The following is a 121896-nucleotide window of genomic DNA, read 5'->3' on the forward strand; positions in this document are numbered from 1 at the left end:
CAACCACTGTTCCCATTACTAGGAAACCCACTTGGACACATGAGCTGCCTACATTTGTGCAGGGGTTCTAGGTTATCTCCATGCATGGTCCTTGCTTGGAGAATCAGTCTCAGAAAAAGACTCCTGGGCCCAGATTTTTTGGTTCTGTTGCTCTCCTTGTGGAGCTCCTGTTCCCTCCAGGTCTTTTACCTCCTCCTTCTTTCATAAGATTCCCTACACTTTGCCCAAAATTTGGCTATGAATCTCAGCATTTGCTTTGATACCCTGATGGGTAGAATCTTTCAGAGGCTTTTTGTGGTAGGCTCCTGCCCTATTTCCTGTTTTCTAACCTTTTCTGATGTCCATCCCATTTGCCTTTCTGAATGAGGATTGATCATCTTACCCAGGGTCCTCCTTCTTGCTTATCTTCTTTAGGTGTACAGATTTTAGTATGTTTATCCTATATTATTTGTTTAATATCCACTTATAGGTAAGTATGTACCATGTGTTTCTTTCTGTTTCTGTGAAACCTCACTCAGGATGATCTTTTCTAGTTCCCAACATTTGCCTGCAAATTTCATGATTTTCTTGTTTTTAATTGCTGAGTAGTGTTCTACTGTGTAGATTACCACAATTTCTGTATCCATTCCTCCATTGAGGGACATCTGTGTTGTTTCCAGATTTTGGCTATTAGAAATGAAGTTGCTATGAACATGGTTGAGCAAATGTCCTTGCTGTGTACTTAAGCATCTTTTGCATATATGCCTAGGAGTGCTATAGCTGGATCTTGAGGTAACACTATTCCTAATTGTCTGAGAAAACACCAGATTGATTTCAAAGTGGTTATACAAGTTTACATTCCCACCAGCAGTGGAGGAGGGTTCCCCTTTCTCCACCTCTTCTTCAGCATGTGTTGTCACTTCTTGAGTTTTTGAGTGTTTCTCTACCATTGATATTCCTCTATTGAGAATTCTGTTTAGCTCTTATGTGTTCTCTTTAGCTCTTGGATACACTTTGGCCAAGTTACCAGCTGCTTTTGTACCTCTCTGTATTTACTAGCACTGGTCTTAAAGACTTCATTAATGCAACCAAGTTTTCATTATGTATTTCTCAAAATACTTCAAAGGTCCAAAATTCTTCAAAAGTTTCTTCTTGTTACTATGGCACAAGATTACCTTACAGATTCCTATGCCATCTCTTAGTCTTTTCACTCCTCTCACATCCATCCTGTCCTTCCTGCTTTTAGTTTGCATTTCTCATGCTTCTTTCCCTCCACAATTCACTGCAGTTACTGGCCCTTGTTTTTACATATTTTCCTAGTTGTTTGCACTTGCTACTTATTTACTCTTATACTTTAGTTAATTTCATTTCTTTGTACACAAATACAAAATATCCACATATAGGCACATGTCCACTAAATAATAAAATAGATGTGCAATTTTGGCACCTAACATCACATAAACTAACCCGCTCCTATATAAAAAAATCTTAATATAGCTTACTATGAAGTCAAAGAAGAAATGACCACCTAATTTTTAAAAAATGTTTCTTTTGACTCTAAAGTGTTATGCTAATTATTGGTGAAGGGGTTTTTTTGTTTTGTTTTTTGTTTTTTGTTTTTTATTTTAATCAATGAAGGTAACAATGGAAGGGATGGCTACATGGGATTAGAAGGTTATTGATAATATAAAACTTTGGGAAAATACTTGAGAATTTAATAGAAATGTATCTTAATGGTATGAATTTCCTTCAATCTCCATTCTTTTTAAAAAATATTTATTTTTATTTTATGTACATTGGTGTTTTCTCTGCATGTGTGAAGGGATCAGATCCCCTAGAAAAGGAGATACAGACAGTTGTGAGTGGCCATGTGGGTGCTGGGAATTGAACCTGAGTCCTTTGGAAGAGCAGAAATTGCTCTTAACCATTGAGCCATCTCTCCAGCCCCAATCTCCATTCTTGATAGTGAGAAATAGGAAACACTTTTTCTAAATTCAATAGTGTACAAACATGTTACTGTAACTTTTAAAGATAAGCAGAAGTTGTATGTGTTAATCATAGTCAGTGTAATCCTTACACACGTACTTTTTAGAATGGCTATTTCTCTCTACCTAGTTAACATATGTCCTTCTTTATATGCTACCTAGTGTGTAGTAAAACTATTTAGCTTCTCTTTCAATATTTTTTGAGAAAAATATCATTAAAGTCAGTTCTAGGCACAGATAGCCTCTTAATCACAATACTCATAATACTGAGACAGAAGAGTTTCTATGAGTTTGAGGCAACCTACTTTACATAATGAATCCTGGGCCAGTGTGAGTTATAGTGTGAGGTACTATTTCAAAATTATGACCTTCCCCCACCAAGAATATCATTAAGGGGAGGGAATCACGACATAACTTTTGCCTCAAGCTGATATTTAGACAAAGGATATTTACATGCACAGTAGTTTTAAAAACAAGTTAAGCAGAGAAGTTTAATATGAAACATCTGTCACAATTCTCCTATGAGAAAATGTTTCTTAAGAAGAATGGCTTTGAGTGACACCACTTATTCCGTGCTAAGTCGGGACATAAACGTAAAAAAATTCCATGAAATAGCTTTCTGATTCTATGTTCCAGCCAAGCAAGCTAAAAGTTATCCAAGGTGTTCCTCAAAATATGTTTTTCTGAAGCACAAGTTAGCAAGGTTAATGTTTCCGTATTTCAGTGACAATTACTCATTGTTTTCAAATAGGTCAAGGAGCCTATGCCAACTTTTCCCTAGAAGGCCCCAAGCTGTTCCTTCCCTGCTATGTCACTGGGCCAAGGATTCAGAACAGTTCACCACGAACCCTCAAACAATGGGCAAGGCAATCCAAGGAAGGACATTTGTAATTTAAAAGTTTGGTTTATCTGAGGTGATTTTGAAAATGATTATATGATCAGTCTATTTGTGATATTCAGCCTGATATATTGATTAATGACCAAGTGAACTCCATTAATGATTGATGCTGGCTGAGTGGAAGTGTAAGACGTACCAAAGTGAGGAAATCACCGGAGAATTGGGAAGAAAGCATAAATGCTACTGCACCTTCAAAATCAGAGTGACATTGTAGAGGTCCAGATGAGTTTTGTTGCTTCTTTGAAGCAAGATCTTCAGAAAGAAATGAAAAGGACATGATGATGTGTTCTGAATAGCTGAGAATTATACCGTTTATTGTACAACAAAGGCTTCCCCCCCCTGGTGTTTTGGCATTAACTTGTCCAAAGGTTTAAGTTTATAAGCACTAGAAAAGCAACAGCCTAAATTATACTTCGTATTGAAATGTTCTTTTCAAAGATAATTGCAAAAAAAAAAAATCTGATGATGCTCTGGGTATGTAGGGCCAGTGGTCTTGCCCAGGGAAATTATACAGAGCCTCAGCATTTGTAAGGTCAGCCTTTGCTGTTGGATGACACACAGCAAGCAGTAACCAAATAATACTAATTTATAATTTATGGGGAGGACATTCAGAATTTCTTATTTTTTACTTACAGAGCATAGTTCACATTCAGAGGTGAGGATTCTGGGAATTCCCAAGGTGTCTTGTAATTGCTGGCAGGCTCGCTGCATCATTTCCAACTGTCTTCCTCAATTAAAAAGACTGAGTGGTTTTTAGTCCAAATGGTAGCCATTTTGCACAAAATATGTTTTCTATAATAATGAAACAGTCATATTGTGTTATATTTGGTAATATATGGATTCAAACTTCACACAGAACATTCTTGCTGGCATTTGAGCAAGAAAGTGAGCAACTGAAGTCATTGCCACTCGGTTACCCTCCAGCCTGTCATCTATTTGAACTTAGGTTGGCATTGAGGTGCCATTACTAGAAATGCTCTTCAGGGTCTAAGTTAGATTCTTACACAAGCTCTCAGGAGGAACTTGACACACAAATATAAGAGATGGCAAAGACCCTCCTACAACTGGGGAATATTGTGTATATTTTTGTGTTTGTTCAGACAAAATGGTCCTTGAGATTCCCTGGTAACTCTCCCTTGGGAACATTTCTTTGCTTTCCCTAATAGATAGATAGATAGATAGATAGATAGATAGATAGATAGATAGATAGATAGATAGATAGATAGATATAGATGAACTACAAATAATCAAACCTTGGAATTTCTCATAGAATGAATAATCTGACCAAATTAAAGGGCAGGTGAAATTAGTGACCAATTTGTAACTAAGATGTACTCAAAATTGTATAGTTTAAACATGCAGATGAATCCATTTTTAGCTCTCTCTCTTTATATATATATATATATATATATATATATATATTAATTATATTTTCTGTAGAACAGGCTTATAACTATTAAGTTGATTGGAAAGGCTCATTTGGAATAAGGGAACAAAAAATGATTTTTACACACACAATAAACTTCTAAGCAGGTGGATGTGCTGAACATGAGATCTGTATTATTATGAGAGTACTTTCATATAATATTATGAGAGTACTGTTCTTGATGATTTGACAAAGAAGATGCTAGGTACTATTAGTTACAGGAGAGTTTAACAGACAGCATGGGGCTCTATGCCCTCTCTTTCCCTTTGGAGCCTTTCCAGGCCTTTCTAGAATAGAATTATTTTAAAAAAAATACTTACCACCAACAAAGGATCATAGCAGCATCTTGCTGTGATTTTGTTGGGCTCTCTTGGTCTCTCTGTTTAGTGTAACTGAAGAAATTCTTAATAGATAGATTATTTACTAAGTCTGTGATGTATTGATAGAAAACATGCTACTCTTTCATCAGAGTTTAACTTTAATTACAGGATTGATTCAGATTGAGGGTCAAGCTTTATTCATGTACCTACCAGTAATAGTATTAAACAAAATTCACTGTAAATCAACTGCTGAAAACAAACACTCAAAAGAGTTTAAATAACACTAATTTAAACCTAAATACCACAAGCATTTGTGTCACATTCTAACTCATTAGCGAGTTAAACCAGAAAGGCCAAACTATGACTAAAAAGGGGGGAAATATACTAGGAAAGCTTCCCACATAGATGTATCACATTTTAGGCACTGATAGGTAATAGCTTCCCCAAGTGGCTGGAGCAAAACCCTGTTTGTTGACTAAACGGTAGTAAACTGTGGTGCTGCTTTTACACTTGATCAGGAAAGAAACCCAAGACTTTATCAGAGCAAATGATAATCACTAGAGAAGAAAACTGACTAGTACTCATAGATCATTTTTAATGTCGGTGTTTCATAAGCACATAAACTATTTCTTAAGGGACATAACAGGGTTTCAGTAGAAAGAGGATTAAGGGTTTTATTTTCCTCAACTGAAGTACAAAATGAGGGTGATTTTTCACATTAGCTTTCATTTCATTTGGCTCAGGTGTCAGAGACCTATATTTATCTCCTCTTAGGCATGGGTCTGAAGGGTTGGAATGCTCAGGATGTCAATGGCTGTCAGATGTCAGGATAACCCAGAAGACAAATGAATGGTTGAGACCCCGTGCCTCCTCCCAGAATTCTCAGCTGCTGGGCTCTGGAAATGGTATGTTTACTTTCTGTGTCTCCTTCAACAGTCTGCCTGAAGCCAATCTTAAGAACCAGCAACTGTGCTAGCAAGCTGTTCTAGAAGTTGGTGAGCAGAATTATTTTTACTTAGGAGTGGGTCTTTGTAGTTGATGTACTGTTATCGATGAACTAATTACTTATGTTAACTCTCTGAGAAAGTGTGTGCTATCTGGTATAATAATCTAATATGCAACATTTCTGTTAAGAAGTTTATTTGCTTGCAGTTAAAGAGATAAAGATATTTTATTTTGAACTCTTAAATTTTACATTGCCAAAGCTTCCAATTTATTCTATAAGATTTGCTTTTGGGAATTTCAGATCTCTCTTTCTGTGTGTGTCTCTCTCTTTTGCTCTCTCTCTTAGAATATGAGGAAACAACCTTATCACCAACTTTTATATGTCTTTGTATGTTTTCTATATCTTAAAAATTTATGTTTCATGGCTATCTCTTATTATATATACCTCATTGAAATTTTTTTATGTTTTAGGCCTTCTAAAATATTAATTTCTTGATCATATTACTCTAAAACGGATTGGATGATTTTTGCATCAAAATTACAAAAGTAATTTTTAAAAATCAGAGTAGAAGCTGAATGGATTTTGTTTACAGGGTCTGGAAATGTTTTCTGGGTTTGAGTCACTGCTAACTTAGTGCATGAAAACTATTGGAAAAGACTAATACTCTTAGCTGGTTAGCTCCTAGGAAAGAACGGGAAAGCAGTTTTTCTACATATAAATGTGTCAGTCATTGGTGATTACATACTCTATATTGACCGTTTTCCCTTAGATATGATTTTGTGGATCAGTAGAAGATTTGATTATATAATAGATATTTTACTGAAGGTCTGTTTCATGTACAGCAGTGCAAATAATTCTAGAGCAGCAACTTTTCCTAAAGCAAACTTAACAGCGTACTTACTTACTGATGATTAAAAAGCTAATAATAGAGAAATGTCAACTTTTCGGTCTATTTTGCAAAGCTTAGGACTGAATTGGATGTGTTTCTTTACTGGGAGAAGGTCACTGGCTTTTTGTCTCTGGAGAATGGCTGTTTGGCATGATGCTTACTTCTCTTTAAGGAATTCTGGCTGATTCTTACAAAAGTATAGACATCTGTGTTCCTCTCTGGGAGGAAGGAATCTGGATCAAGTGGAGACAAACAGGCCACCTGCCTTCTCAGGTGTACCTAAAGAATGAAAGTGGATTTGTGCGATCCTGTGAGCTTGAGAGAGGGAAGGAAAATCTGCAAGTGATGTACTCCATAAGCACTAATTATTTGAAATTCGATCCTTTCATAAAGAGCAATAACAACTTTTCAACACACTGATCTGGTAGTTTAGAAAAAGAAAGAAAACACCAGAGGATAGTGAAACAGTTTCACCTGGGAAAAAAGACAATGAACTCCAGGATGCAGAAGTTGTATTAGACTGAAAAAAAAAAAAAAAAGTATTTCTAGTGCTGAAAAGTTAGTACCAAAGCTAACTTTGGTGATTGAGTGATAGCAAGGACAAAATACTACTAGATGGTTGGTGAAACTGCTGTTCATTGTGCTTCTAGAGCCAATTCTTCTTTAAAATTCTACTTAAAAATTTAATTGTCCGATTTTATTGTGTCACCTTTCATTTTATCTTTTATATTATGTTAATTATTGTCCCTTAGAATCCTGTCTGTTCTCTAATGAGAGACAGGAAGGGAATGGATCTGGGTGGAAGAGGGGATGGTGAGGAATAGGAAAGAGTGGAGCGAGTAGGAACCATAATCTGGATACATTATGTGAGAAAAAAAATCATTTTCAATAAGAGGAAGAATGTTAAGAAAAAAGAATTTCTGTATATTGTAAGAGAAAAGTGTGTTTGCGAGTTATTGTGATTTTCGTGATAGCGTTGTTTGAAGGGAAGATGTGGCATGCATTACTCTTTACACCTGGGCATCATAAACTTGTTTAGTCCTTGAAATCCTTTCTCTTATACGCACTTAGTGAAAACAGGAAATGGTCTGAAACACTAAGTGCACAGGAATGTAGAAGGAATTATAAGTACAGTAAATACTTCTACTATTTCATTTGCTTTATGTAGAAGTACAAAAAGTACCTAAGACACAGAAAGCATGTATGCAGAGCTAGGAGTCTGCTACAGATCACAGTCATTTATGTGTGTGTTTGTTTTGAGACAGAATCTCATATCTCCCAGGCTGGCTTAAAATTCATTAGGTAATATGTTCACCTGTAACTGAGAACCTCTTTCTCCCAGTAGCTGGGATTACAGGTATGGGCTTCCAAGCCCTTCAAACCCAGGGTTTTCATGTACACAATCTAAGTTACTGTACCAACTGAGTTATACCATCAGCCCCAATATTTTTTTTTCAATAATTTGTAAGGAGAATAGGGTAAATCCTATTTTGTGTCTTTTACTACATGGACCGTGTGTAAAAATCTACAGCATTTTTAGTTAGTTTTTTTTTTCTTTTGTTTAATTTCCTACAAAATATAGTTGAAGATCTTTTGAGATGTGCTCAGGGACATTTGTCACCAGAAGCACTGTTATATGAAAGGAGAAATGAAAGAAAATTGGCCATGATAATAGAAGAGACATATGAGACAACTTGGCTGCATTCATTGAGGACCAGAGTATGATCCACTAGAAAAAGAGTTCTTGGCTCTTCATCGTTTCTAAGGTTTAAAAGCAGAATAAGGACATGTTTTAACATTTTATTATTTTTTTATTTTTCATTTTTCTGTTCGTTATATATCTTCAAATATCTGAAGTATAGCTTTTGTATTTATTTTAAATTTTTGTAGCAAATTCAAAAGGATATTGAGGTATAGTGGACACTTTGTTCTTTGCACTCCAATAAGTTTGCCCACTGCTCAGGAGGTTGAGGCAGGAGAATCACTATAATGGCCACATAGTCTGGTTGTGAATCTGTCTGAACAAAAGAAAACTACCATCACCACAAAATAGACAATTAATCATCCTGTCGTATTTAAGATGTGATTTAAGCAAGACCATTTCAATTTGATTACAGTTCACTTGGAGATCTGTTTTGTCCTTTACGGAAAGTTGGTAATACTCTATTTGAAACATAACCAATGCCATCATGAAGTGAACTTGCTCCATTTCATTCTGAGAAGATGAAAAATAATGTAATAGATTAGCTTCTTTGGTATAGTAGTTCCATGGTATAGAACCCCAAGCATTAACTGGGTGAACCAGTTTTCTCAAGAGGTGACCCTTGGGGGAAGCATAAAGCAGCAACACTTGGTGGGATTATTATGGTCTTCTAAGCTTCACCCTCTTGTTAAATGAGTACTCACGGTGCCTGTTCTAGGCAGCAGGGAACACTCCTACGGTGTTGGCCCCTTATAAAAAGGCAGTATCTTTTCACAAATTTTCAATTTTGTTCATACAGAATAAAACCTTCTAATGTAATTAATAAACAAAAATGAAATATTAATAACGAAAGCATGGGAAGCATTTGCAGGGATTCCCGCTACTGTTCCGACAGACTTTGGAGCAAACTACTGAAGGAAAAATTCATCAAACAGGGCAACAGAAATGGGAAAGTGGCATGAAGAAGAAAGGGGGGCAGAGCTGATTTCCTTTTATGCCCGTGCATGTGTCAGACTTTCCCTTGCAGTGCTAGGTAACTTTGGAGAGCACTGGAAGGCAGGCAATTTTGACTAAGTAAGGTACCCACTGAGATTTGGTCAGTGCTTTGTGGTGGGAGAGTTGTGCGCGAACGCATTCACAGCTGTGGAGTTTTGCTCTGAGTAGGTGCTTTGGGCTGAAATGAAAGTCTCGTAATGGTAAGGTGCTTCACAGCCTCATTTGTCCTAATCAATGGTGTTTCAGTGGCAAGCATCCTTGCCACTCCATCCTTCCCTCCCTCACTTCCTTCCTTCCTTCCTTCCTTCCTTCCTTCCTTCCTTCCTTCCTTCCTTCCTTCCTTCCTTCCTTCCTTCCTTCCTTCCTTCTCTTTTTTCTTTCTTTCTCTCTTATCTAGTGATCTTTTGTTGACGTTTATCCATTTACTCTCATTTTTGCTTTGCAACATAAAACAGATCACTCCACTCACAGCATTAGTTCTAAGATTTACTAGAAGAATGCTTTGCTTTTTTATTCTGTGTTCCTTATTGGAACTTGATAGTGACTGAAAATTCTCCAGTGACCCATTCCTCAAAGCTCATTCATGTTGAGCAGTAATGATACCTTAGTCCTTTTCTCCGCTTGCATGGAAGACATAGACAGTCTCTCTCCTGTGTTCAGTATCCTAGACTCCTCTTGTTACATGTACCTTGCGTGGGACAAAATCAATAAAAACGCTGAGCTCAGTATTTCCCACTGTTCGTCCAGAGATCTTCTTGAGGATTTTTTAACTTTTCCTCCTGCCTGGTTGTTTTGGTTTTTGTTGGTCACAGTTGGTACAGTGAAGTCTCTTTGTGGCCTGGCCACATTCTCCCCAACATTTTCTGGGTGTAGTGGATGTGGCTGAGTAACAAAAGAGCTCCAGTTATCACCCAGTTATCACATTTCCTTTCTTGGTTTCCTTGCAACTCTACTGAAAGACAACAAAGAGTTGACTTCTTCGGTCTTCTATACTTTTGCGTGGGGCATCCTAGCCCTGTAGCCTATGGCAGTGTGCTGCAAAACGTTCTGTTTTACCAACAAACACCAGCAGCACAAAGCATAAGCAAGAGAAAAGAAAATCTTTGTGCTGGAGAGCAAACGTAAAATACTCGACCATAATTGTCCCATTATCTTGTCCAACCCATTAATATTCCTTTTGAGTGTCCTGGATGCATTTTGCTTTCTCGAATCTCTCGTGCATGGCTTCTGTACATAGTGACAGGGGGGCATTCTCTGAAGCGAAGTTCCGTAGAGTAAACAAAAGCAACTGAATCAATCTGAATGGTCTCCCATGAAAAGACAAGAATGCTCAGCGGTTACTTTCAATGCCATAGCAATGAAACTGGGTTTGTTTTCTGAGAGTTAGGGATAGAAATATACTTTCTGCTATTCCCCTACTGCTCACATTTTGTTTTCCCACAAAGCCATCAAAAATTTAAAAAAAAAATGTGAATGGTTCTTCACATAGTTATAAATCAACCTCTACTGACTTTTGCAAAGAACCTGGGCTGATAGACATTTAAAATGCTGGTATACAGCTGTGAGGGGATATTATTCTCTTTCCAATTTTTTGATTATTTGGGCCTAGCTCTTCATAACCACCCATCTCCTAAAGGACCTTGTCTAAGTGCATTGTTTGCTCTACATCTTGTAGCTCTAGTCACTTTCTAAATGTTGGACTTACGTATCTCTGTGCCTAGTGCTTGAGTTTCAGATGCTGACAGGTTGACTTAAAACTGCTTAAACCCTTTCAACTTATGTGCACGCCCTTTTATATAGGTTTGAGCTCAAGTGTTTCAAAGGACCAGGTTTGTGATTTTGGCAGGTTAGTAAAGCCCTTTGTGCCCCGGATTCTCCACCGTACAATGTGGGAAATAAATGTACCCGCCTCGTAGGGTGATTCTAGAAAATTAGTACGTTAATAAATGTAATGTTCTTCTGCCAGTGACTTTCGTATACTAAGTGATTCAACAGCCTTAGTATAATTTTATACACTGACTTAAAAGTGCTAAATATTAACACTACTTTAAATGATTAAACAGAGAAATCAAGAGACTGACCCAGGGTCCTGCAGCTAGAAAAACAAGAGCTCACCTTAAACTCGGGCAGTAACTCTCCTCATGCTCTGTCCTAACTTTTCCTCCCTGTGTCAGCGGCACCTCCTTTAATCTTGACACTCAATCCTAACACCTGTGATTTATTCCTTGATAGTTTCCCAGACTAGCTAAAGACATGCCATGGCCCAGCGATTTCACTGTCTCAGTGTCTGAAATCTTTCTCAATGTTTTCTTCCTACACACACTTGCTAGCTAAATCAGCTAAGCATTTCCTTCCTAGATTCTTTAGTAGCTTACTCTGGCCTTCCCTCCAACTAGTTCTCCTCAATGGCTATTCTATTCCTTTGGCTTAAATATGAGATAACGAATGCCTGTGTAGTGAAGAAAATTTTCTGTATTGTGCTATTGCAAGGCCCAAGGTGTGTTCTATGCGCATGCTACATCATAGCAAAACCTTAACACAAGACACATTTATCCTGTTACATAGTCACCGGGTATATATTTTCTTATGCATGTATCTGACAAACCCTCTTTGCTTTCTACCTCACTCCCCTCCACCCTCTACCTGGATTTGCTTTCCACAAGCACTTAAGTATGTTATGGCTTCCTCCACCAACTGTGTCACAGCACTTCTCTTGTATCTCTCTGACACTCATTCTCAACCTGGGAGTGGCTGTCACATTCTAGTACAATCAGTGGGCTAGGACTCTTCCTTCCTAGTTACCTGTGATCTCCTTGAGGATGGTACTAGGGTTGTGGTTATCTGTATCCAATTTAAAACTCCAGAATCACCTGAGATCAGTCGCTAATTTTTCTACTCCCAACACCTGGAAAGCTGAGACAGGCAGATGGCCATGAGGTTTGAGTGAAAACTACAGAACGAGATTGTATCTTTAAAAAGAAGTAGTTCAGGTGCTGCGGAGACGAGTCTCTGGTGTAGAGCACTTGTTGCTCTTCCGGAAGACCTGGCCTTAATTGCCAACATCTGCATGGTGGCTCACAACTGTCTGTTATTCCAATTTCATGGCATCCAGTAATCTCTTCTGGCCTGTGTGAACACCATGCACACACATAATGCATGGGCATATGCACTGGCAAAACCCTTTTGCACATAAAATAATAAATAAATAAGTAATATTTTAGAGAAAGAAAATAAAAAGCAAAGTCAAAGCTACGGTAGGAGATTAAGTTTATATATATTTTGCTGGTCTAAACAAGACAAAATTTCAATGGCAAGATAAAAGCCTCAGAACCAGAAAATTAAAAAAAAAATCAAAGGCATTTGAAACAGAGTTTGTCTATGCGCTTGGTGTTAATCTGCCAGTGAAATGAGAGACATTTCGGAATATGGTTTGGGTTGCGCGCATGACTAACCAGCAGGTGCTTGCTATGTAGGCAAAGGGTTGAGGGCAAGATAAGATTAGAGAAGGACGTGTACTACACAGAGTCTGAGCCAGTGTAAGTGTTTCCAAGCTGTTAAGGCCTGGAAAGCAAGTATAGGAAACCAGGCGGTGAGAATACACAGCTGGGCTTAACAGTGGATTAAACCAGGCTAGGCTTAGTACGTTACTTCTCAAAAATTAACGAACATTCAAGTGCTGAACTTGGTATCCATGATTCCTGCTTTAAAAAAATCATTATATTATAATAATTATTGTCACTATTGCTCTTTAAAAAAACATACATGTGTGCCTGTGTTTGCTAACACACAGGCTACTTAAGATTTTAATTTCTTCTAAATCAGGGCCTGTCTATTTCTTCTTAAACTGCTATTTGAAATTCATCCATTATGATTTCGCTAGTTTTTAAATGGAAGGATCTTTAGTTCCCAAGTTACATTATGCTTTTCTGAGAGACCCTTCTATAAGAATAACAGAATATATTAACATTGTGGCTAGGATTTTTCTCCTTAGTGATTGACGTCGTGCTGATATAGAGGAGAAATTCTTGGTCTTCTTTTGAAACAGAACTATGATAAAGCTGTAAGCTACTGCACAGCCCCTGGGTAGGTAAACTCTCTCCTGATGACCTCTAACTCTGCTCTTCTCCTTAGCTCCATATTTTTCCTTCTTGAAAATTCCTAGATGTTGTACTTCCAAATATATCAGAGACTTTGGAGTAAGTATTTTCAGATTTCCTGTTACTGCCACTGTCTTTGGTCTATGATTACCAGAAAACGCCTGTGGGTGAACTTGTCACTTATTACAAATAAGTGAAATATGCTATGGAGCACTGAAGTTTATCCAGTGAGAAGTTAGTTCAGTAATTTTCCATCATTGTGAAAAAAATACCCGAGTCTATCATGTTGAAAGAACAATGATTTCTTTTGACTGATGCTGTCAAAGCTCCATTATTTCTCTACTTGCAGTGAGGCAGAGCATTATCGAAGAGTTTATTTGTTAAAGCAAATGTAGAGAGAAAGAAGCATAAGAAAGAAAGAAGAAACTAGTTCCTTGCTTCTTACTAATTCTATTTTCTAAAATTTATGTCCCTTCACAATACCCCTTTGAATTATGAAGACACAAATGGATTAACCCATTCATGAGTTTAGGGCCCTCATGTCCCAACCACCTTTCAACTGGAACAGTGATTCATAAGATAATGTTCTCAGCATGAGGACCTTTGCACACAATAACATCTAAACAATAACAGAAGCTCTGTAATGACAAAACACAGAATTTGAATTTTGGTTGGTAAATTTGAAGAGGGATGTAAAGTTGAAGGGAGCTGAAATAGAGAGTGTTGTGAGACAATTTTATGATTGTCTTAATATTCTCTAGGGAGAGGAAAGACTAGAATGATGCTAAAAGTGTAACTGATAGTGAAACAGGTGTCTCACTGTGTGGGAAAGGAATTGTGGTTTCTGTGGTTTGGATGTTGTTCATAATTTTCCTGTGTTCACATATGATTATAGGGTAGTTTTCTTTGTCCTTCTTCATTATGCTCTCTGAGGGTTATTATCTAAGAACATGAAAGTCTAGCTGTGGATGTCAGACAATGTCTACTGCTAGGACTTGGTCAGCTCCCATAGGTTGCCTGTTTTCCATATCTCATGGCAAGCTTACTTATGAAGTCTGTATATAAAACACAATGTTTACTACTTTGGAATAAGCTCCTTGATTACTTTTCCCTGGTGGGGGGACCTAGCCAGCCCACAGAGGAAGAGGATCCAGGCAGTCCTGATGGGACCTGATAGGCTAGGGTCAGACAGTAGAGGAGGAGGACTTTCCCTATCAGTAGACTAGGGTAAAAGGATAGAGGAGGAAGAGGGAGGGAGGGTAAGACGTGGAGGAGATGAAGGAAGGGGCTACAACCAGGATACAAAGTGAATTAATAATAATAACAATAATAATAATAATAATAATATAAAATATTCTAACAAAGTTTCTTTTGTAAGCTATTCTTTAATCCATAAGCTAAACCAAAAGCCCTGGGCAGTTCCACAGAAAATGTAGCTTTTACTACTACCCTGATCATTAGGAAACACAGGAGATGATCTGCACACAATGTTCAACAATATAATAAGACTGGCGCAAAAAATAGCATTTTACTTTCTACTTTTACATTTATTGTGTTATATAAAAAGCTATTTTGATTAAACTTCATAGTTTGCCCTTTTTCTTCATGATAACATATCCAGCAAAGAAAAATGTTCATTCTTTCTCTTAAAGGTTTATGCACGCACTGGATGATATTTCATTGTTGAAGGATATTAATATTTACTATTGATTTATCTTTTAGTTAATAGCAGTTATTCCTAAACAGCTGTATAAACAAATCACTACACAGAGACTAGGATTTATTTAATTAACCTAGAGCACAATGCTGGACAATAGTTACTCCATCCTAAACCTCCAAGTCAGCATAGTTTCCTACCATTCAGATTTCACTCATTATACTTGCTTTAAGTCATATCTTAGGTCCAGGTCCGGTACATCTCTCCACATGGTTCCAAGACCTCTCCTCCAGATTCTCCTCCTCCGTCTCCCCTGCTTCCTTCCTCTCCCTCCCACTCTGGACCAGGATGTCCCACCCTATCCTCTCCATTGCTCAGCATTGTGGCTGGTTGTTTTAATTGACAATACAGAGAACAAATGGTAGCATGTTTACACAAACTTGAGCCAGGGGATGCTTAGAATAAGCATCACAGTGCAATGTCCAGATTGAAATCCAATAGTAGGGGAGAGAAATCAGCATTCGAATGAACAAGGGTAAATTGTATACATTCCAAAAGAACATTATACCAACATTTCATCATTGCTGTTTTCAAGTAAAACATATGACTGTTTAATACAACCCAAGATAAGTATTTACTCAACACAAGACTGAAGTTTTGCTCTTAAAATATTACCTTTTTATTATAACTTAAAAATAATTATAATTATGTTATTACCTGTCTCCAATCACCCCTCATGTCTCCTACTCCTAAGCTCTCCTACTGTCTCCTACATGTTCTCAAATTCATGGCTTCTATTTGTTGGATTATTTATTATTATTCTACTTGTTAGATTATTTTGTTACATTCTTTCTATATACATGTATATAAAATACATATATATGTATATAATAACCTATAAAGTTGACCTGGTAATTTCTTGGAGAATATTCTTTTTTATTTGCATTTGGTTCAGTTGCTTGTATTCTTTCTCCTATATCATTAAATTACCATGATATATTTATATGTTGAATGCGTTTTGTGTAATAGGATGGCCTATGCCACCAAGCCATATTTATGTAATCATACCATTCACTGCCACCCCTTCATGAGTGGGACACAGTTTGAATCAATTTCCAGATGAAGGATGATGTAAATCAAATTATCCATATCTCCTGCGTATTGATCTGTGGCCTTGGGGAGGTGCTTTGTCTCTTGACCTTTGCTCCTGACTCTTAACCTCCTCTATCTCCCATTCAAAACCTCTGACTCTAATGTTTTATATATGACATTAAATTACTGTCCTTGTTCTACAACACATCAAAGTCAGGCATTTTAGCAAAATCTATCCCTGGACTCTAACCTGTTACCCAACATGAGAAAAATGGAAAATTAAGGTGTTATTCATGTCATAACACTAACTGAAGACTTTTAGTCCCCATTTCTTACCTCTGCTGCAGGTTAGCCCTCCACTGTCTGTCATTTCAAGTAGAGCTGGTGTGCAGGAAGTGCTCAGACCTGTTTGCCTTGATCTTCAGTGTTCTATCTGCTCTCTCTGAGGCCGTTGCTTCATTTCTTATCCAGTTCCCTTGCTTCTCTTTATCTACCTGGGCCCTTATGTCCCCAAGTGTTCTCAGAAGTGGCTAGGGAAGGCACGTCTCGCATTCTCTCATGCACGTGTGATGACTCTTAAGGTCAGGTGTTTGATTTTACAGCTCTCTCTGTTCCACATTGAACCTCAAGCACATTCTTGCTCTCAAGCACATTGATGCTCTGTCTAGACTAAGTACAGGCAGTTTTCTTATACTGCATAGACATTTTGGTTTAGGCACTTAGGTGATGTTGGCATTATTACATTAAACCTCATGATGAAGCAGTCATCCCTATTTTCTCCTTTCCATCTAAACTTTTAGAAATACATAACACATCCTTTGGATTTTTTTTTTTTAATTTAGATTTATTTAACAGCACTATTCTGCTTTCAACATAAAGTTCAAATTCCTTAGAATATTACACAAGAAAATTTTGGGCAGAGTGCAGGGAATCTTATGAAAGAAGGGGGAGATAGAAAGATCTGGAGGGGACAGGAGCTCCAAAAGGAGAACAGTAAAGCCAAAAAAAAAAAAAAAAAAAAAGAAAAGGAAAGAAAGAAAAAAAACTGGGCCCGGTGGTGGGGGTGGGGTTAGGGACCTAAAACCCCTGCTCAGATGTAGCCCATAGACTCATTCTCTGAGTGAGTTCCATAGTAAGGGAAGCAGGGCCTGTCTCTGGCATGAACTAAGTGGCAGGCTCTTTGATCACCTCCCCCTGGGGGGTTCAGCCTTGCCAGAGCAGAGAGGAAGATGATGCAGCCAGTCCTGATGAGACCTGATAGGCTAGAGTCAGATGGAAGGGGAGGAGGACCTCCCTTATCAGGGGACTGGAGAGCTGATAAGGAAAGAAGAGGAAGGGTAGGATGGGAGGAGACGAGGGAGGGGCTACATCCTGGATACAAAGTGAATAAATTGTGATAAATAATAAATTAACATAGAGAATTAAAAAATAAAACAAGGATATTACACAAGAGACACACAGTTCTGGTCTGCACTCATTTTATTTGCTTCTTGACAATTTTTCAAATGTATCATTGCCTTACTGCTTCTGAAATTAACACATCCTGCCCTGATGTTGTTGTTTTTTTTTCCTTTTGTGTTATTAGAAAATGTGTGCTCATCTATTGAAACAAATTTGTTATTTTATGATCTATTTTTTCTCATCAAACCCAGAATCTTTAAAAGACTATTTTACTTTCCTTGCATTCTAGGGCCAGGTCCTTCAGAAATTTCTTCCTTCTTAGTGTGGAGTTGGACATTTTCTTCTCTTTTCTAAGTCTACCTCTAAAAGCTTTACAAAAATTGCTTTATGAAAATTCTTAGAGTTTGCCTAATACCTATTTCCAAAGGTAAAACTTGCATACATGTGGCATGGGTTACCTTTGAATCGAACAGCATTTCTTTAGCACACTTGTTTTAGAACATCAATGAATTAAGTACCTTTAGCATCATCCATCTGAATATGGCATGAAACTGTCCTGTGTTTAAGGTTTGAAAAACCAAGAAGAATATTAGCAATTTGAAATTTTCTTCCCCTGAAAAGGAAATCATTGTGATTAAATTACTGTGATATTAATTTACAAGTGTTTTCATTTCTGTTTGTTGCCTTGGTTCATCACTCGACCTCTAATACCTGCTATAGAAACTAGAACGCCTCTGCATCAAGAAACGTCACAGAAAATATCATCCTGTCTCACCTTTCTCTAATGGTATTGGCCTTAAAAAGTTCTCTGTCATGTTTTAACTAACAGTAGGTGCTAAGATCTTCCTCATTTTAGGGAGTTGCTGTGTTTGTCTCCCAGGAGAATTTGTACAGACACTGTTCTCCTGGTCTGTTAGAATATCTTCTATTCTGTCTATTCATTGGTTTAGGTTTCTCCCCAAACCCGAAGTCAGTGGATTTGAGGAGTTTACATATCTAAACTTGTGAAGTGACCTGGAAATAGCACAGCATGGAAGCATAGCAGGTCTTCTTATTTACCTCCATCTATGCTGTTAACATCAGTGTCATTTATTAGGTCCTTTCTTATAAACTTGTAACTGCAATAAGTACTTCTCTGAGTTCTCTCCTCTAGTTTAGCAAATAAATAACTCAAGAAAGGGATATTATTAATATAAGTTACAGCAAGTTAGTGAAAAACGTAGGTAAAAGAAATCATGGCTGGAAACTAGCATGTAACGCTTGAAAAGGTGTGTGTCTTGGTGACAGTTTTCATTATGAAAGGTGTGAAGCCATCTCCTTGTAGGTAGTGGTATCAAACCAAGCTTTTTCTGCCCATCATATACCTTGTCAGTCACTGAAATGTAGAGTTTGTTAAAGGGGAATATATTCACCAAGTAGTGATATGAAAAGGAATCTCAAATCTATTTTCATAAAAAGTGTTTAGAGGAGCTAAGACACGAGAGTTGAATACGGCACAAGTAAACAGTTTTGTAGGCAGGAAAAAAATTATGCAGTATGTATCTGTGCATATAATCAAACTTCATTTGGGAACATACTTAGAAGATGGAAGTTTTACCTTGCTCTAAGGTTTGGAGTAATATCAAAAAGTCTGTCTGGTACTTTTTCAGACCCAATTGTAGGGTCAGTAGTTTGAAGTTGAAGAAAGAAGCCAACAGGATCCTAAGATGCAACTTAGATAACCATTGCTACTGTGACTGGTGTGTCAAAGTGTCAGCTACAGCAAAGCCAGTGGAAGGAGAAGACATTGGTTATCTATAGCAATCCACTATAATTTAATCCAGAACCAGTGATTTTTAAACTCACCTAAATCAAGTGCCACAAGCTAAATCCAGATTTATTTGAGATTTTCTTCAATTTCAATAGCATAAGAACTGAACTGATTAGAGGAGAGCAAATTTTTGCCTTTTGCAAAATTGCTTGATTACTTGTGTGTAGGAAAATCCCTTATAACTATTATGTCAGCACTTATTGTGGTATGAGAAAAAGAGGAAAAGCAGTCATTAGTTGAACCCTGACACAGTGACTTCTTGTATTACAGAATCATATTACAGAATCAGGAAGCATGAACTTGGTTCGTGTTCTTTAATTTTTTTGACATTGAAAAAGCAATTTCTAATATTATACTTCTCCTTCTTAATTAAAATGAGGCAGTTATGCTTGATGCTCCATGAAGAATACCCTAATGCTGTGGTTATTTGCTTTATTATGGTCCAAGTCAATGAACCTTTGCTTCTGTTTTATAAACACAATTACACTGATGTTTCCTATATTTTAAAGCTTATTTATTTTTAAACTCGTTCTTTTGGAAACATTATACATATCTTGTTTTTTGGTCTCATATCCACGATACATACCCTCAAACTACATAAATGCATAAAACACACTCATACACAAAATAAAATAATAAAACATACAATTAAAAAACACATTGATGGCAGCATCGACAAAGGTTAAGACAAAGCAGGAAAATCACAGCTAAACTTCCAGTTGCAAAATTCAACACATCTCTCTACTAACTCTACTAACTTAAGTTCCCTTTTTAGTAAAACTAATAACACACTTAGTCCAATTAACCCCACTGATTTGTGCATGGGAGTGCTTCATCTACTTGTGCATGTACGATCTACCCATGGCTGCCATCTAAGGAACCTGAGGCTTCCTGCTCGTGTTAATCAGTTATATGCCAAGCCAAAACAAGCTAGATTTAGCAGGAAGAGAACAGTCACCAACAGTCAGTAGTTCCTTAACTATGGATGGGTCTTCCAAAGCCACTCATCATCCCATGCTAGAATGTTTAACTGCCTTGTTGTTATGAAAGTACCATTGCTACACCGAGTTTATGTGTACAAAAGTTCTGTCATTTTTCTACACATGTAGACATCCAGTTGGACCAGCACCATTTGTTGAAGATGCTGTCTTTTTTTCCATCGAATGGTTTTGGCTTCTTTGTCAACAATCAAGTATTCATAGGTGTGTGGGTTTATTACTGGGTCTTCTATTTGGTTCCATTGATGCTCCTTTCTGTTTCTATGCCAATACCATGCGGTTTGTATTACTATTGCTCTTGTAGCACAGCTTGAGATCAGGGATGGAGATACCTCCAGATGATCTGTTGTTGTACAAGATCATTTTGGAAATTCTGGGTTTTTTGTTTCTCTATATGAAGCTGAGAATTTTTCTTTCAAGGTCTATAAAGAATTGTGTTGGTATTTTGATGGGAATTGCATTGAATCTGTAGATTGCTTTTGGTAGGATGGCCTTTCTCACTATGTTAATCCTACTAATCCATGAGCAAGGGAGATCTTTCCATCTTCTGATATCTTCTTCAATTTCTTTCTTCAGAGACTTGAAGTTTTTCTCAAACAGGTCTTTCACTTGCTTGGTTAGAGTCACACCAAGGTACTTTATGTTTTTAGTGGCTATCGTGAAGGGTATTGTTTCCCTAATTTCTTCCTCTGCCATTTTGTCTTTGGTTTACAGGAGGGCATCTAATTTTTTTGAGTTAATTTTATATCCAGCCACTTTGTTGAATGTGTTTATCAGCTGAAGGAATTTTCTGGTTGAATTTTTCGGGTTGCTCATGTGTACTATCATATCATCTGAGAATAGTGAAACTTTGACCTCTTCCTTTCCAATGTGTATCTCCTGATCTCCTTTAGTTGTCTTATTTCTCTAGCTAGGACTTCAAGTACTATGTTAAAGAAATATTGAGACAGTGGCCAGCACTTCTTAAGTGATAGGAAAAACCAGGGCTGTTCTGCTAAGTGACTTCATATCCTCTAGAAATCAGTAGGAGAAAACAAGTAACAGGACAGAAGCCTACCACAGAGGGCCTCTGAAAAAAACAAAACAAAACCCTGAGCTTTCACCTTACACCCACCAGAATGGCTAAGATCAGAAACTCAAGTGACAACACATGCTGGTGAGGATGTGGAGAAAAGAGAGCCCTCCTACATTGCTGGTGGGAATGTAAACTTGTACAACCACTTTGTAAATCAATCTGGCCCTTTCTCAGACAACTAGGAATAGTGCTACATCAAGATCCAGCTATACCACTCCTAGGCATATACCCAAAATATGCTCAAGTATACAACAAGTTTACTCAACCACGTTCCTATCAGCTTTATTTGTAATAGCCAGAACCTGGAAACAACCTAGAGGACCCTCAACTGAGGAATGGATACAGAAATTGTCATACATTTGGTTTGCTTTCTTGATGTGTTATCTGACCACAGCAGTGGGAAAGGCACTGATACAGTCCGGTTACAAATGGGAGTGTAATGGTCGGCCATAAACTGGTTACTTATTAGACAAGTTGATCAGCAGTTCTGCACTTACATCCCAATCTAAGCTCTCAGAGAGGGGGTCAAGGAAGGTCTATCAATCCGAAGAATCTGGAACGTATAGCTCAGTTTAGAATGTCTGGATAGCCACACATGGTGGCTCCCACCTGCAGGAGCGGGATGATCACGCAGGGTTACAGGCCAGTTTGGACCACTGTATGAGATTATGTCTCTAGGGCTTGGGGGAGACAGGGAGCAAAACTGGCAGACACCCAAGTGGAGTCACATCTACCACCAAGGGTGAAGTGAAAACGTTTGTCTCAAACAACTACTGAGCACTTTGTGAGCCACAAGTGCCCAGAGATTAAGGTGACATTTGATCAGATTTACAAACAACTCCAATTTAAGGGTCTCCCTGTTTTCTTATAAGACGAACCAGGCCACAGGCAGAAATGTCTGAAAAGAGGTGATACACAGAAGTTGAAATATGTATCCTAAGTGTTCCCATTTCAATTATATTTTTCCATTTAAAAATTCAATGGTGCCTTGAGTTTGATCTCTAGTACTCAAGGGGGAAAAATTAAACAGTAGAAATAGAAAATAATAGGACAAAAGGAAAAGTTAAGAGCTGGCTTGCATTCTCTTATAAAACGAAACACCTATATCTTCAATCCTGTACATGACAACAATCCAGAGTCTACCTCATCACAGAACCCATGAGAGAGACTATTTACCTTTCCAGCAGTGTTTGGAAAACATTCAGCTGTGTACAAAAGATGTTCTAGAGCACAACTGCCTATAAAACCAGGTTTCAGCTTGCCCCACAAAGTTGCAAACTGAGAAAGGAGTTCTTTTGTCTTCTAATTTGGGATCACAATGCTGTTTAGAGTACAAGCATGTGCGGATAAAACTATGTTGGTATCAGCTCTTCTCCACCTAGGACCCACAGGAACCGAGGTCGGCCAATACTCAGCAGCTGGTGAGCATCGCTGTGTGCGTCTAATACGTGACAAGGAGACATGCTAGGCAGCGTTCTGCCATACGTCAGAAGGAGCCAGCCGAGGAATGCTGATTAACCTGGACAACCAACTTCCAACATGGTGCCATGTCACTGAGCCCAAAGCAAATAGGAACGCATTCCCTCTGACCCCAGGCCTTCACACAGCTTCTCCTATACTGTGGTTCTAAATATCTTATTCATGCTGTGTTTTATGTCTCTAGTCAGGATAGATCTGGGTCTCTTCTAGGCACAACTGTGTTGCAGATGCCAAAATGTGATTATATCTAAATGTTGGTGATCTAAAATAACATTCAAATCAACTGAGAATTTCTAATTAAACATTAGGAATTGTGTTTAATGTATTCATCTCAAAGAGATTGTCACAAAATCCAAGGAAGATAGAAACTGATGCCTTCCTAACGCCATTAGCTGAGGTAATGCTTCACAATATTAAAACATTCTTATGCCTAACACTCTCATTTTACTGGAGAAACTTTCTGTCTTAGGCCTAAATTACCTCAAAGGTTTTATTCTTAGGTTTCATGATATCCTTGATTTCTTGGATATTTTGTATCAGAGATTTTTTTTTTTTTTTTTTTTAGATTCAACATTTTCTTTAATGGATGCATCAATTTCTTCTATTGTACCTTCTACAACTGAGATTCTTTCCTCCATCTCTTGTATTTCTGCTGTGGATGCTTACCTCTCTAATTCCTGTTCCTTCTCTAAGTTCTCTCTTTCCTAGATTGGCTCAGTTTGTTCTTTCTTTATTGTTTCCGTTGCTATCTTTAGATCTTCAACCATTTTATTAATTTCCTTCACTTGTTTGCTTGCATTTTCCTGTATTTCTTTGAGTTATTTATTAATTTCCTTTCTAAAGGCTTCAGTCTGTTTGACTGTATCTTCCTGTATTTCTTTAGAGATTTTTATTTGTTTCCTCTAGCATCATCTTCATAAACATGGATTTTAGGTCATTTTCTTGTGCTGCATTTAATTTAGAGTGTCTAGGGCAGATTGCCTTGAAATTACTGGATTCTGGAGGTGCCATATTGCTTTGGTTTTTGTTGATTGTGTTTTTATACTGACCTTTAGCAATCTGGTTGTATTTAGCATTGGCTGGTAGTTTCTGGTGCCCAGGGGAATTCTGTGCAGTGGTGGGGAGGGTGCAGAATGAGTCCTAGACAGGAAGCTGGATGTTCCTGAAGGAGCCCTCCTCAGATTGGTGGCTATAGTCCCTGACTGGTGGGAGGTTCTCAGGGGATTTCCTGAGGCCCTCCTCAGATGTATGATTCTGTGGAGTAACTGGATTCCTCAGGAGCCCAGGCGCTCTCCTCTCGCCAGGGGAAGTCCAGGAGGCAGCTGCCCTGCCACTGGCTTTCTTCTCTGAGGTTAAGGAGCTGCAGCTGCCCTGACACTGTGCTCAGATACTGTGCTTGCTGGGCACAGCCAACCTGGAGAAGCAGTGAGCCTAGAGGTATGGTCAGCCTCCCTAGGGAGATGGGTTGAGTGTTAGAACTATGTCTGGAGCTTTTCCTTTGGCTCCCAGGCACCAGGAACCCCTGAGACTGGACCTGCTCTGGTACTCTGAAGGCATTCACTGGCCAGTGAGAACAGCATTTAGGCGTGTGGCTATATGCTGCGAGAGGGAACCATCAGAACCCAGAAACTTTTCTAAGGATTAGTCGGGTGACCTGATGTTAGACCCATTTGTTTCCATCTCCATGGGGTCTCCTCTCACCTGGGAAATGAATGCTGATGTTTTGGGGCCCGCAGTTCACTTTTGTAGGTTGCTGTGCAGTCACTGTTGTCCTGCTTATCAGACACAGTGTGTGATCAGCGCCCTCATCTTGGAATCCTCCCCAAGATTTCAATTAATCTCTACTGGATTAATTCCACAGTCACTAACTTTATTTGTATGTTTTATGATGTCATAGTTTTCTATTTTACCAGTTCAATGACTATAACACATGTTTTAATTTCTTTTTTTTTTTGGTTTTCTAAAGATATTGATCATAAAATATTTCATTTTTTAAAATATCTTTTTATTTTAAGCCTTATTAGTTATTGGTTTTAAAACTTTATCTTGCATATATTTTGTCAAGTTACAGATGCTTTTGTCTTTATATTTAATATTATAAGAAATAAATATGGATTTATAATTGGACACTATAGTAAAAAGATCAATAGAGTAATCATTATACACACATGACAGCACAGAATTCAAAATGCTGCTAACCCAAACTTAGAAATGCTTTAAAAGTAAACACCAAATTTCCAAAGTGTTACATCAAAATTTGCATTATCCATTGATTAATTTTATATTGAGTATATGTTGAATAATATCATCTTTATATTGTGTTAAGTAACATTAGCATCAATACCAACTGTTTATTTTCTATTTTTTAACGTAACTATTAGACTTTTCAAAAGTATGTTCATGCTTGTATTTATCTCCTTGACTAATACTCTGTAATGTAATAGGATCTGATGAGGTCTCAGTCATTTCTGCTTTTTCCCGTCTCTCCTATCTTCACTAAAAATGGTACCAAACTAAAGGGTTCTCAGCCACAAATGAGATATCTGTGCCACCCTCAATGCTCAAAAGTTCAAGAAACATTAAAATACAGAAACAAATAAAAAACAAATTGTAAGAGCTGGTTGTCTGGAAGGACTTGAATAAAAAGGTATCTTATGAGCGTGACAGGACTAATGAGCTCACGAACAGACAGCAAATAGGGTGAGTAGAGGAGGGACATGTGAGTTATCACCCCTAATGGAGGAGCTAATGACAGCTGATGGCTTTGGAGAAAGGAAGACTCAGGTCTCTTTAAGGGTCTGTAACTCCCCAGTAGATGACCATACAATATAGGTATGTGGATAGCACAAACTGGAATTGTGTGTAGTGATTACGATCAAAAAAAAGTAGATCAGGAGACACAAAATTTGGAAATTTGCGAGAAGGTTAAATATAGGGTATAGATCTTTGAAGTATCAGAAGAAGGGTTAAGGGTGAACATGATCAAAGCATATTGTGTGCATATATGAAATTATCAAAGAATTAATAGTATGGCTGAATTTTTAAATTAAAAAAATTACGCCAACAATTGTTTTCTCTTGTATCATTCCATTTCTCTCCAAAACAAGCATAAGATAGGAAGTTTGCCAGAACACAGGGATAGCACTGGGACACTGGTGTTATGTAGAACACCCCTGGAGTTCTTTCTGATCTGTTCCCTATCACTATGCACTGTAGCTTCTTGTTCTTTTTATTTGTTTTTATTTTTTTCTTTTTGTTTGTTTGTTTGGTTTGGTTTGGTTTTATTTTTGTAATACTGCTATATGACAGGGTATCTTTTTGTAGGCATTCCTTGGTTATTTTAAAAATTTAAAAATTTTATTTATTTATTCACTTTATATCCCAGTGGTAGCCCCCTCCCTCCTTTCCTCCTGGTCCCACAATCCCTCTCTATTCTCCTTGTTCCCTCTCTTCTACTCCTCTTGTTCTTATGTCAGTTTCTGGCTCAAAAAAGAAATTTCAGGTCTTTCGGTAAGGTGACGAAAGAGAATAGACAGGCCTCGCCGATGGTGTGAGAGATCTAGCGTTTAAGACATTTCCTTAGACCCTGATCCCCTTGGCTGTCCTTGTTGTTAGCGCATTGTCTCTCCTAAGAATATTTGGCACATTCTTTTCACTTCTTAAAGGCTTTTTTTTTTTTCCTAGGTGAAGGGATCAGAATCTGATACTTTCAGGTCATTAGTCCATCTGCTTTCTAAATATTGTCTCAGTGTTTTGGTTTGCTTTCGTCTACATCTTTGGACAAACGTATGCTCAGCTTCCTATAAATCAGTATCCTTGCATTTTAGTGAGAATTACAGGCAAAGATGAAGGCAAATGCTGTATTAAGTAGGCCATGTTAATAAAAATATTGGTCAAAATTTTCAAATTTGGAACCATTCAGGCATCACGCTTGTATTTTCAGTACTTGAAATACAAATGCTGGACTGGAGTCTGGCCATGTGTCCTATGATTGGTCTCATCCATTTCCCTACACCCATATATGGGACCTTATCTCAGTGTGTTTTCCTGTACCCATAGATACGAGCTTTTAAGTCAAACAAGGCTTCAAAAGGTCACCTGCCTTTTCTAATCCCACCAACTTTTTTGGAGGCTAATACAATCATATAAGGTCTTATTTAAGCACTTACCTTTATTTACTCGTACCTTTCCTTCCTTCTACTTAAGTTCAACTAATCTTCTAGGACAGATTAAGGCTTTAGTGATTCTGTGAATGTATTTATCAGATTACATTCCTTGTTGATCTCTCAGCTAACTTTCAAATCATGACTCTATTTCCTACCATTTCAAATATGCTATTGTGTGGTATTAATTCAGAAGTTGGTCTCTTCTATTCTCTCTATTCTCCTTTTGGCCTGAATATATGTGAATCTGAAGATTAGACCAAATATTTTAGTGGAGCCAAGGAACTGATCTTATTATACTATTCACTTTTTAAAAAGAGAAAACCATTATTATCTTGCCTAGTTGTCTATGCCTTTCATCCAGCAGTTGTCTGTAGGGGTCACAGAGCAGAAGTATTTCTCAGTGAGTACAAAACATTGAAGTATCATTGGCTGGGTACAGAGTGCAGAAATATGTGCTAAATGCTGAGTCTTAGAACTTCTGAATGTTAAAACCCGGTTCAGTACTCTGGAAAGATTGTATGATTAAGTCAAGGAAAAGATGGCTACTATCTACAAAGTACTAGTCATGAGGGCAAAGAGACACCATAGCACTGAGTTTAGAAAAGGCACCCTCTGCCTTCGTATCTTTATTAATGTAATGCCTGTCAAGAAAAATAGGGCTCGAGTTTTAAAGATAAAATGACTAAAACTGTCAATATTTTAAAGTTTCTTTTAAATGATAATAGAAAATACACTGTATCGGACAGCATGGATGTGTGGGGTAAAATTAAATGTAGAAGAATATCAGCACATTTTGTTGTAGACCTGAATTTATGACTCTGAAATTACCTTTTGTTTAAATGACATATAGGCTCTACAATGACCCCTTGTGACACTTCTGCCAACAATAATAAGGGCAGTTTCTACATCCATTACAGCTCTCCTTTGGACCAAGTAAACTTGCTCCTTCACATTCCACTTGTTAGGAGGACCATTCTCTTTCCCCTACTAATGGAAACACGGAATTAACTTCTTCTTTGAATTTTTATTCACATTCTTAACACATGACAGATAATTTCTTTAGAACAACATAATATTTTGGAAAGTATAAATTCACAGACTTGAAAATATATTGTCATGGAAAAATGACTTTAAGTAAGATTACTATTTTCTATCATGTATATGCCATTTCATGAGTCATGTAAGGACCATGTAAAGACCACTTTTCTGGGTTTTTCTGCATTGTTTTATTTGACAGTATTTGATAGCAGTGTGAAATAGGGAAAAAGAATCTAAACACCAAACAGCAAGCATTTAACTTGTCACTCAACTCCTCTTAAGCTTTAATAAGTTTCCTAATCTCTTGAGTATCATTTAGCTACTTGAGTTATGGGGAAATCATACTACCTTCAAGCACTGAATGCAATATTATTTTATATAATATGTTTGTTTCTGGAATATTCCTTAACATGGGGAAAGCATTCTAATGGCTAACCATTATTGTAACATAACACAGCTTACGTCTCTTAACAAAGGTGCTTCTAAAGAGATTATTACCATTTTGGAAGTTAGGCATAGAGGAGTAAGAATGATGCAATCATGTACACTATACAATTGTGCCACCCACTTTCCAATCGAATTCTGTCCATGTACACAAAGAGGTTGAAAACACTCATGATAATAGCCTTAATTTTTCTTAGCCTCAGGAAAGAAAGACTTCAAGACAACATTTAGGTAGAATTTATTATTTTATTTACAATGTTATTTTTCTAATTGACTCTTTATGAAAATTTACTCAGTTGTCAAATATTTGTCCATTTGCATAAGGCGTAGCTCAATTAAGTTCAATATAAAGCAGTCCAGTCCTTGTGTTGGGATGATAAGCATCCATTTCATGACCCGGTAAGCCACCTGCTCTGCCTTATTGCCTCATTGGGTTGAGAAATAGGAGAACGGATTCCAGGACAAACTGCGGACAAAGGCCAGGGAGTGCTGTCCACATGGAAAAGTGTTCTTGTCCTCATACTGCCCCAAGATAGCCTGACTTTTGGGAAGGTCACTAGAGTTATGAGTGTCTGGCACCAGAAGAGCCTCTGCTCGTGTGGTGGGTCTGGGTGATTCTGAAATGAGTCAACTGTGGGGAGCAAACAGTTATTAAAATGCAAGAAGTAAAAGGAAAAAAAATTCCGAGGAGACTATGTTAAAGCTTTTTAAAAAAGCTATCATTGCACAGACCTAGAATATAGGTTATTGTCATATTAGGAGTAAATAAAGTAAAAAACAGGAAAATACAGAGTTTTATTTGAATACTTTTTTTTTTCCTTGTGTGATTTCAAATATTTACAAAAAGTCTTTTCTGGCATTTGATTCCTTTTCATGATAATATATCACTTACTTTTTTTGTTATTCATCCATCTTCAGTGTTTTGTTTATTTCTTTGGATCTAATTGTGAATGCTGGTTTTCCATTACCTTAGCATTCACTGTAAGGAGAAATGTTTTATCTACAGTAAGTCAGGTAAAAATGTTAAGTTCCTTATAAATAGCGTATTACCCACGAAAGAACACAGATCTGAACACTTACCTATAGATATATATGCCACGTTTTCATCTCATCATTTTAAATTCAAGTTGCTGTATTTTAATAACAATACAACATATATTCCCTCATTTTCTAAATTCAAATGGGCTTTCTTTAGTGTTTCAAGATACTAAGTATCAAAATAAAAGTAAATGCATTCAGTGTGTTCTCTCTTTACCTTAATTATAAATTTTGAGACAATTTTTTTTTTTACATGAAGTTAGCATATTTAGCAGGCTGATACTAATTCCTTTTAAATTTTATAGTGAAACACACATGTTATTTCTAACAGCGCCTGAACTGGGTGCTTGGTTAATTTAAAATGACCAGTCTCTCAATTATTCTGAAGCCACAAAAAAAATTTTTTTTTTCCTTCTTGGGAAGTTCTGCAGAGGTTTCTAAATCCCTCTGGGCATGGTGAAATGCCTTCTTCCTCCACCCCTCCTCTGCACTGACAGGTGACAACTGGTTGACCCCTGACTCATTCAGGGAAAGAGGCCACGCGCCCCTGCTCTGTGCCTTGTCCTAGATGTCAGCCGCTATTAGGTTGTATTACTGCCTACTTTCTGTTGGCACACTCCTTGTGTGTGTACTTTATGAACAAGTTTATCTTTAAACTCGTTTCCATTAGCAACTTATCTCCTTTTATATACTCTGGATCGGGGATAGAAATGGCTGCTTTCTTAGAAAATGGCAAGAAATATTAGTTTCTTATGACCAAATGAACAAAGAGTAGTTTGTTATTTTAATTGTAATCTGCCTATGATGATAATGAGAACAGTCCTAAAACATAGTTCCTACAGGAAAAACCTGCTAAGAACTTTGCACTGACAGACAGAAAAGATTTAGATATGAGCTAGAAGGTTGCTCTTATATTAAATAACCTTAAGTTTTCTCACTAATTTTTAAATATCACATATTAACCAGATATACCGATTTAATCTTTCTTTTTTCATATTACTACTATTAATATTATATATAGTCAACTTTCTAATTCTTGTCCTTGTATCAGTTATCACTCTAAAATCTGTGGCTCAGACTAAATAGAAAGGTTTTTGTTTGTTTGTTTGTTTGTTTTCCATATATGGAGACCTGGGAAAAAATTTGGCCTAGCAACAAATTCATGGTAATATGTAAGTATGTATTTGACTACTTGCAAATATTTTTCTGGAATTTCAGTTGTATCATATAAGGAGAATGATCCAGGGTATATCAACTGAAGCAGATTAATTTCAAATATTTCAAAGAACTTCTCAGTTAAAAATATAAAACCCTCTGGCCTTAGCCTATCTGGTCTCATCAGAACTGCCTGCATTGTCCTCCTCTGTGGCTTGACAGGCTGCTCCCCGCTCAGCGGGGGGTGATCAAAGAGCCAGCCACTGAGTTCATCTCAGAGACAGTCCCTGTTCCCATTACTAAGGAACCCACTTGGGCACTGAGCTGCCATGGGCTACATCTGTGCAAGTGTTCTAGGTTATTTCCATGCATGGTCTTTGGTTGGAGTATCAGTCTCAGAAAAGACTCCTGTGCCCAGATTTTTTGGTCCTGTTGCTCTCCTTGTGTAGCTCCTGTCCTCTCCAGGTCCTTATATCTCCCCCTTCTTTCATAAGATTCCCTGCACTCTGCCCAAAGTTTGGTTATGTGTCTTAGCATCTGCTTTGATACCTTGTTGGGTAGAGTCTTTCAAAGACCTTCTGTGGTAGGTTTCTGTCCTCTTCCCTGGTTTCTTCCTCTTCTGACATCTATCCCGTTTGCTTTTCTGAGTGAGGATTGATCATCTTACCCTGGGTCCTTCCTCTTGTTCAGCTTCTTTAGGTCAGAGGGAAAGGGAGGAGGAACTCCTCAACAGTGAACTTCGGGAGGGGCATGGGAGAAGATAAGGGAGGAAGGGTGGGATTGGGAGGGGAGGAGGGAAGGGGCTACAGCTAGGATACAAAGTGAATAAGCTGTAATTTATACAAAAATAAATAAACGTTTTAAAACCTACTGAAATGAAAAGTTTAAGCTGATTAATGCCCTTCTAGCAACTGAGTGCAGTTGACAATGCATAGAAAACCCAAAGATATGTAAATTATTGTGGAAGTGTGGATAAAGTGAATTTGTGTCACCAAAACCAAAAGAAATAATAACATGCACAGAAAACGAGAGCAATGCTTTCTGCGTGGGGCAGAAACTTGGATATAACAGGACAAGAGAGAGAACAAAAGGAGAACATGCCAGTTCGGGAATAAGGCAATGCATTCAGTGGGCTTTCAGCATCATGAATGGACTTTGAAGTGTTTCTCGATTTTTGGACATCTGAAGGCTCCCCTATTACATGATCACGAATAGACAATGAGTTGCCACAGCTTTGTTACCTCCTGTAGTGTTAGGACAATGAGAAAAGACTGCATGTATCACAGGTAGACTGGATGAGAAGGGTTGTGGGCTGCAGTAACAAGTGTTCATGTCTGTATAAATGTGGATTTTATGACAATCAAGACACCTCATTTTCTCTAGGAGTTCCTGTTCTTCATTTTACGAATGTTTGTTTGTTTGGTTTTGAGAGAGAGAGAATTGCTCATACTCTGTATTATCACTGAGTTCACTATAAAGCTGAGAATTACCTGGAGCCTCTGATTCTGGTCACCACGCTTCCATCTCCACTGACTGTGCTAAAACTACAGAAAAGCAACATCGTCCCGTTTTATACCATGTTAGGTGTCAAGCCCAGGATTTGATACTCAGGAAGCAAGAACACAACCTATTCAGCCTCTCTCAGGCCCCAAAGCCAGCAAATCTTAGGTACATAGTCTCCCAAGCATAAGATGCGTGTCTCCAAAGTGAGATACTAGAAACTTTCTAAGCACAGCAAGGTTTGACAGAAGCTGTCAGTAGATAGGCTTGGCTGTGTTAGCAGATTCAAGAAATGGCAGTTCTTCTAAGGTATGTACTTATCTAACTGTAGATAACTGACCTGATCACTGGCAGTCATGACTGCCATAAAACACAAGGGCAGCCCCAGAAAAGCTTTTGACAACCCTGCTTTTTTAAAATGCTGACATGTGAGGGTGGGGTTTAGTAATATTTCTATTCAATTCATAAAGCTTTGAATTTGTTCATTTCTCCAGTGAAAAGCTCATGCTTCATGTCATGATATCAGTCTTGTGGGGAGAGGGAGATAACTAAATAACGAAAGATGGAATTCTAGGTAACTGGCTCTAGACTGAATGCTCTAAGCCAGGGAACATTTGCTCTTCATAAGATCAGACTGGACTCTCTTATGCCTCGTGGAGAAGTGCAGTGATACTTATTACACAACAATTTGCCATAGATACGTGTTTCTTTCGTCCTGGCTGTGTTCTGAGCACAAAGGGTTCACATGATAAATGAACCCACAAGGAAGAATGTTGTCAACACCAATTCTTGGAGATGTATAGCCTTGAATGATTATGGAGAAATATCATTAATACCTGGACTTATTTAACATATACTATAATGAGCAGGTGTTTTACAGTATCTTTATGTTTCATATTTACTTGATATATGTGAAATGAATTATTTGCTGCATACATATATAGATAGATAGAGGCATACAGATTAGACTCACCAAATATCATCTTTAATGGTGTATGTGAGGATCAAAATTATCTTAAGTCTGAGCTTGGTAGTTTTACATGGCTTAATCCAGTGCTCTCCTCACAAGCAATGCTATCCTTGAATGTAGTGTTCTTCATCTCAAAGACAAATGCTCGTGTCTTTCTGAGATAAATATTCTGGGTATAATGTCCTACATATGCCTATGACACCTGTGTGCCTTAGGCAGGAGACTTCTGTCAAGGGACTTGCTGTGAGGATGTAAGTGCAGTTTTCCCTGGAGGTGTATCCGTTGCTCTGTTTTTTGAAACTCCAAAGAGTAATTCTTTCTTTCTCCCTTCATTCCTTCCTTCTTTTCTTATTTCCTTCCTTCCTTCTTTTCTTTTCTTTTCTTTTCTTTTCTCTTTCTTTCTTTCTTTCTTTCTTTCTTTCTTTCTTTCTTTCTTTCTTTCTTTCTTTCTTTCTTTCTTTTTTAAGAGCAGTTCATTTTCAAGCTAGACAGGTTAGCAAACGCTGGGTGCCAAGGTTTACTTTGGTTTAGAAGCTTCCCTGCCGCAGCGGAGTGTCAATCAAAATCCCACACCCATTCTTGGATACTTGGAGGTGGGGCTGTGTGGTGAGCAGCTGCGATTTGACCCAGCACTTGGGGCAAACAGGACCGGAGTTATCAATGTGACTCTCTAACCTTGCAACTGCATTTTGACAGTTCCTTTAAACGTTGTGGCCTTGCACTCTGCCATCGGACTTCTAACTGGTAATTACTTCTGTGTAATTAAGTGCAAATTATGTAGACTAAAGATTTGATGATCAAACTTGTGCCTGCAAAACTAAAACCTCTTACTTTGATGGGATTATTTGCTTGTTCTTGTACAGTTTAGGGTATAACTGGGTTTTTCTCTTCTTCCCACAGAGAGAGGAAAAAGTAGAAAGTATTATATACATTCAAATATCCTGTTAAACTTTTAATTAAGAAATAAAATAGGTACTTTGTCAACTCTACTATTTTTACTGTAATCTCGCTAGTTACTATGTTACTAAATGATATAAGAGAATTCAGAAATATTCAAAATTATTCAAATGTTAATATATGTATATATACCTGTTGAATCCAAGGCACATCTTAATGGGATTAAAAGGTATATTTATGTACACCTCTTTATTATCTATCATCTGTCTATCTACCCATCTATCCTAAGAAGACTGTTAAATGCAGATTGTCTTTTTCTTTCTAAAGAAAGAATCACAATAAATATTATAACTGAAGTTTTAGCCTATTAAGATTTTGCGGCAGTGTGGTTGTCTTGTAATCTTTCAGAAAGAAGAATATGTCTTTTCCTGCTTCTGGTGGCTGATAATAATAAACAGAGGTCACAGACAGTCCTGCTGCTGGCTTTCCTGGCACAGCACAAGTCAGCCGGTCATCTAAGTAAACTATTTGAGAGGTGATTTTGCAACTTTGTTTTTTTTTTTTTTTTTTTTTTTTCTCAAGTTAGATGTTTCATCACTGCAATGTAATTCATTTAACATAAGCGACTGATACATTGATGAAATGGTCAGGAGGGAACATGAATAACACTAAAATACTAAAATTAAATAAAAGTTTTCAATCTGCAAATCACTAAAATAAGATGTTTTCATGGTAATAATTTGGTTGTATAGAAAGTATACAAAACCAGGTGTTGGAATTAAGCAAAATTGAAGACACAATTGCTTTATTGGTAACATACATTCATTCTCCTAACTGATGTTTGATGTTTTAATTTATATTGTGATGCAATACTCTGTAGCAATATTTGAACAGATTTCCTGTGGTTGTATTAAATGGTTGGCAATACTGCCTAGGGAATTAAAATTCAGGGCAGCAGGACTAGTTAGCCTCAGTAGGCACTGGGGTAATACAGGGATGAATACGTTTGGAAGAGAAAATGCTAACACTTGTGTCCTCCAAATCACGGCTGTGCTTGCTTCTAGATCTGTGCAATTCTTTGTCTCCTGGGCACCTAAATGTATTACTTATATATTGTAGATATGCTATACTTCCACAATATCAGATAATTTTTACTTTATATGATCCAGCTTACCTAAAACTGTAATTACTAAATACAAATTGAAGTGATATAATGTATAGCATGCTACAAAACATTTTATATTAAATGCAGTAAATTTATTAGTTTTAGAATTATGTAATTGACTCTCTCTAAAGAGCTAGATGTTGTGTTTCATCTTGTTTGTTGAATGAATACTTCTCTGAAATACTGATAATTTTCTATACTTAATTTTATGCACTTAGTGTGTAAATATTCACAGAATTCCTGGTACAAATACTGTGTCGTGGACAAGTATACCCACACAGGGGACCTTTGAGGGTCACTGATCTACTAGATAGTTAAGAAATCCGTGGCTGAACTTGGTACCACAATAGTGGTATTCGTTCTCTAAAGATGATGAAAGATTAGTGGAGTCCTAAGTATATGCAGTCTGTGGAGCCTGAGGTTGCCTAGAAACTCAGCGACTATGAGCTTGCCATGACAACCCAAGTTATCAGTGAATGCAAACTTGGCTGGCATTCTGCTAAGTCTCCATATTTTGTGGGTAAGAATATTCATGTAATACCTTCTGTATTCTCAGTATTCTTATTATTTATGCAGTCATGATAAATGGTATGTCGATAGATTCAAATGTGAAAATTTTATGATAGCTTATATATATAAATATATCTATATATGTATATATATACATGAAATTGATTTTTAATCCAGTTTCTGTTTTATTTCAAATTTGAGATGTCTGTTTGCTATTTTATCATCCTCACTATATATATATATATATATATATATATATATATATATATTCTATATCTAGAGAGAGAATATACTGTTATAAGAATTCTCCTTAAGATCTTAATTTAATAACATAATGTAATTTGTGTAGTTTGTCACAGCAGTGTGTTTATGGGGCTGGGGTTTTTCTGTGGCTCTGCTATTAGATTTGAAGAGCAGCTTCATTGTTCTACATTTATACCATGTAGAGGCTGTGTTCTTGCTGGTACCTCTTCCTATGCTGGTTGTGTTCTTGGCTTATCTCTGTATTAATTCTGACTCGGTGTTTATCACTATCAAGAGGCAGAAGAAGAGGCTCTCCTGAGACAAGACGCCACAAGGCTCTATTTACTGTTCTTTTCTCCTGGGTATTATCATTTATGGCTTTTGTTTTGATATTTAAGGGTTCATCCTGTTAACATTTCTCTTGAGAGAAGAAGCAATTTGACTCAAGTTTTCACAGAAAATGCCACAATTAGTACTTTTTCATATTTGTGATTCTGCAAATAGTCAATGTCTGTGCATTGCTTAGTATTTTAGCTCAGCTAGATGGCGTCTCTGTAGATGGCAATAAGCTTCAGCTCACAGATGGGTACGAGTATAAACATAGAACTTTAGGCTGCTTCCCTGGAATTAACTTCATCCTTTGAAACCCTAACCTAGAGCTCTTTAAGATTCCAATGAACATTCAATAAGTAAATCATGCATTACATAAACATCCCCCCTCCCATATTTAAAAATATAGGTTCTTAGCTGGGCTATGGTGGTACACTCCTTTAATCCCAGCACTTGGGAGGCAGAGGCAGGCAGATCTAAGTTCCAAGCCAGCCTGGTTATAGAGCAAGTTCCAGAACAGCCAATGCTAACCAGAAGAACTCTGTCTCCAAAACACAAAATAAAATAAAATAAAATAATGAAATTTCTCATAAAATTTAGACAATATATTCTGATTACAGTTTTCCCACCCTCTGCTCCTCCCATTTCCTCCCAAAGTTCCCTCCCATTTGACAGTCAATGTTTAGCTTGTTACCAGTTTACAATAAAGTTTGCATACTTTTGTTTGTTTGTTTGAAACAGGGTTTCTCTTTGTAGCCCTGGCTGTCCTAAAACAAGCTCTGTAAACCAGGCTGGCCTCAAATTGACAGAGATCCAATGGCCTCTGCATCTTGAGTGCTGGGATTAAGGAAATGTGTCACCACTACTCAGCTAATAGATTCAAAGAGCTGATATAGCTGCCACCTCTTTCATGCCATCAAAACTTTCATATTGCATGGGGGCCATGTTTCTTTCTGCCTGACATCTTGAAACTCATTTTCACTCCTATCGATATGAAGCCTTCTTTTATAGATGTCTTTGATAGAATTGGCACACAAGATCATCTGAAATATTTAGGGAAAGCATTTCATAGGAGAATGTCATTCATTTGTGCAGTGTAATTATGTAACAAATATCATATAGACTGGAAACCCTTTTACTACATATAAAAATATTTTCTCATGTGGAGTAAGCCTATGGTATATATTTAACACATTCAGTGTTTGGTTTAGCCAGACTGCACTGGTGATTGGTCGCACTGCATGCTTAATGTCTGCTAAACCAAAAGATTTACATCTAGGAAGTTATTATTCTTCTAAATTTTTGTATCAGATAACTGGAAAAGGCAACTATTTAATATGATTGTGCTTCTTTTTAAGTGCATACATACTAAGCTATTTACCCTTCGTTCAGCAGAAGTTTGCCCCAAATTATGTTTTGGTTACTGTTTCAAACACTAGGATATTTGGTACAAAATACAAAAATAATTTCCAGTGAATATGTTACAAAGACTTGTTTTGTGATCTTCTACCTTGCTACCCATACATTGAACTTGAGGATGCACAAGTTCTATGGCAGAGACACTCAAGTGTTGTAAGTATACATAGAATTATACAATGTAGTCATATGGTCTTTTATTATGTATTACTACCTATATATTGTGTATATTATAGAATTCTATATATCTATATATACGGATATGTTTCTCTTTTTCATTCTGTTTCAAAAAGAAAAAAGAAACATCATTTTAAACACTCTTCCTCATCCCACAAGATGAATTAAACGATCATTTACAAATTAGGTTATTTTTTGTCTGTTTAAGGACACCCGATCAGGCTGAAGAAGTTCCTCTGTGCAACCATGAGGACTGCGGTTCAGATCCCCAACACCCAGGCAAAAAGGCAGCACAGTAGTGCACCTTTGCAATCCCAACACTAGAGAATAAGAGACAAGCGAACACTTTTAGCTATGTTCCAGCCAGCCTGGCAGAATCCACGAGTTTTACATTCGATGAAAGACCCTTTCCCAAAAAGTGATGTGGACCACAATTGATGAGGACACACAACATAAATTTCTAGCTCACTCTCACATGGAGGAGCAGCTGCATGCACACACATGTATTCAAAAGGGAAAATTTTGACAGTACTTCCCACAGTATCAAAGGTCATTTCTGCAAGATAGCAAGCAGCACGTGACTTTCAGAACTGCAAGGTCTAAATTACTTTGTGACAGGTCTGAGGATGTTAATTTGGAAAACTTGCTATGAACTTTCTTTTATCTAGAAAAGTCTTAAAATATTGAAATATTTTTTTAAAGTTTATGACTTACTGAGTAGTGATAATTAACTTAGTAAAATGTATAGATCAAGGTTCACCTTTATAAAGTAAATCAAATTCTTCAAAACACAGTCATGCATTAGGTTCTTCTAAAATAAATTATATGCCATTATTTCATCCTAGTTTTATTTACATAGGATTAGATGAAAACACAATGTATTTAGTTGTGGACAGTCGTTTTATAAATAAAAATCATTGATTTGCACCAAAATTCATAAAAGAATATATTACCACAGTGTGTTTCCTTTACCAAAGTTACATAGCTGATGAGCCAGAAAGTGCTCGGCAAATAACACAAATTCAATGCTTTTGTTCAATTTTTAGTTTTGGTCATTTGAAGCATTTCACATTAGTTTATACAACAGAATGACGTGTGTGAGGTCGAGAGAGGAAGCAGCAGAATACACTGCAGTTTGGGCTGAAACACATTTCACATTGTTTAGAGGTGGTGAGTTGCCACTGGAAGCAGTAAAATAGAAACATCTGTTAAACTGATAAAATGGGCATATCTATAAAAGGAGTCAAGGACCACAGGAACTTGTGGTTTCCTCTAACCTAAGAACTTGTGCTCATGTATGTGGAATTGCAATATATTGGGTTGGATGCAATCCCAAAGTCATGTACTTAAAAGCAGCTGTCATTTTGAATGAAAATTAAATCCCAAACAGGATATCAAAGAGTCAAAAATAAACAAGAACTCGGTGAATGTAAGACAACTAAGACAGGAAAAAGTTAAAGAGCTGAGACCATTCTGGAAACATTCTATGGATTCTGTCTTCTTCTGACATACTCATCCTTATGGGTTTTAATAGGTTTGCCAAAACAAAACAAAACAAAACAAAACAAAACAAAACATGATTACTGTGTTTAATTCATTGATTTATTTCACTTCCAATATTTACTTACCCTTATCCTCTTCCCTCCAACTACTGTGATTATCAAAATTTTCCCCAGGGGACTGTTGAAAACGAGAGGAAAAACAGGCCTAGCAATAATCTTGGATCACATCCAGAAAATATTTTTAGTTCTTACAACAAATGGAGGATGGTGTCACTAGCCTTATACACTGAGCTTGGAAAAAATATGTAACATCTTTAGGATATACAGTCTGAACACCAAAACACCATGTTTCTAACAGAGACAATATCACAGCACACCACAAAACATACTCTGATTCCACAAGCATCTCACCTTACACTCTCACCCACGAGCCGGAGGCATTAGAGAACAGAATGGTTAATATAGCTAACTACAGAATGCCAACTACTGTGGGCCTCCAGAGCCCAGAAAACAAACCCGTGTCCTAAAAGTCCATGACCTTTGTTCTCCTTAAGCAGTACAAAAGTCACAGAACTTGCTCACTTGTAGAGTCACTTGAAGGTGACATTCCATAGTTCATAATGTTCTACAACTGGCCACTGTTTACTTAAGTTATAACCAGAAAGAAAAGAGAAAATTTACGTTTAGGAGTATGGGAGGGGACAGCCACCGTGAGGTTGACAGATGCTGGCGTAAACACAGGATTCATGATGCCTAAACCTACCTCAAAGAGACAGAACGATGATTCCTTCTGTGTAGTCCACAGAGTGAAATCCGAGAATCATTGCCATTGCTCAATAACTGGAAGCAAACATTATGTTGCTGCTATGCAGTCAGGGATAAAACAAGGATGGACGAGTTAGTAACATTTCCGTTACCCACAGCTTGATTGTAGAGATCCTAAAGGGAGCATTTCCTCTTCTGCTCTTTCATCCAAGCAGGTAACAACGTCTATCACAAGTCATATACAGGGCAATGGAGAGTTCTGTATTTTAGGATGATTCTGAACTTACAATCTATCTGTCATATATGCACTATAGACTGAGAGCTTGCCACTTGTTCATCTGGAGTCTAATGCTTTCTAGGATGTATTTATAAAACTACAAAACAAAAGAAAGTTGTGGTGCAGTCCTTTAATCCCGGAACTTGAGAGGCAGAGGCAGGTGGATCTCTGTAGCATTTAGATATCTTTGTATTTTATTTTCTTTTTTGGTTTTTCAGAACTATTGATTTGCTGTGGTTGATATCCAAAAAAAATTTAATGTGTTCCTTAAATTTAAATAACTTTCTGCTCTCCAGATTATTAATCACATTTTGCTGTTTCTGCTCACATTATAAATAGTATGCAACACATACATTTTCTAACATGTTCTTATTATAACCAGTTTATATATTAAATATATGTATGCATGTACATGTACTACTAGTTTCAATTTATGAGACTGTAAGAACCATGTATGTAAAGTACATGCTCACTAATCTATGTATAAAATATAAACAATACCAATGCTCACCTAGCATCAGATATCCTGAGAACTTTTATATTTAGTTGGATTCTAAAGAGACACTTACTTAACACTTATCATCTACATGTAGAACTTATTCTACAAAGAATTAGTGAAAGTAAAAAGGAGTAACAAACAGCAAAACCAAAACAGAATATCATAGGAAACACTTCCAACTTTTGTAACTAGCGAAATATTTAGAAAAGAAAATAAATTATTTCAGCAACTTATTAACCATTCCTAGGAAACTGATGACATTTTGTCAGTTCCCATAATTTCTTTCAGACTGAAATCTGAATCTGTGTGAAACCAAGCACTTATGTCTGAACTTCATAGACACCCAAAGCATGTGTTAAATATGTGCATCTCACAACTTGAGTCATAACTAAACTGAAAATTATAAAATTTGGTGTATTGAATATAGTAAAAGTCTTTATTGAGCCGGGTGGTGATGGTGCATGCCTTTACTTCCAGCACTAGGGAGGCAGACACAGGTGGATCTCTGTGAATTCGAGGGCAGCCTGGTCTACAGTATGAGTTTCAGGACAACCAAGGCAACATAGTGAAACCCTGACTTAAAAAAAAAGATAGATAGATAGATAGATAGATAGATAGATAGATAGATAGATAGATAGATAGATAGATAGACACATCTATATGATTCATAGCCTTTCAAGAAAAACATTTTACTCAGGATATATATACACACATATGAATATGTAAACATTCTTATATTATATTTGCTCATATAGAATCATTATATGAACCTTCTATGTCTATATAGTTGCAAAGTATTGGATTATACTTTGTTGAAACTGAAAAAAAAAAATTCTTGGAGTATAAGGTGTTCCCGTGTTTAATGTAATGAATGATTGAAAATCATAAGCACACAGTTTTTCCAAGATTTATTTATTGTACGTGTATGACTGCTTTGGTTGCATATATGTATGCACACAGCATGTGTTCTTGGTGCACATGGACATTAGAAGAGAGTATCAGATCCCTTGGAATTAGAGTCATGAATGGTTGTGAACTACCTACCATGTTTGTGCTAGGAACCAAATCCTGATCCTCTGCAAGAGCAGCAAGTACTCTTCGACTGCTGAATCAACTCCCTAGTCTCCTAAGCATACTTTTTAAAGAGCTCTAGGGTTTGCTTTGAGAAGTAGCAGTTTTTTGAAAGACATAAGATATTGGCTCTTCTAAGAATAGATCTTCAAGAACCAATCTGGAGAAATGAGGCGTTCTTTCACTGGGCTTGACAGATGGTTTTATATATAAAACTACCATCTGAAGCCGCTGTGTCACTCAAGGGCAGTGGTCATGCCAAGTACTTCTTTGAGTATCAGGACCGGAAGATCACACTTCTTCATTCAACAGCAACCAAAAGCATCAAAGATGTATTATTTTCTATGTGGTGAAATTTGAAATAAGCCATTGTTAGGTAAGATGCTTCTTAGAATGTATCTTCCTTGCCTTTACAAGGAAGTCTAATTAAGTTTCTACCCGTGCCTTCAAACAGCCAGCAGCTCTGCCTGTGGGCCAGTATGCGTACTTAACTCTTTCAGAAACTGAGTGCTGCTGTTGAGTTTTTTAATATAAGACACAAATATCAATGCCATTTACGCATTTTTTTTGTTTTTAATTTTTTTTAAACACAGACTGGCTGGTTTCATTAAGGATGCTTAATAAATAGAACAAAATCACCAAATCTGATGTTTAATAAAAATGCATATATTTCTGTCTTAATACATTTATTGTGTGCTTCAATTCTATTACTGTTTAAACAGTGTTAAATTGTATTATTTTAGACCTAAAAAGCATATTATTTTGTTTAACCCAAGGGCCAGCACAGGCTAAGCCATTATTTTTTTCTAATGTATTCTTTATTAACTTTCTTTTTAACACCACACTTCAAGAACTCTTCTGTAGCCTGGCTCTGCAACAAAATACCTTAGCGTTAAAATTTGTTTTTTCCTCAATTATAATAAATGCTTTGATTTTCTGCCACATATACCTTCAAGCTAACTATCTGAATAATTTTTTCTGCTTTTCTTTTTAATTCATGACATACCTGCTCAATGCTTGGTTTAACTGTTAATTAGTGCCACATCCTGCTACTTGAATGCACTGTACTTTAAGTTTTCTCTCTCTCTCTCTCTCTCTCTCTCTCTCTCTCTCTTGAATTATTTCTCCTTTTACCCTTTTGGCCTCATTTTGTACCATATGAACAAATATTGCATTCTGAAAAACTATATTGAACATTTCCTTAGGGCTTTTATTTTCATAACTTAACATTCACTTTTCTTTTCCTCTCCTTGGAGAGTTAAGTCATGTTAGTAAATTGTTCACGTAAGAATTGGGTCTGCCAATACTTTTCATTACTTCATGAGATTTGCATATTGACCTAGCCATGCCCACATGAGATGGTTCCCCAAATACAGAGGTGTTCTCTGTTCATTCTTTCTCATTAATGCGACTGCTCCTCCAATGGCGTCTATTAAGCATGTAAGTAAGGTTATTTTATGTTTTTAATGTGGGATGCTTCTGTTACACTCTCTCTTTTGGTTCATTTGGGTAATGTTAGGCTACAGCGTGCCTTCATATTCTGCATTTTGTTTTTGAGAGGATCCTTAGAATTTTCTTTTGAAAGTAATGTCAAAGTACTTTCTTTAGAAAGTAATGACATTTATCTTGTCATCATTTTATTAGAATTGTTCTGCAACATTTCAGTGTTCTGTTTCTTAATGAAACAAGCACTATATATCATGTGTTCAGTACTTCCATTAAGTCAAGAAGCTAGAAATTGAAAAGCCTAGATGTATGCCCATATTCTACATGTGCATACATGTAATATACAGGTGTAAAATATGCCTGCATGGATAATTTTTATTACTCTCTGAACATTAAGTAATGAATGGTTTCCTTAGTGTTATTTTGTTAATGGATGGTTTGAGATATAATTTATAGGACATTAGCAGGCGATTTTATTTGTTTTGATTATTAATTATTACCTGTTCATTGCTCACTGTTTGTAGTGTACGCACATATTATTCCTCTTAATATAATATTAGATCATCTTAATTTCATTTCTCAGCATGTAATTTGAAAAGGCTATATAAAACCAGATATTAAGAATACATTTATTATTTCCCATTTTATTTAATATGCTATTATTGAGTTTGGTAGGGGTGGGGCTTGTGTCTACCATGGCTCATGTGTAAAGGCCATAGGACAGGTTTTGGCTGTCTTTTTCTAGCTTTCTCCATGATTTCCAGGGATTAAATTTAGGTACTTATGTCTGCATGGTAAGAGATTTTATCCATAAGCTATCTAGCTGGACCGTTGATCATTTCTTCCCCAGGAAAAGGATTTAATGTTTTGGGTTTTTTGTTTTTGTTTTGTTTTGGCAAACATCACCCTGGAGACGTTAAATTTTTCTGAAAAGGCTAGTAAGGTGGCATGGTGGACAACTGAAGGAATCCAAATGAAGTAGTTCACTGTCTAGTGGATACTAAATGCTCACTGTGTCAACAACTGTCAGTTTATGACTATCTTAGTATTAGGAATTTTTGTTATCTATACAACCTACAATTAAAATCCAAGTTATACAGAGATGTTGCTTTTCATTTGCTGAAGTGTCAGAGAAAACAACTCAAATTTCTAAAACAGTTGTCAACTTTTCTGAATCACCAAAAACGCATATTTTCACAAAAACATACGCTTTAATGGTTATATCCGGCATCTGATTATTCATTAAGCTTGAAGCTGTATAGAGACTCTGTGGGCTTCCTCTTCCACTGGTGAAAGACAGCAGTGACAGAGGGACTTTGTCTTGCTGGGTTTCAGATCCTATTGTGACCAAATGGGAGTCAGGTGTGAGTCATGTGACTATTCTTCTGTAGCTCTTGTAATTCATCTGTCATCTGCCTCTCAAATATGTCCCAATATTTGAGTTACTCAACTGATTACACTTCCTCTTTTCACAAGAGCTGAACTTCGTGAATCAGCTCTTTAAAGTACTACTATGAAGGGTTTTTAAAAGTCAGACTGTTGGGTAAGGGGTAGTATTTTCATAATCTCAAAACAAAGAGAGACATTGTAACCATGACAGGACCTGCAAAAGCAAACGACAACACATCACTGAATAAAATACTAAATTCTGAAGTTCAAAGAAATATTTTTAAAAGGGGTAACATGTTTAGTTAAACCTGTTTTTAAATCTTTAAATCTCAGTTGTTAAAAGATTTTCTGCTTTGCTACTAATAATATATATATACATACATATATATATATATATATATATATAACTTCTGGAGAGAGAAAAAAACATTATTAAAGTGTCAGAGTAAAAATGGTAAATATACTTCAGAAAAGAGGTTAAAATTTATTTAAATATTTACCATGAAATAAAAAACAAAGCCTGACGACATAATTGTTAAAACTCAAAGCTCTGAGTCAGCGTGGACAGTGTTTGAAGGCTTCTAGGATATTATAGACATGACCCTTCCTCACGGAGCAAACACACTACCTGATGTATAAACAGGACAGGAGCATGTCAGCTGTAGTTCTTCTCCAACCATGGTAAGGGACCTGTGGGAAAACAAGATGAAGAAGAAATAAAGGTGTGTGGATTCAGTAATGGCAGTGTTGAGGATGGAAAACCGGCTGGCAGGCAGCTTCCGGAATTTGTTACATATTGAACCCTACACAACTTATTAGCTTTTCCTTTTTAATTTTCTTCACTCTTTGATCAAGAGGAGAAAATTAGAAGGCGCACTAGCTATCTTGCTTTGACAATTGCCTCACAAGGCAAACATGTCAGCTTACTGTATACAGATTGGATATTTTTCACGTATAACTTGACAAAGTTTCAGAACAAACCAAACAGAAAAAAAAGATCAAAAGGGGTTATCTAATTCCTGATGTACACTCAAGTTAAATCACACCTACCAAGAACAAAATTCAAATTTACCTCCGACTCGTGTTCCCAGAGTGATAGGACTTCCCAAAAACTTTGGGCCTTAGATAATTTATGCCCATTGGTATTGCTAATCTGCCATTCTATCTGTTTGTTCATTGTTGTAGTAGATATCTAAAGACTAGGTATACTTCTTGTAGAACACATTGGCTGACAATACTGTGGTTCAATGATATTTAAGGATGAAAACCTAGGCTTCGTGAGAGATGGCTCAGTCAGTAAAATGCTTGGGGATCTGAACTGCATTCCCAGAATGCATGTAAGAAGCCCGGGCCTGATGTTTTTATTCCCAGTGCTTTGGAGGTGGAGACAGGCAGATACTTGGAGCATTATGGCCAAGCATCCTAGCATAGTCACTGAGTCCCTGATGCCAGTGAAAGACCTCGTCTCATCAAGCAACAACGAAAAAGTGGACAGCACCTGGAGAGGAATAATACCCATAGTTGTCCCTATCCACCACATACATTTGCATATACGGACACATAGACCTGTACTGATACACAATATGATGAAAACCAACCCAAGTCTTTGTTCTTAAATGACCATAGTATATGCTATCTTACTGCTCAAGTTGTTTTTTTTCTTGAAAATTCATGGCGTGACTATGATTCCACTGTGTGCTTTCTGTGTCTGGAATAGAAGCACTGTTGACTATGGGCTTGAAGATTCATCAGTGACCTCTAAGAATGTAAATTTGGCTCTTTGGCCTGCTCAATGTGACATTTTGTTCTCCAAGTTGTAGATAACATTAGATTGCTCATTAAAATACATTCCAAGTGAATTCCATACACATTTATGCATCTATTTTCAGAAAATCTTTTTTTCTTTTACTGTTCGTATTTTCATCATGATGTGTCACTCTTGTTAATATTGTTAAAATATTCTCTTTAAGACTGACCTTATCCTCCTCTGTGTTCTAGCAAGGCTGATCCTCCCTTGGGGGGATGTGGAGAGGTAAAGGAGCTAGTAATTGAGTTCATGTTAGAAATAGACCCTGTCCCCCTTACTAGGGAAACCCACTTGGATACTGAGCTACCATGGGCTACATCTGAGCAAAGGTTCTAGGTTATATCCATATATGGTCCCTGAGGGAGGATCAGTCTTACTAGACTACAGAGGAGGACATGGCAGCCAATCCTGAAAATACCTGATAAGTTAGGATCTGATGGAAGGGGAGGAGAACCTCCTCTATCAGTGGACTTGGAAAGGGGCAGGGAGGAGATGAGGGAGGGAGGGTGGGGTTGGGAAAGAATGAGGGAGGGGGCTACGGCTGGGATACAAGGTAAATCACCTGTGATTAATATAAAAAAAATAAAAATTAATAAGGAAAAAAGATAAATCTAGGTAAAAGGAGAAAATTAATTGTATTTCTTTGAAAATTAATAAAAATTGTTTGGTTATAAGAAAAAAATACTGACCTTAGCTATCCTTTTACTGAAAACTATCTCTGGATTGTCATGTTGGTATTTATAAGCATGAGAATTAAATTTGAGAAAAAAGTTTTATATCAAAAACATTGAAGTTCACAATAAATATTTAGATAATATACAACTTCAGTCAAAATATTTATTAAAATATTCTTTATTTATTAAAATTTTTTAAAATTTTCTCTTGTCATAGCATGCAATGGGGATAAAATGGTCACAGTCATAAGAAGATTGCCTATGGTGTCCTGTGCTGTAAATAACTCTTCCCATATCAAAAAGAACACTTAATTTATATTGAGTATATACAAGATAGTTTCCGCTTTATGCCAAGCCAGTAGTCTGAAGTCAAAGTGAAAACCCCAGTAAACCTTTTTTAATGACCTCTTGTTAATACTTAAATGAATGTATTGGCACAATCACCCAGGAAAACACAGCAAAGTTTAAGGCCAAAGGGAGCTTACGGTTTTTATCCAGTGACATTTCACGTCTGTAAGTGACAGGGAACTCGGCCAGTGTGACACACCCACAGGGACAGCAGGCACAGTCGAAAGCCGAGGACCCGTGTAAACCTGAGCTTGTGGGCTAAATATATTCCTGCCCGTGACTTGACTTTTAGGCTGATTTATTTCAGGAAAGCTGGAGATAGCTTTCTAGTGAGGTTGCCAGCTCTAGTCCAGGATAATCTTAGGAAGGTTTTGCCCATTTGGTACTGGTATCTTTGTTGAGAGAAGTCTTCACATTGTAATCTTGCTTTTCCCAGAGTACAAGGTCTCCTGTTTTAGTTAGGGACAAGCATAATTACTTCCACGGAAAGTGATTGTGGTACATACACTTTTTGCACTGAGACACTGTGTGCAGTAGTAATTGGATTTGTGTGTTACTTGCTGGTTCTGTTTTGGATGGAGATATAGAGTTAGGCTATTTTTTTTTTTTTTTTTTTGATAAGCATTTCACCATCCTCATGAAATTTCAGCAAAATTAACAGCAAGAAAAAATGATAAATAGTTAAGAACTTCCAGCTAGAACAATGGTCCATTTCCTTTTGTTAAGGTCTGCTTGTCGTCCTGTTGATTGACAGTTTCCAATTATTTTTCCAAATTATGAATCTGAGAGCACCTCAGGTTCATGCTCTCCAGTACAGAAAAGTACTCTTCTTTTCATTTAGTGAGCTGAGATTTGCAAGCTTATTTGTGACACCAAGTGAGTTCCCTAATTTACTTTTGCCCTTGTTTCAGTCCAGCGCCTGGAATAATAATTGCATTTGAAAACAAAGTATAGACGGGGTGGTTCTCTTATTCAGTTCCTTTTGGTTCTCTGGCCTCTGACTTACTTGGATGGGAACATGGCCAAAAAAAAAAAAAAAAAACTGGGAAGTGTCTCCAATGTAGGTGATGGGTCTTCACCAGAAATAGACCCCTATGAGCTTAACCAGAGTGTGGATTTTTTTTTTTTCAATTCCGCTGGCAGCAAACCACAAACTGGGATCTCACATTGAATTTTTTTAAAGCTTATTTCAACTCTCACACACATAAGTAATGAAGACTTGAGGGTAGGGATTTTCTGCTGAGGACCTTTTCTTTTTCACAGCTGCCTTCTGGAATGCTTGGAGCAATTGGTGCATGGTTCCTTAACCTTTCCAAGGTAAGTTTTATCTCTTTTCTTTAAATGAAAAAAAAAAAAAGAGAAGTTTTTCTACTTTTAAAATGAGAAGAGACGATAGACTTTGAAAACACTTTTTCTACCAAAAATATAAAAACAGAGAAAGTAAAGTCACAGCTGTCTTAAAAGTCTCCAGGCTTCATTTGAATGACTATGTGTTGTTTAAGGATCTTCCTATATTTTTGCAGGATAGTATGAAAATTATGTTCACTGGCCGATGGCATTTTAATTTATGATTCTTGATATCATGTATATTTGTCAACATTCATGTGTCAATATTTAAAATGATTTATAATCTAATTTGGGTTTTGCTCAAACTTGTCTATTTAAGCATGATATCTACTTTAAATTATGATGAGAAACATTTCTAAAGAGCATCAATACAGTGAAATTGGTTTTTATAAATGACTTGTAAATCTTATACCAAGTGTGTCTTCTACATAATTTGTTAACTATTCATTACTGTTCATTTTGAATTTTCAATCTACAATTTCGCCACAAATTTAGAAGTAATGTGGGTATTATATGGACATTTTCCAAGCATGTTTCTTTTATGAACAAAGGTATTTTATGTGCTAACAGGACTGGATTACTTCAAAAAATGACTTAAAAATTTAATTAGTGTAAATTAGTATGCAACTTAAATGTAACCATAAAAGAAAATTAATGCCTTTGAAAATTCAATAAGTTTGTTTCGGATATAGTTATTTTTCCAAATTACAATTCTGAGTTTAAAGGATAGATAACTTATTTTAGAAAAATTGACTATCTAATTATAATTAATTTTATAAATGATGATAAATGTCATAGATTCTTTACAGTAAATTTGAAATGCTTTTGCAAATGAGTGGATTCTAGGACTTTTCAATAATTTTCTTAAATAATTTAAAGTTTGTAATTTCTTTTAAAAATGTAAGAAAATTCGTTATAAATATTGTTTTGTCAATACGTGAAAATAAAATCTTCAAAAATATTTTCTAGCTGATTTACAGGAGTCTTTTAGAGTTTAAAAGTGAACAAAAATACAAAACCCTTTCTATCAAAATCATTATTGAACCAGAACAATAAACCAGATTCAGATTATCAGATAACAGCGTGGCCTGGGAAAAATATTAAAGTTAACAATGGGAGGTGTTTTGTACAGAGTGTACTGAAAACATTGAAATTCATTCTGAAAGTTATAGTTACATCTCTTACCTTTAATGACAATTACGGTCATTTTCATTCAATTCGAATAAATACGAATTTTCATCCATTTTGCTTTTGACTTTCCAAAGAAACCAATTATGTTACTATTTTCTGATTTAGTACAAGATGTTATAGTTAACTTGCTAACATTTTCAAGTAGCATGGTCTGATGGAATGGCTAGTCCACCATTGAATAAAAGTTTAATACTGTATATACATAGTATATAGATTAAATTTTAATGAAATTTGAAAATATTTGTCACTTATATAATCATATTTACTGGAATTTTACAAATCATGTCTGGGAAACATGAAGTAACAGTTATTGCTACATTACAGGAGCTTAAAATAATATTGCATAATACTTCACACCCATTATGTACAAAATTTAACTTTTTTTTCAAAATTTAACTTTTTATGACAGGATTTCTTAGACTTTATCATATCTGATTTTATTGAACACTTGCAATCTTGCTTAAATTATGACAAACTCAGAATAAGCAGAATCACAAACTAATTTATGAAAAACTAGAACTGAACACATATTCCCTATTTCATATTTTTACCTCTGAAAGACTTCAAGTAATATTCTAACTATAGTAGACTTTGGGGTAAAGAAAGAAATACTAATATTATCTATGGCCAAATGATTAAAAATATTTTTACCAATGGCTCATTTTTATGGTCTCAATAGGATCCAGATCATTCCTAGGTCTATCCATTCTTAAAATCAGTATACAGAAGTCACAAAAATTGATTTATAAGGGTAGGAAAGCAAATGATACTCCTTGGATTCTCCATTTGACATTCTAGGAATTTATTGTTCATTGAATAAATTTTCCTGTTATTAAGTTTAAGTCAGTATGTCTAGAGGAATCATTTCAAACCTGTAGTAATCCCAAAATAAACTTCTAAAAGACAGGCTTAATTTTTGAAGTATTTTGGGTATCATGTGTGTGATACAATCTATTAATTACATAAGGTTATCACAGAGGCAACTTTTTATTGTAATTTGAGTAGTTTAATTAAGTGAAATGATTCATTGACATTTTACACATCTGTTTGTTTATTTACTGTTTGCTGTAAATGTATGCCCATATATAAACTATTAGGATGCAAACAGACACATGAGTAAGACAGGGGAGTCTAATGACTTCAAACGGATGAGGTTTTGGAGATCACCTTCTCAAGATATTAGTTTTCGGCAGAGCCTTTGAAGTCTTCAATGGTGGTGCAGAACCCATGAGAGGCACAGCTGAAAGTAATATCATAGTTTTTTACCTTCCTCTACCATTTAATTCTTGTCTGAGCTTTTGTTTAAAGCTGAGTTAGATATGAAATTTAACCTGAGATTCCCATTTCTACACATAAGTTTACAAAGATTGGTCTTAGGCCTTTTTCTTCAGCATGATCAAATATTACCAGATAACTGAACCCTTTTCCCGTTATGTTTGTTTGAATGTATATATTGTGTTTATAGAACCATGGCTTTGTAAATACCGATAGACATGGTGGAGGGTAATATGTAAAAAAGGATGTAATGCATTTTGAAAAATCCTGTACTCATATCCAACCTGTTGTTCATTAAATTTTAGCCTTAGTTGTGTGGCCACATTAAGTCATCATGGATAGGTGGTCCTCTTTTCTTGGGTAACGGAAGATTCTAGACGAAGAGGTGACAATGTTAGTCAATGAAGAAAATGATAAAATCCTTTGTCCCAGTCTGATTCTGAAACATTTTCACATTTCACTCTTCACATCTCAGTAAATGTTACCTGTGGGCCAGGCCTTTTCTGAGTGGAGTTTCTGAGGGAACACGGCCTGAAACACACATGGGGATAATTAGAGATTCCCCAGGAGGGTTTGCTCTACTGTTTGGCCTATTTGCTAGTGAGGCTGCAATAGCTCATCATACCCAGGCTTTGCCAAGCCTCTCAGGTCTACTAGCTTCCTTCCCCATGTAATGGAAGGCAATGTGCTTCAAAGAAGGTCTCTGTCAATTTGACAACATTTTAGAAGGAAAAAAAAAAGTCCACTTCCCTTGCTTCTTTTAAAGACATTCAAAATATAGAATCCACTCACAAGTTCTGAAAAGAAAATCTGAATAGGGGATAGGGGATATTCCCCCTTCCCCTCTTGATTAGTCCAAACAGTTCTCCATTCCTGGTTATTTTTTGCTTTCTAAATTTCAACACTTTTTTGTGTGTGTGCACAGTAAGTACTTTATTGGCTGAATTACCCTACCTAGTCCTGAACAATGTACTTTTGAATGAATTTAATCAGAGCAAAATCAATAATATATTGTATTATTAGTGGTTATCAAATTTTTAAAATTAGAATTAAAAAGCAAAACCCTGAGAAAATAGTGTATTGCAAATAACATCTGAACTAAAGAATTAATATTAGTAAAAATAATCTAAGGTTAGAAAATAAAATGACCTATTGTAAAATATCAACAGTTGTGCTACTGAGAAAATGTAATCTCCTCAGACCCAAGTTTTATATTCCTTAATAGCTAAATTGACAGAAAGTAGTTTAAGAGGACTATACTCTGTCTGAAGATAAATATGGATGGCCAAAGCTGCTGGCTAGAATATGTTGGCCTGAGCATTTATGTCCTCAGGTCAGTAAAACATATTCAATTTCATTTCATGTACTATGAGATACATGATTACGCTACAAATCCCTCATGACTTCTAATGTCAAGACAGTCAATGATAATTAGTAAACCCAAGTAGCAGAAAGTATCTGTCCAATTTGTAGAGCAAACACAGAAACTTAATTATGACACAACGAATGATAATGATTCAATCATTAAACATACGAACCAGTGGGAAAGCTAATTTCTTCCACTGTCAAATATCAGCATGTGGTTAAATGAAGGCTTATATTAATGTCTAACATCATAATGCAACAAAATAGGTTTCTTGATACTTCTGTTTATTTCTAAGAAATCTGACACAACATCAGTAGGATGGAAGCATTTTCTCACTTCTGTTTGAAGCAGACATAACTCAGACCATACCCACCTCTGTCTGTTGCTTAAATTGCTGGTGCACATGTCTGATTGATTTCTAGGCTTTGGAGAGCAGGTTCTGTTTCTTGGATGCTCCAGTGGATGCTGCTATAACTTTTCATCTCTTGTAGAAATTATTTCCTGTCTTGCATAGGAATACTTCCATAAGGAAAAATGATTCTGGGAATGCCATATTCACAACTTTATTGTAATGTAGGAGCAAATATAGGAGTTCAGAAGCAATAATATTATAATTTTAAGGTCATTTGTACTCTACTTGTCAGAATAGGAAATACTAATACTGAATAATTTCTGGCATTTATTTATTAAAGTGTGTGTGAGTGAGTGTGTGTGTGTATAAAACTTGCAGGGTTTAATTCTGTTTCCACCCTGTAGATGCTGAGGATCAATTTGACAGAGCAGCAAGTGTGCTCATGCACTGAGCCATCTCACTGCCCCAAATGGATAATTTTAATGATGTCCATACGGGGATTAAATAACTCTCCAAATGAAGTAACCCATTATGCATTTTACTTAGAGTTAATTCATATTTATCAAATTTCCATAGCACACAGGATTTTCTGTCTTGGTTCTAAGATCATGGGCCACACTCTAAAAGCACGTTTTCTCCAAGAGGTTCTCTTAAAGTTTACTGAGAAGTCTTAAGCAGCTATGGAGTCTGTCAGGAGCAAAGGTCTCTGTTATCATATTGCTTTGTAATCATAGTTGCTATGCCTTTTGGTCTCCCATTCAACAACTTGGATAACGACCAAAATAGGTGTACAACCATTTCTGCTACTTACATAGGAGACTGCCGCTTTAGCTTTAGAACTTATTTGAGACATGAGAAAAGTCAAGAAGATATAGAGAGACCAAATCATTTCTTCATTGTTACCTGGAAGGGGAGTGAAAGGTCAGGTTTTATTTCATCTGCAGTCTCTAATCTACACTATGTCACCTGGATGACTCTGCTTCGATTTCTGCCTCGCAGGTATGTTTTTTAGGTTTGTTTACAGCAGGCAGAACTTGAGTTCTGTGGTTGCTTGAAAGACTGTGATTTGAGAAAAGTCTCAGACCTCACAATTGAATGAAGGGGGAGGCGTAGAGGGAATAAAGTTGCCAGGAAAGATTGTACTCCATTCGTGAGTGCTCTTTGATCTTTGAAGGTTTATGTTTTTACAAAGTGTTGTCAAGATGTTCTACGTGCCCCTTGTCTTTTCTTGGATCTGTTGACATCTGTATTCCTCTTGGCCATGGGTATTTGGATAGGAAACAAAACTGTTATAAACTATACAAACTATAGGAACAGCTTCATAAATCTGTCACTGAAACCTCTCAAAATATTGATCAGAAATGACACAATTTTATTAATTTTGTTGCAGCAGGATTCAGTGTTTCTGTAAATTGCTTTCTTCCCATGTTATGTAATAACTGCATAAAATATGATACTGCAAATTAAACTGCCTACATAGAGTATATACTAGCAACACTACTTTATTTAAGAGAATTGACATGAATTCTAAATAGAAAAATCAAATGCCACTACAGTTGTGTATGTAAAACAATCTTTGAGGATAACAAAAATCAAAACCTATCACTAAATCTATATATAATATAAAATATGTCTGCCTTCAAATTCTTTAACCTAGGTTTTGTCAAAATCATTAATGATAAAATTGGAAATCATGCATACTTTTAAATGTTTATTGAATGTTTTCAGGACTGTCTGTAGAAAATTTCAGGCATGAACATAAAGGTCAGGAAGCAAGTGGAATGTTCTTTGAGACTGATGATTACATTAAATAACATACTAGTATTAATTTTGTGATGATGTGTTTTTCTTCTGCTTTTTTGTTTTGGCAGGTAGCTTACAAATGATTTGAAGTGTTGATTCTTTCTGAGTCTCACCAAATTTCTCATTAAATTCATATATTGCTGTTTGTCCCCGAACAAGGTATGTTACCACTGCTATCGAGGGTTAATATATATCATATTAGCACATATATATACATGCTAATATATATATAATGTATATAGCATATCATATATAGCATATCAGCCCAGCCACATTTCATTTGCAGGAGAATTGCTGGCAGAGCATTTGTGGTTCTGTTTGAGTGGAGAAATTATACAGGGAGGGAGGTTATTAAAGAGCTCCATGTTGTAGTAGGCATAGGAGGATGAGACTATGTATAGGTGGTGCTCCTTACGAAGAGTATAATATGTGAATCACCCACTGAGGAAAATTCAAAACAGAAGAATTAAAAAAAAAAGTTCCTCTATGATATTGTTTCTGCTTTGGGTGGGTTTCTAGGAACAAGGGGAAGGAGAACAACCTAGAAAACCATCTTGGTGAAACAAACAAAAAGTGTTTGCTTATCTTGAGGTGGCAAAATCATCCGCTTCAGTAGCTTGTTTTCTTTGTACTTTGATCTTTTTGTACTGATACTTGAGTGTCTTTTTTTATGACCTCTTTCTAATAGTGTAACAAGGCCACGGAGAGAACACTGTAATCAGACCTGGGAGTTGGTGAGAAACAGGTGCTACGCTTCAGTTCTCCTGCAGGAGGAAAATGGGCTGTGACCGCAACTGTGGACTCATTGCTGGTGCTGTCATTGGAGCAGTGCTGGCTGTGTTTGGAGGTATCCTCATGCCTGTCGGAGACATGCTTGTTGAGAAGACAATCAAAAAGGTAAAAGGAACTGAGAGAAATGGTTGTTACATGTATTTATTCTGCCATGTCTCTCGTTGTGGTTGTTTCTGTTACCTGGCGGTCTGGTGCTTTGAATAGGAAGGTGATTGTGAATCACACACGGTAAAGCAAGCATTTGTGAAACATTACAGTGTAATGCAAAACGAACCTATGTATGCTCTGTGAGTATAATGTAAATTGAACATGAACACGTTAGGAAATATATCAAATTTTTCAGTGTATAGCCATGTAGCTTAGTAAAAATCATTATCTCTGTGTATGGAGAGTAGACTGACATGCTTTTGAATAGAAATAGTGTATTTTGTAAGGGCATGCTTATAAAAGTAATTGAATTTTCATTAATCATGAAAAAAAGTGCATGTATCTGTGTGGATGCGAATGTTAAAAGGTGTTTAATATTGAATGAGGACCTCTAGAAAACTGCTCTTTTAAATGGGTCTAATAGTCGTTACCAAGAAATAGTCCATGTTTATGCACCTTGGGACTTGGCTCTGACAAAATTTCAGAAAACAAAATATCATGTAGGACACATTTTGTCATACATTAATAAATTGAAGCTTTAACTCAAATTGGAATGATTTCAATTTATGGAAATTCAGCAGTTTGGAAATGGAGGCCACAAGTGAAATAAAGCTGTCCAGACCGAAACGAAGGGTGGAGGAAGGACAGATGTGAACTCAAGGGTTTCAGCCCTGCCCAGGGGCACCCATGCTCACCTTGAAAAGTTATCAGTTAATTGTGACCAAATGCCGTATGCAGGAGCCCTGTCACCTCCCAGATTGGTTTTGGTTCTAGCAACCTAGACAGAGAATAACTATGCTGCCGAAAGGAGAGTTAGAGAAATGGAGTAGGCATATTAATTTGCACTGAAACTTCTGCTATTGACAAGAACTTTATTCTACTTGTTATTTTTGGCACCGTGGCCTTTCTTGTGATATAAGCAAATGTCGTGTGCAAACATAGGAGCATTGGCTTATGGAATTAATACAAAAAATAACTTTAAATACAGTTGCTCACAAATAGACTTTACTACTTTGTGATTTAACTTTTTCTTTTCATGACAAATGCTAAGATTTAAGATGAAATACATCTTCCCAGTGAACTATTTTTGCTGCCATCTCACTGTGCAGAGTAGCAAAGGTAAAAATTTCTATACACATATACAATATTGCTCAATAATTGTACAATCATCACTTCCCTTACATGTCTCAAACTGTTGGCATTTAATGAAAAATAGGTTATATTGTGCAATACATGTATTGAAATATATATGCTATTCATATTATATATTATTTTTATTTTTTAAATTTTTATTTTTTTACATTAATTACATTTTATTCACTTTGTATCCCAGCTGTAGCCCCCTCTTTCATTCCCTCCAATCCCACCCTCCCTCCCTCATCTCCTCCCATGCCCCTCCCCAAGTCCACTGATAGGGGCAGTCCTCCTCCCCTTTCCTCTGACCTTCTTTAGCCTATCAGGTCTCATCAGGAATGGCTGTATTGTCTTCCTTCCTCTGTGGACTGGCAAGGCTGGAGGTGATCAAAGAGGCAGCCACTGAGTTCGTGTCAGAGACAGTCCCTGTTCCCCTTACTAGGGACACCCACTTGGATACTGAGTTGCCATGGGCTACATCTGAGCAGGGGTTCTAGGTTATCTCCATGAATGGTCCTTGGTTAGAGTATCAGTCTCAGAAAAGACCCCTGGGCCTGGAAGAGACCCCTGTTGCCCTCCTTGTGGAGCTCCTGTCCTCTCCATAGTCCCTTCAGTGGACTCTCTGATTTTCCTTGGTAGTATTGATATAGAGGTACAGAGAAGGATAGAGGTGAGAAAAGGCTTGCTTTACCAGGTGGATGGAACTGCCACTGCTCCAGCCCTTTCTGCTTTGTGATTTTCACCTGAATCACTATAGACCATTGTCTCTGTTTACCCATGGACTGGAACTGTCTTTTGAACAAAAAACCCACAATCTTCTAAAATACAACATTATGAATAACAAGAACAATGTTTGAGTACAGATCAGTTAATCTTTTCTTTATGTAAAAAAACTAGCTTATATAAACTTTGTTGAGCAGTATGTGAGTACTAACAGCATCATGAATTACATATTTAGGAATTTTCTTTGAGCTCACAATGAGAACTCATAAAAAGAGAGTTTTAGATATCAAAGTATAATTTTGTAGAATAAATAGTTGAGAGCAAAATAAATATTTTCTCAAAACCTTTTAAAAATATATGTGAAAAGGTGTATCTTATGGGGAAAAATACAAACCTGTGTAAACATTGGGTGAAATTTTGTATAATATTGAAAAACTAGAACATTCATGAAAACTAAGCGTAATTTTGCTAGGTTTTTAAGAAATCTTGCCCATAAGACTAACCAATGGTAGGGGAAAAGCTGTGAGCTATGGTGAAGAGGGTTGGGCTCGTGAATCTATGTGGAAGAGAAGATAGAAAGATTGTAAAAGTCAGGTAGTCCGTAACCCAGGGAAACGGTGTCTTCAGGCACAAGACCTGTACAGGTTCAAACCAGACAAAAACACAGCAACAGGAAGGGGAAGGGGACACAAAGTCCCACCCCTAAACAAGAAGCTATTTATAATCAATACCTGCAGGGGAGGTGTGTGTGTCGGGGGAGTGAATCACCTTTCTGTAGCAGAGTGTCACTCAGTATTTAAACTACACACCAGGACAGGTCCCATGCCAAGGTAGTTGGCCAGCACAATATGGACTCCATGTTTTATTGTGCACTTTATTATTTTTTTTTTAAATTTGATTTAGGGGTTCTGTTTTGTTTGTCTTATTTGTTTTGCTTCTGTGTTTAGATTTTCATTTGAGAGATGAGTGAATGAATGAATGAATGAATGAAAGAAATTTGGGTGGACAGAAGGGTAGTATCTGAGATGAGTTGGATTTAGGGGAAAGAAAAACATGATTAAAATTTATTGTATATACCTAGCAGTGGTATAGCTGGGTCTGGAGGAAGCACTATTCCTATTTGTCTTAGAAAGCGCCAGGTAGCTTTCCAGAGTGGTTGTACCAGTTTACATTCCCACCAGCAGTGGAGGAGGGTTCCCCTTTCTCCACAACCTCTCCAGCATGTGTTATTGCTTGAGTTTTTCATCTTGGCCATTCTGATGGGTGTAAGATGTAAGGTTATATAGACCTATAAGATATGATAAACATAATGAAATCTATACATCTAAAAAAGATAATCAATTGAGCGGACATGGGGTAAGATGATCAATCCTCGTTTAGAAAGACAGATGGGATGTGCATTGAACATATGACAGGAGTCTACTGAGCGCATCTGAAAGACTCTAACTAGCAATGTTTTCAAAGCAAAGACTCATGACCAAACCTTTGGCAGAGTACAGGAAATCATAAGAAAGAAGGGGAGTTAGTCTGATGGGGAAAGGATAGGAGCTCCACAAGGACCAAATATATCAGGGCACAGGGTCTTTTCTAAGACTGACATTCAACCAAGGACCATGAGACTGACATTCAACCAAGGACCATGAATGGATATAACCTAGAACCTCCACTCAGATGTAGCCTGTGGTAGCTCAGTAACCAATTGGTTTCCCAAAGTGAGGGGAACAAGGACTATTTCTAACAGGAACTCAATGACTGGCTCTTTGGTCTCCCCACCCGAAGGGAGGAGCAGTCCTGTTAGGCCACAGAGGAGGGCTTTGCAGCCAGTCCTGAAGATACCTGATAAAACAGGATCAGATGAATGGGGAGGAGGGCCCCCCTATCAGTGGACTTGGAAAGGGGCACGGTGGAGATGAGGGAGGGAGGGAGGGACTAGGAGGGAATGAGGGATCGGGACACGGCTGGGATACAGAGTTAATAAAATGTAACTGATAAAAAAAAATAAAAAAAGAAAAAAAATTTTTTGTATAATATTAAAAGTTAGAGAACTTAGCAGAAATACTAAAATAATAAGAGAGATGGGTATTAAGCAATGGGTATTTGGCTTTGAGAAGCTTTAAACACTGTGAAGAAGAATAACTAACTTGTAATGTAATAAACATAGTTGGTATAATATTTTTCTGTAAGATAATATGCGTAAGGAAACATGCATTTAGATATGAGTACCATCAACAGACTAGCGGTATAATTAAGAGCTTTCCATATAAAAATTCTTTTAATAGTCATGAATAAACATGTAAGATTATTTCGTCAATTTTATAATCTCAAGATATTAAATCAGCATTCCATTTGACCTAGCCAATAGGAAATATTGGAGACTAAATGGTATAACTTTACATGGTATGATAATCTTAAGGGGATGTAGCTGAGAAGTGAGGACATGGAAGCTGCAAAAGAATAAGTCTAGTGGCCCAGATCTCTATAAGAGAGGTTAAGGTTGCTTTTGTAGAATAGAAATGTCTTTGTTTACAGGCCCATTATATAGCAAAAGGCCTGAAATGGTGAAACTTAGGAAAAGAACTGATGGATGTATTCATCAGTTATTATAAATCCATCAGATATTAGAATTTTAGATAGAGGGACTAAGTCAGGGAAGAGAGGAATAAATGTGACAATCCATAAGTTGTCCAGTTGACTTGTTGATGGAAATACAGCTCCAAACCAATGAAAGATACAGGCGTTCTACAAGTGGCTTGGTAAGAACATCATTCTGAATTTCCATCATTGCTGGGAGATTACAGAGAAACCTAGACAAACATGCTACCTTCTAGGACTTGAATGTCCAGAGCATTGCATACTACAAGAATCTGTGCATAGTCAGAGGCAAAGAAAAAAACAGGAAAGGAAAAAAAAAATTATAAAGAAACTGAAAAAAAAAAAAGTGCAATTTCTTAGAGGTTAAGAGGAAAACAGATATCAAGGCAAAACAAAATGAAATATTTCCTTGCTGATGAATGTTAAAGAAGCAATGGTTAGGAGCTGTGGAGATACGGAGACAGATGAATTCCTGGGGAGTTCTGACCAACTAGTCTAGCCTGAGGTCCAGGTCATTATCTTGCCTCAGAAAGGACTGAGGAATTGGGGAATCCTGAAGAAGGATAATTGAGACTGGTCTCAGGACACCACATGCAAGCACACACTGTTGTTGAAATGAAAGATACATATACAATCTTTTACATGGCGAAATGGGTCAATACAGAACCAGAGTCAAGAAAGAGGGCGCACAGAACTAAACATGGAGGTGTGACTGGGTTCCACAGAATGTGAAACAACACTTTATACCGCATACCACCTGTGCCTGCACCTGGAGACCCTAGACTCACCCCAAGGATCTGTATGATAACTTTAAGGCTAAATGTGATTTTTTTTTTCATATGAACATACTACCCATGCCAATTTTAGTTATTTAAAGAAGCCATTGGGCCTGGCTTTGTCTGAGTTGGAGCACAAAAGATTAGTATGAGTGACACCTGGGCTCAACCCTCAGCACCAAAGAAAACTATGAAACTAAGACTTTCATTTTGTTTGTCTAGGGGCCTCTCCTTTAGTTTATGAGGCTATTTGTACAATGACACCAATGAGGCTGAGAGGTGTCTCAGTGAGTAAAGGCAACTGTCCCTCACCTAAAGTTCTGAGTTCAAAACACAGCTGAATGAGAAAACTGGCATCTGCATGTTATCCTCTGATCTCCACAAGCATACCAAAACATGCCCTCATGCATGAATATGTGTGTGTGCACACACAGGCACACACATACATGCTTATACACACATGTTCTTGCACACACACACACATACACACACATGCACAAACACACATGTACATGTGCCCAAATAAATGTAATAATTTTAAATTATTCCAGATTTTTTTTTGTATACCACAGGATTAAAATCTGTTAATCCTTTTACTTTTCACACAGGAACATTCCACGTGCTTTTATTTTCCAAACACAAAAGTCTGCATCATGACAACCTTTTTTGTTTTTCTTTTTCCTTTTTTTCTTAAAAAAAAAAAAAACATTTAAATTTATCAGCTTTTACTTCATTTAATTTAATAACAAAAATTTCAGAAATTTCTTGCTTATGACATTCCAAATGCTTTTTCATTTATAAAGCATAAAGTTATACATTATTGCACTCAGTCATTGCAAAAGATGGTGCCACGCTGCTCTCATTTGCAATGATTAAAGCAGTCCAGAAAACATTGGCCAAAATAGTTCGTTTTTGCTGTTTGTTTCCCAAGATATATTTTCCGGAGACTTTACTTTGTTTGTAGATTAAAACTATAAAACGTTTCCCACCAGTTTTTAGAGTCTCCGTCGGTCTTGTGAGAACAACATGTCTGTATTTTCTTGCTGGATAACATAGAAACAACGGCAGATGCTGCCAGGAATGTGCCCCCGGCAAAGCACTGAACCGAGTTGCAGCTCTGGTCTACTTGCAGGTGGTGCTCTCGGTATTTGGCACTCGCAGTGTCACACAGTGAAATGTTTGGTGGCTTTTACAAGTGTCGCTTTCTCCATGGCATACAAAAATACAATGAAATGTTGCTTAGAAGTACTCAAATATTCATGTTCAGTGATTACACCGTTAGTCACGGCAGCATTTCTTCTAACCATTCTTTGAAAGAATACTCCTTAGGTAGCTTTGAAAATAATGTCACATTTAATAAGATGAAATGATTATAATGATAAATTTCAGGTAATCCGCATTTGGACAACATATGGTGAAGTATTCCTGGAATTATGTAATAATTTATGTAATATTTTTCAGTATTTAAACGCTTATTGAAAAAGTGTCTTTAGAGACTAAATAGGTAAGAATTGTTTTTCTCTATAATGCCTGGAGATGAAGGTGCAGTCAAATAAGTAGCTTAAAATAACAACATGCTTATAACACATATGCTTCCATATAGCTACAAAACAAATGGCTCACCATCAATGCTTTGGAAACAGAACTCAGCACACGTGGGTTCCTTTTTCTTTCTCAGCTTAATATCATGTAGTTCAATTCTCAAGCCTAATGAAAAATTTCCATTTTAAGTTCTTATATAACTTCTGAAAGAATAACATTTGAAAATATGAAATCTTAGATTCATAGATTTTATTCCACATTTTTTTTTATTTTATTTGAAATCTATTTTTTTTTTTCAATGCAGTTTATTCAGGAAACTTGAACAATCATCTGAGCCTGGGGAAAGCCAGCCCACAGCTTAAATAGCCTCTGGGTAGCCAACCCCAGCGTGCCACGTGGGCAATGCAGATAGGTCCACATACATGGAAGCAAGCCAGATCCTCAGCCTTAGCCAAATGTGGAATTGTTCGTGACAGAGAGCACTCACCATCAGGAAGGTGGAAGGCGGGAACCAGCTCCATCTTTAAGGCACAGCATTCCGCAGCTCTTTACAGTTCCTCCTTTTTGTTTTAGACGCATCAGGCAAGAGTAGAGGTCTGATCTCTGATATTAGAAATAAATTGGGACTTTGTACCGATGTTCATTTAGGTGTCATCCACCCAAAGAGCATCAGACCCGTCTGATACCTTTTTCTCAGAGGCGGGACCTGGGGTATCAACCCGCATGCAATCAGACATGCTCTTCTCTGGGTCCAAAGCGGCTGACCCTGAGTGCAGTGCTTAGCCTCGCATCCTGATATTCCACATTTTTAATTGATTACAAGCTAATACTACAGCTATCTGTTCTTTTGAACAAAACTGTCACTAATAATCTAATGAATTATTTTTCACTTTATAAATGTAAAGAATAAATGTGACAAAGTTTATTACCTTATATTAATTGGACATACCAATGTGTTTCCTTATGATATTTCCTACTTTCATAGAATGCATTTTGATCATATTCACTCCTCATGGTCCTCTTCGTCCCCTCTCAGTTGTATATTTTCTCTCCAAGCAGTATTCATACCTGACATTGTCCTTTATTGCCGACAAGATGAGTTCAGTCAGTGTTGTTTCCTTGAGGAGGGGTGGGATTCGATGACCCCTCCCCAGTAAAAGGCTAATGAAATGCTGCTGCAACCAACCCTGTGAGCATCATATTCAGGTACTAACGACTCTGACGCGTTCATGAGTAAAGCAGCCATAGCATGCCTGGGGACAGCATATCATCACATTCCTTCCCTTCCTCAAGCTCTTATGTTTTTTCTAGTCCTTCCATTGTGATGTTTCCTGAGCTTTAGAGGAGATCATAAAGATGTCCCGTTCAAGGCTGAGCCAGCAGGAAACACGCACTTATTCTCAGGACTTTCCTGGTTGTAACTCTCTGCAACAACCACCACCTACTTCAACAGCCAGCTGTCCTGTAATGCTCGTCTGTGATCATGGGTAAATGATAAGAAGGCAGCTGGAATGGCAGAGTTGAGCAAAACAACAGCATCTGATAGTTCCTACAACCTCTACAGATGTGGTCATTTGACCAGATTTACTATAGCAAGAGAGAATTCCCTCCTGGGTAAAGGAGCCTCAAATCGAAGCAGAATGAGGTTGGCCATTCCCACCATAGTCATAGTACTTTTGAACATGCTGTTCTCACATAGAACCAGTACTAGGAATATTGACAGTATGGTGAGGGAGACAAATGTCTACCTTAAAACATTATTTATTTCTAGCAGTGTATCAAAGCAGATACTGAGACTCATAACCAAACCTTTGGCAGAGTACAGGGAATCATATGAAAGAAGGGGGAGTTAGTATGACTTGTAGAGGACAGGAGCTCCACAAGGACCAAATATATCTAGGCACAGGGGTCTTTCATGAGACTGTTTCTCTAACCAAGGACCATGTATGGATATAACCTAGAACCTCTGCTAGGATGTAGCCCATGGTAGCTCAGTATCCAAGTGGGTACCCTAGTAAGAGGAACAGGGGACTATTTCTGACATGAACTCAATGGCTGGCTCTTTGACCTGCCCTTCCCCCCCCCGAGGGAGGAGCAGCCCTGCTAGACCACAGAGGAGGACAATGCAGCCAGTCCTGAAGATACCTGATAAAACAGGGTCAGATGAAAGGGAAGGAGGTTCTCCCCTATCAGTGGACTTGGAAAGGAGTAGGAAGGAGATGAGGGAGGGAGGGGAGGGTGGGGAGGGAATGAGGGAGTGGAATACAGCTGGGATACAAAGTTAATAAATTGTAACTAATATTTAAAAAAATTAAAAAGAGAAAAATTATTTATTAATTACAATTTATTTACTTTGTATCCCTGCTGTAGCCCCTTCCCTCAACTAGAAGATGCAGCCAGTCCTAATGAGACTGATAGGGTCTCATAGGGTCAGATAGTAGGGGAGGAGGACCTCCTTTAAAGGCTAAAGTTTTTAAGGAAGTGTTTAACACAGAAGAGATAAAAATATCAAGTGCTTAAGTAACAGGAAAAAAAAAAACGTGCCCTGCAATACTGTGAGTACACATGACTATATTAATATGACTATCAGTTGGTCAATACTTGAACCAAGATTTTGAGGAAGGAAATGAGGTTAGAGTTTTACTCTAACGTTGGGTCTGAATACAGTCAGCACTTGCTGAATGCTTGCTTGGTGTTCACGCGGCTCACATTCACATTTCTTGGTTGTCGTCTTCATTTGTGAGGTAAAAGCAAACCACATTAAAATGTCATCACTGTATTTCACCTCTAAATCTGCTAAGTTCATGTGGCTCAAAATATCTTAACTTTACATTATAAGGAAATTAAGATATAACTAAATTAAATAATCTGCCCAAATCCAAACAAGTCTGTAGTATTAGCTTTCTAGTACAGTTTCTAATTTCACCGTATACTGCATCTTCTATACATGACTCTCAGTTTTCACGGGGTCTTCTGTGGATGACGTGATTTTTTTTTCCTTTAAATTTTTGTGCTCCACTTACTCCAATACAAAAAATATATATATATGAGAGTGCTTTCATTTTCACACTAACTTTGACTGATAGTGAATAAGACACATATACACTTGGGTTTGCAATTATAATAAAGGAGCCCTCAGCCATATAACCATCAAAGATAGCGTGCATATCTCAGTCTTTAAGTGATATCTCTTGTTCTGACCCACCCTAACAGCAAGTGGGTTCTCTGTTCAAAGACCAAGACAAAACAGACAAGTCAGAAACCATTTCTAATTCCATAAGTGTATACTGACTTATTTTCAATAAGGACTGAAATAAATTTGTATTTTGAGTGACACAAGACAAATAGTAACTATTACATTGGGCCTTGAAGTTTTTATGATCTGTAGATTCCTAGTCTTGTGTCGTAGATCAGTACAGACTTCAGCTTTAACATTCACAGATACCTTTATCTTTAGGAAAGTGGATGAAATCAGTTTTGCGACTTTGCTCTAGTCCTGGGCTAGTGTGGAATTAAATATTTTGGCTGCGTATTTTTATAGGATGTTCTCATAGAAGAGCAATAGCGATCTGAACATCACATGAGACGCTTTTTGTTCCAGTATATATGGGTTACAGTACTACAGGATTTTTAAACACATCCTGCGCTGCGGCCTTGTTCTTCTCTAAGGACTTCCATTATTCCCTGCATTAAGCAACATGATTTCACATCTACCAACTAAGAGCAAAGGATGACCAGGGTGTGTGTATGAAACAGAAACCCAATAACTGCCTGAAGCAAGAGAGCACTGGCATAAGGGTCAGTGGTGCAGATTTTCTTACGACTGTGCTCTTATTTCCCTGGGCTGCACTTGTATCAGCAACGTGCTTTCTTAGAGACTGTGTACTCTGCAAAAGCAGGTTACTTCCCCCTATCCTTTCTTGATCCTATCATTCAAAGAATTGATATTTCCAGGTGAGGAAAAGAAAAGTGGGTTAGGTTGTTCCTGTGCTCATGGACTCTGCTGGGCTAATTTTCTGCGAAGTTTTTCTTCCTCTTCCCCTTGAACACTCTTGAACCTTGGCATTCTTCCCAAATTACTTAATTGGAAGGTTTACCAGCAACAAACTCTCCCTGTTTGCACCAGTTACTATGACTACACAGATTTCCTGTTCAGAGAGTGAAAGCCCTGCAAAGGAGCTGGGCAAGCATCTATGGCAACTCTCTTACCTTGCAGACAATGAAATGGACCCTAAGGGGTTTAGCAGCTTTCTGCTTAGTCCCAAAGCTCCTAAAGACCAGGCAGGCAGTTTCTAATGGAAGGTGTTTCGGGCCTGTTCTTCTGGTGTATTTTCAGCACAACTGGTATACATGGTTTCTAATATGTATCATGCACACACACAGACACAAAGACACAGACAGAAAGACAGACAGACACACACCACCCCTTCTTAATTTTGCTCTTTTCTTTGGAAACTAGTGATACAATGACAAACAAAGCAGTTGTATTGTTTGAAAATATACAATCAGGTGATTCAAAAATATACCGATTTACAGAGGTCACATTGAATGAAATCACCAAAAGAAAAATCTGTGCATATGTTAATATATTCTCAAGCATTATAATCTTTGTTTAATAAAGATTAGCCATAATCTATTGGATTTCCAAACTTTGGAAGAAAGGAGTATTGTTGTTTGTTGTTTAAAGCTCCCAATAGTACTCAAGCTATCTCTCAGCTTTTCTCTTTTGCCTCACTGAAACATTTTCTCAGAGTTAGATGATTATACCTGGCAAGAGCATCTCTTGTATAATGGCTGTTAGAATTAGCTTAACTTACTGTTTTGTTGACTAAGGGAGTGTTGCCACAGGTTGACTAGAAAGCTGACTTTAAAAGCGACAAGGATGGCTTCTCCATTCACACACTGGTTCTCTTCATAAACATTAACCAAGAGAGTTTTTTTTCTTTTAAGGTGGACAACATTCCTGCTTCAAGTATGTGACAAAATTACACAAGTTCTCACAAAGTGTTCCTTTTGTTCTGACTAAGCAAAACAAGGTCCTAGAGGGGTTCATGTTCTTTACAGAGAGTCAACTAAACTTGTTTTCTTTTTCACAGCAAGTCGTCCTTGAAGAAGGAACAATCGCTTTCAAAAACTGGGTTAAAACAGGCACCAATGTATACAGACAGTTTTGGATCTTTGATGTGCAAAACCCAGATGAAGTGGCGAAGAACAGTAGTAAAATCAAGGTTATACAGAGAGGCCCTTACACATATAGGTGAGTGAGTGGGTTCTTGAGAATCAGTAGGGTTCTCACCTTACTTTCAGAAAGCTTTTTCCCAAGGAGCACCATTGTATTGAAATGGGCTATTTTTTTTGCCAAACATTTGCCTTGAAATGTTTTTCCTCTGCCTGCAAAATAACTTTTCATGTTGCTATACACACATGGTATCCAAATGCTACCAAATATCATATGAAAAGAAAAGTACAGAACTTTTAGAGAAAAAAAAAATGTGTAGACTTTCTTAGGTCAGCTAGGGTTTCTCTGTGTAGGCTGTCCTGGAACTCGCTCTGTAAACCAGGCTGGCCTCGAGCCCACAGAGATCTACCTGCCTCTGCCTTCCCTAGCTCTGGGATTAAAGGTGTGTGCCTGGTTAATGAAGTGTAAATTTATTATCAACGTAAAGCTATCAAACAACTCCCCTACTCAACAACTTAGAAATGATTTGTTTGAGACTTCTTTCATGCTCCAAGCTCTTCTCTCGTGTCCACGTGGACATGCTGAGAGTTTTGTGCATAGGTGATAAACATTTTAAAATCAATCAAGTGCCTTACTTCTTTGATTATCACGGTGTGGTTTCTGGGCCAGGAACCACAGCAACACCCTTCACTCTCTATCAAAGACTCTCCCTGTGAATGTTAAAGTGCCTTGTGGGATTCACGTACATACTGTGTTTTTCAGAACCACAGGGCTAAAATGATTTTGCATAATTGCAGTTCCCTGCTAAGCACTGATGTCAGCTAGGTATTGAGAGTTACATAGCAATTTAAACCTTAATAATTTTTCACTATGCTATACTTTTATTTTAAATACTATTATGGTTTATTTAATACAGTTATAAAAAAGAATCTTAAGTTCTAGGAGAAATAGTCAGTCAGAACCTTTTATTGTATGAAGAAAAAGAAAAAAAAACATACTATCAAATAAGAAGATTCCTGTCCACATTCACACAGAGGTAGGAACTAGTAATCAAATTTCTGCATATATTTTCTTCTGTTTAAATTATAGACTCTCTTCTTTTCAGCTCTCAGAGTAGTCAAAGGCACTAGAAACTGCCTTAACCAAGGATTAGGAATAGCTTTACTTTCCCATGAGAACACAGTTAAGTCTTTTATATCATTCTTTATGCATGAATGTGATCTCCTCTCAAGAGGAAACACTACTACTTATACAACATGATGGATTTATATCACAGATGGTTACATTCCTAATACACTGAATTATGCACAGCTACTATGTGTTCTAGTTACTTTATATCACAGATGGTTACGTTCCTAATACACTGAATTATGCACAGTTACTATGTGTTCTAAACATTAAATGATTGTACTCTTTTACCCTCTTTAAAGCTTGTTTTTGGATTAACATTTGACACTCCAAATTATGAAGAGATAGCAATAGTTGCAAGGGTCATGCTTGTTATGACAACATGTGATTATGGGATATCATTTTAATAGTCTTCTCCTTAGTGAAAATATCTGTAACAGTTTACGATTTGCCTAGTAAAGCTCTGTTTTGTAAAATCAAGAAAAATATTTTTCAAGGTATTAAAGTAATTACTAGCAAAATATTGTGTAAATATTTTATTTCTAAGAAATGGGATGGTATAGTCTGTACCTATGAAATCTGTAATCCAATTTAAGGACTAAGGAAAAAAGTGTAAATTATATGCGTAAGAAGTATAATGAGAATAAAATAACTAAGTATGAGAATAGAATAGTTTTTAAAGAACCTTCTATATCTTCTCTCTCTCTCTCTCTCTCTCTCTTGTATTTATCTTAATTTCTGTATGTTTTAATTAATGCATCCAAAAATTCCTTATTGTCATTTCAGTCAGATGCATAGTATCTCTTTCACATAAATAAGAGATTTTTAAAATTGACACAATATTTGTACATATTTGTGGGTTACATTGTCTTAATTTGATACTCATGATACAATGTTTGATTATGACATCTGTATAATTAACACATGAATTTGAAATGGAGCATTCTCAACGTGAATTCAAATAGGACATTAAAAATAATATTCCTGGTAAAGGACACTAACTTACCACTTCTACAGGAGAAGGGTTGATTCATTGGTTAATGAATCATATTTTACCCAATTTCTACCAATGGTTATAAAGATATGAAATGAAGTCAAAGAAACAAAGGACAAGATTCTAGAAAATAAGTCAGATCTTCAACCTAACCTAGGATGTTCTAGTTGCCCAGAGAAGATTAGCCCAGAGAAAGAAATTCAAGAAAATGCTGATAATATTCTGAACTGTATATGGGTTTTGAGTTCTTGCTCATCACAGAAAAATTTTCCCTTCACATTACTAAATGTATGAAATTGGAAAAAGTTATTTTCCAAATTTGTATGTGACTATCATATAATAGACGATATCACTGGCTATTCTAGTTTCCTTTCTGTTGCATCGACAACCACCATGACCAAAAGCAACTCAAAAGAAAGATAGAGTTTATGTGGCTTATAATTCCAGTGCATAATTTGCCACTGAGGTGGATTACGTGGAACTCGAAACATAAACCACAGGAAGTATTGCTTGCTGTCTCATTCACAGACTGGCTTATGTTCCGCTAGCTTTCTTAGACACCTGCCCAGGGAACTGTGCCACTCAGTGGGCTGAGCCCTCCCACATGAATTAACAGGACAGATCTCCACAGACATGGCCACACATCAGCCTGATGTGGGAAATTCCCCAATTGAGACTCCATTCTCAGGTGACTCTTGTTTAAAGAGAAAAATTCTCTGCTTTTTGCAGGGTATTAGTTCTATTTTATTTTATTTTTTTAATGTTCTGTTTGTTTAGGGATAATGATTTTAGCTTTTAAGGATTTTGTGAGGCCTCAAAGAAATGTAAATACGTAATTAAGCCTAACTACATTCTTCTATTAGAAACATATTTATGTACACACACACACACACATATATATATGTATATATATATATATATATAATAGGATTTATTCATAAAACAGATAGCCTAAAGGGGGATAGATCAGGTATACCTCTTTGCTTCTTTAGCATGTGAAGGCAACACAGACAGCTGGGAAGGAGTAGGATGAATAGATATAATTTACAGACAGCAAGCTCTTCTTTATACGCCAATTCTAAACTGGCGGTGACAAAGTGTGGATCTCAGGCCATCGTTAAGCTGGAATTTCCTTAGCTTACCTAGGTGCCTTAAATAGAGGAAAATCAATTTTAAACCCCCTTTTAAAAAATAGTTACTATTTTGAGGGTCTTCTATGTGTTGGGTGAAAGCATGACTCATCATTGCCGACACTCCGAATCCATTTTAAATTGACGGTGTAGAAAAATGTGCCCCCTCAAACCGAACCACTGGCTGGCTTGGCAATGACTACTAGAATGATATTGATGGAGTATTGATTGGCAACAAAACACGGTCTAAGCATAAAATTACCTGGTTTAATATCACAATTACATCCCAGTATATATATAGACAATTATTATAATATAGTTATTACATATTATTATTATTATAGTTCCTTCTGAATATTTTAAGCTTTAAAATTTATGTTTGCTTTGGCAAATAGTAATGAAGGCATTGATAAAACATCTGGGGAAAGTTATTTGCATTGGCCTTATTTACCAGTACATCCCAAAGCTTCCAATCTTTTATTTTATTTTAAATTTTATTTAAATTAAATTAAAATTTCAATTTTAAAAATTGAATGATTATGGTTTTTTTCAAAAGAACTTTCCTAAGACTATGTTTTACCAATTTTTTTTCTCTTACTGAGTGCCATCTACTGGCCTGATGTTGTAAGTGCTGTTTAATGGAAAACTGAGTGAGTCCCAATTATTTAGTTTTTCTTTCACTTAGGCATACCTGCATTGAAGTTCCTGAAATTGCTGTATCCTTACTTAAATAGTTATTAATAGGTACCTTAATTTTATAATAGTTACTTTATGAGAAAGACAATATTTTTATATGGTGTAAATTACTTTTTTGCACGCTTTATTTCTTTTTTAAAATTTTTTATTAATTATTTATTACAATTTATTGACTTTGTATCCAGGCTGGGGCCCCCTCCGTAGTCTCCTCCCAATCTCTCCCTCCTCCCTCTTCTCCTCCTATGCCCCTCCCCTAGTCCATTGAAAAGGGAGGTCCTCCTCCCCTTCTATGTGTCTCTAACCTATCAGGTCTCATCAGGACTGGCTGCATTGTGTTCCTCTGTGGCCTGGCAAGGCTGCAACATCCCCCACCCCTCAGGGAGACGTGGTTAGAGAGCCAGCCACTGACATCATGCCAGAGACAGCCCCTGATCCCCTTACTAGGACATCACTTAGAGACTGAGCCTATGGGCTACATCTGAGCTGGGGATTTAGGTCCTCTCCATGCATGGTCGTAGGTTGGGGTATCAGTCTTTGCAGTAACCCCAGGGCCCATACCCTAAGGAAGATGCTCAAGCCTCATTCAGAAGGGCAAGTGTGATAGACATCTGAAGCAGAAGACAGGGAACAGGACAGGTGCCTACCACAGACCACCTCTGACTCTACTGATGGAGATATTGAAGCAGAGGCTGAGACTCATAGCCAAACTTTGGGCAGTGTGCATGAAATTTTATGGAAGAAGAAGGAGCTAGAAAGACCTGGAGGGGAGGAGTTCCAAAAGGAGACCAACAGAGCCGAGAAAGACATTATTAAGAATACATTGCCATGGGTTGTTTCAGATTTTTTAGGCTGCTTAAATATCTTACTAAACAGAAAATAAATAACAAAGCTTTGTACAGCCTCTATTAAAATAGTGTTCCTCTTTTTAAACCATGTTTTTTAAATAATATGGCCATTAACTCTTTTCATGGAAAAGTGAGAGCTAGCTGTGATGGCCCACCTTTGTAATTACCACACTTGGGAGGTGGGCCCACAGCAAGTTTGAGACCAGCCTGGCCTACCTAGTTCAAGCCTGTGCTAAAACCTACGAAGAAGTATGAAAATATTGAAATACCCAAAGCTCATGTGGGGACCCATAACTTACATTCAATAGGAATTCATGTGTTTTCTATCAAACTTGTAGGTTCAATCTATACTACAGTTGTAACTCAGCTCATATAATTGATATCCAGCTATAGAATAGTGTACTGAGTGATGTCTACCTTATTTCATTTTTAATGGATACTTTGTACCGACAAAATGGTTTTCTACAAAACTGTCACCTTTTAACACACTCGTGAAAAGTATTACAATTGTTAAATCCAAGAGATTAGAACTAAGAATTCAGTATGTAAATTGAAGGCATGGAGTTAGCTCTGGGTCCTTTTAAGTTGTAAATGATTCTCTGTTGTTTAATGTTGGTTTCGTGAATGTACTTACAACAGGAATGCTGCATAGACTTCAACTTTGAGAAGTTGAAGGAAGAATATACCACACTCTCTGACCCTCCTTCAGGTTGAAGACTGTCCTTTAATTATATAGCCCTTTTATGTCTGAAACCTCACTTTGTGACTTTTATTCCCACCAACTATTTTTCTTTCACTCTACAATTAAATGACACTCAAACACTTAACTTTCTCAAACCACATCATCATCACCTTCGGTATTTTAAGCTTGCTAGTTTCAGCCCTTCTTAAGCACCCTCCTGGTCACTTGGACCACCACATAAAAGCAATTCCAAAATGAGTCTTCAACCCATTCATTCCACTTTGACCAGCCCGTGCCCACTGTCTAGTTTAACTCACTTCATCCAACTCTATGTCAGAATTCCCAGGTTTATGACCCCTTCTGATTAGATTGACAGGAATGTAGCAATAGCCAGTTATTTATAATTGTAATTCTGCAAATGTAAATTGTGACTTGTTCTGGGTTCAAACAGTATTTGTTGAATTAGTGGAGACATTGGCTACTGAGTGGTTACACAAGGCATTGCTTTTCCCCCTCATTCTGTTGACTTCTGTTTATTTTAGAGTTCGTTACCTAGCCAAGGAGAATGTTACCCAGGACCCCGAGGACAACACCGTCTCTTTTGTACAGCCCAATGGAGCAATCTTTGAGCCTTCACTGTCTGTTGGAACAGAGAATGACACCTTCACAGTTCTCAACTTGGCTGTGGCAGTGAGTGGATAGCATCTACTGTGTCAGACATTGCAGAGCCTTCACTGTTAATCTCAAAATGACCCTCATCACTTGGTTTTAGTTATTTTACTACGTTATAAAAAAGAATGCTTTATGCTATTATTTCATCTGGAAAGATGACATGATCATGATAATAAATTTACTTAATGGATTGCTTAATGAGTGTTATTAAAAACACCTCTTATTTTGATTGTCTTCCTGTGGTTAGAAATAACTCAGAAAAATGTGTCATATAGTGATTAGGAAATACATGACACAAATTGGAATTTTAGTCTAAGCAAGATTTTGAAGATTTAGTTTAATTTTAATTAAACTCAGTTGTTAAATTTGATCCATTTATCTATGAAATATAATATATTGATCTCTCAGAGAGTAATTATTTTTCTTTAGGCTGCACCTCATATCTACCAAAACTCATTTGTTCAAGTTGTGCTCAATTCCCTTATCAAAAAGTCCAAGTCTTCTATGTTTCAAAGAAGAACTTTGAAAGAACTGTTGTGGGGTTACACGGATCCATTCTTGAGTTTGGTACCATATCCTATTTCTACCACCGTCGGTGTGTTTTATCCTGTAAGTACACAGAGTAAATGACTGTGTTGTTGTGTGCTAATTATGTAAATAAAATGTCATTGGAAAAAATTTATAGTTTTGCATATTAACGTTACTAGTTAATCTGATAATGTATTATTCATTACTTTTAGAGTCTGAATCTTACTTGCCATCAGTTTTGCCAGTAAAAAATTACCTAATGAGTTTGACTGAATTAATCTTAATTTAAAAAGTAAAGAAATTTTTATTCCTATAGACAATTGAAAACTCATTTGTATATATGTAAATCTTTGCAGCTCATATTTAATTTTAATGTTTTATTCTAAATCATCAAGGTTATTATTATGTTTTTGTATTAAAAATCAAACATTTTTCTAGAGCTTTGATTTTTTTTAAGGTTTTGACTAAAAGGTTACCATGAATGCTCACTTGAGATATTCAGGCAGCTTCATTTAATGAGGACTATGACTCAATGTTACAGAGTGGCATTTTGGCAGTACCGAGTTCCAATACCGAGTTTCAGGCTGAAGTTTTGAATTGCCAACAGGATGAGCTTGAGATGGCTAACCCAAGTCTCTGTTTTGACTATTATATCATTTGACACTGTATAGGAATATTGCTTATGTTTTACAGTTCCTTATTGTTAACATTTCATATTATACAGCTGTGCTGTATATTAGTTAACTATTAGTTGGAAAGCTTGAAGGAATTAGAGCCCATTATTATTTGAACCAAATTATCACAGCTCTTTCTTTGGCTGGGGGAATTTTTAGTTTTGTTTGTGTAAACTTTTTTTTTTTTTTTCAGTTCAGTAACTATTAATGATTTGAAAGTTTAGAACATGTTTAGAAATCTAAGTTTATTGTAGTGTATCCTTACCTAAACGTAACAGGAACAGTGAGCAACATTGAGGCTGGTTAACTCATAGCAATGCTGGAACTTGTGCTCATCACCCTCTGTTAGTTATTTTCTTACATTTCATCTCGGCATCTAGCATTTATTCTATGCAATTTTTACATTCTGCCCTTAAAATACTTACGGTTCAAATTATATGAGTTCAAAATACGGTTCAAAATATTATAAGTATATCGTGAATGATATAAAATGATTCTGAATGACCCCTATTTAAAAAATGTGAAAGTGATTAGTCGCACATGTAATGACATAGTAAATAAAACTTGATCCATGTGTAATTTTTTATTCATATTTTTCAGTACAATAATACTGTAGATGGAGTTTATAAAGTTTTCAATGGAAAGGATAACATAAGCAAAGTTGCCATAATTGATTCCTATAAAGGGAAAAAGTAAGTAACTCCATGTATGTTGTGTGTATGTGTGTGAGAGAGAGAGGGGGTATTTTAATATACTGTTTATTGTTTCTTTACCGTTACCACTAAGGCACAAGTATCAGCCTATGACATAGAGAGCAATCTTGGCAATTGTTGTCTTATCAGACATTAGATTCTTCTTCATGCCACTATCTTGTTCCTAACCAGTCTTATTGACAATCAGCAGCATGAACACATGAAAGATTTGTCTTTACTTGTAGCTTTTCTTAGTCAAGATATGCAGTGTTAAATTTATCTCGGCGGCCTATCTAACACCACAGTGCACTCATATAATTAAGACATAACAAATTAAAACATCAATATAACGAGGTAAAATGATACAGCTTATTGTGCCTTTAAAAGTGATTGGATGAAAAAAATGTACATTGCAGTGATCTGTGATAAATGACTCCAAACAGGTAAATACTTAAAATGAATCTATGGAACTTCACCATGTTACTGCCATGCCAACTTTTTACTGATGCAAACATAAAATTAATATTTCAAAGACAGTAATAAATGTGCATAATGTATACTATATCACTTCTGGAAAAGTGAAAGAACACAACAGGTTCATGAAGCCATACTTTTCTTTCTCACGGTTCCTGACAGTTCATCTGAAAAATTCATAAATCTTCATATATGTAAAACAGAAAGAAAACTACATACCAGAAGAAGGAAAAAAAAAAAAACCTTCTTTTTTTTTTTTTTCAATTCATGCTGTAATTTTCTTTAGTCCAGTTATTCCTTGAGGAGCCCTAGAGGTAGCACCATTAAAAGTATAAGTGATTTCATTAACAAATGTAACTAACTTCCAAATGTACACTTTTGTAGTTCTAGCATACAGTGTTTAAAGATTTAATGTTGTACAGTTTTGCTTCTGAAAAAGGAAGATCACATTCACATGCTTTTATAGGGAAGACTAGTGGGACAAAGTAATTCTGTGCACTTATTTCTGGGGATATCATATCAAAGTTTGCACACTGAACAGTGTGCGTACACCCCAGGTTTCAGATTGTACAGTGGTTTTGGAGAGGGGCTCTTGAGCACTGAGTGGGTTAGAACTGAACACGGCTGATCCATGAGGTTGCAGATTATGTCTTTGATTTACATCCTTGTGTTCTGAATGAGTATGATTAGCAGCACTTCTCTAAAGAATAAAAGTAAACAATAGCATATGTTGACATCCTAGTAGACTATTTTTTAGGAGTGGACATCACTCATTAAGGGTTTTTTTTTGTTTGTTTGTTTTCTCATTCAAAATGACTAAAAAGAGATTTACAGAGATTTAATTCTAGTATCTTTAATCACTTCCCAATGTAAAAATACATAGATGATTTAAGTAATAAAAGGGGAATAAGTTCTGTCCCATTCGAGTACTGGTCCCCGATGATGCTAAAACGGAAAAACGTGAAACCTGTAAAACCTATGATGGCTAAAAACTAAATATTTACATATTTTATATTCTATGTATACAAACAACTGCCTCTCTGCTTTCTTATCTTTTCACTCTCTCCACTTCTATGTCATGGTGAGCTGTGTCAAGAACTTCCTCAGTACTTTCATCCTATCAGCATGAACGCTGAACAAATTACCACATAATTAATTTCTCTCAAAGAAACAAAATCCCTGTGTACAAACCTACATTTCTCTTATTTTCTCCCAGTACTGTGTCTATCTGAGTATCTATCCTAATGAGCTTAGCCTTTAGCAGGTTATGTTTTATGGTCTGTCCTCTTAAGGATCACAGCAGTCCCTTTATTTCAGTAAGATTAGGGGATCAAACAATCATGGATTGAATGAGGTGGACTGTTTATTAAGTCTTGGCTGTCATCAGCTTGATTTTTTTTTTTTACTGTGTTGATAAAAGTTGTGTTTCAAAGTAGAAAGTGTACTGTGATTATGATGTGTTTGAAATGAGAGCACTTGTTCATCTATTTCTTTTATTCTTAAGGAATTTGTCCTATTGGCCAAGTTATTGTGACATGATTAATGGCACAGGTAAGAATCTTTGCTGTAATAACCACAATGAGAGAAACCTTACCTTCTACCACAAGTTTGCCCCTCTCCTGACCAGAAGGACCCAGGTTGAGGGGCTGTGATTACTAGTCAGCATATCTCAGAGTCTATATATTTGGATAGGCTTAGGAATGGGCTGTCTCCTTAATGGATTAAGAATTTTTAGATTAACCCTGAAAAATAAGCCTAGTTGAATTACAAAAAAAAGAAAAAAATGTCTTGTAAAAATATCTCACTTAATGATCTAGCATCCAACAAGTGGTTAAAAACAAATACAGAGGTTATCTACTAGTCAGCTTTCACTTAATATTTGACTGATGACTTAGATGTAAAGAAATATAATAACAAAAAGAAAAACATATCCCAGTGAGATTCAGAGCCGAGGGAGAAGCAGCAAGGTTGGAGAGCAGAAGCCACCTGGTTTTGGACAAGTCAGTGCGCATGAGTGAGAAAAACAAAAATTAAACAAGGTTAGATGTCCTCCATGAAGAATATATGCAAAAAAAAAAATGTGTTCTCTAAATTAGATTTTGAATACAAAGAAACAGCTAAAATCTTTGATTTAGGATATAGTTCGGTTGGGCTTATTATTGTCCTCAAAGGAAAGCAAAGCATACACTATTCACCCATGTAAGAACTATGATTGTACAACACAATGGTAATCAAATACCATGGAGTAATTTAAACCAAAGATAAGCTTTTACCTGCCAATAAGCCCATACAGAATGTTTACAAAGTAGGTGAGAAAATACTGGGTAAGAAGGTGATAGAATGAGGATGATGAAAGTTAAACAAAAAAGTAAGCATGGGCCTGTTTACTTTTCCAAAGGCACAGTTGAGTATTTGCAGGTTTAAGTTTGTTCTGTCTCACAGGGTGGAAAATCAGGAGTAATGGTAGTAATGTTTTCTAAGTTCACTTTCCTAAATCAATTGTCAAGTGTTATTGCATTATATATCTTTCAGTGATTCAGAGATTCAGAAAACCAGCCACATGTGGTTTTCAGGCACTTGAAATATGGCTGCCGTCCCTCTTTTAGTGTGTTGCTGTGGCACAGCACTCTGAGAGCTACACAGGGGAGAAAGGATTTATTTGTCTTATTCTTCTATTTCTAGTTCATTACTAGTTCATTACTGAGGGCAGCCAGGGTAGGAGCTAAAGTCAGGAATTTTGTTGCAGAAATTATGGACGGATGCTGTTTGCTGGCTTGCACACAGACTCATTTTTAGACTCATCACTTTTAGACTTAGCTTTTTCATATAGCCCAGGGCCATCATCCAAGGAAATAGTAGAACTCATTGTGCAATGAGTCCTCCTCCATTGATTAACAATCAAGTCACTCTCTGTGTTAGTCGGTGTTCTATTCGCGTGCAGAGACACCATGACCACAAAAACTCTTATAAAAGGATGCATTTAGTTGGAGCTTGCTTACAGTATCAGAAGTTTAGTTCATTATTATCATGGCTGGAGGCACGGCAGCATGCAGGCAGACGCGGTTGTAGAAAGTAGCTGAGAGTTCTACATTTAGATGGGCCGTAAGCCGAAGAGTGAGACACTGAGTCTGCCTTGGGTTTCTGAAACCTGAAAGCCCACTCCCCATGACACATGTCCTCCAACAGGACCACACCTACTAATTCCTTCTGCAGAGTTCCACTTCCTGATGACTAAGCATTCAATTATAAGCCTATAGGAGACACTGTTATTCAAACCACCACATTCCACTCCTGGGCCTTCATAGACGGGTACATATCATAATGTAAAAATGCATTAAGTCAAACTTCAAAAATTGCCATAGTTTATCAGTCTTAATGAAGTTTAAAAGTTCAAAGTTTCTTCTGAGATTCAAGGCAATACTTATTTTTTTTTAATTTTTCTCTTACACTTTTTATTGGTGTTTTATAAATGTCACATCATGAACCCCATTCCCAATCATCTTCCCCTCCCCTCATGAACTGGCCCTCATACATGTAACCTCCTGCCCAACAACAACAACAACAACAATTTTATTGTGGAAGCTGTAGTGTGTCAAAGCGTGTCCTGTAGCAAACTCTTTTGCCTATAGTTATTTACTTGCAAATGTTCATTGCAATGAGTCATTGGTCTGTTTTAAGGCCCCTGGCTTCTGCTACTCTATCAATACTGGAACTTCAATTGGACTCCTTTTAGATTGCCTGTGTCATGGAGATTCTGTTGTTTTGGATCTATAAAACCAGCACTCCAGCAATATGGGGTAGGTGTTGGGGTCATCCAAAACAAAGCCTTAAATCTGGGCCTGAAAAGTATCTGAGCTGATCAGCCCACTGGCTTTCTTGCTTTCATGCCCAAAAGCCCAGCCCACCTGCAAACCCCACATCCAGGGCCAGCTCTGCTGTGCTGCCTAGGTAAGGTGCAGGACTCATTCTCCCCAGTGCTGCAGCAGGTAAGGGGAAGGGTTAGCTTTCCTGCTCTCATGACCTTAGGTCCAGCTCTCCCACTTTGCTGTAGGTGGTAATGGGGGCATCTCTTCCTTGTCCACTCTACCACAGAGGGGACAAGTCTGTGTGTGTGCTCCTTCCATCTATCTATCTATCTATCTATCTATCTATCTATCTATCTATCTATCCACTTTACATCCTGATCCCAGCCCTCTCCCTTCTCTCCTCCCAGACCCATTCTAATGCCCCATACTCCAGTCTCCTTCTCAGAGAAGGGGAATTCCACAAGCAGTACCAACTCACGTTGGTACCTCAAGTCGCAGCACGACTAAGTGTATTCTCTGCCACTGAGGCCTGACAAGGCAGCCCAGCTAGGGGAAAGGGATCAAAAAACAAGCCACAGAGTCAGAGACATCTCCACCTCCCATTGTTAGGGGACCCATATGATGCTATATTTGTGTGGGCTGCCTGGGGCCTAGGTTCATCCCATACATGCTCATTGGTAGCTGTTTCAGTCTCTGTCAGTCTCCATGGGCCCAGGTTAGTTTACTTTGTAGGTATTTTTGTGCTGTCCTTGATCCCAAGTTTTGGAGACAATATTTTCATTGCCACATCTTCGGAGCTGGTTCACCTGTGCTATCACAGTCAGATAGGGTATGCTGCCCTGGTAACGTGCTGGGCATGCTCTCCTGAGAGCTGCAGCAGGTCAGCATCAGGGCCAGCTCTCCTGTAACTTCCTGTAAAATTAAAACTTAAAAAAAAAGCAGGTTGTATATTTCCACCACACAATTGCACAATACATTACCATTCCAAAAGGAAAGAAAGGGATCATAGTAAGGGAATACTGGACCAACGCAAGACGGAGGAATCTCTGTGTCTAATTTCAAATGGTTCTTCAAATCTCCAGTTCATTTCAGCTTTGTTGATTGAAACATAACTTCTTACTCTTGGACTGGTTCCACACTGCATCTGCAGCTCTCCTTTGAAGGAGTCCCGTGACTCTGGCATCTCTAATATCTTGGGGTCTGCAAGGCAACCCAAGCTTCATCTTCACAGCTTTATGCAATAGCATCTCTTGGGCTCCATGCAGGGATACTCCTGACATATGCCTGGCCTCAGCAACTTTCTTTGGCTGCAGAGATTCCCTTGCTACTTTCTTGTATCCTTGACTCTGAAGCCAGAACCGGGTGGTAGCTGAAGCTGCCACGTTGTGCTGCTTGCTGGGACAGGAAATTGACCCTCTATTTCAGTTACGTTTGCATCAACCTTCTATTGTTGATAGTTTCCTTCATTGCGTAGGTTTTTTGTTAAATCCTTTTCACAAGTTGGAAGCTGGCTGAGGTCACCACTCCCTTTAATTCCCTTAGAGTCAGGTTTTTCTTTAAACTCACACACTGAGCTTAGCACAGTTACACTTCCTGGTGTTCCTCCTCTCCTCAAACTATACATTTTGTGTTTTTTTTTTTTTCTTTCCTAGCTTGTTCCTTTTCATGGTTCCTCTGTATAAGTCTCACCATTAATAACCACATGACAAAGTAAATACTATGCTTTTATGCTTTCTTTAAATCTCCTCTGCCATTTGCCATTAATCCAAAACTCCTTACTTTAGCCTCAGGCAGAATTTTTGGACAAGGATAGAAAGCAGCCACATTCTTTGCCAAAATAACACAAGAATGGTCTCTGGGCACTTTTTTTTTTTTCCTAGAACATCATAACTCAAGCCCCACTGTTCACATCATCTTTAGCACTGTCTTCCATGTTCCTACTAGTTTGGCCCATTAAGCCCTGCTAAAGAATACAGCTGCTTTCCTAGTCCAAAGTTTGAAAATTAGCCTTCCACACAGAAGCAGCATGTTCAGACCAGTAATGCCCCAGTGCCTGTTACCAACTTCTGTCTTCATGAATATCCGATGGCTGTGAAGAGATACCATGACCATGACAACTTATAAAGAAAACTACTTAATTGGGCTTGCCTACAGTTTCAGGAGGTTAGCTCATTGTTATCATGGAGGGAAGCATCCTGACCCACAGGCAGTAGGAGCTGCAAGACACTGAACCTGGCTTGGGTTTTTGAAACATGAAAGCCTACCTCAGTGAGACACTTCTTCCAACAAGGCCACACCTAATAATCCCTCCCAAATAGTGCCAGTCCATGATGAATAAACATTTCATTTTGGACCTGTGTGGCCATTCTTATTCAAATCACCATACTATCTTACAAACATGTTCCCTGGGCCAATATGACCTAGGCAAAACTTTTTAATGGAAGTCTTCCTCAAGTCACTGTAGGCTGTATCAAATTAATAAAGATAGCCAAGACATCTATTGTGTTTGAAATGATATAAAGAATCCATGTGCTACAGTTTGACATTGAAATATATTTTGGTTGATTAGGTATATTGAAAATAATAACTTGTATATACTTGAGAAAATGAAATATACCTCTTTTATTTTCTGAAAATAAGTAGCCTACTAGGTAACTTTAAAATTGTATATAAAGCTTATGTTTTATTTCTTTTGATTATACTAGAAAAAGAGATTTATAATTTTTCTAGAATTTACAATGCATAAAAACACTTGTCATTGGCTTTATTTTTTTTTTAACAGATGCAGCTTCCTTTCCACCTTTTGTTGAGAAGTCTAGGATATTGAGATTCTTTTCCTCTGACATTTGCAGGTAAGTTTCTGAAGTGTAAACATTAGACTTTTTCTGTTCTACTTTTTAAAAACATGAGAAGCCTAATCATTTGCAATATTTGAAAAAATAGAAAACTATTTAATTTCATTTATTTCTTTTTTTAGTTTTCACTTTATTATTATTATTATTATTTATTACAATTTGTTCACTTTGTATCCCTTGTCTCCTCTCAGAACTCCCTCCCTCCCCAATCTTCCCCTATTCCCCTCTCCTAGTCCACTGATAGGAGAGGTCCTCCTCCCCTTCTATCTGACCCTAGCCTATCAGGTCTCATCAGGACTGACTGCATTGTCTTCCTTTGTGGCCTGGTAAGGCTGCACCCCCCATGGGGAGGTGATCAAAGAGCCAGCCACTGAGTTCACCTCAGAGAAGGCCTCTGCTCCCCTTACTAGGGAGCCCATTTGGAGACTGACCTACCTATGGGCTACATCTGTGCAGGGGTTTTGGGTTATCTCCATGAATAGTCCTTGGTTGGAACATCGGCCTCTATAGGCCCTCCCTGGGCCCAGGTTTGTTTTCTTTTGTTTATTTGTTTTTGCTCTGTTGGTCTTCTGGAGCTCCTGTCTCCTCTCTGTCTTTCTCTCTCTCCTTCTTCCTTAAGATTCCTTGCACTCTGACCAAAGTTTGATTGTGAATCTCAGTATCTGTTTGATACCCTGATCAGTAGAGTCTTTCAGAGGCCCTCTGTGGTCCCCTTCTTTCCTATTCCTTAAGAATAAATGTGATTATATGGAATTAATATTTATTTATTCTTTCAAAGTAGCCTAAATATTTCTACAGTCTTTTCTGAAGATAAGACTATAGGCAATTATTAGATACCTCAGAATCATTGCCATACTATGAAATTGCTGAAAACAGCCCTTTGTCACATAGGGGTAGCTGGGTGTCAAAAAGCATATCAAATGAGCTCTGACACACTGGATTGAGCATGGGTAGACACAGGGTAAATGATGGAGATGTGCTCCAAGCATACTCATGCACACAGCCCAGCAAGCGAGTGACTGTTTCTTTAAGCTGTTTTTGAAAGATGGAAACTTGATTTAAATTGGGCACAAATAAATAATTTGAGAAAGACATATAAATATTTGCTGCATAGAAGAATTTAACTGTAAGAATCTTATCTTGCTTTTATCCCCATGACACTTCACTTGTAAACTTGACCTTAGAATATTTTATATTGATTACAGTTTATTCACTTTGTATCTCAGCTTTAACTCCCTCCCACATCTCCTCCCAATCCCACCCTTCCTTCTCTTCTTCTTCTATGCCCCTCCCCCAGGGAAGGTCTTCCTCCCCTTCCATCTATTAATCTATCTGGTCTCATCAGGACTGGCTTCTTTGTCTTCCTCTGTGGCCTGGTAAGGCTGCTCCTCACTCAAGTGGTGGTGATCCAAGAGCCAGCCCATGAGTTTATGTCAGAGTTGGTCCCTGGTCCTATTATTGGGGAACTCTCTTGGACATTGAGTTGCCTGGGGCTACTTCAGTGCAAGGGTTCTAAGTTATCTCCATGCATGGTCCTTGTTTGGAGCATCAGTCTCAGAAAAGACCCTTGTGTCCAGATATTTTGGTTCTGTTGCTCCCCTTGTGGAGCAAGTGTTTCCTCCAGGTCTTTTTATCTCCTGCTTCTTTCATAAGATTCCCTACACTCTGCCCAAAATTTGATTTTGCATCTCAACATATGTTTTGATATCCTGCTGGGTGGAGTCTTTCAGAGGCCCTCTGTGGTAGGCTCCTGTCCTGTTCCCTGTTTTCTCCCTCCTCCAATGTCCATCTCATTTGCCTTTCTGAATGAAGATTGAGCATCTTACCCAGGGTCCTCCTTCTTGCTTAGCTTCCTTTGATGTACAGATTTTAATATGATTAATCTATATTATATGTCTAATATCCACTTATAAGTGAGTATATACCATGTGTGTCTTTCTGCTTCTGAGATGCCTCACTCCGTATGATCTTTTCTAGATCCCACCATTTGCCTGCAAATTTCATGATTTCCTTGTTTTTAATTGCTGAGTAGTATTCCATTGTGTAAATGTACCACAGTTTCTGTATCCATTCCTCAACTGAGGGACATCTGGGTTGTTTCCAGATTCTGGCTATTACAAATAAAGCTGCTACGAACATGGTTGAGCAAATGTCCTTGTTGTATACTTGAGCATCTTTTGTATATATGTGCCTTTGAGTGGTATACCTGGGTCTTGAGACCTTTGAATATTTTTAAGAACTAAGACGTGTATTTCATACTCTTGCTTTTTAATCGTGTGTGTCTTAAAAATATAAAGACAACAACATCAACAAATTTTCCTAAGAATTCAAAAAGGATGTAAAATATTATTAGGAATATATTGTTTTTTAAATAAGTTAAAGCAATGATATATAAACTAATTTAAGCAACAAAACAAAAAAAAAAAAAACAGATTATCAGAATAGGATTCAGGCTTTTATTAAGAAGCTCTTTTCTTGAATCCCCATGTAGGTCTATCTACGCTGTATTTGGATCTGAGATTGACCTTAAAGGAATCCCCGTGTACAGATTTGTTCTTCCAGCCAAGGCCTTTGCATCACCACTAGAGAATCCAGACAACCACTGTTTCTGCACTGAAAAAGTAATCTCAAATAACTGTACATCGTATGGTGTGCTAGACATTGGGAAATGCAAAGAAGGTGTGTAGACATGCTCATTATCAAAGTTCATGTAAATTTGTACTTAATTATATTTTGGAGTTTTATTCTTTAAACTGTAGCGTCAAATTTGAAGATTGTATTATATAAAATAAGCCATATTCATAATGATAAATACCACAGATTTTTATCTTATAAACAGAATGTAGGGTTAAATCTCTCTTTCTCTCAGTCACTCTTACTCTCTTTCGTGTGTGTGCATGTGTGTATGTGTGTGTTTCAGTATTGCAAAATTTAGTTATTGGGAAAATCACACTGGTATTATGCCATACCAGTTTTGCTGGTAAGAGAGAAAGAAAAATCCCCAGTATACAATGAGTTTCCTCACCATCTGCCATGGGTGTATTAATTATTTCCCTAAAGTAAAAGTTGAAAAGCAAAGACTCATCCTTGTCTTGTTTACATTCTTTGTAGTATAGTGAGAATAAAGAAAGAACAAACTTCAGTGAAGTCATAGTATCACTTGAAGTTTGAACATGTTCTAATTTAGTTTAATGGGGAACATCTGACTTCTGGAAATTAGGGTGGGAAGAAACAGACAGCAATTGGCTGCTTAATAAAATTTCACAGAGTTTTGTGTTATTTTGTATAATAATAACAACCAGCTGTAATGTCCTTGCCATCAGCACTTAAAAAAAAAAAAAGAAACTATATTTTAACCTATAAAAGTTTCATCACTTAGCAAATAGTTTGAAAACTACGTGAGGTACATAGTAACCTATTTCCGATTGTCTCTTAAAATGTGTCTTTCAGGAAAGCCCGTGTACATTTCCCTTCCGCATTTTCTACATGCCAGTCCTGACGTTTCAGAACCTATTGATGGCTTAAATCCGAATGAGGAAGAGCATAAGACATACTTGGACGTGGAGCCTGTAAGTCTTATTGATCTGATTGCTCTGACTTGGTTAATATTCTTCTAAATTTTTTTAATTATACTATTTCCTTGGATCATAGTCTTAATCTCAATGAAACAACCAATGAGAATAGTATTTATTTTTTCCCATTCTGACATATAAATAACAAGAAATTCAGTGTTGGTTTCAACACATGAGAATTTTAAAGGCTTTTACTGCCCTGTGGATCAAGAATTCTAATGATAAAAAGTTAGTGTAATCACCTTACTTATTGCTCTTAATTGGAATTGCTTTTGTGAGAAATCACTGCTATCGGGGATCAAAGATATTGTTTATATGTAAGTCTCAGACAAAAATCCATAACAAGAATATTGTGTAACAGTTGCAATAGTACTACTATTAACATTAAAAATTATCTTGACGCTCTCTTTGACACTTTAAAGGGAGACAATGGATGTGGCTCTTGCTAAGCATGCAAGCTCTGGCGAGCTCTCAGCACCTGCTTGCTGTGGGCACACATTCCAGCTTAAACAATGGAAATCCATAACACTGCTTTTTACCGATATGTGGACTCTCGCTAAATTTTAAGCATTTGGACACATAGTTCAGCAACTAAATGAACCATCTGAATTGGTCTTTTCAGACTGTGCTACTGTTGTTTTTTTTCTGAACCAGATTTAGATTTCACAATCTAAAGAAAACTTCAGTATTGACTAAGACAAAGAAAATTTCTCTCCATATATGTGTATATATACATGCATATATTATATACGTAGATATCGTGTATGCATATGAATTCATGTAGATTATGATTAGATGCACAAAGTTCAAAAGACTCTAATTTCTCAGTCTTAAGAATTCTTCCATTTTTGAATACAAACTGAATCTCTTTGTGTCACAGAAAAGGAAAAATCTGACTATTATAAAATAATGTTGTAATTGTTTAACTTTGCTGTTTTTAGATAACTGGATTCACTCTACAATTTGCAAAACGACTGCAGGTCAATATACTGGTCAAGCCAGCCAGAAAAATAGAGTGAGTCTCCTTAACGATGTTGCTTTTTTTATAAGAATGGGGGTAGGTGAATGAAAGTGGAAAAATGCCTTATGGTTTTTTTTTTTTTTCTTTAGGACATTGCAGAATTATTAAATGCTTAGGCCACATTTTAATATTAGTTGAAAATTATTGGGTGTACATCTTATGTTCCCCATATATCCAATTATCACTAATATAACTTCTAGATCATATACTTTCCTAGATTAAAGTGTGTACCTATGAACCTATAAAATGAAATTAGGAATCTACCTTAGATATGTGAATGGAGACTATGAGAAAATCTGTGTTAAAAGTGATTCATTGAATAGAACAAAATCCAATAAAATTCAAGAGTAATTGATTTCTGAACATTTATTTATTATAAATGTCTTTTACGTACATATAAATATACTAATAATTATTTTTGATATGTATTATAGAGCATTAAAGAGTCTGAAGAGACATTATATTGTACCTATACTTTGGCTCAATGAGGTTAGTATTTTACTATTTTACTATTAAACTATTGAAATAGTTTATATAAGATTTTGGTATTTAAAATGACATATGTTTTTTGTTTTTATTTTGGAGCAAACTTTGTCTCTGGCATTTTATTGAATATAGCTCATGCTACAAGTGCAGATTGATAAATTCCTTGGTGACATTTCTAGACATGCATGTTTCATGCTTGAGTCCAAGCAGTTCTCCATGATAGCCGCACATACCTTTCTTTCTTCTTCCTCTTTGTCCTCCAAAGAGCATTACCCTTCCTATTACTCTATAATTTATTATTTATTACAATTTATTCACTTTGCATCCTGGCTGTGGCCCCCTTCCTCATCTCCTCACAATCCTAACATCCCTCCCACTTCTCCCTTTATGCAGCTCCCCTAGATGTATTATAATATTTGAGGATGTATTTACATTGCCTATCCATATGCTCTTACACTGCAATGTGTTAGGAAAAACAGCTAAATTACATAGATGTATTTGTTAAATTTTATGCTTTGCTCTGCAGACAGACAAATAATTTTACCTATTTTACCTGTCATAAGTTTTAAGAAGGCGGCATTCATATACCACCACAGAATGTACGTACAGAATATATGTACAGAATGTATGACTCATTAAATATAATAGTGATAATAAAAAACAATTATTCCTAAACAGGACAGATGAGATAAACTGTTTTACTGTAAGCTGCTAAATTGACCAGTCACAGAATTAGAAAGTGCGTTGCATTAACCTTCAGAGCAAGCACAACTGTTGACCTTTGCAAAACAACCTTGGTAAAGTTGTGAAATATTTCAAAGAGTTGGAGAATCAAATGAATGTTGGTATACTGCTGAGCTATACAGCACGATCAAGGTGGAAGGGAGTCATTACTGTACATTGGTGAGCAGTGTGTCTACTTTAGATGAAAAGTGAATTTTACTGACTTTCTGACACTGATGGGTGACACCTATGCATATGTTCAAAGAAGAGGATGCTATATTATTTTGTTTCATTTATTTATTCAAATGATGTTAATTGTTAACTCGATTACAGACTGGAACCATTGGTGATGAGAAAGCAGAAATGTTCAGAAATCAAGTGACTGGAAAAATAAAACTTCTTGGACTTGTAGAAATGGCCTTACTTGGGGTTGGAGTGGTGATGTTTGTTGCTTTTATGATTTCATACTGTGCGTGCAGATCCAAGAATGGAAAATAAGTAAGTGCTCTAACAAAGTATGTATTATTTAACTATTTTCATCTTATTAAATTCTGATTATAAATTAGGACACAAGTATTTCTGGACATATTTAGCCAGTTATAAACATTTTAATTTATATCCCAATTTTTTAATCTGATTGTTGTGAATTAAGAAAAAAATTATAGTGAAATTGTTACCATTGTAAAATTAGCACAGATATAGCTTATTATACAAATTTAGATTTACTTATTTCTGTTATGACATTATTAAAAATTATAAATGCTAGTCAATTAGGTCTCATCAGGAGTGGCTGCATTGTCTTCTTCTATGGACTGGTAATGCTGCTTCCCCCTCAGGGGGAGTTAATTAAAGAACAGGCCAATCAGTTCATGTCAGAGACAGTCCCTGTTCCTATTACAATGGAATCCATTTGGATACTGAACTGCCATGGGCTACATCTGTGTAGGGGTCTTAGGTTATTTCCATGCATAGTCCTTGGTTGGAGTATCAGTCTCAGGAAAGACGAGGATAAGAAGGAAGGAAAAGAAGACCTCCCCTATCAGTGGACTTGGGGAGGGGCATGCATGCAGAGGGTGGAGGAAAGGAGGAATTGGGACGGGAGAAGAGAGGGAACCACAGGGGGGGATACAAAGTGAATAAAGTGTAATTAATAAAGAATTAAAAAAATAAAATAAAGATAGGACTGTCTGGATATAGAAAAAAGTAAAAATAAAAAAGAAAATTATAAATGCTTTATGAAAATTACAATTATAAAAATTTTAGTAGATTAAAATTCATAAGACCAAGACAAAAAGATGAAAATACAGGAATATATAAATTCTGATGAAAGATAGAGGATAATATTATCATCATAAAACTCTGATGGCTGCTTGTTCATGCTTTTTCTCAATCATGGGTTTGTAGCATGACATCCTAATGATGAACTAAAAATCACTGTCTGAAAGTTAATTCTAACTTGTAATTCTAAAATTACAAGATAATAAGATAATTAATTAATTGAGTCACTCAATGTAAAGAAAAATCATGCGATTGTAGATAATACTTAAGAGTCTTGGCAAAACTGTAGAGGCTGTTTAGGGTACTGGGATCTGGATGTTAGTCTTTTTCTATATAAACAAAAATGAAAGCTTAACATACTTACCCTGGCCTAAATGGAAGTAAACTTTTAAAGAAAATTTCCCAATCCCTGTCAGAGAAATGCAGTATGAGTAGAAAATGCTTAGTTTGAAAAACCACTTTAAAATAAATAAATTTATTCTATTTAAGCCAGAGATGGACCATAAACTATCTTATGCTTCAATTTTTATTTTAATTCTAATAACTGATATTGAACAAATACAGATCATGCTAAACATTTTACATGAGTTATCACATCAACCCTAATTGAACTTTGTATGTTTCTAATAATCTGTTTTAAATATTATGATGTATCTTCCAGAGGCATCCTAGAAAATGATAACAAATGCCAAAATGTTCACCTTGAAGTCTAAGTTAACCGTATTAATGTTTTCAAAAATAATGTGGAAGTTAGTTACCAACATTTATTTTATGGGAAGTTGAGCATTTTTATCAGAGAAAGCTGCTCACTGTTATGTTCTGGATCATTTCTGCCACTCTTTCTAAAACATGTTTGCAAAACATGTGTTTAAAAGGCTAACCAATGTTACAATGTTACAATGTTCACACTGTAATGTTCACAATCAGAGCTGGAGAGATGACATTGTGGTCTTTGCTCTTTCAGCGGGTCCTTTTTCAGTCATTTCTTAACTCCAGTTCCAGGGTTGGTGACCTCTCCTGGCCTCCACAGTCATTGCACACACATGATAAGGATCAGGCATACATGCAGGCAAATACCCAGATGCATAAAACAAAACATCTAAACACACTGTGTGAAAACATTAATATTCAATTAAAAATATGAGAAAAATAAATAACTTCTCAGTAGCCCAACAAGCACTTATGATGGAACAAATGTGTACATGTGGCTATATCATAGATTAAAAAGAATATCCACTAAAAATTGATCAAATACCTGCTCAAATACATAATATGCCTCACTATTAATTTGTTTAGTTAAATAATTTTATCATTGCTTAATGATCCTTGAGTCTAAGGTTCTTTGAGTTCACATATGACTAAGTGATAAAGGAATTAAAAGCTCCTAATGTCTTCATCACAGTCTGTTTTAATCATACTTTCCACTCTAATAAAGAAAGAAATGTCACCTTTTAGGAAGCATTTTTCACCTAAATAGATTTTTTTTTCTTGGCAATTACTTGACTTTATGAGGCTTAGAATTATGAGAGGCAGGTTTGCTGAACATTTTGGGACATTCTAAAAATTATGCCTCTGGGAAAATCTATGCACGGTTTTAATAGGGGATAGATGAACAAAAAGAAATAGGGTGGAGTGCTACAGAGAGAGTGGTTTTCTGCTTATAGGCTATGAGAATACACCAAGATCACTTTGAATGTAGTGACATGTGTACCTCCCCATGGAAAAGGGTCTTGAGTGTACGGTGAGACTCAGCAGCAAATTTAATTAGCTACCCTCACACCCTGTCTTCATATGCTCAGCTCCTAGAGGTCAGTACGAAGCTTCCTGTATCATTCCTGAATGGGAACACGTGTCCTCTTACTGAGAAATCTCTTAGACAGCTTCTCTCTTCAGCCTGAGATATTGGGCTGCGCAACTGAAAGAATTGTGTGTTGGATATATAGGAACAGAACTATCTTAGCTCTTTCTTATCCCACTGCTTTCTGATTGGTATCTTTTCTTCTACTTTACAGGCGGAAAATGAGCCTTCATTTATGCAATGGCTACATCAAGATCTTTGGTAAAACCAATCTACAAAATGGAGACTTAATATATGCTTTGTTTTTACAAAACACACCTATCTTTAGTTGAAGAAATGGTGGTGTCTGTGCTCTCTTACTCTCTTTTTCTCTCATTGCATACATATGCAATAAGCCACAGCATATTTCAAAAAGATTAATATGTCACTATAGCCTATATTTTTTAATAAAATACAGCACTTTGTAAAAGTCCTGCATTTGTAACTCTGAGTGGACTATATTTTCTATAGAACCAATGATTTTTGTTTGGTTCTGATTTACTGATTTATTTCCTGTTGGCAAATTTCAAGATTGTACATTCTAGGCAATTTTTCTTTTCCTTATCAAAGGAAAAACACTATCTTATCTGAGGTGCTCCTTTCATTTATAGCAAGTGTATCTTGTGACTGTCAGCACACAGTATGTCATAGAATGAAATATTTTGAAAGATTTAAGCATGAATAACTGGCATATGAGCCATTAATTATATATTGGTTAAGTCTTTTCCTCCGTGGAGTCTGTGATCTGATATCACAGTGATTTTTTTTTTTTTTTTACTATCTGACATTGAGCTTATATGTTTTGTCCCTCACTGTGAAATGGACATTCTTAGTGCACTTTAGCTCTTCGTATTTTAAGTATGTTGTCATATCCCGTGCTGCATATCTGTTCCAGAAACGGGATAGGTTTTCCTTTTTCTGCTCAGCTGAAACTAACGCAACCTCAGAGAGCTGTTATAGTATTAAGAGTTGTAAATGATAATAAAGGAATTATTTTATGGAATATTACAAAAGCTAGAATGGGCTTTAATATGTATTTTAATATGTCCTGCTTTCATAGTCACCTAAAAAAGACTGGTTTCTAACATTAAAAAAATGTGGTTCTTTAAATTTAAAAAAAATTGTGTAGTTCCTATTGCATTACAAAATGTCATTATTTTTATGGAATTTTTTTTTCTAACACCGTATGTATTTCTGAACTGTTTAACCTCTCTACTATATCTTAATTCAATTAGAATAAGAGACTTGGTCTTAATTTTATAGCAGCAATGTGAGACTGAAGAGTAATTTCTTTTCACTGTAGGACACAATGATACTTCTTTAGTAGAAAAACCTATTGCAAAGAATATTAGTCCCAACAAATTCTAGTGCAGAAGAGAAAACGAGAACAACCATTTTGTGTTTTATATATAGAAAAATAAAAGGAAAGGGGAGGAAACTTTCCTCTCTAGACATAGAAATAATAAAATATAACATGACAACTTGGGGCAAGAGGGTTGAATCAGTGCTTTGATGTTGCTACAGAAGAGCTGGGATTGGCTGCCAGCACCTTTGCGTAAGAGTGGATGCCATGTTCTCCTCTCCTTTGCAGACTTCCACATGCATGTGGCAGACAACATACACCCAGGCACTCACACGCAGATGAATTAGAAAAGAGTAAGGAGGAGTGTGTGAGAGAATCATAAGGTAATAAGGGAATGATGCAATTATAAATCTTAAAATTAAAGGAAGATTTTTTTGTTTGTTTCTTTGTTTCCAGGCAGGGTTTGTGTATGTAGCCCTGGCAGTACTGGAACTTGCTCTGAAGACCAGGTTGGCCTAGAACTCAGAGATTTTCCTATCTCTGCCTTCTGGGTGCTGGAATTAATGGTGTTTACAACTCCCAAAGAAACAATTTAAATGAATAAATGGTAAAAAATAAAGAGCTTTTAAGGATAATAATATAGCATCTAGATATAAGTTTTCAGGGTTTTTTTTTAAAGTTAACTCTGACATTTATTTATATGGGTTGACCTATAAGCAGCATACATAAAGATTTTAATTTTTCAATTTCTTAGCACCAGAAAGAAACTAATGAATAACTTTAAACAACTGGGCACACACTTTATATGCTAGTGATAAGTATCATTTAGATACCAGGGATTCTGAATGTGTTTATAATAGCCAGTACTACATCTCACACTGTGACATAATAACAGAATACCCCAAATGTCCCAGGGATTGACTTTCAGCTGAAGAAAAGTAAGTGCTCAATTACAGAGTGTGTTCAATTCAGTATTTTTATTCTCACTTGATAACACAAAATGCTTCAGAAATAATATTGACAATTGCAAAACCCAGAATTGAGTTTTACTGGTGATGATTCAGACTTGTATGCAATTTCATGTTCTTTAAAATACAAGGGTTGGTGTGGAGGCAGGAGAGAACTAGTGAAATAAAGGATGAGTAGAAAGAACAGTGGGAACACAATCCAAACACTGCATAGATTTTGGATGTCTTACTAATAAAATGTGAATCTTGGCACCAAAAGGAAATGAAGTTCATCTAGCCACATTCTGTCCCTGATGTTGTCTTCATGGTAGGCAACAGAAGTGGTAGAAGAAAGGGAACAGGACAGAGTTTTCTTTCTTTTGTTTGGTTTTGTTTTTTGTTTTTAAAAAATTCTATTAAAAACTTCCAGTTAAGCTAATACCTTAGGAGGAATCATTTTAATCTCTGAAGATACACAAAGCATAGAGATTGGTGTCTTTTCCTTTAATGAGGATGGGACAATCATCACTCTAAGATACTGATAGAAGTACCTTCAGGAGAATTTAGAAACAAGGGGTAAGATCGTGCAGCATGGCTGCAGTACACTATTAAGAAAAGATGCATTGAAAGGGAATCTAATGAAAGAAGGGGAGAAAGTAAGACCTGCAGAGAACAGGAGCTCCACCAGGAGAGCAACAGAACCAAAATATCTGGGCGGAGGGGTCTTTTCTGAGACTGATACTCAAACCAAGGATCATTCATAGATATAACCTAGAACCCCTGCTCAGATGTAGCCCATGGCAGCTCAGTCTCCAAGTGAGTTTCCTAGTAAGAGGAAGAGGGACTGTCTCTTGACATGAACTCAGTGGCTGGCTCTTTGATCACTTTCCCTTGAGAGGGGAGCAGCCTTGCCAGGCCACAGAGGAGGACAATGCAGCCAGTCCTGATGAGACCTGATAAGCTAGGGTCAGATGGAAGGGGAGGAGGTCCTCCCCTATCAGTGGACTTGGGGAGGGGCATAGGAGGAGTAGGGGGGGTAGGTGGAATTGTGAGGGAATAAGGAAGGGGGCTACAGCTAGGTTATAAAGTGAATAAACTATAATTAATACAAAAATTGGCCAAGTTCATATTACTCACATCACTTTCTCTCCAAACTCACTGAGAATAGCATGGAAGAAAAACTTTTTACCATGCAGAGAGGGAAGCACAAGCATTAGACTTTGCTGTAGATTTTAGCATCAGACAAACCACAGCAGAGCCTAACACTGGGAGTCACCTGCCTCCCATGTCCCATAGAAGTGCTGATACAGTCCTCAAGACTAACCTGCTACCTATCAGGCACCCACAATTCCATCATGTTGGACTCCGTTTACAGCATGCCTCAATACTAGAAAACTACAGTGGCATTAGACTTCAGAAGAAACTCAGAGATAGGGATATTTCCATGGCTGTGAATTTCAGACATGTGCATATGCCAGTAATCATATGGGTTCTGTGTGCAGTTTTACGGGCCTAGGGAATTCACAACACAGAAACAGACAAAGCAGCATGAAGAAAGGTAGTCAGTTCTGCGTTAGTTATTGATATAGCATTTAATGACATTCTCACAGAAAGATAGCATATAAAGAATGGAAAAAAAAATACTTGCTCAGGTGTGTAGACATTGATATATGACCACAAGCTTAAAACCAACAGGAATCATGAAGTGTGAAAAGATGGAGACATGTACAGATCGCCTGGTAAGAATTCAAAATAACTCATCTGTAGGTTGTGGGTAGTTAAAGACATAGAGAAACAACTGAGCTTAGTAAGACAAAAATTTGATAGAGATAGAAACAGCAGTAACACTGCAAAATCCTGGAGCAAAACATAGAAAAAGACATTAAAATTTTTCAGTAACATGCATCAAGATCACATTTGGTAAGGCCAAAAGAAAAAAATCTAAAATCTCAGTGATAGGTTATTGGAAAATTTAATAAATCTCTCCATATCCAGAAATTCTGCTTCTGTGAGTCAACAATATAAAAGGAAAAAAAATACTATTTATATTGAGCATGCACAGATTTTTATTGATATACCCTAAACAATACAATAACTATCACTTACATAATCAGTAGTATAAAATTATCTTACAATCTGTGAAGGGAGGTGAATAGGTTGTAGGCAGATGGCATATGATTTTACATAAGGGATTGGAATGTTTGCAGATTTGGTATTAGATGATGTGTCAGAACCTGTAGACATATATAATAAAAAGTCATAAAGGAAATACGGGTCTTTATAATAAAACAAAATAAATATTTAAGTCAAACAACAACAACAACAAAAAACGAAACTTAAAGGGAAAGTATACTTGTTTAAAGAAATAGGAACATAAACCATTCCAAGCTACTCTGGCCAGGGAAGCAGATAGGTCGGCCGTAGATCTTCACATCTCCCTCAGCTGCTCTGAAATCAGTCCTCTAGATTTATCCTCAGAAGCATAGCAGGCCACCTACTGCAGCCTTCCTTCCAGTCCTGCCCCTGTCTTCCGTGGATCACACAGATTTTCTTCTTCTAACTTCCCTACCCTCACTCATTGCTTTATACCTTCCAGCAGGAAATCCCAGGGGACACCCAGGCCACCCTGGCCAGGAAAACAGGTAGGCTAACTGCAGATCTTATTCTCGCCTCAATTCTCCAAAATTCAGTCCCATTCCCATCCCAACCAGAAGTAACAGACCTTCTAGTTAACTTTCTGCCTGCATTCCCAGGGCACTAAGCAGATCCTGGTGGAACACACTGCTTACCTCTCACCTGTGGACACCTTCAGAACCCCATCTTAATTTTTAAGTGTCAGCTCCTAATACCTACAAGTACTGGGTTAATACCTAGGATCCCAGAAAAATTTCATTCCTGGCAACACACACCCACCATACCCTCCTAACAACTAGAGAGGGCTGCAGACAATACAGAACAAAACATTCACCCAACAAAGAAAAGTCCAGATAGCAACACCTAGAATTACAATCTCCCCAAACCAAGATGCCTATGTGCTGTCTAAAAACACAATCGATAACATCCAGGACATTATGTCTCAACTAGAGCCCCAGCAACCCTACCACCACAGGTCCTGACTATTCATCATCATAGCTGAAGCACAAGAAAAAACCTAGAGCTAGCCTTTATAAACATAATAGAGGTCCTTATAGAGGAAATAAATAATCCCTTAAAGAAAACTATGAAAAGCACAAACTTTAGAAGGAAATGAAGAGAACAGTTCAAGAACTGAAGGTGGAAATAGAATCAATGCAGAAAACCCAAACCCAGAGGGAAATCTGGAAATGAAAAATATAGTAACTCAAACAAGAACCTCAGAGACAAGCCTCACCAAGAGAATACTAGAGATCAAATAAATAAATAAATAAATAAAATAAAAAATAAAAAGAATATCGGACATTGAAGACAAGATAGAAAAGTGAATACTTCTCTCAAAGAAAATGTTAAATTAAATACACTCCTGGCACAAAACATGCAGAAAATATAGGAAAATATGAGACAAAAAATAAGCCAAAATAAGAATAATAAAAATCAACCTGAGTGAGGTATCCCAAAAGCAGAAAGACACACATGGTATATACTCTTTTATATAGACTTTTAACATACTGAAATCTATACACCTAAAGAAGATAAGAAAGAGGACTGGGGTTAAGATGATCAATCCTCACTTAGAAAGACAAATGGGATGGACATTGGATGCAGGAGAAAACAAGTAACAGGACAGGAGCCTACCATAGAGGGTCTCTGAAAGGCTCTACCAAGCAATGTATCAAAGCAGATATTAAGACTCATAACCAAACCTTCAGCAGAGTGCAGGGAATCATATGAAAGAAGAGGGAGTTAGTAAGACCTGGAGAGGACAGGAGCTCCACAAGGACCATATATATCAGGGCACAGGGGTCTTTTATGAGACTGTTTCTCCAACCAAGGACCATGTATGGAAATAACCTAGAACCCCTGCTTGGATATAGGCCATGGTATCTCAGTATCCAAGTGGATACCCTAGTAAGAGGAAAAGGAACTATTTCTGACATGAACTCAATTGCTGGCTCTTCGACACCCATCCCCCCAAGGGAGCAGTCATGCTAGGCCACAGAAGAGGACATTGCAGCCAGTCCTGAAGAGACCTGATAAGCTAGGGTCAGATGGAAGGTGAGGAGGTCCTCCCCTATCAGTGGACTTGGAAAGGGGCAGGGAGATGAGGGAGGGATGGTGAGATTGGGAGGGAATGAGTGATGGGGCTACGGCTGGAATACAAAGTAAATAACCTGTAATTAATATAAAAAATAAAATTATTATTAAAAAATAGATGAAGGAGAAGAATCCCAAGTCAAAGACACAGAAAATACTTTTAACAAAACCATAGAAATAATTTTATTATTCCTAAAGAAAAACATGTCTACCAATGTACAAAAAGCATAAACATCACCATAGACTGGGTCAGACTACAGACTACACCATAGACTAAAGCACACAATAATCAAACCTCTAGATATACAGAACAAAGAAAGAATATTAAAAGATACAAGGGGAAAAGACCAAATACCACATAAAGGCAAACCTAATGGAATTACACATGACGTCTCAATGGAGCCTCTAAGAGCCAGAAGGGACTGTACAGGTGTTCTCTAGACCCAGAACACAGATGGCAACCCAGAAAACTACACACAGAAAAACTTTCAATCACAATAGATGTAATGATATGATAATAAACATAAGCAATCCTAAAAATTCCACCCGAAATTTAAAACTGATAAACACTTTCAGCAAAGCAGCTGGGTTCAAAATTCAGCAGGAAAACCAGTTGCCTTCCTATATACAAATGACAGATAATCTGATGACAAAATTAAGGAAACAAAACTTTTCACAATAGTCTTAAATAATATAAAATATCTTGAGCTAAGCAAGTGAAAGATTTACTTAGAAGTCCCAGATAAATACCTAGGATCCCAGAAGAATTTCTTCCCTGGCAACACATACCATGGAACAAACAATTCACCCAACAAAGAAATCTTTCACCAAGCAAGGGAAAACTTGTATGATTAAAACCGTCAAGTCTTTGAAGAAAGAAATTGAAGAAAACATTAGAGGGAAGGATCTCCTATGCACATGTATCTGTAAAATTACCAGAGTATAAATAACTATTCTACAAAAAGCAATGTACAGATTCAATGTAATTCCCAAAAAGTTCTAACGTAATTCTTTATAGATCTTGAAAGAATAATTCTTAGTTTCATAGGGAAACACACACACACACACACACACACACACACACACCTCCCACAGGAAAGCTAAAACAATACTGAACAATAATAAATAATTAAAGAACTGCTGGAAGTAAAAAGTTATATTACAGAGATATAGTAATAGAAATAGCATGGTATTGACACAAAAATATACACTTTTATCACCGATCAATTGAAGATCCAGACATAAATTCACAAACCTATTGACCCCTCATTTTGTTTTTTTATAAAAAGTCCAGAAATATACAATGAAAAAGACAGCATGTTTAACAAATGGTTCTGGTCAAACTGGAAATCTGTGTGTAGAAGCATGCAAATAGATCTATCTCCATCGCCATCACCCTGCACAAAACTTAAGTCCAAGCCGATCAAAGACTTCAACATAAAAACAGATACACTGAACCTGATAGAAGAGAAAATGGGAAAGAGCCTTGAACTCTTTGGCACAGAAAATACTTTCTCAACATAACACTGTTAGTACGGGTATTAAGATCAACAATTAATAAATGGGACCTCATGAAACTGAAAATCTTCTGCATAGGAAAGAATGGTCTCATTTTGATAGTGCAGCAACCTACAGAATAGGAAAGATTTTTACCACCTACACATCTAACAGAAGGCTAATATTTAAAATACATAAAGGAAAAAAAAACTTGATATTGAGAAACCAAAAAAATCTAAATAAATACAGATATAAACAGAGAATTCTCAAAAGTAGAAATGCAGATCTCTGAGAAACATGTAAAGAAATGCTCGACATCTTTCGCCATCAGGAAAATGCAAATCAAAACTACTTTGAGAGTCCATCTTATACCTATCAGAACAGCTAAGATCAAGAAAACAAGTGACAGCTCCTTCAGATGACGATGTGAAGTGAGGGAACACTCATCCTTTGTTGAAGCGTGTGTGAGCTTGTACTGACACTATGGAAATCAGTATGGTGATTTCTCAGTAAGCTTGGAATTTAATTATCTCCAACTATACTACTCACAGATGAATACCTGGAGGGTGCTTCATACTAGCATGGAGACATTTCACTGAACCATGTTCTTTGATGCTCTATTCATAATAGTTAGAAACTGGAAACAAGCTAGATGTCTGTTGCTCAGCAGAAGAATGAATAAAACATGGTGCATCTAAACAAGGGAGTATTACTCAGCAGTTAAAAAAAACAAAATCATGTAACTTGAAGATAGATGAAACTAGACAAAAATCATTATGAGTGTGCTTTTTTCAGATCTAGACAGAGAAATGTGTTATGTGTTCACTTAATTCACTTAATGAGGATATCAGCTATTGAGTAGATGATAACCAAGTCACAATCCATAGACCAAGAGACATTAGATAAAGAGGAGGGGCCTGGGGGAAAGCAGGGATCTCCCTGGGAGACTGAAATACAACAGATTTTCCAGGCAGAGTGAGGGGATGGGCGTGCAGGAGTCAGATGAGGGATGTAGGGTAGAGTTCTGGGAGAGAGGGCCTGAATTGAGGTGGTATTTGGAGGGTGGTGTAGCAACCTAGTGCAGTGGAAAACTGGAATCTATGAAGTCCTGATGAGGATTACTATTAATGGGAAATACAGTCTCAACTGACCATCTCTCATAGCCAGGCAAGGCTTCTAGTGTCAGTACTAGGTTAGGGTCAATTGAGTTGCTGGCTGAGGGGATCCCATGGAAATCCCAAACAACCAAGACTATTGCTAAGATGATCCATTGCTCTCTGCAAACTGACAGAGGGACCACGTTGCTGATAATGACACCCTCTCAACTCACCGAACATGGAGAAGTTTCCTGGTCCTATATGGAGCATTCACACCTATGTACCAGTCTTTTTGGTATGGGAAGGTGCTCTGCAGGCTACTGGAAAAGAAATGAGGACACCAGCCCAGCCACAAAACCTTTGATCTAGGTAAAACTAGAAACAACTTTTGAGCATAGACAACCAATGTCTAATTTGATGTAAGGCTCACTTCATGAGAAGGAACTCATCGATGACATTGCTTTGGTAACCAAGAACCAGAGACTAGATAAGCCAGGGACATACATTACAACAAAATAGCGGTGGCCAAAAAAATAAATTAAATAAATAAATGAATAAGTAAATAAATACAATGGTTATTTTTCTTTTGTTGTTATTATTATTGCTATTATTATTATTTTACAATTTTATTCATTTTGTGTCCCTGTTGTAGCCCCCTCCCTCATCTCCTCCCAGTTCCACTTTCCCTCCTTCAACCTTCCCTATTCCTCTCACCTAGTCCACTGATAGGGGAAGTCCTCCTTCCCTACTATCTGACCCTAGCCTGTCAGGTCCCATCAGGACTGCCCGGATCCTATTCTTCTGTGGGCTTGCTAGCTTGTCCCACCACAGAGAAGTGTTCAAGTATCAGGCAATCAAGTTCATGTCAGAGACTGTCTCTTCTCCCCTTACTAGGAAACCCACCTGGAGACTGAGCTGTCTATGGGCGACATCTGAGCAGCAGGTCCAGGTCTTCTCTCTGCATGGTCTTTGGTTGATGCATCAGTCTCTGCAGTCCCACCTGGGCCCAGGGTTTTTTTTTTTTTTTTTTTTTTTTTTGCTTTGTTGGCTCTTTGTGGGGCTCCTGTCTCCTCTGTGTCCTTCTATGCGCCCCCTTCTTCAATAAGACTCCCTGCACTCTCTCCAAAATTTGGCTGTGAGTCTCTGCATCTGCTTCAATCCCCTGCTGGGTGGAGTCTTTTAGAGGTCGTCTGTGGTAGGCTTCCATCGGGTTCACTGTCTTCTACCACTTCCAATGTTTGCCCTGCTGAATGAGAATTAAGCATCTTCCCTGGGGTCCTCCTTGTTGTTTAGCTTCTTTAGGTCTTTAGATTTTAGTATGTTTATCCTGTATTATATGGCTAATATCCACTTAGAAGCAAGTTTATACCCTGTGTGTCTTTCTTCTTCTGGGTTATCTCACTCAGGATGATCTTTTCTAGTTCCATCCATTTCCCTAAAAAAAAAATCATGATTTCCTTGTTTTTAATACCTGAGTAGTATTCCTTTGTGTAAATGTACCCTTTCTTCCGTTGAGGGATATCTAGGTTGTTTCCAGATTCTAGCTATTACGAATAAAGCTGCTACAAACATAGTTGAGCAAATGTCCTTGCTGTATGGTTGAGCATCTTTCAAATGTATACACAGAAGTGGCACAGCTGGGTCTTTAGCTAGCACTATTCCCAGTTTTCTGAGAAAGCACTAGATTGATTTCCAAAGTGGTTGTGAAAGTTTATATTCCCACCTGCTCTGCCATACTCATAGAGACGTGGCTTATCCAGTCATCATCAGAGAGACTTCCTCCTGCAGGAGATGGGAACAAATACCAAGATCCTCAGTTAGACACTATGTGGAGAGAGATTCTAATTTGGGGTGTCCACCAAATCTGTTCCCTCTGAGCACAGAGAATCCAGTGGACAGAGAAGTGGAAAGATTATAAGACCCAGGGATAGAGAGCACCAGGAGAACAAGGTCCTCTGAATCAACTAAGGAAGGCTCACATGAGTTCACAGAGACTGAAGAAGCAAGCATAGAATAAGTAAATGCATACTTACCTTTAAAGCCTATTGATTTTTTTTTTTAAAAAGAAGCTTTCCATCAAAGACACAGTATAGTGAAGTACTGAAGATGTAATTCCATGATAGGTCTATTCAACAATGTGCCTGTACACACATATTCTCATTTGCATGTGTATGTGCATGAAATACACAGTATTTTTAATAAATTAAATAATGTTGATATAAATAGAATATTATTGCAATTTTGGTACTCAATAGGTAGAAGCGGGAGATTCATGAGTTGAGGCCAGCTTGGATTAACAGTGATACAGTAGCTCAAAAATAAGTAAAAAATAAATAATTAAGAAAGATTTAAAAGTAAAAGACACTGTTGTCAAAACAAAACGACAGCCTACAGACTGGGAAAGGATCTTCACCAACCCTATATCTGACAGAGGGCTGATATCCAGCATATATAAAGAACTCAAAAAGTTAAAAAGCAATAAAGCAAGTAATCCAATTAAAAAATGGGGTACGGAGCAAAACAGAGAATTCTCTGTAGAGGAATATAGAATGGCAGAGAAACCCAAGAGATGCCCAACATCCTTAGCCATCAGGGAGATTCAAATCAAAATGACCCTGAGATTTCACCTTACACCCATCAGAATGGCTAAGATGAATAACTCAAGTGACAACATATGCTGGAGAGGTTGTGGAGAAAGGGGAACCCTCCTCCATTGCTGGTGGGAATGCAAACTGGTACAACTACTTTGGAAGTCAATCTGGTGCTTTCTCAGACAATTAGGAATAGCGCTTCCTCAAGATCCAGCTATACCACTCCTAGGCATATACCCAAAATTTGCTCAAGTGTACAACAAGTGCTCAACCATGTTCGTAGCAGCTTTATTTGTAATAGCCAGAACTGGAAACAACCCAGATGTCCCTCAGTTGAGGAATGAATACAGAAATTGTGGTACTTTTACACAATGGAATACTACTCAGCAATCAAAAGTGAGGAAATCATGAAATTTGCAGGCAAATGGTGGGATCTAGAAAAGATCATTCTGAGTGAGATATCCCAGAAGGAGAAAGACACACGTGGTATATACTCACTCATATAGTCCTATAAGATATGATAAACATAATGAAATCTATACACCTAAAGAAGATAAACAAGAAAGAGGACCCGGGATAAGATGATCAATCCTCACTTAGAAAGACAAATGGGAGGTGCATTGGATGTAGGAGAAAACAAGCAGGACAAGAGCCTACCACAGAGGGCCCCTGAAAGACTCTACCTAGCAGTGTATCAAAGCAGATACTAAGACTCATAACCAAACCTTCGGCAGAGTGCAGGGAATTATATGAAAGAAGGGAGAGTTTGTATAACATGGAAAGAATAGGAGCTCCACAAGGACCAAATATATCTGGGCACAGGGCTCTTTTCTGAGACTGACACTCCACCAAGGACCATGTATGGATATAACCTAGAACCTTTGCTCAGATGAAGCCCGTGGTAGCTCAGTAACCAATTGGTTTGTCATAGCAAGGGGAACAGGGACTATCTCTGACAGGAAATAGTCAACTCAATGGCAGGCTCTTTGACCTCCCCACCCCCCCATAGAGGAGCAATCCTGCTAGACCACAGAGGAGGTCTTTGCAGCTAGTCCTGAAGATACCTGATAAAACAGAGTCAGATGAAAGGAGAGGAGGTCCTCCCCAGTCAGTGGACTTGGAAAGGGGCAGGGAGAAGATGAGGGAGTAAGGGAGGGTTTGGGAGGGAATGAGGGAGCGGGATACAGCTGGGATACAGAGTTAATAAAATGTAACTAATAAAAAATTAAAAAAGAAAGATTTAAATATTCCATGTTTGATAATGTATATTTATTTTGCTGGTAGGAAGGATGGAATACACTAAATTTATTTTTCCTAGTGAAAATAAATGATACCCAGAGAAGATATTTGTGTACTGGTTGTTGTTGATAAATTAATTTGTGGGTTTTGTTCCATACAAAGAAAGTAGCATTTATTCAAGAGGCACTTTTTTTTTAATTTTTATTTTTTTCTTATTAGTTACATTTTATTAACTCTGTATCCCAGCTGTATCCCACTCCCTCATTCCCTCCCATTCCCACCCTCCCTTCCTCATCTCCACCCTGCCCCTTTCCAAGTCCACTGATAGGGAGAGACCTCTTCCCCATTCATCTGACCCTGTTTTATCAGGTCTGCAAAGTCCTCCTCTGTGGCCTAACAGGACTGCTCCTCCCTTGGGGGGTGGGGAGGTCAAAGAGCCTGCCACTGAGTTCCTGTTAGAAATAGTCCTTGTTCCCCTTACTATGGGAAACCAATTGGTTACTGAGTTACCACGGGCTACATCTGAGCAGAGGTTCTAGGTTATATCCATAGATGGTCCTTGGTTGAATGTCAGTCTCAGAAAAGACCCTGTGCCCAGATATATTTGGTCCTTGTGGAGCTCCTATCCTTTCCCCATAATACTAACTCCCCTTCTTTCATATGATTCCCTGTACTCTGCGGAAGATTTGATTTTGAGTCTTAGTGTCTTCTTTGAAACACTGCTAGTTAGAGTCTTTCAGATGCCTTCTGCGGTAGACTCCTGTGCATTCAATGCACAGGAGGCTGTCAGAGTTGTCCTCTGAGACTAACCACCCAGAAGCACCTCAAAACAGATACTGTGACTCATAGACAAACATTGGGCGACACTTCGGGATTCTTGTGAAAAAGTAGCAGAAAAGAGAAAAGGACCTGTATGTAACAGGAGCTCCACAAGAAGACCAAAAGAGCCAACTAACCAGGGTCCAGAGCGGCTGGCTGAGACTGAAGCATCAACCAAGGACCATGCATGAACTGGATCTAGGCCCCCTACAAAGATGTAGCAGATGGGCAGCTTAGCCTTCATGTGGGTCCTCTAGTAAGGGAAGAGGAGACAACATCAGACTCACCTTCCAGCTTTCTTATCACTTCCAGCTGGTTGGACTCCCTTGCCAGGCCACAGGGGAATAGGATGTGCTTACTCCTAATGCAACTTGATGAGCTGGGAAATTCCTATTTCTGAGGAATAGGTGAGGAGGGAGAAGGGCAGGAGAAGGGAGGAATGGTGGAACTGGGAGGGGAGGAAGGAGGGGACTACAACCAGGATGTAAAGTGAATAAAAATAAATTAATTTAAAAAATACAAGCAAGTACATGAAAAATAGAATTGCAGGTTGTCTCTGAAAAGTTATCTATAAAAATACTCAGATAAGTAAGTGTGCAACAGCTGTCGGTCTTTTAACTTGTTATCATTGTCTGAGCTACCTCATACCTTTCTGGATAGAGTTCACGTTAGGTGTGTTCCAAGCACAGATCAGTGTTTTTGCTTGAAGCTCTGTGTATTTGAGATACTGAAGCTCTTCTGTGACCTGCCTCTTTTAACTCAAAGAAGTTTGAACTGAAATGTTATCACTATGGTTTTCTCATTAAAAGAAGAAAATCACCTCTGGTCTTTTTTGTTGTTGTCATTCATATGTGATTTGGATGAGCTAAGTTAATGACCTAAGAGTGAGATATATTTATCTGTAGCAATGATAAACAGTAATGCTTTGCAGAATTTTTTTGGTGGGGGCTCCAAGGTAACTATACTTTTTTTTTTTTTGAAGAAAGGATTTATTGTGGCTTACAGTTTCAGAGGGTGGGTCCAGTGATGTCATGGAAGGGAGCATGGCAGTAGGCAGGCAGGCACGGCTCTGCCCAGGATGATGGACACGGGGTAGGTGCATACCTGGGATTTCCAGAGTATAGTAGTGAAATACATTAGTCAGAGGCTTATGGAGGCAAAACCAACAAGGCTACACACTTCCTTTCTTCATCCATTCAGGGACAAGCTACATGCTTGTGTACTTCCTGTCTGTGAACCTCCTGCCCAAGTGTGGTCAAGCCCATCTTGTGCAGTTGGGGCAACCAAGCTTGTTTACAGAAGCAAAAACACAAAACATTAAAACTAAGCTGTTATTAACAGGATCTTACTTGCTATTATTTTTCAACGTATTTGACTTTCATGCTGTTTGAGGTTGCTATTTTAATTTTATATTGTCTGATCAGGACAATTTATGCTTAGATACTCTAAGACAGCGTTGAATAAGTATTTTGTTTCACATGCTTTTGAAGGGAGACTACTATACATCCAGGGCTAGTACAAATATATTGAATGGTTGTTGCTTCAATTACATGAATTATGGGACTTTAGAAGTGTCCAAATCATCTTAGAACCTGTTAAAAATGCAAAGCCTTGGGCCCTCTACCAATCCGAACTAGTATTGTAATGTCGTACAAGACTGACTATCACGTGCCAGAGGCCTTGAAAAGTGAGGACTGAGGTCAGGTGGAGCTGAGTTACTTCTAAGACTTTTATTTCCCTGTTGCTGGTATTAACTTGATTTATGATCAGAAGGACATAAGAGATCAAAGCTGGATAAGCATATTGAGCTGAAATGAAACCCATCCGACTTGAGAATGTCACTATAAATATTTTCCTGTGTGTCATTTACTCCATTCAGCAGGTAAAATGATATTTGCAGGCAGCAATAAAGCTAATATAGATGGCAGAGTGGAGGGTGAAATGGTAGTAACTTTATGTTCCCGGGTTTGACGGAATGTGTTATGTGATTTGCTGGACAGTATGCATGACATATAGTCATATTTACTACACATGAGCAGAGGGAAGGTGAGGAGGTAAAAGCCACTGAATTTTTCTGTCTTTATTCCAAGTTTGCTGAGACAGAAAGGATCCACATGGAAAGGAAAGCTTTCAGGATCCAGTAGTTCCATATAAGGATATCAAAATAGTCAACAGAGCTTTAATGTTGTCAAAACATGGGCTGGATCACATAGTCAGTTTATGTCTGTCCTAGTGCAGTGAGCAGGAAGAGCAAAAATATAAGGAGAAAAATAATTGGGAATGCTAAGAAATATGAGCTTGAACATGGACAGCGAGGAAGGCATAGCAGAGCTTGTATGTACGATGGCTCAAGGTGCCAAGCGAAAATTTATATTTCTGCCCCAATCTTATCTTCATTCTAAACAGCTGAGCCCTAAGGCATTTGTAGGAAGATGGTCTATAAACCTTGGAGAGGGAAGAGGTATATTCTCTTTTCTAGTAAGTAAAGAACATTATTTAGTTTTTTGTGATTTGCATAAGGATCACAGAATGAAAATAGACATAAGAAAGTCTTTAAAATCTCCTGATTTAAAAAAAAAAAAAACAAACCTAGAACCTCCACATAGCTCAGTAACCAATTGGTTTCCCAAAGTGAGGGGAACAGGGACTATTTCTAACAGGAACTCGATGACTGGCTCTTTGGTCTCCCCACCCCCGAAGGGAGGAGCAGTCCTGTTAGGCCACAGAGGAGGGCTTTGCAGCCAGTCCTGAAGATACCTGATAAAACAGGATCAGATGAATGGGGAGGAGGTCCCCCCCATCAGTGGACTTGGAAAGGGGCACGGTGGAGATGAGGGAGGGAGGGAGGGAGGGACTGGGAGGGAATGAGGGATCGGGACACGGCTGGGATACAGAGTTAATAAAATGTAACTGATAAAAAAAAATAAAATAAATAAAAAAAAACAAAAAACTTTTTTTTTTTTTGGCTGGGATCGATTTGTTTTTTTTTTTGTTTTTTTTGTTTTTTTTCAATGCAGTTTATTCAGGAACATTGAACAATCCTCGGACCCCGGGGAAAGCCAGCCCACAGCTTAAATAGCCTCTGGGTAGCCAACCCAGGCGTGCCACGGGGGCAATGCAGATAGGTCCACATACATGGAAGCAAGCCAGATCCTCGGCCTTAGCCAAATGTGGAGTTGTTCGTGACAGAGAGCACTCACCATCGGGAAGGTGGAAGGCGGAAACCAGCTCCATCTTTAAGGCATAGCATTCCGCAGCTCTCTACAGTTCCCCCTTTTTGTTTTAGACGCATCAGGCAAGAGTAGAGGTCTGATCTCTGATATTAGAAATAAATTGGGACTTTGTACCGATGTTCATTTAGGTGTCATCCACCCAAAGAGCATCAGACCCGTCCGATACCTTTTTCTCAGAGGCGGGACCTGGGGCATCAACCCGCATGCAATCAGACATGCTCTTCTCTGGGTCCAAAGCGGCTGACCCTGAGTGCAGTGCTTAGCCTCGCATCCTGAGCGTATCATTTTAGCTTTTTATGGTATCCAACCATGCTTGGGGAGAATGTCCTGCTTCAATGGCTGTAAAGGCCTGAATGATCATGGCTGCATCACACTGTTGTGAGACTCTAATCTTGCATATATACCACAGGCAAACCAAGGTGACCAACACCAGAAGGCCTGCTAACACTCCTATGCCCGCCCATTCCTTCAGATGATTCCTGGCTGCAGCAATCCATGTTGATAATCCTGTGGCTAGTCCTGCGTCCACTCTGGTAGAATTTACTCTGACAATGGCCACTCTCAGCTGCTCCATCATAGTATCGAATTCTCCAGTCCAATTACCTAAAATATAGCTCGACAATTGTTTAGACAGATTTGCAGCACAGGAAAAATTCTCATGTTGTATGCTAGTGACACAAAGTCCAGCATACTTTCATTGACAGCCAGGTTGAGCGATTTGCCATAGGGTATCAATTTGCTCCTGCAAGAGGTCAATCCTCTGATTGAACACCATCAAGCTTCCTTTTAGTTGAGCATTAATTCCTTTATGTACAACTAAGGCATGAGCTACATTGGCTAAATGATTATTCAGGGTCTGAGCAGTCTGCCCAGTATGACTCATGGCTAATGCCCTGGTGGTAGCTCCAACAGCCGTCAATGAGATGGTAGTAACAATGGTGGCTGTAGTTCCAAGATCCCTTTTCTGTCTGAAGAGAGTCATAGCGTGAGGGGCATCAATGGGCACAGGCACCCAGTGAGGCATGCGAGTAACCAGGGCATACCTAAATTTACTAGCATTCCAGCATTGGGCAAAAAAGCAAGTGTCATTACCACAATTACTTGGCTCTATCTGGCTAATAATGAATAAAAATGGGGGTTATAGACAAACAGGTGTGGGCTTATAGGAAATATTATGAGAAGCCTTAACCCCTCGTTGGAACATCCTGCGTCAGTTCTAGAACTAGCAGTGGTGGTGTCCGAGGTCTGAGTAGGTTCAGGAGACCATTGCCCCCAGGGGCGAGACGTGCTCCATGCCAATTGACTAACTCCATGTTTTCCTCTGCTGGGATCGATTTGAAATGTCAGTATGTGTCAATGTTGCATATTTCCTCACTGATATCTCTGAAAAATTTACTAGCATATTCTTCACTCCTGGCCTCCGCATGATGGCCATACATCCAGCATATATGGACTCTCTAGAAAAATAAAAAGGGGATTTGAGGCAAAAGTAAATGCTATTAGGAATATCTCTGTGTTTAATCTAATAACATCTTGTCAAAATCTAGAGTGTCACTTTACTGTACTTTTTATCTTTTCTGTTTTATTTAAGACTGTTAGCTCTACTAACAAGGGAGAAAATGCATGCGTAGATGAAAATGTTAGAGGAAACGGGTAGATCAACATGTGAGATATCAAGAACAATTTTGTTGTTGTTGTTGAAATAGCCAGGACGGAACTAGGGAAATTACATAAAACCTGAAATGGGCAGGGCACTTTACCCACATGTGTCATAGACATGTCACAACTAACCCCTGCTGGAAAACATGCATGTTACAAACATCAATTGTGTTTGGCCCTGGTTTCCCTCCAGACATGGCCATGTGTCCCTGATCCATCCTGTCTATACTTTAAGAGTACATTTCGATGCCACACACATATTTTATTCTTACTTTCTCAAACCCAAACTCTTGTCATGATTTAATATTCTCTACGTTTAAAACAAGTCCAACAGGATCACACACACACACACACACACACACACACACACACACACAGATGCATGTATTCATGTGCACACACACACAAACATAGCACGTGCAGAACCCTCCTGGACTGTTGAGGTCTGACATCTCCAGATGGTCTCTGTGCTTAATCTATAATGGTGGACTCCCTTTCCTCAATGGGGTTTTCTCTCCGCCCTGCCTGATCGGGTAACCTAGATCTTGTGAGGAGTGTCACATAGCCCTCAGGGGAGATTACAGGCTGGACCTTTTCCTATAGGAAATCCTGTTTAGCAAGCACCTGGGTATCCTGAAGATACCCAACCTATGCGAATAAGATGTCTTGATGTCTCACCTTTCCACTGATGACCCTCAATTGTACTTGGAGATTTTCCCCAACCCATAGAATAATTAAGTTTTCCTTCTTGTGATTGAGCCATGCCACTGCATGTAAATGAGATACTGTGCTACACTACATGCAAATCAAGTATTCTCTAGCATTTCTAGCCCCAGCGAATCAAACACACTCACCCTGGAAACCCCTCCCACTGCCCAAGGCTTGTAAGTCCCTGATTTCACATGAAATAAAAGTGCTGGGTACTTCATGTTTTAATGATACCATCAGCTTTCCACCATGGCTGATGGAGACTAATCATTTATTCTGGGGGAGGTAGGGCTCCTCTCCTCTCTGGAGATTCACTGCTGAACTCCCGGGTCTTGGCTGCCAGTTAGGCTGGCTGGAGCCTGCCCGACAACCTTGAGCTTCTGCACTGACCAGGATTTGACCGCTGGTTGGACGGCCATGTGCTGCAGGCTAAAGTGAGCTTCCAACATTCCTTGGCCCGTGGGACTGCCTCGGCAGCCTTTGACCCGTGTCTCGCCTGGCTTGTGTTCCACCAGACCTGCCTTCCAGCCTGCCGAGCCTGGGTCTCACCGGGCCTGTGTTTGCGCTACAAGCCAACCAGGCAAGGGCTTTCGCCCACATCCCTGCCTTTAACTCAGCGGCTTAGCCAAAGGGTTGTAACACTTTAGTATCATCACAGGCTTCTGGAGCTCCCGAATTTCCACTGCCTCTGATACTGACAATCTCATTTAAAAGAGCTAATTGTAACAGCCCAGTGGAAAACTCCTTATTTCCACCTCCCGAGGTGAGACCAGGAGCCTTGCCTAGAACATGGGCCTCTTCCTAAAGTACTCCAGCTGTTCCTGAGAGAAATGGAACCCGGATCCTGGTAGCTCTACTCTTTGTCTGGAAGCTGGCAGCTGAGACGCTGACTTCTGCTGGATGGAGAATGACAAGCAATATTTGAAATGTCATTTATGCTCTCTTCTCTCATGTTTTTGCTGATACGGTATGTGTCTGACACTGACAGTGACTGTATAGTTTCTGTCTCCACCGTATACCCCATGCCTGGATTACACAGCTGCAGAACGAGAGAGGGGAGGACACATCAAGATAGTATGGTGAGAGCATCGGAAAAGCTGGAAAATGGAAGCGTCTTATGAAACTCATTACTACAAAGCACACATGCCAATAAAAAATTACCAAAAAAAGAAAAAAGAAACAATGTTAAATACACTGACATAATAAAATCCTCACATTCAAGAACTACAGCAGCCCACACATGCTGTCTCCTACAAATAACAGTTAGCTAAATAATTACAAATACTTTATGGGAAAGTGCCCCCATAATAAAATGTTTGAGAAATATTGCACACCAAACGCAATTGTAGTAACCAGACAAATAAATAAGATCAGTGTTCTTACACACCATAAATCTTCTCCTTCAGTGTTTTTGCAAACTTAAGTATGAAACACATTCTATCTCCAGCAGATATCGGTAGTACTGACTTGCAGAATTCCTACTGTGCAAATATCAACACAGAGAAAACAGTATTTTAAGGCTTCTGTATTCTACCAATCATGCGTATTCTCCATAGCTGACAGCTCCAGGAAAAACAGTACGATATCTGAAAAATTCACTTCAACTTTAACTCTCTAACATATAGCAAAAATTTCCCATGACATACAAAATTGTGGAGTGTAAAATGGCTGAGAAATTCAGAATTTGTTTGATATGCCCAGAGACCTATATGTTAACATATGTAGTTGTGTATGGAGAGGTGTGTTCATATAAGAACATAAAAGACCTTGTTTCACTGAATGTTTCTCATGTGAATATGTACATGTACTATCATTTAGTAAATCTAAAAGATTAGATAAAAATACAGCATTAGTTATTTACCTTGAATCTGTATTGCACCAACTTCCAGTATCATCAGATCCTATTTTGTTCTTTTTTAAATTCTTCTTGAATCATATTAAGTGATATGTGAAGCTGAAAGGGAAAGCAGCCATAACTCAACAATACTGCTGTCATGAGGACGGTCCAAAATGACTTTTTCAAGTATGGGCACTGTGGTGAGAAGAATGGACCCAGCATTTCTCTTTTAAAATAGTTCTTGCCAGACACTCAGTGTGTACAATGATGAGTTACTGCGACTATGTATGGTTCATGAAAAGGACTCTGGAAATGTAACAAAAGTTTTAGTTTGCTATGCTTTGAAACTGTAATGTCTTCTAGGCGACTCTCTATGGAGAGGTCCTGGCAGCTTTGAGTGAAAGGAGCTAGTGGGAGGGATCAGGTCTTGGGGCTGGATATTTATGGCTATATTTGCCTATCTCCTTCATGTCTTGCTCTCTCTATTTTTGCCCACAATGAGCTTCTCTGTCATGTCTTCCCCATAGAGTCAAAATAAATCCTCCCTCTTTTGAGTATTTCCTGTCTGATGGGTGGGCCAGGAGCTGGAGAAGTAACGAGTACCCAGGATTTATGGCAGGGAGATTATCCTGGATGATAGCGGGCTTCATCATAGCTTGTGACTGTGGAGACCAAAGAGAGCCAGTTTGAGAGAATACAGTAAGGTGGCTATCCAGAAGTTCCTAATGTATACACACACACACACACACACACACACACACACACACACCAGGATTCAGGGGAGAAGATCAAAAATTAGTATGACTGCCAGCTGCAGACAGGCTTGTGATTGGTAGGGTGTGCCAATCCCTGGAGATGATTGACTCAAGAAAGTTGACTGTCTCACCATCAATACTTCCTATCTTTCTCTATAATGGGAAATAGCTCATCACATAGAAAAGACCCCCAGATCTTTAAAATGAAATGAAATGAAACTCAATGAAAAAGGAAATGTCCTCATTTTGGGAGGAGATAGCACCTTACATGGCCATGAATAATATTTACAGCCCTGACACAAGGACCCAATTAATATGGGAAATCAAAACTATATTCCCACCCTTACACAACTATGACTTCTCAGAGAGGATGGAGAAAATGCCAAGAAAGTTGTCATCCTCACCCACCTCTGTTCCCTCCATCCAACTCCCCTGCTGCGGACGGGACTTCAGTATAAAAGTATCTAACATGTCACCTTCCCCTCCTCCTATTCTACTTCCAGCTACCACAGCAGAGGGGGTGGTCCCTGCTTCCCCTCCCTCTAGCTAACAAAACCACACACCTTATCTTTCAAAGCCTGCCAAAAAAATTAAAAGAGAAGCCTAACCCAATGGCCTCTCTCCCACAATCCTTCACAAGACAACAGCTTTGCAACCTCCGGGATTCCTTTGCAAAAACAAAACAACAAAAAAACTCAAACTAAAACTCCAGCAAACTCCATCTCTCCTTCTGATCATGACTCCAGAAGGGGAGCCAGAATTTCAGGAATCTCGAGCATTTCCAGTTAATATTAATCCCACACAGAATAGAGCACCTTACTGGTATCCATACCAGGCTGAAGATTTTAAAGAACTCAGACAGGCAGTGAGGGAGGATGGCATCTACATACCTTGGACAAAACCACTCTTACAGAGGTGATTGGCACCTTAAATATCCCAAAGATGGGCAGCATATTTGTCACTCCTCCCTACTCAATCCACTCTTTTTACAGTAGGAACCCTATTTCAGGAATGAATGTCTCCAACAAGTTAGGAGAATTGAGGACCAAGATGGCATCTTGTTGGCCCGGGAGCCTTTTCCACAGGAGCACAGAGGGGGACATTGTCAACAGGTTATGTTGACTAGATTTGTCTCTGTGCATTTCAAGTTTGGGATAGAATAACTGCTCCCTCTGGCTTAGACGATCTTACTTTCCCTGCAGGCACCTAGTGGTGCCAGCCCTGACTGTGCCATCCTCACCCTTGCTCAAGGCCCTGGTTGCTGTGCACAGCCTGTTATGGGCAGTGGGCAAAGCTGGAACCATAAGATGTCACTGGCCCTGCCCCAGGTCACCAGGCTGGTGGTCATAGCAACAGCATCCACCAAAACTGGGCCCTTCTCAGAGATCGTCCCAACCCTGAAGTCAGGAGCATGAGGGACCTAGCACGTTCTGACTCACCCTGCCCACTCCAGTTTGCTGGGCAAAGGAGGATGCCTGAAGCATTTGGGAATCCTGACCCCCTCTCCAGTCTCCTCCCCACACTGCCATCCTGAGGGCAGTTGAGGAGGGCTGCTGGACTCTGGGTTTCCAAAAAAACTTGTTTAGATACCTGTTCATGCTTTTAACCCAAAATTGTTTACAGATTGCAAACAATGGTAATATGAACAAATCTAAAAATCTCTCTTTTTGTAAGCTTAAGAATGTTTATAAGCCTCAAAAAACCACCTCACAGGTCAAATGGACTAGATTAACAGCTACTAAAACCAGTTAATTTTTCAAAGAGAAGCTGTGACTGCCAGATATATAATTAACAATGGTGTTTTGTTCCTCATTTACTTTAAGCAGGTGGGATAATAATGGAAGAAGCTGAACCAGGATTGAGGTTCCTCTAACACTTTCTCAAGGGCCTACAGATTCTCCTGTGATAACTCCAGCCAGAAGAAATGACACTGGTCAGGACTTTCAGAACATTCCTCCTTTTTAATCAAACATCTACCCTACCCCTTCTTCTCTCTTCTAGGCCTGCAGGATGCACTGCCAATCAGACTGTTCCTGGATTAAGCTGTGCATTACCTGCGTTTCTTCCTATGGTGTAAAAATAACCTTCTGCATAGATGTTCCATTGCCTGGCATCTTCAACCCAACCCCTGTGATTATTTCTCAGGCCTAAGTCTACAAGGAAGAGGAAACTATTACCCCAGAGACTTGCCATTCCCCTTGGATTTGCCCTGACCCTAATAGTAATCATCTGCAAATCCACCTGGAGATTTCCAAGACAAGCTTGAGCAGGTGATGACTCCCACCACTGACAAGCCTTGAATTCCTCCAGATGAACTCACTTGCTGGGTCCTGCTCCAAAACAGGAGAGCTAGACTTAATGACTGCCACACATGGGGGAACTTGCACAGTAATGAGGAAAATGCATTCTCTATGTATACGTATCAAATGTTATTTGAAACCATTGTTAATACCCTCAAAAAACTCTGTACAGACTTGCCCTTGAGATGTCAACCCACTAAGCAGCTACGTTGGTTCAGTAATCTTGTGTGCTCCTGCCCCTGCCCTTTATTAGCCCAAAGATAATGCTGTGTTTTATTTCGATGCTTGCACCCTGCCTCATCCAGTTTTTAAAATGCCCAATGAATAACAGTGCAGAATGACTGTCCCATTCTGGTTCAGTACCAAACCTTTCCCGACATCGGATCAGAACACCTCTCCTCTATAAAACGAAAGGAGTTGTGGGGCTTGAGGACTGTTCCTCCAGGGGAATTGGCATGGGACTGGTGAGACTGGAGCGTGCTCAGACCTTGGAAATCTCAAACTTGAGGCTGAAATCTCATCCTCAGAACAGAAGGTGTGGAACAGAGCTCTCTCCTTGTTTTCCGTGCCTGCCTCCAGAACACACGACACAGCTCCCCAGGTTACAGGTGATCACTCAAGGCTACAGGCGGGCAGTCACGTGAGCTGGTCTCTTGTTATCTTTCCCCATGCAAATACAGCCCTGCCAGCTTCCTAGCCCCAGCCAATGATTCCTCCCACTGCCCTAGGTTTATAAGTTCCAGTTTCCCATGAAATAAAAGGGGCCAGCACCATCTACTTTATCAAAGATCATCTGAGACTCGTTATTTATTCTGGGGAAAGAGGACTCCCTTTCTCCTAAAGGATTCCTCAGGCTTAACTGCTTGCTGGTCAGGCAGCCACGAGATGCTGGCTGCCTTGAGCTTCCCCCACTCACCCTCAATCCTCTGCCTTTCATGCCCACCACAGTGCTCTTCTGCGGAAAGAAGCAGCTAGCAGTTCCTGAAGCAGCCACCAACTCGCCCCAGCAGGCAGGGCCCGCAGTGCCACCTGGCTCGGGTTTTGGATCCCTGAGCAACCTGCTGCCACTGGCCTGACGCTAGCGGCCCAGAAAAAATGAGTAGTAACACTTACCGCAGAGAAATCTTTTCTCCGGCACCTCCAGGTGAACTGGAGATCTTCTGGCACCGATCTTGTTTCGTGTTCCTGGTGTTCCTGGGAGAGGCAGAATCTTTGACCCCACACTTCACCCTTTTCTGCCTGGAAGCACTCGGGCCTTCCCTCAGAAGAAGCTGGGCCACAGAGTACAGAAACCAAAATGGCCAAGAGTCACACAAAAGGAAACAAAACAAAAACAAAAACAAACGTCTTGTCCCTATTATCTCACCCACCTAGAGTCTTGAATGAGAACTAAGAAGGATTTCTCTCTTTGGGAAGAGGTAGACAAGAAGACAGCACCACCTCTTCCCTGCTTAGGACAATTCCAGTTTTTACTGATGGAGACTCTTACAATCCGCACAGGCTCTGAACCCAGCTGACAGGAGCTTCTTTACACGTGGATGATGAGCTATCCTGAAGACAGAGCTGACGCTGTGTGCCCTGCTCTGACCATGGCCCACGGTGCTGTGCCCACTGTAAAACTGGGCTCACTGCTAGAGCAAGTTCTAGTCCATGGACAATCAGCCTGTTCATTCCTTTCCCCCTGAGGCTAAATACAATGTTTTATGTTCACTTGACAAAACAGTATCCCTGAGTAGGAAGCTAGCAATGCTTTGTCCAACCCTATAGCCAGGCTACACTATGAACCTTAATCCTAGTTGCTGATGCCCTTTCCCATTAGTGTCAAATTAGGTGGTATTGTCCTTGATGGTCTAGGTCTCAAACTAATGAAAAATACTTTACTGCACAGTAAAGACAGCAAGATACACCCAGGATATCTAAGGAAGCTGAGCAGTTGCACCTGAGCAAAAACACAGGTGACTCAGTAACAACTCTGTGATATATACTGCTATGTTTTCTGGGAAGAGCATACTCTGTATGTTCCAGGGAATCAGACTTGACTGGGTTTTTCTGTCCTGCACATTGCAGCCTTTGTGCTGCAAGTAAAGGAGCTGAAACTGAACTGACTCTCCAGACTGAAGCAGCCCAAGTTCTTCTTCTCTTCCCCAAGCAGAGTCAATGCCATTCTACCTAGTCCAGCCACAGCTGCGCCTTTCCCATCGAAGTCTTGCTGTGAACATACCCAGTGGAGATTGACACACCCAGGATCATAAAACGAGAGTAGAATAAACCTCAAGGCAGTAATAGCAAGCGAATGCAACACCGTATCAGGTCACCCAGACCCTTGCTCCATGTCACACTACATACATACATACATACATACATACATAGAAAAGAACTACCAAAGTTACATGACACTAGAGATCATATGGTATTAAGGGACAACCACACTATATTCCATTCAGCTGCCTCAGACTAGACATTCTTCTAAGCTGATAGAATGTTCTACAAGATGAAGCAAGTTTTACACGGTAAAATTAAAATAATTTGTGTATTTTTTCCGGTCACAAGAAATAAACTAGAAACCAATCACTATAGAACTACAGAAGACAGCTGAACAAATGGAGATTGAGCAATGAACCATTGAGTGAACAGGCCACTAGTAGGTAAATCAACAGGGAAATTAACAAAAATAAAATAAAAAATCTCAACAACAACCCTCCAACCAAATGAAACTAAATGCATAACTCATTAGTTATGAAATTTTGTTTTGTTTTGTTTGTTTCCTGAGACAGGGCTTCTCTGTGTAGCCTTGGCTGTATGGAATTACTTTGTAGACCAGGCTGCCCACAAAATCACAGCGATCCCACTGCTTCTGCCTTCGGACGTGCTGGTTTTAAAGGTGTATGCCATCATTTCCCGGCTTTAGTTACTGAAATGTAACAAAAGCTGTTCAAAGAAGGATATTTGAAGCTGCAAATGCCTACAGCAAAAATAAGAAAATTAAAATAAATAACCAAATGAAAAAATTCAAAGGTTTTATAAAAGCAAGAAACTAAAAAGGCACTAAAAATAATCAGAGAAACAAGGATTTGATTATTTAAAAAGATTGAGTAAATGGACAAGCAGCCGAAAGGAGAGGGAAGAAAGGGGGAGGGGTGAAGGGTGGAGTAAAAACGCTTGGATTACCGTGCTGTTCAGAGGGTAGTTATTTACCATTTCTAAATGTATAGTGTAATAAACAAGACCACACAAAAGACATCAGTAAATTTCTAGACAAGTTTGAACCAAGATGGAAATTTACTATATTTGTAGACAAATGGGTTTGAAACCCCAATACAGAATTTTATAAATTTTTACATGTGATTTGTCAATCTTCCACTAGATGGCAGACAAAACCTAATGTAAACTAGATGAGAAAGAAAAAAAGAGCACATTATTCTATGTTAAGAACAGTCTTCTGACTTTGAAAGGTTTATTTCAATTTATTTACATAAAATCTAGCAATAATTGAACATATGTATATGTACTTTATATAAGTACTCTGTAAACACCTTTTAATTGAAGCCATTACACATTTAAACAGAAAGTTATTTGGCACACTGGATAAGGAAAAAAATGAAACCTGGGTCCTGGTATTTTTCTTTCTCTTTCCCTTTTCTCCTTTCTTCCTTCTTTTTGATTTTTTCTTTTTCTTTCTTTTTTTTTTCACATAGAATCTTATTATATTACGTTGACTGGCTTGACACTCATTATATTTGACCAATATGAACTCTCAAAAATATAGCCATCTTTCTGATTCTAGCTACCAAGAACCACGAGTACAGGCAGGCAGAACCTCATCCACCTTACATTTTAATTGTCACTTAAGGTCCCTCAAATCTCTACCCAACTAAGGTCTCGTGTTATCTTTTTGTCATTTGGGAAAATATACAAGATTTTTGTCTTTTGTTAATAAACGGAGACAAATGATCTGCCAAAGAAGAAACAATCTGAAAGACTATTTTCAGAATGAACCAGGCTAGTGAATATATAAAATTGACTTTGATGGCTTCAAGAGCACATCTTACTTCTGCAAGTAGGTGTTTTCCAGAGCAGGAACATCTGGAGGTTAAATCAAGATCACCTAGACATGTTCCCGTGGGTCCTCATTATTTACCTTCTTGGGGGTCTATGCGTTGTAGTATGTTTATCCTGACTACATGGTTAAAATCTGCTTATGAGAACATACCATGTATGTCTTTCTGGGTCTGTGTTACCTCACTCGGGGTGATCTTTTCTAATACCATCCATTTTTCTGCCGATTTCATGATTTCCTTGTTTTTAATAGCTGAATAGTATTCCACTGTGTATATGTACCACCGTTTCTTTATCCATTCTTCAGTTGAGGGACTTCTAGGTTATTTTAAAATTCTGGTTATTACAAATAAAGCTGCTGTGGACATAGGTGAGCAAATGGTGCAGCGTCTTCTGGGTATCTGCCCAGGAGTGGTAGAGCTGGGTTTTGAGGTAGAGCTATTTCCAGTTTTCTGAGAAAGCGCCAGATTGATTTCCAAAGTGGTTGTACAAGTTTGCACTCTCACCAGCAGTAGAGCTAAAGGTGACAGGAGCTCCACAAGAAGACCAACAGAGTCAACTAACCAGGGCCCAGAGGGGCCTGTGGGAGTGTGAAGCACCAACCAAGAATGTTTCATGGACTGGACCTAGGTCTTCTACATATTTGTAGCCAATGGGCAGCTCTGGCTTCATGTGGGTGTTCTAGTAAGGAGAGTGGGGTCTGTCTCTGACCTGGACTCTGGTGCTTTCTTTTTTGTCATTTCCCCCCCCCCATGGGACTGCCTTACCAAGCCATAGGGGAAGAGAACAAACTCAGTTCTCATGCCAAGTGATGAGGTGGGGTGGGTGGGTAGGCGGACTTCCCTTTTCTCAGAAATAGGGGAGAAGGGGAGGGAGAAAGGGTAGGACTGGGAGGAGAGGAGAAATGTAAAGTGAATAAATAAATAAATTTTAAAAAGGTAACCTAGACACAGCATCCTGTACACATTAGACACTTCATTATAGGAAAACCAAGCAACTAATGATGATTAATCTTGATTGGATTGAGAAGCATCTAGGTGATTGCAAAAGAACTTCTCTGGGTATGCCTGTGAGAATATTACCTAAGAGAGTGAAATAAAGTGGGGTGTACTCTCTCAATGGAGGTTGCATCATCACACAGGCTATGAGAGAAAGGCAAGCCGTCCCAGGCAATTCCTGTTTCCAACCCACAGTGGTAAGAGAGCTCCTTGGCTCCCTCTCCCACTGCACTGATATTATGCCTGAGCATCTATAGACTGAACAATTGAAAATGTGAGCCCCTCCCCCCAAGAAAAACCCTCTTTCCACTTTTCAATTGTTTGTGTCATGTATTTGGTCACATCTACAGGAATGCTAAACAGTCTAGTATATATATTTTTGATGTGAAAAGCCCCAAAATTGAGAGGGATAAAGACAGAACTTGTAAAACATGGTGCTAATGTGTTGGTAAATACATTTATCTGAACAGGTCTAGCACGAATGGCAACAGATTTTGCAGCATGGATGGAACACCGTGAATAAGGTCAAGGGATACATACATCAGTAACCCTGATCCCCTGAGAATGGAACAAGAGCTTCTCAAAAGTTCAAAGAAGGTGACTAGGTTGTCTCTTTTGTACACTGATATAAGCTTCAGCTTTTCCAGTGTATTAGGAAAGGCAAACACATGAACCCAAGAGAGTAAGGACAAACTAGGAATTGGAAGATACTTCCTGGCACTACAGCAGAAAGCAAAT

General features: G+C 37.8%; 1 protein-coding gene and 1 long non-coding RNA gene across 8 annotated transcripts; one reads left to right on the forward strand and one right to left on the reverse strand.

Moving 5' to 3' along the window:
* The first annotated feature begins 5483 nt into the window (after window positions 1-5483).
* Cd36 (CD36 molecule) lies at window positions 5484-93010 on the forward strand. 7 transcript variants are annotated; one of them, XM_060374238.1, is made up of 16 exons: window positions 5484-5603; window positions 48841-48894; window positions 54980-55070; window positions 55600-55808; window positions 67714-67874; window positions 73814-73961; window positions 74373-74552; window positions 75746-75837; window positions 77816-77862; window positions 82900-82969; window positions 85464-85651; window positions 86423-86541; window positions 87486-87559; window positions 88000-88054; window positions 89108-89272; window positions 92065-93010. In XM_060374238.1, exons 4-15 carry the CDS (start codon window positions 55689-55691, stop codon window positions 89270-89272), a joined length of 1419 nt encoding a protein of 472 aa, XP_060230221.1. In that variant the 5' UTR covers window positions 5484-5603; window positions 48841-48894; window positions 54980-55070; window positions 55600-55688; the 3' UTR covers window positions 92065-93010. The 7 variants fall into 7 exon arrangements, with proteins under 7 accessions (XP_060230221.1, XP_021517588.1, XP_021517587.1 ...); XM_021661912.2 differs by lacking the exon at window positions 5484-5603 and adding an exon at window positions 33668-33805; XM_060374239.1 differs by lacking the exons at window positions 5484-5603; window positions 48841-48894 and adding exons at window positions 33688-33805; window positions 34367-34493.
* Window positions 93011-105803: 12793 nt separating this feature from the next.
* On the reverse strand, window positions 105804-117269 carry LOC132649767 (uncharacterized). Its single transcript, XR_009588295.1, has 3 exons — window positions 117218-117269; window positions 113074-113166; window positions 105804-106083 (listed from the first exon to the last, which is right to left on the reverse strand). It is a non-coding gene; the product is annotated as an uncharacterized LOC132649767 (long non-coding RNA).
* Between the last annotated feature and the right edge of the window lie 4627 nt (window positions 117270-121896).

This window comes from Meriones unguiculatus, chromosome 21, assembly GCF_030254825.1.
Source record: "Meriones unguiculatus strain TT.TT164.6M chromosome 21, Bangor_MerUng_6.1, whole genome shotgun sequence".
NCBI lineage: Eukaryota > Metazoa > Chordata > Mammalia > Rodentia > Muridae > Meriones > Meriones unguiculatus.

What these genes read in the sequence shown, in the direction of transcription:
- Cd36 (XM_060374238.1), top strand. Translation starts at nt 55,689, where the DNA reads ATGGGCTGTGACCGCAACTGTGGACTCATTGCTGGTGCTGTCATTGGA. An exon ending in TGACATGATTAATGGCACAG is followed by an intron (nt 77,863 to 82,899) that starts GTAAGAATCTTT and finishes TTTTTTTAACAG; the next exon opens with ATGCAGCTTCCTTTCCACCT. An exon ending in TTTTCCTCTGACATTTGCAG is followed by an intron (nt 82,970 to 85,463) that starts GTAAGTTTCTGA and finishes ATCCCCATGTAG; the next exon opens with GTCTATCTACGCTGTATTTG.